The sequence below is a fragment of the Engystomops pustulosus genome, chromosome 2 (genome assembly GCF_040894005.1).
Source record: "Engystomops pustulosus chromosome 2, aEngPut4.maternal, whole genome shotgun sequence".
Classification (NCBI taxonomy): Eukaryota; Metazoa; Chordata; class Amphibia; order Anura; family Leptodactylidae; genus Engystomops; species Engystomops pustulosus.
Window position 1 is genome coordinate 48,396,243 of NC_092412.1, and position 133,604 is coordinate 48,529,846.

General features: G+C 41.3%; 2 protein-coding genes and 1 long non-coding RNA gene across 6 annotated transcripts; 1 reads left to right on the plus strand and 2 right to left on the minus strand.

Moving 5' to 3' along the window:
- The first annotated feature begins 10,875 nt into the window (after nt 1-10,875).
- On the plus strand, nt 10,876-92,043 carry LOC140117613 (uncharacterized). Of its 4 annotated transcripts, XR_011853043.1 has the most exons (6): nt 10,876-11,072; nt 37,842-38,037; nt 52,527-52,690; nt 78,445-78,510; nt 90,977-91,029; nt 91,402-92,043. It is a non-coding gene; the product is annotated as an uncharacterized lncRNA (long non-coding RNA). The 4 variants fall into 4 exon arrangements; XR_011853044.1 differs by lacking the exon at nt 37,842-38,037; XR_011853042.1 differs by lacking the exons at nt 10,876-11,072; nt 37,842-38,037; nt 52,527-52,690 and adding an exon at nt 75,375-75,465.
- Nucleotides 92,044-92,697: 654 nt separating this feature from the next.
- Nucleotides 92,698-94,691, minus strand: KCNRG (potassium channel regulator). Its single transcript, XM_072134503.1, has 2 exons — nt 94,045-94,691; nt 92,698-92,955 (listed from the first exon to the last, which is right to left on the minus strand). The coding sequence occupies exons 1-2, from the start codon at nt 94,623-94,625 to the stop codon at nt 92,703-92,705; spliced, it is 834 nt and encodes a 277-aa protein (XP_071990604.1). The 5' UTR covers nt 94,626-94,691; the 3' UTR covers nt 92,698-92,702.
- Nucleotides 94,692-110,783: 16,092 nt separating this feature from the next.
- On the minus strand, nt 110,784-113,547 carry TRIM13 (tripartite motif containing 13). Its single transcript, XM_072134505.1, has 2 exons — nt 113,318-113,547; nt 110,784-112,875 (listed from the first exon to the last, which is right to left on the minus strand). The coding sequence occupies exon 2, from the start codon at nt 112,868-112,870 to the stop codon at nt 111,653-111,655; it is 1,218 nt and encodes a 405-aa protein (XP_071990606.1). The 5' UTR covers nt 112,871-112,875; nt 113,318-113,547; the 3' UTR covers nt 110,784-111,652.
- Nucleotides 113,548-133,604: the final 20,057 nt, after the last annotated feature.

Consider the following 133,604-nt stretch of genomic DNA (forward strand, 5'->3'; position numbering starts at 1 on the left):
GACATCCTTGGAAACCAAGTAAAATTATAAAGTTGAATATATGGGAATCTGGAGGAACCATTTTTAGCTAAAGTTAGTTACCAGGGCTCTATGGGAACCTGCCACTAACTGTATTTGTGAAGAATGTGGTGACAGGTTCCCTTTAAAGTTTGTGTACTATACACATCAGTGACTTAGAAATACCTTCTTGTATAACTTCTCAGCTGTTTTAAGAGAGGCATGTGGATTTGTAGCTCTTTGTATCCTACATGCCCTAACAATATATTAATATTGGTATTGGTAATCTCTTCATATAGCAATTTTAACTACAAATTGTTTCCCTCAGATCCCCATATATTCAGCTTTATTATTTTACCTGGTATCCGGGAATATCTAGAGCGAGTTGAAGGGGGCATGGCCTCCTTGGGTTGACATCATCCCAGGTCCTTTAGCCTCTTAACATTAGAAAACTGTACCCCATGCATACATATCTGATCAATGACAACACAGCATGCCTGCAGGGAGGCATGAAGAGGAGTAGAAACCATGCAGGCATGCTGTGATTTCATTGACTCAATATATATTCATGGGGTACAGTTTGCTAATGTTAAGAGGCTAAAGGACCTGCAATTATGTCACCCTGGTCTCATGACATTATTGCTGAATGCTGAGAAAGGGATAACCTGCTAAATTCGAAGCGGCTAAAGGATCTGTGATTATGTCAGTCCGAGGAGACCTGCACTCACCTTGATTCGATATTTGTCCATTGTGCGATATATATATATATATATATATATATATATATATACTGCTTTTATAAACATAAGACAAGTATAATACCTACCCTTATGGTTAATGATTATAATAAAAAACAGTAGATAAGCCGTATATTGATTCTATCGTATGCCTTAATATTTAATTGTATCTACTTTGGTTATCTTTATTGTATCTATGATGTTCATACCTGCAGATGCCTATACAATACACACACTGTTTGCAAAAAGGGAAAATAACATCACATGGTATGTGGTATATAAATAAATATATGTGTAAATGTCAAGTGCCTTATTTAATTGTTCTGTCTTAAGGTCTTACGTAAAAGAGAATGATAGATAGATAGATAGATAGATAGATAGATAGATAGATAGATAGGAGATAGATAGATAGATAGATATGTGATAGATAGATAGATAGATAGATAGGAGATAGATAGATAGATAGATAGATAGATAGATAGACAGACACATACATACATACATACATACATACATACATACATACAAAGGAAAAAAAGTCAGCACACCAGATTGTAGTGAAAAAATACCTTAGTGGATTTATTCCATGTGAAAGAGCAACGTTTCGGCTCCAAACAGTGAGCCTTTCTCAGCTGCTTGGATCTTTTCTTACTGTAGATAGATAGATAGATAGATAGATGATAGATAGATAGATAGATAGATAGATAGATAGATAGATAGATAGATGATAGATAGATAGATAGATAGATAGATAGATATGAGACAGTAGATAGATATGAGACAGTAGATAGATATATATATATGAGATAGATAGATAGATAGATAGATAGATAGAGATAGATAGAGATAGAAAGAAATAAATTAGATCAGTAGATAGATCAATAGCTAGATAAATGGATAGATAGATAGATAGATAGATAGATAGATAGATAGATAGATGTGCATGGATATATATAATTTTTAAAAAGGTAGATTACGAATAAATAGATTCCTAGATAAATATATGAGTAATGTGCATTAATTATACAGAGAAAAAATATTGTAAACACTGCATAATAAAAACTTTATTTCAAATAACTTTATTAGGGGTACATAGTGCAGTCTTGAAAACATTTTAAGTGTTATGCAGTAAAAGAGAATTGAAGTTTTATTGTAAATAGTATATATTCCCTTAATAGAATACAGGTTAATATAAAACATAGAAAACTTACAATTGTTATATCAGGAAATTAAATTAAAGCTGGAAGTTGTAAATTCTAAAAAATCAGCTCTTAACATTTGCTGCCCAGGGTTATTACTATGAATAATATTACCTCCCTTTTTAAAGCAGTAATTATTGATTGACAATATTATAATACCATTATATTTATATATATAGTGTTGTAGTTTAATTTCAGAATCAAAAGAAAACATTGTTTATTTTTAGAAACTATTCCATGACTAATAAATGTTTGTAATAATTGGTAATAACAATTAATAATGTATCTACATATTACAAGTAAACAGGAGATACAGAGAAATGCTAACACACAGTTACTATATTTTCTTTTATGTAGTATGCCAAATCTATTAATAGTTCTTATACTTTTTGACTTTTATTTTATTTACAAATTTAGCAGACAATTCTGAAACAAAATATAACAAATATATTACGATATAAAAGATGAATGGAATAAATATTCTGCTAATAATTCATATTATTGTGTTAGTGAAATCAATTGCTCATTAATATTTTTTATGAACTTATGATATTTTGGATGCATTTCTTTATTGAACTTTATTTTTTATGTTGGAGAATATTTGATTTTATATGTATATTTCATATGCATATCATATGTATATTTCTATATTTGTATGGTAATCAATAAGTGAAATGTTTATACTGATAAAACAAAATAATAAATAATAAAATATCTTAATGATACAGACACATTAAGTAGAATTATCTGAAAAATATATAAAAGAGAATATATTTCAATTAGTTCTGCAATGCAGAACATAAATAAAGTATAGTAATGTTACAAAAGCTTGTTACCAGAACAATAGACCTACATTTCTTTCCAGACAGAACAAAGAATTTTGTCAGGATGCCTGATTCTTTTGTCTTATCTTGTCATTGGCACTTGTTTAACACAAATTGTATTGTTGTCCATGACACAAAAATCAATGAAGAGGCAAATTACTTCACCTCCAGTATAAGCAAACACTAAATCTGTCAGATACATAGATGATAGACAATAGAAATTAGATTTTTAGCCAATACATGAACTTCATTTTATAATATGGAACATATGTAAAAAGTAAAATATTACAATATAACAGTTTTGTAACACAAAACAAACCCCAGTTGTTGTTTAAGTGTATTACAAAATAAACAAAAAAAATTAACAAAATATTTTTTATGCCAAAATATATTTCAAAAACTTAGAACTAATATTACTGAAATAAATATTGGCAATATTTTTAGGATATAAAAAATTGGCAATGAAATTATTATTTTCATCATCATAATTATTTATTAGTAATTAGTAATAATTGTAATCTCATGTATTTAAGATATATAAATAAATAAATAAAAATAATGATATGTAAATAGACAGACAAAAAGATAAATAGTAGTTTTTAAAAGCATCAAACTTAATATGTTATAGCTAATAGGAAAATCAATACAACTAATGATTATTATTTAATAGACTCAAATACAAAAAAATGTATAAAACATTCACTATTAACATTTATATGTAAACCTACATTTTCCTATTAATATTATTACCCATTACCATTTACTTATCGCTTATTATATTATTTATTAATTCTGTACTTAAAGTAAATATTAATAATACATTATGAAACACATAAAGATAGAACAATATTTTTGGTTTCCATTTCATAAAGAATTCCATATTAGGAATAGAACAAACAAATAAAGAGATTGTGAGGTATTGTCTCTGCTTGAAGTTTTTATAATATGTTAGGTTTTTTTATGATTCTCCAAAAAAAAACAAAAAAAAAACAAACAAAGAGCTTATATGTAAAATCATTTGTGTCATACAAACTATGGGTGCAAGTAGAAGGCTAAGTATAAAAAGTAAGGGAATACAAAGGGAGAGGGGGGGAGCCAATATGTGAATATATTGGAGATTCACATTGAACTGTCAGAAAAGTTTAAAATTATAATTAAAAATTTTAAAAGATTTTCTGAAAAAAAAAGATTCTTTAATTTTCTTTGTAGGACTGTGAACTTACTGAAATCAAGTGGTAAGAATGATAGAATAATTTGTAGCAAATGATTGAGTGAAGTGTTAAAGAAATGGATATTAGACTGTCCTCTAATAAATCAGTATACACATTTGTATATTGTATAGCCTACATGGGATCCTGACTTATATAATATTTTAACAAGTTGTATATTTATCTGGAAACACACAGTAGACATTTTTAGACTCAGTATACATTGTGTGTTATTAGGTAATGTATGTATTTGTATGGTGTTAGCTCACATTATCATTACCTCCATATTACTGTCTTCATGGCTCTCTTGCTGTGCTCAGGACTTGGCAGAAGACAGACCTTTCATTTCTCCTCCTCCTACTCCTCATACAGAGATCTGTAATATCCAGCGATCCCTGCAGCATAGAAGAAAAGAAGAGCTATTTAAGTGTTCATGTATTACAATGCTCCATCATCCACAGCTCATGTAGAGGAATGGAGTACTGTGTCTCTACTCAACCAGGGATATGTACTCAGCAGCTACATCAGGATATGAGTGACTCATTGCTAGAATTTAGTGGATCAAATGAGTCTCTCTGAATCATAATCGATAAGATTTGTCAGTCATGTGTACAGCTTTATAAGGGATACACTGACAGTAAACTCAATATTATCAGTTTCCTCCATAATTGCAGAAATTGGCATGAGGTGACACAACAAATAGTTAAAAAAATAATTACATCCTAAAGCAATTTCATACATAGAACATACATTTTGTGAGAAGATTAGAACAATGCTGATATCGAGTATTAATAATATTGATGGGTATAATAATAGCAGATTATCACTAATGAGTGATAACATGCATGTCATTGTTGTCAATAGCATGGGGCACTGGATTCCCTTGCATTGTGTGCTGAGTATAGCTGACATTCCCTTGCCAAGTCTTCAGACAATATGAGCATTTATACATGTGAGAAGCATTATTGTGCTGCCAGTCATGAATAGTCCATTACTCTCCAATGCAGATGACTGAGAAATGCAGCCTGACAATACAAGAGTCACATTCTGCCTGCAGCCACACTACACATTTACATCACATTAATGTCTGTAGTGATAGACTATAGAGGCTGCTGATAATAATACACATATACATAGTGATTGTACAGAATAGGAGTAATAATGACCCTGGGTTATGTCCTTATATATGCAACCATGTTTAGTGGATGTCTGGGGATTGGGAATCTGCATTATCCCTGCTTAGGAGCTTAGAGAACTGTAGGGATAGAGCACCTGGTGTGTATTATGTAACCTTATAATAATAAGAGAAGGCATTAGATCATCTCCTTGTGATTGATGTGTATCCAGGAACTAGAGCTGATCTAGATACATCTGATCTAATGATTAACGTAAGTTGTGTGCAGAGGGACAAAGCTCTGAGAACTGCTTTAATGTGATAATATGTTTGACACGAATACAATGTTGTCTTCTCTCCTGTATATGTTGTGTATTTGTCTTTTATTTCGTTGAGGCTCTGGGATTCCCTGCCAAGAGGAGTGAATAGTGACATTGGAGAAAGAGAGAAGAAAAAAAGGAGAAAGTGAATAGGAGGAGTGGGAAAGTAGCTGGAGAGCAGAGAAGAAGGATGATAGGAGGTGATGGAGTCTAGGGTGAGGAAGCAGGGGTGGATGATATAAAAAGGAGGACGGAGAACTAAAAGAATAAGGGATAGAGACAAGATAAAAGGAATGAGTGTGAATAAAGTATAGACAGAATGAAAGAAAGATTGATGGAGAGGAAGATGAGTGAGGATGAATATAATAGTTAAGCATATATATTATATTATATTATCTATCGATAGATAGATAGATAGATAGATAGATAGATAGATAGATAGATAGATAGATAGAAGAGAGGCAGGAAAGGGTGATGAAGCAGAAAGATAATCATATATTGATAATGAAAGAATGAAGGAAAAGGTATGAGTAAAAAAAAGGTATAATGGTAATAAATATACAATGAGACTGAATTAATGAGAAGAGAGAGAGACTAAAAGAGAAAATAAAAGTGTAAAGTGAGTGAGAATGAATAAAAGAATGAGTGTTGAAAGAAAGAATGACTCAAAGCAAAAAGGATAACATAAATACAATAGAATATATAATCATTAATAATACAAAAGAGAAGTATAAAGGATATGAGAGAAAGTTAAATCTAGATAATATTAATGAGATGGCAGAAATGAATCATATCGGTATGAACAAGAGAATCAGAGGGGAGTTAAGAGATTTTTTTAGACATTTATGTCTGATAAATGTTGGTCCCACCTCTGGGTCCTACATTTATCTTCTGAAGGGGGTCTTCAAATCTTGTGTCATGGATGGAGTGAGAAGAGATATGTCTGCACATGCGCAGCTTTCTGCATTCACTTCTAAGGGATTTCCAAGAATAGCCGAGCAGTGATGGGGATGGAGAGAAGTGAAGAGGGTTAGAGAGTGGAGGCTGAGAGACAAAGAGGAGGGGAGAGAAGAGAAAGACAGAGACAGGAGGAAAGTAATCTCACAGATGTGTAGGTAACTTTTTACTTTATAGCAGATGCAGATGAAGGATTTTCTAGTTAATAAAGTGAGGCATTTATGGGCTTAGCTTTTCCTGGCTGCTTGTATGATAATGCATAATGTTAATACTAAATCTTTAGTTCATATTCCATAGCACTTTACAGATCATGGGGTTCATATACTAACAAGACAAGACATTATAGAGTAATAACATGAACAATAGGAGTTAGGGTCCTGCTCACAAGAGCTTACAATCTATGATCCCTGTACAATGTAAGGCTCATTTCACAATATTGTTCCTTACCTCAGTTAAAAAATGGAGGTTTAACGTATCAATTAAAAATCCTATTGACATTAATGTAAATTTTATGTCATCCGTTACGGTCAGTTTGGCATGGATCTGTTATCCATGAATTATTTTTTCAAATGGAGGAAAAGTACTGCAGCCTCCATAATTTTTATCATCCAAAAAACTCAAGGATAACAGATACCTGCCTAAACAGTACATAATGGATGATTTTTTTATTGAGCTCTGTTATACGTCCATTCTTTAATTTTTTAATGGATGAAGGGAATGGAGGTAGGGAATGGTAGTGTAATATTAGTCTTATCTATTTGTATCTCCAAAGAAAGCTTATTAACAACATATTTAAAGAGGATGTATCATCTTTTCTGACACTACTCTTCTGTTATTCCTAGTAAAAAATTGACATCTGGGCGTTATCAGTTGGGGGGGGGGGTCTCCAAACACTCTCACACTGTCCAATCAGAGCTCACAATCTGCAATCTGCCAGGCTGTGCAGAGACACACCCTTGCAAAGAGACTGATAGCACCCAGTTGTCAAATTATGCACAAATATATATAAATAGGAGGAATTACTGAGGAATGGTACAAAATTACAAAATTTTTAAGAAAATGGTTATCTTATTAAGAATACCAGTACATGCGAGTGGGGAAACTGTCATTTAATCTGATATGTCTATTACTTCTATTCAATAGGAGATAACAATTCTGGCATCTTTTTAGCACTGTGTCTTGTATCACTCTTCTGTTATTCTTCCTGGAAATCTGTGATTGAATTGATCACTAAGATTTGTGTCTCTAGCCTGTATAGCAGGGATGATAACAGAGACCAAGCCCTTTAGGTTAATTATAGGCCCTTCAGATAATATATGATAACCAGATAGTTGCGGAATATCCATGGCACATTGCAAAGTGAATTTGACCATAGCAGAAACTACCCTAAAACTGTTTCTGCTGCAGCTTTTAGCCGTGATCTACTTGCAGAATGGGAAGCATTGCAATGGTTGAATACCGCACTTAAAATCTGCAAAAATAATTGACATGCAGAAAATTCTGACAAGTGTTCATGGTCTGCAGTGGATTTCAGTGCAATTTTTTTTTCTCATTGGCCCTAATTCCTATAAAATATCAAACTAAATAGTAAATTCCCCTTTTCCCAGGATGATCCAGAACTGGATTTTCCCAAAACTAGGCCTAAAAGGTACCTTATATTATTATGTATTGCTGTAGGCTATTGCTAGTAGGTCCAGTATTAGCTGTAGTGCAGGCAGAAATGTTGTATACAACCCATGTCTTAAAATCTTAAAGTGGATCTGTCTCTTCTCCTGTTATGTCTGTTTTAGAAATGTTTTGTATTTTTATGAAATGAGAATTCTGGAGCATCTTTTCTTAGAACTCTGCACTGTTTCACTGTTCTGTCGTTTCTCCTGGAAATTTAGAAATTCATGAATTAATTGACCGTTGGGAGTTGTTAGCACTGTGACATTTGATTTGTCAAAGGGGTGTGTCTCTATACATACTTACTTTGGTGGTGCTGATTGGGCAATATCTAACTCAACCCCTATATAATAACAGACAATTTGTAGACTGTAAAAACAGGATAACGGCATAACAAAAAGTTATAACAAAATATTCTATAGAATAGTTGTTTATGAAGGAAAATAAGAATTTACAGATATGTCAGGGGAGTCTCCTTTAATTTATTTGCGACTTTTCCAGTAATACTTTCCTAGACTCCTTGTGGGGAGATATGCTCCATTCCTTATCACTTACAGTATATTTCTTAAATAAAATACTAAGGTAAACTGAAGCATCATCCCCCTCCTCCCCCTCTGTGTATAATGGGAATTATTCATAAATTTTCCAGAGAATGTTTTATAATTTATAGAGGAAGTATTAATATATAATCTTTAACAATTTTTGTTAGATTTCTATTTACTAAAACAGATGCATTTGAATTGGGGTAAGTGTTTTTAAAAGTATACTTAGGCCGCAATAAAGGGTTTCTAAGAAGATGTCTAAACATGATGTCCCATACAGGTACATTCTGAGTACACTGTTGTTTTTGCACAAATCGTTCCAATGTATCTGAAATGGAAGATGAAACTTCTTTACAATAAAAATGTCTCAGTTTTGCATTTACAGTTCTGTAGAGACAAATGCATTTCCATGTCAAAAGTGTTTTTAAAGAAAATCTACTATCAAGATCAAGTATAATAAACCAGGGACACTTACTGATAGATGCAGGCACTGTGACTGTGGTAATCTTCTTATATTTGTTATCCAGGGTGTCCTTCCTTCTAAAATCACCTTGTAAAATGATGCTGAGGCTAAAGGGATCTGGGGCATTTCCAGGGCCTATCAGTGCTGGGGCATTTCCAGGACCTATCAGTGATGTAGCCTCACAGGATGTTACAATGAGCAGAACATGTCTTCCCTTCCTTCTGTTCTCTCCCTCTTCCCTCTGCTTCTTCCCTCTGCAGGAAGTACAAGGGGAGTGGAGGTCTGCTCTGTTGTAACAGCCTGTGAAGCTAAAACCCCCAGATTACCACAATCATGGTACCTGGATCTATGAGTAAGTGTCCTTGGTTTATCATGCTTGATTTTGATGGTAGATTTCCTATAACTGTGAAGTCTGATGCTGCAATAAAACCTACCCCTTTACTTTTTTCTTACTAATTGAAACTGTAAGCTCAAATTACAAACAGATGAAATGACTGCAGGGTCAGACTACACCATGTTTGTTTGTTGTCTGTCACCATGGAGATGCATAGGTCTGTGTAAGAGCTGTAGAAAGACAATTATAAAAAATTCTTAATAAAATCTAATGCAAAGTTGATTTACATTTCATTAAGGATGTTGGTTAAAATATCAAGACTTGTAGTCGCAAACATCGCCACAACCTTTCATAACTGCAGAATGACAAGTTCTCTGTGTTTCAAATTCTTACCATGTTGAAGACCTCTGCCATGTGTCAGTGAATGAAAACAGTTTTTTTACACTAAAGATGAAAATATTTACATATGTAATAGAAAGTAAGGAGCCAAGCTGTCCACTCTTCTGTCGGCTAAATGCAATGACACAATGGGGGGACTTCATGTATGTGTCCAGGTTCTAACAGTGCAGGGCACGATACCACTAGTCTTGTGCTGCGCCAGACTCATCATTGTGATGCTCAATCTGTCCCAGTGTATGACAGTTGAGTTCTACTTTTAGACCTGCTTTTAGCAAACAGACTAATTTCCAGATGGCCACGCCCCCTCTTCATGAAGCCACACCCCTTTACCCCTCTTGTTGGATGAGTCAGAAAAGTGACAAAAATGGGCTAAAAGCTTTCATAAATGTGTCAGAAGGCGTTTTAGGCAGTTAAAAAAAAAAAAAAAAAACTTTGCTCAAACTGCAATTTTTTTGGTGCAGATGAAAACCTTGCCCGTGAGAAACAGACTTTTTTCAATTTTTTGAAGGCTGATTTTCATCAGTCTGGAATCTGTTTTTCATGGATCTTCCTATAGTTATGACTGATCCATGAAATACGATTGGGACTTGGACATGCTTCCCTATTTAACAGATTGGTCAAGTGGACAGGAATGTGGGTGTACTGATGCATTGAAATCTATTGCATTTAATGCATCCGGATTTGCATGCATGCAAATCTGCCCTAAGAGTGTGATCACACATGCAGTTTTTTTTAGCTGAATTCAGCCACGGACTGAAGAAAAAAGGAAGAAAAATATGATAAAACTTATGAACTTGTTCACACACAGTGCAATGAGAGTTTTTTTATGCGTCTTTTTTTTGTAGTGGGTTTTTCTTAATAATGTTTTGGTAGTAAAAACTCTGAGAAAGTTGGAGCTGCTAAAAAAAAGAAATGTCCGCCCGTGACTTGTGTTGGGGCCGATGGGTGATTGTTATTTGGGATGTGGCGTGCAGGGAACTCTCCGCGTTGCTCCCGGCTCCGTCTTGTGTACTGGACTAGTGACAGGAGGGAGGGAGGGGCTGTGGGCGGGTCCCCAGGGCGGGTCACGTGAGCGCTGTGATCCTCGGCGGGGGGGCGGGGGGAGGAGGCGGTGGCGGCTCTCGCTCCGCGCTGTGTGTGTTGTGTTGTGACCACGCCCCTTCTTCTTCGCAATGTTGACGCAATGTATAAATAGTGGAACAAAGACAACTTCCTAGAAGAGTGAGCGCGGCGCAGGGGCCGCCTGCAGGCAGCGCACTGGATGTTACCACTGGACAAGCCGGCTCCCGGGCAGCGGGTCTCCTCCCCCCCCGGTAAGTGTCACCCGCCCTGTGACACAGGCTGCCCTGCTGCGCCCTGCCGGGTGACACAGGTAACGGGGCGCCACCTATGCCGGCAGCGCGCGGGTTAATATCCACTTGTCTTCCCCCACCACAAGCTCGCAAGCCCATTGGACGAGGCGCTGCTACTGGGGCCATGACGTCACCCGGACAGCGCTTCTCAATGAATTGTCTTTTTATTGCCCGTCCCTAGTAGATGGAGCAGCCCGGCAGCGGCCACACACCGGGGAGGACACAGGTAGGTGCCGGGGAGAGCTGACACTGAGCGGGCCACGGGGCAGCACCCACACCCGCCTCTGTTTACACTCACAACAGGCGTATTGTGACGTCACCTGACTGACAGCCCGCGCTGCCGGAGGGGAGAGACGCCAGCGGCTGACAACCGGGATAATATAAGCGGGGGTGACGTCATCGCCTCCTTGACAACAGTGCAGCCTGCTCCCTCACCCCACACAAGTGACAGCCGGAGGGACAATGCTGCCCGGAGAGCCCGGGAGGCATTAATGTCACCTGCGCAGACTGCAGCGCTGTACAGATTTATATGTACTGTACATATATATCACCTGCATATACTGCAGCGGTGCAGGTGTATATGTACTCTACATATATATCACCTGCATATACTGCAGCGCTGTACAGATTTGTATGTATTCTGCAGCATTGTACACAGATCTATATATCGCCTCCACGTACTGCAGCGTTGTACACAGATTTATATATCACTTGCATATACTGCAGCGGTGTAGATTTATAGTATTCTGAAACGCTGTACACAGTTATATATGCCCTACATATTCTGCAGTGCTGTACAGACTTGAATATCGCCTACATACACTATAGTGCTGCACAGTAATGTATACATCTTTATATAATCTGTTTATACTGCAGTGGTTTACAGTACTGTATTCATTTATTTATATATCGCCTACATATTCCGGGGAACTGTACAGGTTTTCTTATTATTCACACTCTGCTAAGTCCCCTCTGGGCAAAACCTGAATCCGTATGGATATCTGGAAAAAAAACTCCCTAGCACTGACCACCACTAATCTAACCAATGTTTAGTTGGATTACACTTTTGCTATGTATGTATATACATTTATTCTGTACATATAGGTACATGTGTATCATATACACTCATACATGTGAGGGCCTTCTATTGTCAGTTGTGGCACAATAGATACTTCTGATACAATGTATTTCTCAAAGTGGAGTTCTATTGTATGACTGCAGTTAGTCATCACTGTCTTTTTGGCTGCTCAGACCTATAACCACCCTGAACAATGCTCCACTTTGTTGGGGGGTTATTGATGGATGTGCCCCCACCAAGATTTGTATTTGCTGCTGTCAGTCACTGAATCTCATGGGGATTATAATCTAATTATTCTCTCAGGCTCGCACATTGGGGTTAATTTTATTCTGAAGAAGCAGATTGACCTATTAGCATGCTTTGGAGTGTATTGAGTGTAGGGAATATTTGAAGAAACTAAAATCTAGGTTGTGTACATACACCCCAAGTTATTAATTCCTAGTGACAAAATGGGAATTTATTGCAGTCCTGGTGAAGGTTGTAGTATTAAATGATAGCAATACACCTTCATTATACTCTAATAAGGACATGGTGTCTGGTCTGTGGATTATTCATTTTAACACTTACAAAAAGTTTTTTGTGCATCTTTTTTTTTTTTTTTTTTTTTTTTTTTTTTTCCTTTCAAAATCCATTTTATTATGAGATCACTAGGCCAAGGATGTTTGAGTTTTTTTTCCCCCCTTTTTCACAGCTTCAATAAAATGTGACTACACACCAAAAGTTGATTCCCACTCTTTTTTTTTTAATTTTTTTATTTTATAATCTAAATTTTGTCCAAGTTTTTTTTTTCTCTCCACAAAAAAAAAGTAGTGGTTTGGATCCTTCCTGCACCACTGCTTCTACATGAGAAGATAGATCTTGGAGTTGAGGTTCTGTACCCTCTCTTTTTTTTTTTTTTCTGTTCAGTCATTTCCCCCCCCTTCCCAAAATGGCATTTTTGATCTGAAACCCCTTCTTTTAATCAAATGAAAGAATCACTAAGATTAGAGCACAAAACATTTTGGGGGACATTCATTTTTGCCGCATGAAATGGGCACTAATCTGGTCTTGGATTGTGGCGGAAGGTGATAATGATTGGCACCGGACCGAAAAGGTTCTTAACTCCACATTCATGAAGGAGAAGTGGCACCTTTTAGCTTGTCCAAACAAAGCATTGGGAATCCAGATGTGTCAGGAGGATTTCTAAGATGTGTCCAAATTGAGCAACCATAAAAAAAAGTGTGTGTCTGAAAAGGAGCAATAGTGTGCCGCTGACTTTTCATAAATATGGTGCAGTGATGGGGGGGGGGGGGGTGGAAGATCTGGCAGAAAGCCAATAATTAAGCCCCCCCTCCTCATTGTGCTCAATTGACTGACGGTTGTGGAGTTATCCTTGCCGTGCACTCAAGCAGATGAGCAGCGCCTACACACTTCAGTACCAAACTTGTGCCCAATTTTTCATCTACCCATTTCTCATGGGTCCCACCTCCACTAGTGATAGCATATGACTTTGGGTTAACAATAACAGATTTAACTAGAGCCCGCAAAAGCGCTTGGAAACTTCATATTGGCACTAAATCAGTTTGGTTACTGTCACAACCAGTAGCCCAAGGGTTAAAACGGCAATTTCCTGCGAGTGGAGCAAAATTCTCTCTAATTCATTGAGGGTGAATGTGGAGGCTTGTAAAATGACCAGGGTGCAGTGTGTGAATGCGAGTCAATTGTTTCTGCAGGCCCTGTGTGCTTCTACAGTGTAAAAATCACACATAATATTAGCTGGATAGACTTCATTGGCAGGTAGCCTCATACAGATGTACCTGTCCCGCTTACTATAGGGAGCCACAAACACAGGTGCACGCGCTATGAAAGGACTCGTAAAAGCAGGCAATTAAAAGTTATTGCGCTGATTCCATCTGTGTCATCGCTGAAGACTTATTAAATATAGCAACAATGTCGCTGAAGTCACAATGTCCTGAAAATATGGACATGGAGTATTGTGAACTGGTCTACTGGGAGCAGTAACGGAGCCGAGGATTTCTCATTCCTGCCTCCAGCCACATGGAAATCGGGAAAGTGTTATGCTGCTGTCTAAGACGAAAATATAGAATTTTGGTTACTTTTAGTAGAATGCTATTTAAAAGTGGGAAGTAAGCCATACATTTGCCATGTTGTTGAAGGCCAGGGTTTAAGTAGTTTAAAATAAAACCCTCTAGCAGCTCCATAGACCCCCCAGTAATGGCAGTGTTAAATCTCTAGCTTTATTGGGATATTCTGATAAGCTAGGAAAAAAATCCATGAAGTACGGTAGCAATCTGATTGTCAGTCCTAGCGTACAGTGATCCGGCTTGTTCATGAGGGGGCATCGAGCCTGGCAGTCACTGCCAATAGGTGTGGGAGTGGCAGTCTGGGAGAGGAATCTGAAGAGAGGGGATCACTTCAGACCACCCCTTTATGAATAAGCCGGACCAGTGTAAGATGGATCTGATGATCGGCCCGCTACTTGGTGGATTGTTCCTTGGCTTATGGGTATGTTCTAACGGGGAGAGAGCTAGGGAGCTGCTTACTTTAGTAGGTGCTGCTAGAGGATTTTAGTCGCCTGACAGGTCCTCTTTAATACCACACTTTTATAACTCATTAGAGATGCGCAGGAATTGGTAAATGTGCTTTTTATAGTGGTTTCCCCCCCCCCCCCTTTGGGCATACCATGTAGAGCCATGGAATTGGGAGTTTGGGGCTGAATAAAGCTGTCTTACAGCATCTATGACTTGGATGTACAGTGGATTTTGGACACTGTCAATTTACAGAATTAAAGGGTTTTTTGGGGATTTACTTTGTTATAGCGGCAGTTTCAGGCTGTAGCAAACATAAAAAAAGCATGGCTGTTGACACCGCCTCTGCAAACAAACAGAAGGCAGGGGTGAAGTAGCAGCTGTGTATTGTTTTTACACTTACATAAGTTGTACATATATATAATATTTTGGCCCTAAACGTGATTTGCATGTGCTTTTCTGTTACTTCCTGTGGGTTAAACTCCTAAAGTAATGTCACTGTTTCATCATATGTGTAAGGGGGTTTGCCCGGTAAATGGGCTCTATAGGGACACTGTGACACTGCCTGGTTGAGCAGCATCTCCAGTTTGTTGTGTCTGGAGATGCCCAGTTCATTAGGACCTGGGCCATTGAGGGAGCCCTAAGTAGTGATCTGGGGAACCTTTTTAACCTATACCAGTATTTATATTTCAGCACTTTCAATTATTTTTTATTTTTTTGCTGATGGCAGCCATCATTGTAGATATCTCAAATATTTATCTACCTTATTCTGAATGAAGAAAGTAGGTCTATCCAAGATCGACTAAAAGAACATAAATTTAAAATTGTCTCTCTCATATTGTGCTTTCCTGCTGGTGGAGTTTGCTGGTAACTACTTGCAGCAAATGGGCTATATTCACATCACATTCAGTATAAGCCAGGAAAAAATCAGACGTAAATGCTGAAGGTAGCCTTAGACTTTACTGGCAGATGGAGGCCTTCTTCGTAGGATATGTCCCATCCAGCAGGCAAAACCGAACAGAAAGATGTAGCAACGTATATGCTCATTGGAGGCCATAATAGTCTATGCGGGACAGATGCAAGGTATTGCATCTATCCCTGGCCTCCACTGGGAGGCCCCTGGTGATGTAAATATCCATATTAGGACAGTTTAATCACTTGAGGTACCCTGAACAAGTCCTCCTGTACCTCCACTCACTCTGAAAAAGGGAAGGAACATCTTTGTATGAGCAGTAGGGAAGAACGTAGCACACATCCTATGTTGATTTTTATATTTTTCTTTTAATTCATATAGTCAATATTTACAGCTCCATCAAAAGTTGCAAAAATCATATAATGAAACATCACAAATTTTTCTTGGCGACGTTTCGGTGTAAATCGACTTTTGTCAAGCCCGATCTGAAATGTCTTTGTGCCGACTCAGGTGGAGAGGGGAGCTTTGTATGAGCATTCAGTGTGGTAAGTCGTAGCCCTCCGTTGTAAGGATTTGTCAGGAATCTTGCAGACCCATGCTACAATGTGTTAAGGCATCCTATTTTATACATGCATGAAAAATAATTATGTGCTGAAAAAGCCAATGGGTTAAAAATTTGTAAATTATGTGACTTGATCAGTTGTGTTTTTTTTTTTTTTTTTTTTTGTAAGCTGTCGCATAACTATGGGGACATGGTGATATCACACAGAGCACCTCTTGCCTTGCATGTGCTGTGCAGGAGCAGAGATGGTATAGATCTGTCATCCTCACTTGTGACCTCAGTGCAACTATGATCTCATAGGCCCATTGCAAATACCCATGAGACTTTGTGTACATATTACATATCATTGACTATACTGCTCAGTGCAGTTTTTTTTTTTTTTTTTTTCTGGCTCACACATAGTTTATATTTTATTTTAATATCCTAATTATTTAAATTAATAGGATATTAATGAAGGTGAACCGAAATTGGTTGCAGAGCTATTCCCATTGTTCCACAATACACATGGACATCACCTAATTGTGAAGAGCCCAAGAGAAGAGAACACTGCAACTCGTTACCAAAAAGACCCAGTATACTATAATTATCTGCAGTTTTCACTTAATTATTGAATTTGTTATTAATGTACTGTAAATATTCAGATCTGAAGCTTTACCTTTTTCCAAGGCAATTATAAAGCAACCTGCAGAGTACCTGTACTACTGACATGGGGGTCTGACTAGTTCAGTTACTGTTGTTGATCATAAACTGTTAGTTACATTAGGACCTGGAACAGCCGCCAGTGCAGAATAACTAAACCTAAAAATGTATTTAAATAACATAAAATGAGCTATACTTTGCATAGAAATTGTATGCTCTGCATAATGTATTGTGCTTTAAAGGCACACAATATAACATTGTATTCACATATTTTGTCTCAAAAAATTTTATATGCACCCACAAAGGAAGCTAAAATAAAATTAGTTCTGCAAAATTTGACAAACTATGGTTTTCAGGAATGGGTGACGGCAACAAAATAAATTTGTGGGATCTTTAAAGAAAAGCTGCCATCAAAATCCATACATCCAACAGAAGCTACAGACCTCAGATTTTAAGTAATCTCCTATGGGAATATGATCTATATGACATATGGAGGTTACAACACACATCCGAAAAGGACTACACGTATTTTTCACCTAGACACAAAACATATTCACGCATCGATATGTTTATTATTAACAAAAATCTTATAGATCAAGTGAAATCCTCTTCTATAGGCTTAATAAAATGGTCAGACCATGCCCCTATTAAAATTACATTATTAGACCAACAATCAAACCACAATGACTATATCTGGAAAGCAGACATGACTGCCATTGCTCTCCCCCTTAACTGCGCTAAAATAGAACTCGCATTAAGAGAGTTTCTAACATTTAACGATAATGGAGAGGCAGATATTTTCTCTATTTGGCTGATGCATAAAGGATATATCCAAGATGATCTTAGGAAATTAGAACATAAAATTAAAAAAGCGAGAGAAGCTGAAATAAATCTATCACTAAAAAAAATTCAACAATTAGAAAATATTAACAAAAAGACGTTTTCCGCAGCCTCAACGGAAATGCTAAATCAAGAAAGAAATCATTTAAGAAACCTCTTACTCCACAAACACGCACGCATGCTACACAAACTCAAAATAAAATACTACTCACAGGACCAAAAAGCTGGTGCTCTTCTAGCTAACAAACTCAAAAAAAGGAGAATAAAAGCCAATATCCCATACATTTACCATCCTCAGACAGGAAATAAGATTTTGAACCCAAGAGACATAGCCAACTCATTCATGACATTTTATGAAAAATTATATAACCTTAATCAAGACAGCCTTACTAATATACCTACCTCAGATCAAATCCGAAAATATCTAGACTCCCTCCCACTCCCAAAACTATCCCCAGAACAGCTCTCCAAACTTAACGCTCCTATATCAAAGGACGAAGTAATGAAGTCTATAAAACTCTCCCCCTCTAATAAAGCACCTGGACCTGATGGCCTCCCAGGAGCATACTACAAAAAATTCTCAAATACCATTGCCCCTTACTTAACCAGAGTTTATGAAGCAGCATCTTCACGTGGAGAATTTCCTGAAGCCATGCTCTCCTCCATAATAGTTGCCCTCCCAAAACCTAATAAACCCACAGATAACCCCGTAAACTTCCGTCCGATATCTTTGTTAAACGAAGATATCAAGATTTATGCCAGAATTCTAGCGAATAGACTTAAAAATGTAATCCCCTCACTTATCAACCACGACCAATCAGGTTTTACACCAGGGAGACAAGCCTCAGATAATACTAGGAAAATAATAGACCTCCTACAGGTATGTGAGCTAGAACATTGCCCAGCCGCGTTTTTAACAATCGACGCCGAAAAGGCATTCGACAGGGTGAACTGGGACTATCTTTTTGCTACCTTAGACAAATTTGGACTCAAAGGACCCATTTTGATGGCTATTAAAGCGCTTTACTCTAATCCTACGGCAAGGGTTTTTATCAATGGTAGGTTGTCTCAAAAGTTCACCCTGTCGAACGGCACGCGACAAGGATGTCCCTTGTCCCCCATTATTTTCATCCTTTCCATAGAACCGTTAGCAGAGGCTATCAGGAATAACCACCTAATCACAGGTGTAAAAGTGGGAAGGCAAGAATACAAATTATCGCTATTCGCAGATGATTTAATTCTTTCACTAACGAAACCTGAACAATCTATACCACAGGCAATGAAAACCCTACATGAGTTTGGGGAAATCTCATATTATAAAGTAAATAACTCCAAATCCCAAGCCCTCTTAGTTAATGTAAAAGCAGAAATTACCCATAAACTAAAACAAGAATTTAATTTTGACTGGCAGCCAGAGCATATAACGTATCTAGGGATAGAATTGGCTTTCCCGACAAAAAATCTATACAAATATAATTATATCCCTTTATTAAACAAAATAGACAAAGAATTAGCAGAATATTCTAAAGTTCTCCTATCCTGGTGCGGTCGTATTGCGTCCTACAAAATGATGACCCTCCCAAAATTCATATACATTTTTAGAACCATCCCTGTCCCAATACCAGAACCATTCTTTAGAACAGCCAGATCCCAACTAAGAAAATTTTTATGGCAAGGAAAATGCCCAAGAATAGCCCTACATACACTATCCAAACCAAAATTGGCAGGAGGGTTAGGGGTCCCAGAATTAAAAGATTATTACACTGCATCGATACTAAGCCATGTTAGCCCCTGGTGGCATAATAATACTAACAATAGATGGTGTGAGATAGAAAAACACTATAATCAGGACCACCCTTTACAGACTAGACTTATAAATCCTCTATGGAAGATAAAAACAGCAACACCAAAATTAAGCACCATGCAAGCCACGGACCAGGCATGGAAAGAAGTGTTATCCACTAACAGTCAGGATCTAACAAAACTCCGTCCGGAATCTATTCCTCTAGATATACTTGAACACAATATTCCAAACATAAATCTCCATCAGTGGCGCTCACATAACATTGTTAACCTGGCAGATATACTAGAAAACCAAAAATTGGTAAATTTCACTAACCTTAACAACAGTCACAATCTCCCTCAGGGGGAAATCTTTAACTATCTTAAAATTCGCAAATTTATGCTGAATCTTGACACCGACAACCTACTAATCAACAAACAGATTCTTAACTTTTTACAAGATAAAACAACAAATAAAAAAGGTATTTCTTTCTTTTATTCGTATCTGAATAACAAAAGATCAATATCTAAACTCCCATATATGAACGCCTGGGAGAAAGATATAGGATGTAACTTTAGCAACAAACAATGGTTGAACGCTCTATCTTTAATACACTCTACCTTCCACAGTGTATCCCACCTTGAAGCTATAATCAAAACACATATGCGCTGGTATTTCACCCCTGTCCGCCTCCACAAAATATTCTCCACTACACCACCAGGATGTTGGAGACTATGTGGCCAAAAAGGCTCACTTATCCACATCTTATGGGCATGCCCTAAGATACAACACTTATGGATTGAAGCATATAAATTGATCAACAATCTAGGAATTACCAATATTCCCTTTTCCCCAGCAACAGCACTTCTTCTGATGAATCTAAAAGAGATCCCTTTCAAGTCTCGCACTATAGTAGCACAAATTCTAATGACCACGAAACTGGCAATCACGAGGTATTGGAAAGACACTCATTGTCCATCCATTAAAGAAGTCATCACCCAAGTAAACACTACATGTTCTTACGAAAAGGCTATCTCTTTACAAAACAATAATTATAACACCTATATCAAACAATGGGATACTTGGATCAAAAGTACATATTTTCTTGATTAATACTCTAGGCCATGTAACGTTATACTGTTTTAATGTTTATTGTTACATTGTTTAAACCAGGAGTCGATGAAGAATAATCAATACTATGACCTATACGACACATAATATCTTCCCTGTCATTTAGATCATCCTCCTTTCTATGTATATGTATATGCTTTGTAGTCACCTACAATTTATGTTTTCTATGGTATTACGTTTCGAACTATCGCAGAACTTAGATACAAATGTCCAGAACTAATCGAGCAAGAAGTGTGATGTCGGGAAAAGCAGTGATATTCTTTGAGCTTTCTGTTCATTTGTTACTTAAAAAGATGTAATAGGTGCCCACGGGGCATATATTGTCTGTTAAATTTCTTATGGTTGTAAAACTAATAAAAAATGTTTAAAAAAAAAAAAAAAAAAAAAAAAAAAAAAATCCATCATGATAAACCAGTGACACTCCTAGATCCCAGCATCATGACTATGGAAATGTTTCTTCTATTTGTTATCCATGGCCTCTTTCCTTCTAAAATCAACTTTGAAAATTATGCTACTGAGCTAGAAAGGCTCTGAGGGTGAGACCAGATCCCCTCCGTGCTGCCGCATGTTGTGCAAGGAGCACTTGCCCTTCCCACTGTGCTGATACTTCTTCTGCTCCCTTGAGATTACATCAGATGGGGGGGGAGGGGGGTCAGGGTTCGGGGAAGGGTAAGACGGTGGAACAGTAAGTGAAGCCTCTGGTAATAGGAGGCCAAGGTTAACAAATAGAAGACTGTTACCCCAGTCGTTGTGCCTGGATTAATGGTAAAGCCTCCCTGGTTTATCATTCTTGATGCTAGATTACCTTTAAGATAAATTGTGACAAGATTAAGTCGTTTGCTGGACCACCCCCTCCTTATTTTTTTTTTTTTTATTTTTGCTGCAGTTTCACAGGCTGTTACACTGTATGCCCCCCCCCCCTGCTGTATTCTCAGTGCTGAGGGAGCAGGAGGGGAGGGTGAGCCAGATTACCGCGGGGCTAGGGTAGCTCCCTGGTTACATTTGCATATCTTTGGTCCTGAAGGGGTTAAAAGAATTAGATTTTTCCATAGGCATATGGGTGCACACGCTACAGCCCAGAATTGAGCGGTAGTTGTAGCCATGGCCGCCCCAGTTGATTATTGTCAGATGTTTTTTCTTTCCACGGTGCAGAGACACAGCATTGACAAGTGGCCCCTGGGAATCCCAGTATTCATCAGCACTGCCATGTGTATACTGTTTCCACTGTGATTCCTCCCTGCTGATCCAGTTGTAGAGTTAAGTCCTGGTTTATGTTACATGTACAGGTCTATCCCCATTCATGATGCTTATCTAGTGTCATTTGAGATTACTGTAGATGAAATCTGAGAAAACACAGTAAACCCAGTCTTGAACTCTGCGAAGGTCAGAAAATACGAGATTAAGTGTAGTTCACGTGTCGCCCAATTCCTGACCTTCCATAAATGACTGTTCCCGAGAGAAGTGGTGATTTAATGGGAAGGGCAGGCCAGAGTGTATTCTGGAGAGTCTGCCTAGCAATGTCCCCATTGTCCTGCCGCTGCTAAATACAATTTACAGTACGGCGCAGGGTGTAGATAAACCAGCCATCACTACTGCAAACACTGGAGACCGGCGACACCTACAATCACAAGGATCTGACGAAGGCAAAAAGTTCACTTTTTTTTTTTTTTTTTTTTTACATGAAAGACCCTAACTCTTCATTTAGAATTTAATAATTGCTTGATGAAATAAAAAATTTAAAGGCCATTTATATCCAATCTAGGCAAATTCCTTACACTACAGTGAACCCACACACTTTAATGGATCAAAAAGCTGATTTCTCAAGACAAAAGTTAGACTAGCACATCTGGCCAGTCATACCATTGTATTTTAAGTTTAACAGTTTTTCTTCTGTTTCCCTTTAACAATTTTTGTATCTAACTTCCCCTTTAAAAAAAAGTAGTTTTTTTTTTTTTTTCAGAATCGAATACAGCTGGTGATGGTAAACTTTGTAGTATACTTTAATAATTCAAGTGGCCTCCCTTCCTGTTTTATGCTTCATTCTCCTGTAGCAAGTAGGGTATCTGAAAGCCTTCTATCTGGTTCAGACAGATAAGGAGGCTGATTATTAACTTTATCTTTTCCTGTAGAATATTTCCATTGATTATTCGGCTCTATAAGGAGATTAGACTATCCAGGGACTGTCTGTAAAGAGTTGCATCATTAGACTCTTTATCAGGTTCTTTTCTCTCAGCTGTCAGTGGATACAGGACAGAAAGATGATTTACACAATCTACTTTAAGGAAGAAATTCGGAGGAAAAAGGATCCATGCTCTCTCCATAGAGAAATATGGCGCACAGCGCTGTAATCCGGTGAAAGACATCCTATCTTTCCCCCAGCTACAGAACAGTATGGTGCGGCAATCTTCCATCCAAACAAATCCTGATAAACCAGGGACACGAACTCATAGATCCTGGCACTGTGACTGGTAATCTTATTTGTCATCCTTCCTCCTTAAAGCAACTTTTAAAATTATGCTAATGAACCAGAAGAGCTCTGGGTGGGTGTTACCAATTATTTTATTTTTTCTCTTCCCATAAAATTCCTATTAAAATTGGTTTCAAAATTAGTCTCTTTGGTTCCAATATTCACGCTCAAGCTATCTGAGATGTGCTGTTTGGTTAGAGCTGGGACACCCCCCCCCCCCCCCCCCATGTTCAGGCCCTCCCATAATGGTCATGATGTTCAGTAAACATTATTTTGGTTATGACATTGTTTGGTCTCTGGGGGACATGCAGGTTAGTAAATTAATTATATGTTGATCCTAACCAGATGAATGGTTAAGTATCTGTAGTTCTTTATGATTGGGGACCTGACATAACTTGTGTTCCTGGCTCAATACTGTCCTTCTATGGTGTGTTATTTTTGAGGTATGGCAGGAGTTGGGTTACTTGCAGATTAACTGCCTCTCAAAGAACCAAAGTGAGGGATTATGGAGGCGTAATCAATCCCCCATTGGGCCCTGTTGACATTACAACCACACGTGCGCTTTAAGGCTTTACATTTTTTAAAAGCCTTGGGCTTGTCAACACAGAACAGGCACAAATCACTCCACAAAATGTCCCCGGAGATGTGGGAGAGGTCTTCAATTAGTACAGCATGCTGAGGTAGTAGTATCAGACAGCCCTGATGCTGAAGGCTAGGAGCTTCATAGCTGCTCATTGACACCCACACTTCTCCTTGGGATTTGTCTTTCCTATTATGTCTACTGAAACAATGTAATGGCAATGGACACCAGATGTGAGCCAGGCTAGAAAAGTACTCTGAAGGGAATGTCCATGCTGAATAGGTTTATGTTCCTTAAATATAAATGGGCTTAAAATTTAGGACCACTGATGGTGAAGTCTGCAACATAGACATTCAAGTCTTAAAGGAAATCTACCATCATGGTAAACCAGGGGCTCACAGATCCAGGCACTGACTGTGGTAATCTTCTTATATTTGTTATCCATGGCCTCCGTCCTTCTAAAATCTAATTTAAAAAATGCTAAGCCCCCCCCCTCCAAACATTGTGCTGAAATTCCCTTTTGCTGCAGCGAAATTGCTATATGTTCATGCATGTGTTTGGCGCCATGGGGAGGGGTGACCCCCTCTATATGGAAATGCATAACATTGGGACATAGGACATGTCCCATCTTTTTTCCCGTGTACGGAGGAGTACAGTGCCAAACGTGGTGTTTGGCACTGTATCACTCCTTGCGGCCATTGCCGCCTATGGGGGACATGTCTATGGTTGCAAGTTTGTGCCCATACATTCTCTCTCCCCCCCCCCCCCCCCTCCCTCCCTCATACGTTCGTGTGAATGTTGCCTTACAGCCTGTGGGGCTGTAGCACAGAGCAGTTCTGTGATGCTCGGGTGGGTTTAGCCGGCTGACTCTATAACGCACTCCCACTTTCAGAAATTTTGCTTGGTGGGGGAAATTAAGATCAGGCAAGCTGGCTATTTAGCGTGTATATGGTTTCTCAAACCTAAGTGATGGGGCCTGAAATAGTTGAACCAATGATGGTTACAAATTGGACCAGTGGTGGAACCCATTTTGATCACCCATTGGCTTCACCCATAGTTCATCAATATAATCTTAGTCCTAAGGTAATTCTGGACCAAGGTAATTCTGGGGTGACGTTAGTAGCTAAGAAATGCTGACTTTGCTCACGAAAAAATGAAACAAAGGGGTAGCTGGACCATACGTGTACGGGCTTAGAATCCTAAAGTGTAAAGCTTATAATTGGTGTCCGGTGCCTCTTTACACTTCATAATGGGAATCCAGAAAGTAAAGACTCTAATGGTGTCTTTACTATGCCGTAAAACCCTGAATACATCTTGGCACTGTAGCTGCTTATATATTTATGACCTTCTCAGTACTGTAAATACTTCACAACGTGAGGGCAAAGCGCAGCGAAGAAAAGAGATTTCACATTCTGTGTTTCCCAAGTTAAGAGAAGTTCTGAGCGTAAAGTTGCTGGCTCAGCAGTCTGGAGTGAGGCAATAGAATCCTCTTTGTTTAGCGGGCATGGGCTGCTATAATATTTTTGCTCTAGTTACTTTCTTTTTTTGTGTTCTGTCATGTGCATCATGGTGTTGGAAAATGATATTCATTAGCAGGATTGACTTTTTTTTTTCTCTTGGAAGGTTTATGAATTGTAGAGACGTAAAGGCACGAACAGACCTTGCTCTGTTTGCTTAATAGTATGGCAGAGAAGGACCGCATGCAGGCTCGGAGAATATGTTCTGAAAGGGAAAGAAGGAACAGGTTGGGGTTCCTGATCTTCATAACAAAAAATGCACTAGTAAAATATGATCAAGATTTTTGAGTGAGACAAAAGGCACAACTCTGTGCTAAACCACTAAAAGATGCACTGTGTATTTTATATTGTGTGCAATCTACTGGGAAGCTGGGGTAAAAAAATATCCCAAAGTAGTAGAACTGACAAAATGATGCAGCTGCCCAGTTTTCTAGCAGGCTTAGTATTTTCCAGCTTAAACTATGCTGTCCCCTTGATTCTATAGGTTGGTATGATCATGGAAATGCCAAATGTATATAGTTTTTTGATTAAAAAAAAATTTAAAACGTTGCACAAAAAAAATCGCTATATTCTGGCACCCATCATTTTTTATTTTTTTTTTTTTTATTTTAAGCTCCCCTGGGATGTTTGTATTCTAGTGGGTAATGCAGTGCTATTGTACGGCAGTATATTGTGAATATGACTTTTATTGCAGCATGCCTCCGGCAGAGGGTTCATTGCCAGCCGGAGAAGCCTGATTTGAGGCTGTAATGGCAACCAATCCACAACCCCTGATGTCGTGGAGAGTACGGACTGGCAGCACCTATATGAAGCTGCTGTTTAGTTGACATGAACAGCTTTGACCATGCAACTAATAGGTTAACTTCAGGACTACTAGTTGCTGGCATCTGATGTATAATACAGCAGTTATCTGCCCTGTATGGAGGGGGCTCAGCCTGTAAGCCTTCACTGCCCCGTCTTTAACCTTTCGTGGACTGCCCATAGTATATGTACGTCCTCAACAGGTTAAAGGAAATCTACCATTCAAAAAATGTACAAATATTCCCCTTCACTCCTCTTGATGTTCTTCCCAGCACTGTCCTCTGCTCATCTTGACACGCCAGGATCACCTAGAAGAAAATGGTTGTGAGCAGCATGGGGATGAGCTGTCCAGCGCTCCGGGCTGCTTATTGTGCACACCTACTCTCCTCCCTCTACCATGCTGGGAGAGGGTGGTGACATCACGAGATGGGAGAAGGAGAGGTGGTTGGGGGGGTTGTTCGGGCGTGCATTACTGGCAGCCCAGAGTGCCAAAGATCTAACACTTACCTGCACTGGAATCAAGGGGTTTAGCATGCTTCTCCGTTGCTATTTGAATGGGTGGAGTTGGTATCAAGGAATATGGTGACTTTGTACGTATTTCTACGTCTGACTCTAGCAAGAATCTTCAGACTTGCACACTCAGGAGAAACCATTATTTTAATGCAAACCTTAGGCAACTTTTGATGAGGTTTTTGGTCAGCTCACAGGTTAGATTATTTTCCAGAGATGGAATACCTGAAGGTGGTAAATTACATCATCTGACAGAGTTTATAATGTGTATCTTGTTTCGAAATCGCTGCGGTTGTAGAATGACGGTAAACTGTTCACCACACGAGAAAATGGGACAAATTGGAAGAATTTGGTGTTCTTATAATTCCATTAACTTCCAGTCCATTGTTAAGTGTAAATGTAGTCACCATTTGGAAATTATTCCTGTAACCACCTCCTACGCTTCTCCTAAAACCTTCCTTGCTGGCCTAACCACATCCTTTCATGACTCTATGTTGAACTATTAGAAACCCCTTGAATTGCCTCACATACCGCTGCTGACGTCATCCATTTTTATCACTCGCTGGACAATTTTTGACTGAATTTTTAAAAAAAATTATATTGTATGATTTTATTTCCCTGTTAGATATTGCATATATGTTTATAATAACCTGCGTTGAAATATCTGCATTGTTCCACCCTGCATAATACTGTATGTATTTGGGTTTTTTTTTACCATATTTTTCGGATAAGGCGCACTGGTCTATAAGGCGCATTATGAATAAAGGCCATGTATAGGTGCATGTATAAGGCGCAGGTTCCTGGTGGCTGCTTGAGTTAGAAGGGGGTGTGGTTTGGATGCCAAGCGGAGAGGTTGTAACCAGCTCTGTTAAAGCGACTCTCCACAGCAGTGACCCGGCAACTGTCAGCACCCCGAGTTCATACCTAGGTGAGCGACACCCCGAATGCAGAGGTAAGCTGTCTCACAGGGAGAAGGGTGTCTGTGCACATGGCGCCTGTTGTTTGCCTGTGCGCCGCGTGGTCTGCAGTTCCCGCTGGAGATCTGCTGTCAAGGGTCTCCGGTAGCGGGGACCTATGTAAGAAGGGTCCGCTGCCCTCCTCTACCTTGCCTCCTCCAGTCACTGCCGAGTCCCCCTCTAGTACTGCTGGCCATGCAGGGTCGCAGCCACGGCTCTGGTCTGCCGTGGCCGGGAGCGCGTTTAATATATAAGGCGCACTTTGGATTTCTAAGGAAATCTTAGGTTTTTATGTGTGCCTTAGTCCGAAAAATATGGTACTTTTTTTTTTTTTTTTTTTTTTTCTGAGTCACAGGCGAACAGTAGAATTTCTTCTATATATGTGGGTGGGTTTCTCACATAAATTACAAATTAAAGTGGTTTGGCTGAATCAAAAGATAAAAATGGGCATAAACCTGATGAACCTCATGGTTTTAATGCAGGAAGTGAAGTGACACTCATATTGGACATCAACATTGTACCAGGAAGTGAAGATGGGTGGCAATTGTATTCCGCTGGAACAGAATAAACCACAACAATTAAATTCAGCCTAATTGTATTGGGTGCATAGAGGGCTCATGGGCTAATCCCTCTCCATAGCCGGTAGGTCTTTGCTGCATATTGCAGCAAACACTTACCAGTAACACCTGCGATTGGTGCTAGCACCGAATGTGGGTATTATCCCGTCCATTGTAGCCAGTGGTTTCACCAAGATGGCAGCGCCCATGTGCCACCATCTTGGTGAAGATCGATCGCCACCCCCTGATGATGTCACGGAGCAACAGTTGCCATGAATGCCTCAGGTCTTCTGAAGACCCGAGGCTGTCTCACTTTAACCCATTCATTACAATGTGTGATTTGCACATTGTAATGCATGAAGAGGAAAATCCCCCATATGGTGCCGTACTGTAGTATGGTAGGATCGATCAGATAACCTCGGGTTAAAGTACCCTAGAGGGTCTGAAAAATAAAAGTAGAAAAAAAAAAAAAAATTATATTAAACCTGAAAATTCAAATTGCACCCTTTCCTTAGAAGTCATATATATAATATGCTTGTGATTTAACCACCCAAAAAATAAAGTAGACCTGTCATTTGGGGCGCATGGTGAAAGCTGTAAAATCCAAGCCCACAAGAAAACTGAGAATTCGTATTTTCACTGCATTTATTTTTTATTTTATTTTTTTTTTTTTTCCCCCTAGCACATCGCATGGAATATTAAATCACTATGAAGTGCAATTTGTTTTGCAGAAAACAAGCCATCATACAGCTCTGTACATGGAAATATAAAAGTTATGGATTTTTGAGGGTGGGGAGTGAAAAATGGAAATGAAAAAAACCAAAAGGGCCAGAGGGTTTTTAAATACTTAATCTTGTATATAGAAATATTAAAAATCACTAATCTATGGTAACGTCTCATTGCTGCTTACTGATGTCCAAATTCTCAGAATTTAATTTAGGAGTGTCGTGACTAATACTGTAAAGGGGAGAATTGAGCTGGATTTGTAGGGCACAGCACCCCCATTACCCGAGACCTGATCATCTCTTCCCAATACGGTGCAGATTCACCTTGCTTCTCGTAGATTTCCATCTGTTCGCTTACAGAATGGCTTTATTGTACTTAACTTGGCTGTTGAAGAAAACTAGGTTGTCGCTTGGACGCTCTGGGGATTGGCAAGCTCACCAATTCAGACATGTATGTCTATTATTTAAATGAAGTGAAGGGGGTTAGTTGGGCTGCTAGTAGAGGTGACCCTTTGTTTGGTGCACAAGTGCAGTGCTTGCAGAAATGAGCTCCGCATCACTTCTTTCCTTCAGTCACTGTGGTTGTGTCTCTATGGGATGTGCAGGGTACAGAAATTTTTTTTTTTTTTTTCCCACTGAACCCTATTTTTGGGTTATGGACACAGACTGGTCTTCTCTTCCTGGTTTCAGTGATTTGTCGCTGATGTCTTACTGACCCATTTTTTTTCAATGGGCTTTTCCACACTTCAGTTTTCCACTAATCTAATGTTGTCATCGTATGCAAAAAGAACAGGCTTTAAACTGATCACTTAAAAACTGGAAGTGTGAAAAAGCCCATTGAAAATGGCCCAGTGAAAAATCACTGAAGCAAGGAAACAAAAAACAATCTGTATGTGTCTATAAGCCAAAATGGGTTCCGTGAAAAAAGCCAATGTGAAACCATCCTCAATTACTTGGCTGAGGGATGTGATTTACCTGGTTAATCTTTTTTCAAAGGGGTTTGGTGTGTGGCTTCTGGAACATCCTGTGTATGCTAGTTCATTATAGGATGGCCAAAGGGGCAGTGGTACTTTCTGATTGGAGTAGGAATATTTGCTTTGTAAAGGGACACGTGGTTGGATTCAGACTCTAAAAATGTGCAGCCACATAGCCAAGGCTGTTCCTACATGCCATGGCTATCCCCCTGTGGTGATTTTATGAAACTTGTAAGTGGATTTTTTTTTTTCAAACAGATAAGCAAATCCATTGCATATATATATATATATATATATATATATATATATATATATATATATATATATATATATATATATATATATATATATATATATATATATATATATATATTATATATTTTATGTTTTTTTTTTTTTGTTTATACCAGCACTACCCTGTTTAAGTGCCTCGCTTCCAGAAAAACTGCAGTGTCCTCAGAGAGGTCTCCTGAAGCCTCTGCTAAGATGTTAAGTTCATAAAATGGTGTTACTTGTGGGAGTTGATAGTACATAACCCTTTATTGGGCACTTCCTAACTAAATTGGTCACCAAAAATTTGGCGTTCTTCTAACCTCTTAAAAATCTGAGAACTTGCTACTAAAACTATAAACATTCTAACATCCATGATAAAAAGGAAACTTTTGACTTTTTTTTTTCTTCTAAACATTTGAACATTTTCTTTTTTTACTTAAAGTATTGAATTTTTAACCCTAATAAACTAATCAGTGAAATGATACTATTAACATATCCCTGTGATTTTGAGATTTGTTTTCTTGTGAGACTTTGTAGTTTTAAGTGTTGAAAAGTTATGACCACCGGAAGAGACAATGGTCAGATTTTAAGAAAAGGGCTGAGCCTTAAGGACATGGCCAGTTTGTACGTTAAGGGGTTATAAGGCTGTTGAAAGGTGAGGTACCCTTTCCCTTGTCAATGGCTACCTGCACACGGTCCAGGAGAAGAGCCCATGGTACATTGTTTGCAGCGGTGCTTATCGGCATGTGATATCTGTAGTAGGAAAGGACTGAGAGCCATAATAGCCGCAGTATAAGGACCTGCACTGAGCTTTGTGGCTTCATCAGTTGACCTAAATGTATCAAGTTTCTTGAATTCACCTGTATAAGTTGGTGACCATTAAGTGTTAAAATAAAAACTTAGGGGTTTTCTATGTGATTGGGTTGGATGTTTGAACTGGAATTCCCCCAGTGTCACAACCCCGTCCAGGACTACCAGGGATATCGAAGCCTGCTGAGAAGGGCCGTCTGTTTCTATTTAGTTGAAAAGTACAAGGGTGATAACAATTGTCACTCTAGCAAGAAATGACTGCTGTAACCCAAAGAGAAAGTTCTGGTTGAAAGGAAGTCTGAAATCTTCCAATACATTCTCAGTAGACCGAATTGCAACCACAAACTTGAGGTCACATCTTCAGTGAATGCCCGAGGTAGAGCTCAATGAGAGCGGTCGAAAGGAAAAATGACAAAGGATACTACACTAATTAACAAGACAACCGGGATTAATCATTAGTTATAACAGGCCATCATAAGGAGGTCATCCATGCCACGTCACCTTCTTCTGGACCATTGTTTAACCAGCAATGAGTGAGTAATGTTTCTAAGCTGATGTGTCTGCACACACACAAAAGGGTGAGGTCATGGTGGGTACGAAACGGTGAAATCTCTGGGATGTAGAGATAAAGGGACACTTGAGTTACATCAGGGTGTCGTGAAAACCAAGAATAATGGTGGATTTGAGATGATGCCTTCAGTTTTTCCTGCAATTGGTACACAACTTGTACGTGAAGGGCAAAATGGTTATTGTAACCGCTGTTAGCATTTTCATACATGGGAACATCCGGGCCAGGTTCCATTGGGCCCTTGGGCGACAGAGCCTCAGTGGGCCTTTTACAGTAAACTTGCATAGCGGCATAGATTCATTATGTACAGCCTCCTCATCCCCATGCATTAATTATATGCACCCCCCCATAGATTAATATGCAGCTCCCTCCTCACCCCACAAACTAGTAACAGGTTGTGTTTTAAGGTTAGGTTTACAGGAGTATGGGAGATGCACAGGAGAACCTGGATATGATTCGGTTATGCCTATGATTACCTTGCCTGACCTTCTCCTTTGCTGTTAGAAGTGTATAGTAGTGCACTCAAGGCCATAGGAAGCAATTGGAGCTGACTAATTGAGATCAGAGTTTTCTAAACTTGCTCCAGGAAGTAAAGGAGATAACACTGACCCATCATTACATCACTACTGACAATAGATGATGTCACAGCTTATCTATATAGAGGTCATTGTACAGGGAGGGGGAGGAGATGAGCTGTGACATCATCTATTGTCAGTAGTGATGTAACAATGGGTCAGTGGTATCTATACAGAGGTCAGGGCCGGCGTCAGCACCCGGCTGACCTGGGCAAGTGCCGGGGCCCCAGAGCTCCAAAGGGGCCCACCGTGACGATCGAGCAGAAACAGTGGCGTAACAAAAATAGCTGTATTACGTGCTCCCGGGCCCGTCCCACTACCTCCCCTGATTGCAGGCCGCATAGGAGGTGGGTGGAGAGGTAGTGGGAGGGCCCGGGGGCAAAGTATAATTCCATGCACTCTCGGCCCCTCCCTTTACCTCTCCTGACTACTCCTGAAGGAGCTTGGCCTGCCCTGCCCACCTCACATGAGGACCACCCCACCCTGCCCACCTCACGTGTGGCATGGCGCATCACGCGCCTTTCATCTGCCCCAGCCTGGGCGTCTCTCGTCTGGCCCGGCCTTCGCGTCTCTCGTCCAGTCTGCGCGGCTTACGTTGGGCCTGTCCTGTGCGCGTCATGTCTGGCCTTACCCGGTCCGCGTTCCTGTCCACCTTCTCCTATGCTGTCTCCTTCCTGACCCTGCCACCACATCCAGCTGGGGTGAGTATTGCTACATATGTAAATGTGTATCTATGTGTTTGTGTGTGTATATAAGCTGTATATGTGTTTGTGTATAGCTGCTGTATATCTGTGTGTGTGTGTGTGTGTATATGTGCTTATGCTCTATATACTGGATGCGTGTGTATATACTGGATGTGTGTGTATATATGCTGTATATTCATGCGTGTTTATGTTGTTTATACTGTATGCATGTGTATATTGTTTATACTAGGTGTGTGTGTGTATATATGCTGTACATACTGGATACGTGTGTATGTATGTTGTATAAGTTGTAAATTTGTTGTGTATATATACTGTATGTGTGTAAAAATGATTGTGTAAAAACATGCATGTGTTTTTAAGGGAATGGGGGCGCCCCCTTCAATGGTCTGCTATGGAGCCCAGCCTCTGCTCCTGATCAGAAAATGTAATTACATCAGCAACGGCATCCTTGTTGCCTATGTAATTGAAATACCTGATTTTGTCTGAGCTCAGGTGGCAGGCTCATGCCGCCACATGAGTTCACTGTTAAGGGGCCCACTGAGGCTCTATCGCCCAGGGGCCCACTGAAACCTGGAGCCGGCCCTGACAGAGGTCATTGTATAGGGGAGGAGATAAGCTGTGATATCATTATCTTCTGTCTTCTATTGTGTGTGTGTGTGTTGTATGGAGTTTTCTTTCAGTAGTTGCCTTATTTTGTGTTAAGAAGGCTTGGTAGCTAGAGTGAATATTCACTATATAGTACATAACATTTTTCACAAGTCTATATTATGTAATGAAAATAAAACTTGTTTAAAAACACTTTCTAGTTATATCCACTTTGTCTAGAACTTAACCGGTAAGGACAGGTTAATAATTTGCTTCATTGTATGATTCTAGACAATATGGATGGATGCCTGATGTATAGGTCACTGAACTGCACATGATGAACCATCTTGCATTGATTGTGTTAATAGGTTCTGGAGACTGCTCTCCCTTTTTATTGCAGAACTGTGACATATTGTAATTGGAACTGTGTTATGGTGGAAGAAATTACACTGCATTCCTAAATTTGTGACTTATTTGAGCCTGTGTACATGTAGCATGCTGGGATCGAAATATTGGTGGGTATCATCCATAGGTGTTGCACAAGTTCCCTTAAACCGGTGAGAGTCGGGACTTGCCAATCGTGTTTTAACCCATTAACAACCTAGCCCCTTTTCAGTTTTGCATTGAAATTTTCACTCCCCATCTTCAAAAATCCATACATTTTATTTTTTTCAGAGGTGTATGTATATTGCAGGACAAATTGTACTTGCTAGTATAATATGCACTGTAGAAGGAAGCTGGAAAACAATCCAAATGCAGTTGCATTATACGGTGCAGTTATAAAGTATTCGGTCCCCTTGAACTTTTCTACCTTTTGCCATATTTCAGGCTACAAACATAAAGATATAAATTTGTGGTGTGTTTTTTGTGAAGAATCAACAAGTGGGACACAATTACGAAGTGGAACAAAATTTATTGGATATTTTAAACTTGTAAAAAATAATACACTGAAAAGTGGGGCGTGCAATATTATTCAGCCCCTTTACTTTCAGTGCAGCAAACTCTCTCCAGAAGTTCAGTGAGAATCTCTGAATGATCCAACGTTGTCCTAAATGACTGATAACTATAATCCCCCTGTGTGTAACAGTCTCTGTATAAATCCACCTGCTCTGTGATAGTCTCAGGGTTCTGCATGATGAAGACCAGGGCACACACCAGGCAGGTCCATGATGCATGAAGCCGGATTTGGATACCAAAAGATTTTCACAAACTTTAAACTGTGCAAGGGTCATATTGAAATGGAAGGAGTATCGGACCACTGCAAATCTACCAAGACCTGGCCATCCCTCTAAACTTTCATCTCAAACAAGTAGAAGACTGATCAGTGTTGCAGCCAAGAGGCCCATGATCACTCAGGATGACCTGCAGAGATCTACAGCTGAGGTGGGAGTCTCCATAGGACAACAATCAGGTGTACACTGCAAAATCTGCCCTTTATGAAAGAGATGTGGCGAGAGGTTAAAGGAGGCCGAATACTTTTGCAGTATATTCCTGGAGGTTTGTATTTATGGCTTTAACTATGCTCAATCAAACTCTCCTTGATTCTTTGGGTCAGTTTAATGTTTCTAAACTTTACAATATACAGAGAAAAAAATCGCCATCGTCTCCCTGTTTGGCTGAAACGATAATATTATATATCAAAACAACCGTCATACACTAGGGAATTGATTTTATGGGTCATTTATACTATAGTTTTTATTTTTAACCCTGAAAACTAAATTTGGGGGTGGGGGCGTGTCCTTTAACATTTATAACTATCCCAGGAAAATCTGCACAAAAAGTTAAGGCTTTATTTACTTAAAAGGCAATAATGACTGGGCATTTTTGTGGGCTGTTCAGAAAGGGGTGAAAAGAAATATGTAATAAATAATTTTATAAACTTCTAGGCCTCTACCTCATTTAGTGGGTCTGATTGCTAACACAATGTACTGCAATATAACCCGGTGACTCACGGCTGTATTGGCAACCATTCAGAGCCCCAACATAGTCATCCCCCCCCTCATCTAGTGACTTTAGAGAGGGTGACTATCATATCCAGTTCATGTGCTGCCCTCATTTTAGTGCCACAATTTTGTTTGATTATTTCACACCCGCTATGTATGGAGTGGGCCCAGCTGTGATACTGCACTATAATAGCACAGCGCATGAATAAGGGGTTAAATGGGAATCCCGAGAATGAAGCAACGATGACCTAATCTGAAGGTGTGACTCCTAATATACACAGACCAGTCATTGATCTAATATAATACCATCCTCGCTGACCCATTCTACTGTAAAAATGTGCAATTTCTAAAAACTATTTTTCAAAATGTTCTAAACCAAACTGCTACATGATATATTGCTAAAAATTCCCAACCAGAATTCCCGGTGTGATTTTGGCGGTCACTGTGGTACCTGCTCAGTCAGTTCTGGTCTCTCTTGCACAATGCATAACTGGATTTCAGCAGTGAAACATTGGCAGGGATTTCGGTTTGTGTTGTATTGGCTCTGTTTACCTTGGGTTCTGCTTGGAGGGTAGGTCAGATTTTTGGCACACGCTAATGTCTCGTGTACTTATTGATTGAAGGATAGGTCTGTGCTGTTCTGACTGAGTTAAGAGCCTGGTTGCTTCCCAAATTCACCACTTTAAAGAAGTGATCACAGAAATGACGTTGGTTTGTTCTATAAAAATGCAACCTGTGTCTGAGTTGTGCCCCCCCCCCTCCCTTCATCATATCGTGACTGTAGAAGTGGCTTTTCGGCTTTATCTAGGTGCTGGACAGGGACATGGCTGGTTGTCACTTGGAGCTGAGGTGCTATGTGTCACTGCTTACGGAAGCCACAACTTTATTTTGTATTCATTGAGATATATTTATGCTGTAAACAAATTGACTGAAATCGAGAAGCTGGAACGGAGAACAAAACACTGGATGAAAGCGGCAAATGTTGTGTAATACTGACCGAAGGCAGAAGATGCTTCACATTCACAAGAACATAATTCTTCGGAATACACTTGAAAGTTTGGGAGATTTATGTCTTAAATCGGAATTCGTGTTCACCAAACTAATGCCGGATAATCTTTTCTCCGGAACTCTCTATTGTAATGTTCCCTGATTGAAATCTAGGAATATTTATTGTTTAGATACAGATAACTGCACATTTTTGGGCATAAAGTCCAATTGGTATGGATTATACCAAGCAGAGTACGACACACCTTTTCTCCACCAGAATAATTCCCTCATGAGGAACACAAATATTATTACAAGCTGACGGCTCTTTCATAGATTTGGTGGTTAACTGATGGGATGATTACTCTTTGTCAGATCCTTTAAATGCACAAATGTGTTTTAGTTTCTGCCGCTTTCCCCATCGGCTTTTGCTTATTTTCTAGTTCAATTTTATATTTGGCAAATTAAGACAAAATGCCTAAAATGAAAATTGTAATAGTTTTGGGGTCCAACACGATCCGGTCTATTTCAAGAAACCTGCATAAAGTGCAAAAATATATTATCAAACAAAAATTGAAAGTGGGGTTTATGGAGGGATAAGTGGTTCAGTGGCAAATGTGTGGTTAAGTGTCTAAGGACCTGGTTGTTCTGACCTCCTCAAGTATATAGAAATAAAGGAACACTCGAGCTAAAGCTGATTCTTCGGAGGGAAATTCAAATTACAATTTTCCTTTGACTTGGTTGTCTATGTTCAATTCCATTTTGTTTATGAATTAATCAAGTGAGTATGTGTGATGTTGTATGTGTTTGTCGTTTTAAGCTCGTGTGTGTGTGTGTGTGTGTGGTGTGTGTGGTTTTTTTTTTTTTTTTTTTTTTTTTTTTTCGGACATGTCCTTTTGTCTTGAAAGATTTGGTTTGGTAGTGGTTTTTCTCCCATTTCTACACCATAGGGTGACTGGAGTCATTTTGCGCCAAATCATGAATTCAGTAGCACTATAGAAAACTAGTCTATAAAAAATAATGAATTCCGTCGCTCAAAATGACTTTCCACTGCCCCAAATGAGCATAGGACAGAGCAAAGTCGCAAAAAACAGCATTTGTACCCCAACTGCACCGAAACGACATAAAATATAGACAAAAAAAAGACTGATTTAATTCCTTCCGTTCTTTTGAGTTGATATCACTTTGGCTGTATTTCAAGGCGGATGAATCCTTCAGTCTGGGTTTTACTTCTAAACTACTAAACTGAGGTTGTCCATCTCTGCCAAACTCATAGCTTTTTGTTTGTCTTGAATTGTGATTTGGGTAAACATCTATTTTTAGTTTTGACTAACTGCTTTTAGGATTATAATGACATTTGGAATGGCGGAAGACCTCCTAGTTGCACGCAGTTGTTGCAGATTAGATGTGTATGACTGCATTCCTGTGGCTATATGGGAAAACTTCACATTCCTAGACACTATACCAGTCATAATTACACTTGGAATTAAACTTCTTAAATGTATATAGTTTATTGGGCACTTTTTAATGGATTATTGGTAAGTTTTTAGTTTCTTCCCCCTCCTCCCCCCAAAAAAATCTAATTGTCCCTACCCAATTTTGCCCAGATTGTACCACACCCATTTTAGCAGATTTGGGTTCAAGCTAGTAAGTCTTGCCAACCTATGGACAAAGTTTTTTTATGAATCCTGTGTCACACCAGCCTCTTATTTCCTCTTCACCACTAGAGACTCCTAGAGACCCCATAAAGACTCCTCCTCACCTGCCTTGGTGGTTTCCTGTCCTTGGAAGGGAGCCTGATCGCTACGGTGAAGAAGAAGAATCCCTGCAGTGTTTAGGCCTCTAGTTGGGGACCTGGTTATCTGAAAATGTGTAGCTGTTTGAGAGGGTCCAGCAACGACTGTCCTGGGATCCCTCCTTCAGGTATGCAGTGCTTGCTCCAGGCTTATGTGCACGGCAGGCCACAAGTGATAAGTCTGAACTATTCGGTCACTTTCTGGGCCTAGCTGCCCAGGAGTTTGCTAGGAGCACAGAACATCAAACACCTTAAGGGGAGTTTAGCCCCCCAGTCTAGATGCAGACAGCATCAATTATTTTTATTAATATGGCTGGCAATTGAAGGTCAGAGTTGAGGTGGTTAGATGTTGTTGGGTGTTTAAAGGGAAGAGGTTCCTAAAACTGCAACTTGCAAAACCCACTCATAAAGAGTGCAGAATTTGTGGTCACAAATTGCCCTCAAATTACAAAAGGACCTCTTGCACAAATTGTATTGGGAAGACTAAATTTTTTTTAATGAAGTGTTTACATAGTAAGGCCCTCCCTTCAGAAATCTAGACATAACTCGCCTCCCCGGATTTTGTTTTGTTTTGACGAACCTTGTACTTCCTTCCATCCTGATTTCTTGCTAACCTATACAGCAGAAGTAGGTGCTGCTAGTGATGGCCTTAAAGGGGTATTCTCATCAGGGCATTTACATTTAATTAAATTAATTTGCCATATGTAAACATTTCTTCAATTGGATGTTATTAAAAAAATGTTCCTGTGTGAAGATAATTTCTCATAAATGTAGTTATTCTGTCCCTTAGAAACGAGATACTTTCCTCGGATACGACCACGTCATACTCTGGCAGCGGTGGCCAGACATGCAGTATTGAGTCCTGCCAAACCACCAGGATTCAGCGATCATTACCACAGGACGGCTGTGCGACATGTAGTAACTCCTGGACATTTTATATACAATAACCTTTTGTTTCTTTGTGCAATCCCTCCAGCAGACGTGGCCGTATCGGAGGAAGCCATCTCGTTTCTAAGGGACGACATGGTTACATTTATGAGAAATTATCTTCACACAGGAACATTTTTTTTAATAACATCCAATTGAAGAAATGTTTATATATGGCAGATTAATGAAACTGAATGTAAGTGCCCAGATGAGAATACCCCTTTAAGTTTCTTCTATAACAGATACTGAACATGCCAGTGCCTTTATTTGGCACTGACACAGACCATCTTCTTAAAGTGGTTAGAATGACTATGGATATTGAGGATTAGAAAAAATAACGTCCAGGATGTCATGTTCGCAGGGCTTAAATGAAATCTACCACCTGGTGGTAGACCTATTTCACGACAAATACTTGCCTACGCTTGTGTTGATTCCGGTGGTGTCCTTCTCTAAGCTTGGCATGTCGGGATCACCTAAAATAGAAACTAGCTGTCTGGTGCCGTGGGATACAATTATTTATTTAATTTTTTTTTTTTTTTTTTTTTACGCCTGCTATGACCCCACCTCACGCTCCAACATGGGATAGACGGCCGGCTGTTATGCAGGAGGTGTGAAATCATGCCTCTAGTGTGACGTCACCTCTCTCCGATGCTGGAGTGACTTGCATAATCAACATAAAGGGGAACATGGGTAAGTATTTGTAGTTAAATATGTCTACCAGCTAGTGATAGATTTCCTTTAAGGAAAGACAAAAGCGGATTTTTCCAATCGAACATACCATCGCATCTCTGAATGGAAATTTCCTGGGGGGAAAAAAATTACATTCCTATAAAAATAAATGAGAAATATTAATTTGATGGTAAAGCCTCTACCTCCTTGGGCTGTTCTCCTAGGGCCGATGCCTCCATTGCTATGGTGATGTGTAAATCTTCCCTTTGCTTTTCCTTTGAGGACATGAATTCCTTTAGGGATCCAATGGACCAAAAAAAGCCAAAGTTCTCAAGAAGGCCTGGGAATCAAAGCGAGTGGCTCATTGTAATGAAAACTGTGCCAAAATGCCATATACTGCAATACAGTAGTATTGCAGTATATGGTAGGAACAATATGACCATCTAGGGTTAATGTACTCTAGAGGGTCTAAGAAATATCAAAAAAATAGGAAGTAAACCTAAAACTTGAAATCGCCCCCCCCCCCTTCCCTAGAACTGATATAATTATAAACTGTAAAAATCATAAATGTGTTGGGTATCCCAAAATGTCTGGTCTGTCAAAATATAATAACATTATTCCCGGTGTTTAACCGCGTAATGGAAAATGGCGGCCAAAGTTGAAAATGGCACTTTTTTGCCATTTTGAAAAATATAAAAAATTCAAGTGTTAACAAGGCTGTATTGTCCTAAAAATCGTAGCATTTAAAACATCATCAAAAGTCGGCAAAAAATTACACCACCCACAGCTCCGTACACAAAAGTATGAAAGTCAGAAGATGGCAAAATGAAAACCTTAACCTATACAAATTTGTTATCTCCACGATCGCACTGACCCAAAGAATGAAGTCATTTGGGGGCACAGTGAAAGCTGTAAATTCCAAGACAAGAAGAATACGGCGCAAACATGTTTCACCATTTTAACTGCGTTTGGATATTTCTTTTCCAGTACATGGCATTTAACATTCCATGCCATCACTATGAAGTGCAATCTGTTACACAGAAAACAAGCCCCCACACAGCTCTTTACAAGGAAAAATAAGTGTTATGGATTTTTGAAGGTGAGGAGTGAAAAAGGTCTTGGCTGGAAGAGGTTAAGGACCATTTTGAACCTGAAACCCCTAAACCATTATCTCTGTGTACTAAGTTTCAAGATGGAGACCTTGAAGTCAACCACAAATCTCCTCCTATTCCTTGGTTGCTTCATGGCCTCTAGTGATCTAGCAGATGCCTACTACCATCTAGCCATTCACCCAGAATACCTAAGGGTAGCAATGCAAGTGGAGTTGGAATAAGAGTCAGAACATTTTCAGTAGAGGGCTCTTCCCTTTGGGATCTCTACAGCCCCAATTGTCTCTACAAATATGGTGTCATAAATGGCAGCCTATTTCCATATGATTTCCGATCAGCAGGAGAATCCGAGCAGGAAGTTCTAAATCGGATATCCAGGGTCTGCCAAATTCTAGAGGAGCATGAATTACTGTGACCAGTAATGTTGCCTCAAACCATGACGACACCTGATGTATTCCCACCTGGGTGTTCTTTTTTTGTGTGGTCTTGGTCGCAGGTGTAGATACAAAAACCTTGTAAACTAACTGGCTCTTTCAAGGTCTCTGTAAATGACTGGGGCAGGAGAGGAGTTGCATTTTACAGGTACCTGGGGCGCAGATCCCTCTCTGGTGGGGATGTCGTGGTTCGAGGAAACCGGCAAGGTTTCCTTGAGTAATTCATTGTGTATTTATTTTTTATATTGGCGAATGTTTTAGCATGTACTTGATGCAACCATTTATTTCACTACAAAATCTGTTCCCAAATGTGATCCGCCATAGAGGATCTAGGTAAATACTGTATAGAAAAATTGGTACTGACCAATTATCTACATACAGATTCTAGCGATCCTTTGATTACAAATATATTTAGCAAAGCCTGTAATGTATCATGGGCTGTGCAGCTGTATAATCACTGGAGACTGTGCTGTTGTCGTAGCCACCTCCGAGCCGGAGTCACACGTTGGGTAATAATCATGGTCACTGCTATTTAGAAAAGGGAGCTGGTAAGTAGTTATTGGAGAGCATCAATGACTGCAATGGAGGAATCCAGTTGTGCGCAATTATATGCATGGCGGCTGATTCATACAGCCATCGCATCTGTTCCTCATTCGTATCACAATATATGAGGGGTATAAATTAGATGAGCCACTACAGTAAAGTTTTTATTAGATATGTTTGACGTTGATCAATCTACGGTTTTCTGGAAAATTTGGACGGTTTATTAACTTGGTGTTAAACTGTGCCCCAACGATTCAAAGTAGGGCCCTAGGTCCCTGTAAACATTGAGGGGTTTATACAAAAAGGATTCCAGTCGCAGGTGCTGAGAATATCCTTTGTGTTGGGCACTGTTGACATTTGTAATGAGGAAGTGATACTTTCCATGGGACACATTTTACATATATCCAACTGAAGATTTTGTAATTCAAATACTTTGTTCCAAATTTTTTTCTTGGTTGATTTCTTCTCTGTTTATATACATACTGCATATGAAAATGTATTAATACCTATGGAAAATACCTGTGTCATTCTGATACTACACTGAATAGTGAAGAGCTGTGTACAGCATTGTCGCTGCTTGTAGGTTTGCGGCTGTCTCATAATTACCGGGTACAGTGTGGTTGGCGTGATGCTTATACACATGACGTCTGCTGTCCAGGATGCTTCCTCACATGGCAGAGATATAATTAAGAGATCCAGTGCTGTGCGAACCTTATGTTTTCTGGAGCTTCATAATCTCTTTTGTTTGAACAAAAAGGAATCTTAATCTTCTCTCCATCTAACGCATCCCTCCCACCAGACCTGTTCAAAATTAATGGTCCTTCACTCCCCTGTTACAACAGTTAAACTTTGACTGTCTTATCCTTTGAAACCCATAGCTCACACATTACCCCCTCCTCCTCTAGAACATCTTTTGCACCCCATACTCCTCCTGAGTATACAAAGTTGCTAGTCCAGGCCCTCACCACCTTCTGTTTGGACTATTGAAATATCCTCCTCTGTGGTGCCTTTTATAGCTTTCTCATGCTCTTCCAATCCATCCATGGCTCAGCGGTCCAACTATTACAGCTCTCCATGCTTCTCTTCTGTCTCTCCATTGGTAAACCAATAACATACTTTTTTTTTTTTTTTTTTTTTTTTTTTAGTTTAAAATGCTTAGAAATCTGTCCGCAACCTGTCCCCTCCACAATTGGCCATACAGTCCCTTACATCATCTCCAACCCTAACAAGACCTTCCTCATTCACCAACTATGTTCTCTTATCACAACATCCTCCAAGACTTTTCTGATGTATCTCCCTATTGCTGGAGCTCTTTGCTAGGTCTATGGCAGTGGTGGCGAACCTATGGCACTAGTGCCAGAGGCGGCACTCGAAACCCTATGTGTGGGCACCCAGGCCATCACCCCAGAATGAAGTTCACCAGACCGGACTCAAAGAATCTTCCTGGAGAATCTTCCTACAATATTAGACAAATTTGCCCTACTTTCAACTATGTTGGTGTCCTTAGGAGGCTGAACGATTGAAAATTGTCCAAGAAAAAGGCAAAATAAATTGCTGTGCTGGCACTTTGGAATAAATAAGTGGCTTTTAGTTGAAGTTTGGGGACTCAGGCTCTAAAAGGTTCGCCATCATTGGTCTATGGTATCTGTCCTGTACCATCCAATCCTTCAAAATTATTCTGAGCCGTAGAAAATTGTCCACAATGTTCCATAACTCATGAGGGCTCTCAATCTACAGTATATGGAAGCATAGACAAATTGTGCAGAATAACCAAAAAACTAAATGGTAAACAAAGTCCAATAAGCAAATTTAATAAAGTACTGCGGTATTGTGCCCAGAAGGGTCGGCCCCATTGCTTATAGTGAAGAAAACGCCACAGCCTCTTTTTTTTTTCTCCACGGAAATTTCCTGGTGAACTTGGCCTTATTGGTGTGTGTGTACAGGAACCATAGGGGAATTCATTATTATTACTATTGTTAGTTTATTACGTCACTTCAGGGCTGAAGACACATGCATGCAGTTCCTGTTTTTTATTTTTCTTTGCTGCTTTTTTTTTTTTTTTTTTTTTTTTCTTCCTGAGTCAGAATGAGTTATTGAGAAATGGTAAATCTTAAAAAACCTCTCTCAAACAAACATACTTTATTTGGTTTTTTTGCACCTGGTGTCATGGTGTAAATTCCAAGTTTCAGCTCATAAATGTTGAATAGGAGGAAATCGTTTTGTTAAACTTCTCTATAGAGCCATTCTTGGTTTGGCTTATTAATTAATCCATATATTAATATTAATCCATGCTAATAGTTTCAGACTTTAGGGAGAACCATGTGAGGCCCTTTCATGGCGCTTTCTACAATTTCTCCTGATGACTGACAGTGGATGTAGTAGTGCAGCTTATGTATTGTCCTGGTTTCTTGTATTATTCACTTTATATTCTCTATTTGCTTCCTTCAATACATAATGTATGGCGATGGGAAGAGATACAAAGTTGGGGGTTTTTTTGTTTGCGGTGTTCCCTTTTTGTTTTGGACAAACAGTGACGTTTGCTAGTGAATGGAAATATATTTCCAAGAAGTATCTTAAACCATGACAAATAAATATAGTGCTTTTCCTGTGCAGGCAGTCCTCCGGGTAGGGGACTGGATAGGTTCTGTAGGTTTGTTTTCCCACACAGATCGTGAAAACGAAGGAGGGTAACGGAGTAGATGGGCCGCGCATGACCGTTCTGCTCCATATCTATATGGAGCTGACTGAGATTGGCGCACTCTGCAATATCCGTCGGCTCCAAAGAGATTAAAGGAGCAGAACTGTCATGTCCGGCCATCTGTTCCATTAGTCTGAGGAGTGGCGAGGGTCCAACGGACCCCTCGTTCTCGTGATCTGCAGGGGTCCCAGCACTCAGACCCCCCCCCACTGATCAGCAAGTTGGGCCCTAACTTGTCCTCATGGGGAAAACACCTTAAGTTGAATTTTGTATGGAAGTCAGAACTGTATATTTTATAATTGTAATTTTTTTGGCTTTGACAGTTGGATTTTAAAAATGTTAGTTTGTTATAAGAACCAGGAATAACAATAAAGCTTAATTGTAGATTCCTTTGCTAACTGTTACAGATGACCATGGTAACCATGGTCGGGTGTTAAGTTGGGGACCACCTCTATATAACTAAAAAAAGACTACCAGGTTTGTGGAACATGAGAAGGGTTCCTCCCAAAGACTTAATGCACACATGATAAACTTTTCCACAGGATATTTTGGTTACAATGATTGGTTAGGGAAATCATTCAAACTGTAACCTTTTTACTCTAAAAGGTTATTCTAATTTTGGGAGTCTCCAAGATTGTCAATCATACAGCGCCCACGAACCAATACTTAATGCATTTTATTCCAGTAATTGACTGTATCCTAGTGCAGTGGATCATTGTATAAGAGCATACATCGCTTATTTCATGGACCATCACCATTTTGGGGACCACTCACACCTACAGTCTTGACCTATCACCAGTCTTTGAACTCAACGAGAGAACCACGCCAATATCCTGTGTGGAGAGCATTAAGCACTTATAACATGTGTTAATAAAATTAAAAAAAAAAATTAAGTAAATATTAATTTATTAAAAAAACACAGCAAAGGTGTACCAAGCTGTAAGGTAGGTGGCACCAATGTGTCGGATTTGCCTGCCATCTACAAAATGCAATTTTGGGATTGTTATCTTTAAGTTGACCTGTCTTTTCCACTATCTATCTAAATAATTTTTCAGATCATGTCTTTGACAGGGAATAGAAGGTGACTTGGAACAGAGCACTACTATAATGTTGGGCTGTAATAATTTATTTTGGTGTTTCTTCTCCCACCTGCCATCACTTTGAAATGGACGTCTAAAACATGAGATGGAAATGTGTCACTGGGGAGGATTTTCTTTTCTACAATGGAACCTCATTATCATCCTGTAAAGTCTTTGGTGAATTGGTGACTCATCATCGCTCTGTTCAGTCTTTATGCGTAAACCGCAGTGATGTATAGGGAAACTTTTTTTTTTTTTTTCTTTTCTTTTTTTAGATTGTGGCATTAATTATATGGCAGTAATTTGCTAAACTGGAATAAATTTTATATTTACTGTAGCATCCGAGCCTTGTATATTTATACATTCTGCTTTTAGAACTGGTAGAAATGCTGGAATAACATGATTGTCTTGATAATGGTACATACGAGAAGTAGTAAATACTCTTCATGTGGATTTTACCACCATAGAGTTTTTCATTAGGACTTGAAAACCTTCTATTTCTATTTTTGGCCTGATTGGCTTTTTTTTCTTTAACCTGTTTGTAAATCGTCTTTCTGTCCTGTAACCACTGACAGCTGAGAGATAAAGGAACCTCATGGTGTCTAATGACTTTCTCATTAGTCACTCAATAGTCCAATCTCCTTAGTGACCTGAAACAGAGTTAATGGGGGACCCTATTAAGATCTCTTACTAAACATGGGTAATGGCAAAACTTTACCCTTTAAGTACTTACCCTGGTAATGTGTGAGTAAACTGCTGATCTGCGGGCAGCAGGGCACAGGGCTTTCTTCTGAGGAAGGAGGGGGGGGGGGGGGGGTTGCACGCCTCCATCATAACCATTCCCACAGTGGTTGGCGGGGAGTGCAGATGTCCTTGGTACAACCTTCCATCTATTGGAAGGCACCAGTACATGTGACGTCAAAGGAAGACCTGATTCCCACTACTGTATGGGTAACCCTAGTAGGGTCTTGTACTTGCCCTGATAAAGTTTTTGTCAACTGGCCTTCTTGCACCATTCAAGGTTTACCGCTTATTGACTGTTTCTGAATTAAAATGCTGCTGCAAAACGACACGGCCATTAATCAATATGTTATATAAACTTTTTTTTTTTTTTTTGTGTGGAATATATAGCTTTAGTAGGGCTCTCCGGCCTGGTGTAGAATTGCACAATAAACTGCTGGACTATAGTTAATGTGCCAGTCTGGCCCACTCCTTGCCCACTTTCATTAGGGTGGATGCAAAATTCCTGGCTGTGTGCCAGGACTTGTACACGGTTTTCTTGTGCCTTTTTTTTTTTTTTTTTTTTCTCATGGCCTGTACACATGGCCGCTTTGTGTTTGAAAAATAAAATATAAATAAACATTTTCAAATAAAAATCTTACATTTATTTAAACAAAATATTCAAAACTTTAAATTAAATGTGAGGTTTTACTTCCTAGCAAGACTCCTCCTTTTTACAAAAAAAAGTGGTCAGCACCTACTCAGACCAATTAAGTTGGGCCATATCTTGGACCACCAAAATGTGAATGGTGGTGTGTGTGTTCTACAGAAATGTAAGTCTATGCAGGCAAAGACATTTTGGGAAGATTCCACAGAAGGAAATCGGTTTGATGGCTGTATTATACACAGTGAAAATTACTTTTTTTTTTTTTTTTTTTTTTTAAATAATGAGCAGCCTTTGGGCATAAGATTCCTATTGGATATTGTAATATCAGTATACAAGGCCAGATTAGGACACTCATTTTATAAAATTTGTTGCCTTTGGATACAGCAGAGTCATGTCTAAAGCTGATTACCTTATATCAGCCCTGTCCAACCGGCCTGAGTGGTGACGGACAGATAACATAACATGCAGTTGTGTGATAAGTAGCACGCTCGCTGTAATCTCATGGATGAAACTTCATGGCAACACGACAAGAGTACATTGTGTTCACAGGCGAATATTCCCAGTGCATATATCACTGAACCTGGAGTGCAATACATGTGTGAGAAATATATATGTTCTATTTAGGAAGGTGTCACATAAATGTGCAATTTTACAGTTTTCCTTAAGGCAATATTTAAAGCTTTAAGTACAATAATTTTGCTGTGGCTTCCCAATCTGTTGCTCTTGCTTTTTCTAAAGCGTTCTTCATAAGCTACTTTTTTTAGTTCTTTAGTTCTTTTTAAAGGAGGAACCTACTTCACCCAAAGACGCAGTCTTCTTCTTTTTTTTTTTTTTAATAAATTTGACCAGTGGCTCTTCCTGTGGTAATAACTTACCAACACTTTAAGATATCTCTGTTATTTTGTATTTTGAGTGAGTTTGTTTGTTTGTTTTTTCTCGTGAGACATTGATTACCAAAACTATTATACAGGCGGTCCCCTACTTAAGGACACCCGACTTACAGACAACCCATAGTTACAGACAGACCCCTCTGACCTCTGGTGAAGCTCTATGGATGCTTTACTATATTCCCAGACTGCAATAATCAGCTGTAAGGTGTCTGTAGTGAAGCTTTATTGATAATCCTTGGTCCCATTACAGCAAAAAATGTTTAAACTCCAATTGTCACTGGTGCCCAAATTTTTTTTGTCTGTATCTACAATTATAAAATATACAGTTTCGACTTGCATACAAATTCAACTTAAGAACAAACCTCCGGACCCTATCTTGTACGTAAACCGGGGACTGCCTGTACTACTAACATAACTACAGTTTTCTTTTTTGGGGGGTAATAATTCAATAATTTTAGGAAAAATTGGAAAAAAAAATGTCAGTTTTAACTTACATTTCCATATATAATATATATATATATTTTTTTTTTTTAACAGAACGTGAGAACGTTTCACTTTTTATTAGATTTTCTAAGATTTTCAAGACATTGAAAAAAATGCTAAATTTTTGGTGACCAAAAGCCTTGTGACATGGTGACGTCCAAAATGCAAGTAGCGCTTGCATTCGATATATTGGATGCGGAGCGTGAACAGGTTAATATTTTTGTGTTTTTACTTTTATGACCACATGGAGGGACATAAAGACCACTGGAGGAAATTTTACTTTTTTTTTTTTTTTTTTTCTCTTCCACAAGTATTCCACTGTAACTGAGGCATCTATAAGAGCCTCAGTTACAGGGGAAATGACCACCTGTGGCTCTGCTGTATACACTCATTCAGTGCGATGCATGGAGAAGTGGTAATGAAATGCATCTCCCTTCTCCCCAGGGTCTCCGGAGCCCGGGCCCTGCTCCCATGATTAGCACGGGAGCAGCAGGAAACTGTCTCGGGACCTGTGCCCGCTGACGTCTAAAGTCAGCAAGAGGTCGGAAAAGTGTTAACGGTATGTTGTCAACAGATTTCACCAGGCCCAACTCGTGCCACTTTAGACAAACACTACAAAAATCATTCTGCTGGTTGTCCTGAGTACGGCAATGGCACAAAAATTGACAGGCTGGGCACACAGCAGGGCTGAGAAGGGAAGGAGCAAAATTTTGCTTTTGGAGCACCCTTGTCACTAGACTGGTGTTGGGGTGCCCCTGAGGTACCAGTACAATAGAAACTCTCAAATGGTGACCCCCTTTGAGGAAAGGGCAACCCTCGAAGAATTTAGGGTTGTATGAGCATTTTAATCCATAAGATCCTGCCTCAAATGTAACACAGATTGAATGGTGTCGAGTAAAATCTGTTTAGCAATTTCTCAAAATTTTGTCATTTTTGTGCCACTGGAGACACACACCAAAAATCATCATGCAGGGTCTCATGGGTACATGGCAATAATCTACAAGATGGACACGGCAGGGCTTGGAAGAGAAAGGCATTTGGAGTACCGACCTTTACATTTTTTGGCACTATAAAACATTTGTAGATGCCCTTGGGGACAATACAGTAGAAACTCCTGAGAACTGACCCTATTTGAAAACTACATCCCTCCATGAATAAATCTAGGGGTGTAGTGAGCATTTTAACCCCACAGGTGGACCCTAAAATTACGACTTTCTTTAGGGAAAAGGTCACATGCTGTAGTTTTTGGTGTGTTTTTGTTATGTATTAAATCTGAGTGCTGAACTTCTGATCACCGGCATGCACTCAGCATGTCTGTTCATTCCAGTTATCAGAGGTCTTTTTTTATTTTTCTGCACTCGCTCGTGTGCAAGAGGCCTTAGAGTACTGCATACTTCATTCATTAATTTATTTTTTCTGCAGAAAGATGCACAGCATTAGTGTAGAATGCATGAAGTTTTAGAATTGATTTCATTACACTCCAAATTTTTCAGGATTTTAAGTTCTATGCCCCTCTTCCAGCATCCACACTCCAGTGTCTTCCTGTCCATACTCGGGGCAAGAAGCAAAGAGTACCCTCTCCCTGCTCTCCTCCTCCAAACATGAGGTCATCTACATTTTGGAGAAAGCTGGAGATGGTAAGGGTTCCCTGAAACTAGACAAACCCTAAAGAAGCAGCCTTTTTGTGATTCAAAAGAGAAAATGTCTTCATAGAAACAAGTTTAAACAAGGTAGGCAGAGCTACCCAAAAGTGGGAGAGGAAGAGGATGCTACCATAACAATGGCAATACCTCCTATAAACTATGATGCCAGGGTGGGAGGGAGGTTTCAGGACTTTCATCTGCAGTGGTCTCAGATTACATTGAACCCATGGATCTTACAGTTGATAGAAAGGGGAGGAATGGAGGTCAGTTCTAGCTTGTAACCCAACTATATCCTTGTGACCAAGCAACCATCTCATGATCTTGTATCTCCAATGTGGCTAGAAATTCAAAAGTTACTGAATATGGACATTACCCCCGTTCACCCTAAATAGTGGAAGGGAGAATAGTTCCCTTTTTCTAATTTTGAACAAAACCAACACAGACATTTAACCATTAAGATGTTACAATCCCTGGGCTGGTTCATTAATTGGAAGAAGTCCCATCTTTCTCCCCAGTATGGAAGCACTGTTCCTGGGCACATCTCTGAATTTGATCCTTCACACATCCTTCTTTTCACCAACAGACTGAGGAGAGATTATAGGTGGAGGGGTAGAACTGTGACTTCATGTTTTCAAACTACCACAAGCTAAAAGCAATCTGTGAAGCTCTAAAGAACCGTGCTTCATTACTAAAGAATCGACAAATAAAGATTTTTTTTTTTTTTTTTTGTTAACATTACAGCTGTAACGTACTATCAACACCAAGGGGGAGGGGGACAAGATCTCAAAATGTTCTACACCTTTCCAACAAAATATTCTCTTGGGGAGAAACCAATGTCCTAGTCCTTTCGGCAATACATCTGAAGGGATCTGAGACTGTAGTGGCAGAAATATGTTTGAGCAGAAATATCTGTCAAAACGAATTGAGCTAGAACGACTGCAAAACTGGTTCAAACTTCGGGACTCCCTTCGGTAAACCTATTTGCTACCCCCAAAGAACTCGAAGGAGAAAAGTGTCTACAAGTACAAATTCAACATCCCATCTGGATGCCTTCAGCCAGTCCTGGGATCTCTCTGAATATCACTGGAATTGGAGGAAATGCATAAGCCAGAGTAGTAAAAAAAAAAAAAAATTTCTAAATTTGAAGTTTTTAAATGATAGGGTAGAATTTACAATTTAGAAATTTTTTTTTTTTTTTTACTACTCTGGCTTATGCATTTCCTCCAATTCCAGTGATATTCAGAGAGATCCCAGGACTGGCTGAAGGCATCCAGATGGGATGTTGAATTTGTACTTGTAGACACTTTTCTCCAAGTTCTTTGGGGTAGCAAATAGGTTTACCGAAGGGAGTCCCCATGTTTGAACCAGTTGTGCAGTCGTTGTAGCTCAATTCGTTTTGACAGATATTTCTGCTCAAACATATTTCTGCCACTACAGTCTCAGATCCCTTCAGATGTATTGCCGAAAGGAATGGGACATTGTTTTCTCCCCAAGAGAATATTTTGTTGGAAAGGTGTAGAACATTTTGAGATCTTGTCCCCCTCCCCCTTGGTGTTGGTACGTTACAGCTTTAATGTTAACAAAAAAAAAAAGGGTTGATTTGGGACCCTAAACCACTGGTCCATAAGGACGTACTTTACAGTCCTGTTTTCCTGGTAACTAGTAGTGCTGAGATAAATGTAAGCAGTCCTTCCCAGTGCCTTATTCCTCTGATCTGCATCGGAGGAGCTTCACTGCTGATATTGTACATTAAAGCTTGTGACGGGCCTCTTGAGGCCGGTTGTGCACTTTGAGTTGCATCCCGCACCCTGTTGACCGCAAGTCCAATAAGCACTTCCATAACTGAAGCCTTTGTTGTTCTAGGAGGCCGGGTAGTGGTGAGTCCTTATCTGCTTTTATCTGCTCTGGGGTCTTCACTATTGTCTGCTCTGAATGCAATATTTGGTTTCTGGGGTGGTATGTATTGCTGTACGGGGATATTTATACCATCTGGGTAGCATTTTTTTTACTGTACTGTGGTTGATTTTGCAGCTAGGGAGCTGGTTACTGGTGCGGTCCATTATAGTTGAGCAGTTTGACAATGAGGCCCCCTGGTCTAAATCCTTAAAAGAATAGACAATTTAATTTGTAGAATAGACCTTTAAAGAAAATTTCATAATTTCCTCACCATCAAAAATATTTGGATCAACTCCACACAGGTTTATGCTAATGTCTCACAACTCTGACTCCACAGCTGGGGTATGTGATGCTTAACCTGCTGAGATCTCCCTTTATGACCCCGTGAAACATCTACTGTGTGGCTGACAATACTTGGAGCAAGAAGTATTTGTCCAGTGACAACCTGGCATTATAGGAACCTCCTCATACACTATCTGCCTATATGGTGGGTTTTTTATTGTGCTATATGGAATATTGTCTTTAATCATTGCATAATGTACATATGAAGAGACTTGTGTCAACAGAGAAATCTATAAAGGATCGCTCAGGCCCTAGGGAGACAGGAGATTGGCAGCGTACATGTGCAATGACGTATCCGTAATGGTGTCTACCTTCTGGCACTCGCATATCTATCAGCATCCATTATTTAGAGGTTATGAAAGCCTAGTGTATTTACTCCAGTGTTTGCGCTCTGTCTGTGTACATGGTGCTGTACAGCCCTATCTTTTACTGTGTTGGCGAAGCTGGAGCTGAGGCGGGGAGATTGTGGGGAAGGGCTGCGCAGGCTTCTGACCAAGTTTTATCTTCTTCTCTACAGAGGTGGCTATGGTTATTTTAAGCTGTCGCTGGTGGCATTGAGGTCCTCTCCCTTCCTGGAAGATGTATACTTACTAACTTCATAACACATGAGGATATGGGCAGCGCCTGGCTAGTGGATGGCTCTAGAAGAACTGGACTTCAAGGTCTCTATCTCAAAGTACCGTAAGTGACTTTATTCACAGCCAACCATATCTTCTGTGCAAACTTGTGGATTTGGGTTCTGATTTTTAATTTTGTTCAGGTTGCTTAATATACCTCTAATACTCACCTGTCCTTTCCCCTGGATTCTACCAAAGCCTCTGTGCGTCCTCCCAGTCTTTTGATCATTACAGTATAAGCTGTGGTCGCATCCTATTACTGGAATAATGGCTGCCTAACTAGTTATATGGCTCATGCAGGTGAGGCAGGGGCCCTATAGCAGACCTCCCACCCCTTATTTGTATACTTACACATTTATACACTTGGGCTATATTCACACTAACGTGTGCCTGCCGTACTGTAGTATGGTGGGCACAAGTCAGCGCTGGGGAGAGGAGGAACGGGTGAGCGCTGCTCATCCCGGCTTCTCTCAGTAGTGGTATATGGCGGGGAAAGATGGGATATGTCCTTTCTTTCTCCCAGCTACGGAAGGTATGGTACCACACGTTGTCCTTACAGAGTTGTCCCCGTAGCTGTATACTGTGGAATATGTGCACACTACTGTACAATGTGCAGCATAATAATATGTATATAACTGTGCACATCCTCCATTCTTTAGGGTGTCAGGTTGAATGATGGTGCCCCCTGATACTGCAGGCCCCATAGCAACTGCTATGGATGCTGTAGTTATACCCCTGGGCTCATGGCTGCAGCGGCCATGTACTTAAAGTGGGGAAACCGTATGGGAGGACTTATGGAGGATACACAGAGGAACAGATGGGTAATTATCCTTTTACTTTTGGGCTATTTTCAGGGGTGTAACCTGGACAGCCCCTTTTTTAAGCCTGTTACTTTTGCTGAGAGGACTACACTCTTTACCTGTAGGGAAGTGAAGAATTGGGTTCATTGTACATCCATCTCCATATCCGATATAATATCTGCTCCCACACACTTACATGCACCAATGGGCCCCTTCCATCAATATCATGTTGTATCCCATTGCTTTGCTTTCACACAACCTGCAGATCCATGTTGCCTTATGGCTGTGGACGGGTTGCTGAAAGATGATTTTCAATGCAAATGAAATGGATGAATAGAACTTTGGAACAATTTGAATGTTTCCATCTGCATTTAATAATGTTCATGGTCACCGCCGGGATGTGAGCAATGCAAATGGACTAAGCAAGAGCAATGATGTATTGAATAAGCAGAAGGTCCTCCTTCTCCTCCATTTATTCAGTGGGTTAAGGCTGTTTTAAAGGGACATCGATGATTTGCACTGTTGTCCGTGACTATTTTGTACAGTGCTTGCTTTCCCTTTATCTAACTGGTGATCTCAGGCTCGTATGTGGTTATGTAGATTAAATTTTCTATTAACTCACATTACGCAGAATTTAAACTCCTCCTTTAGAAATTTGACATTTACAGGCAAAATCTATGGAGTCTTAATGGGGTTGTGAGAACAAGCTAGCCCCTATCCACAGGATAGGGATAACTTTCTGATCAGTGGGGGGTATCTGTGATGGGACCCCCACGGATCATAATCTGTGGTCCCTTGTACCCCCAATGAATATAACAGCCAGTTGTACATGCACTGATTTCTCTATTCCTCTTTCTGGTCCTGATGAAGATGGTTGAATGCTGTCCTTGGCGATATCCGTGAGCGCCATAGAGATGCAAGACTTGCTGCTCTATGCATCTGGGTTACTGTTTTCGGAATACATGGTGGGGGGTCCCATCTCTGAGACCCCCGCAGCTATTAGCAAGTTGGCCCCTATCCTGTGGAAAGGAGCTAACTTGTCACAGGAAAAGACCTCTACAGTCTATATATGCCCATGCTGGAAAACATATGACTCCCTCTACACGAATGTCTGACTTTCAAGGAGCCTAGACACATGATGTGGGATAATGGGGTATGTCCGTACAGTGTAGAAACTTATGGAAGTCATTACGTTTGTCCATGGTCCCCAGTGACCTTTGAGTCCAGTTACTTTATGAACTACACTTCCCACAAGAGCTGCATCTCTTATCTCATGCATCTTTTACACACGCTGTGTGACCGTCAGTCGAAATCTGGTCCGTGAGCTTCTGCAGGCTCATTGCACACTGTGTAGGTGAGGAAAACCTGTATGTCCTGCTGCTAGTAGATGTACAAGTTTTGAATGATGGCTGTTCTAAGTCTAGGGTTCTTGTTGTAGATGAATGGATGGTTTGTGTTTTTTGGAAACCTTGTAAAATCTGTTTCTGGAATACCTTCTGATTTGATGTTGTGCAATTCCATCTTTTCTATTGGGTTCCCCATTGAATTATTGGGTTGGTAGCTGGACTGTAATGCATTATACACTTGGAATAGATTTTGCCTAATTTCTTGTTTTGTATCCACTTAGTGGCTGCTAGGGTTGTCCGGGTTGGGTGGGGACATTGTTGGAGTTGCATAGTGGCTGTATCTTGTATCCGTCTGACAAGCATTGTGATTACATTATAACCAGTGTCCTGATTCAAGACGGTAATGTAAAGGGAGAGAGCTGACACATAATTGTGTACTTCTGACACTGTTATTACATGTAAAAGCTGTGATTTGGTTATCTAATATTTTGCTTAAATGTATATTTTACAACTATTTCTGTGGTCAACTCCAGTCGAGCTTTGTCTTCCAGAAATGTCAAAAGTTGTGTAAAATTATGATTCTCAGAGGTGACCGTTTATAGGGACCAGGCAGACGGGAAGAAACATATGTTTCAACTATACCGGAGTGAAATCATTCTCCACTGATCTAAAAATACAGACAACAGATGTCATTTTAACCCTTGTATCCAAGATGTGTGGGAAACCTTAATCATCCTGTAGATTCTTACAGTGACATCGCTACATTATGGTAACAAGCAGGATTACACTTAAAGCTGATAGGCCGCAAATTGGCAGCATTCACATAACAGAACTACAACTTTCCCTGAACATGGGCACAGGCAGTTCCCGGGTTACATACATACAAATTCAACTTAAGAAGCAACCTACAGAACCTGCATCTTGTAAGTCGGAACTGTATAGTTATAATTATAGCTCCAGACAATTTTTTGGTCTGTGACAATTGAATTTAAAAAATGTTGGATGGTCATGAAAACCAGGATTAACAAAATAGCTTAAATGCAGACACATTTAGTAACTGTTACAGCTGATCATTGTACAAGTATAAGTTACAAATTACCAGAGGTCTGTTTGTAACTAGGGGTCGTCTTTAAGTTTGGTGTTCTGTAGGGGACCGGCTGTATTCACTTTATTTCATCTCTTTAAAGTATTTTGTTTTTATTATATTAAAGGCCAATATATTAAAAAGTCCTTGTGCTTAAAGGGACCTTCCCTTTTCTCCACCTCACACATATCCCTTAACATGTCATTCTGTAGGGGCTGTTTCAGCGATTTGAAGAGCAATAAGAATTTTCTTTGTAGCTCCCACGTTTGCTGAGATCATTCTCTGTATCTGACCAATGTAATCCTGTCCACTGTCAGAGGAAATGCTGAAGCTGAGATAGGGACGTGTTTTATGTAAGTCTTCTCTAACATTTGTCCAATGAAGATGGTTTCTGAGAAGCTGCTGTGTAGATGCAGTGTGATTCTGCTATGCCTTCCCATGTAACATACACCTTGTGCCACCTCGGCACTCGCCAGACATGCAGTCCCATGTAACATACACCTTGTGCCACCTCGGAACTCGCTAGATATGCAGTCCCATGTAACATACACCTTGTGCCACCTCGGAACTCGCTAGATATGCAGTCCCATGTAACATACACCTTGTGCCACCTCGGCACTCGCCAGATTTGCAGTCCCATGTAACATACACCTCCTGCCAACTCTGCACCTGCCAGACACGCAGCCCCATGTAACATACACCTCCTGCCAACTCGGCACCTGTAAGACACACAGCCCCATGTAACATGCATGTCTTCCCTGACCTTGCTACAACCATCATATCCACTCGTGTGAAGCCCCCTCCCCTCCATACACATGTTTGCACACAGTCCCCCTACCAGTTCTACTTGCCGGCAGCCATTGCAGCTCTACTTCCTGCACAGCGAAAAAAGCCACACCCCTTTCCCATAAGCCCCACCCCTCATGTGACATCTCTGCTACCCGGAGCAGCTCCATTCTCTGATGTAGTGTGTACTGAGCAGTGCCGGCCGGTGCGCTGTCATTCTTATGTCCTGCACACGATTCCTCTGCGCTCTGGACTTCACAGCCCACGCACTACAGGGGATAATTGCCAAGCGTACTTTTACGCTTGGCAATTATTCTGGGGAGTAATGGCGCTTAATCGCTTTAACGTCTCGACAAGCGTTAGACGCATGATCTCTGTCAGCATGCCTGTTCAGTTCAACTATTCCATGTTCAGTTGAGTAAATTTTCCAAGCACCCAGAACCACCATTTTCCGGCAGAAGAGTTTGAGTGTATATGCAGTGGCTTACCTGCTGTATATAGCACTTCAAAGGCTTTGGCAGTTCTGTATGTTGCAGCAGTTTAACATTAACATAATCCCACCATCCAGATGACCCACCATGCAGATTTCCACCACATTTCTTCCTGCAGTTTTCTGGTTTACGTCTACTAGGGGTTGGCTCAAATAGTGAGTTTTTAACTTTTGCACCAAACTCATCTCCTAGTGTTTTAAACCTGGTGTTGATAAGTGGTGGTCTTTCTGACTTTTTGTGCTCTTTTTATGCCTAGCATTTGTTGCATGGCAGTGTACTTGGTGTCCAGCACACCTGCTATTCCGGACAAGTGCTAGCACAGTATTTCATGCTTTGATAAATCTGTCCGAGAGCTGACCTACCAATGGCAGGAGAAAATCGCAGTTGTACTGAAGGAATAAAAGGGGGCCAAAATGCCCTCCCATTATTCTGAACATGCCTCCAAACTTTTTGGCTAGAGAAAGGGATATAAAAAGTTTTTTTTTTTTTTTTTTCTCATTATTGCCACACCCGCAAACACATAATATCAACTTTTATGGCTCCCACCTAGTTTAATGCCACTTCCTGTGGCCAAACCCCCTTAAGGACCCATATAATGCAACTCTGCAACATATAATACCTCCCCTTTAATTTTGGCCTCCCTTTTTACGTTTGTTTCCCCACTCTTATTTATCTCCCCTGCATATATATTACATTCTGTACTCCTATCCCCCTCCTCATATTGTGACTGCTCTCTTGCTTCCCTTCATATTGTGGCCTTGTGTCCTCCATCCTATTGTGACCTCCCTCCTATGCATATTGTGGCCCCTGTGCCATATAGCTAGACATGCTGTGAAGGGGACCCACTAATGTGAATTTTCCTTCTTGATGGATATCTTTGCTTGTGTATCTCCACACTGCTCAGATAAGGGTTACCCCATAAGAAGATAAAGGATTACTGCTGTCTAATATGCAAAGAAAATGGGTGTTAACTTTACAATGTTTTAAACATTGTAAAGTTAACGCAAAAACCAGGTATTTTGCATTTGAATAAGTGGAGCGTTAATATGTCGACCACAGGCAATATAAAAGTATATATGATTTAAACCATGTGTATTGCACATCTGTGGACTTGTGCAAAAATAAAAAAAAGACAGAATATATTTTGCCAAAAGCTGCAATTTTAAAATGTGCTTGTGGATGAATGATCTGACGTTCTGCAAATGTGTGGGGTATGGTGTATTAATATTAAGAATGTCCTTAAACTGCAAGGTCTTTGGCTATCCATGTCCAGACTACTGATTTTAAATATAGCCTTTTCTATATTCTACTATACGGAGCCGTGTACACATATATTCCCAGCATCTCTGTGCTGAGAAACCTTTGGTCAAAGCAAAGGCCTGCAACAAAGTATCAATGTTGTTCTCCTAGCAGTGTAAGTGCAGGTATCCACAGACTTCTGAAGAAACCTTTGGTCCAGTCTTGTATAGATGAGGAATAACATGGCTTCTGGTTAACAGGTGAATTGTAATCTTCCTTTTCTAGTGCAGCATCTGTGCAATTTCTTCTCCGGCTCCTTCCCTTTTGTATTGTAGTAGATTCGTGGAATCTGGCCATTATCCTTCCTCCTCATCCACTCTTCTCCGAGATGTCAGAGTAGAGAAGAAATTCCTTTTCTCACATATGTTTCTTAGTTTACCTCGTCCTATTAATTTATGTGAAGCTTGTTGACCTGTTTTTCTCCGCTGCTCTTTAATGTGAAACCTGTGAGTGCGGTCCGAGAATCTTGCTCTTTGCATTTGTCAGATTCGCTGGACTGAGCCACGAATCTCTGAACTGAAGGGACCTGCTGAGTAGTTTTTCTTTTAGGTGATTTTTAGGTTTGGTCTTGAAAATTTCTCAAGAGCACAGATGGACTTTATTGGACCACACTTGGTCGTGGGCAGGCCTGCTCACATTCTGAAGATTTAGTGTGAGTGGTCAGTACAGGAGGCTGGCGGTGGAGGAGACGCCACTATACAGGTGGTCCCCTACTTAAGAACACCCGACTTACATATGACCCCTAGTTACAGACGGACCTCTGGATATTGGTAATTTATTGTACTTTAGTCCCAGGCTACAATGATCAACTGTAACAGTTATCACAGGTGTCTGTAATGAAGCTTTATTGTTAGTCCTGTTTCTTATGACAACCCAGCATTTTTTAAAATCCAATTGTCAGAGACCAAAAAAAATATTTTGTCTGGAGTTACAAGTATAAAATATACAGTCCCACACTAGGCTGAGATCTGCGGTAATGCGGTATGAAAAATGTCTTCAAGGCTCAAGATGTATAATGTACGAGTCTAAGTGACTATCTTTTATTCTTTTATTACTGTCGTTACATGTTGGGTCCACTGTTTTTGTTGTGATTTTTGTCATATAAATATATCCAATAAAATGATTAAACATAAAATATACAGTTCCAACTTGCATACACATTCAACTTAAAAACAAACCTACAGAACCTATCTTGTATGTAACCCAGGGACTGCCTGTATTACAAATAATGACATTTTATAAAATTCTATACTCATTTTATTGGCTTTTGGTAAAATTTGTGTTGGGGTTTAAAAAGACTACAAAATCCCCAAACTGTATTTGCAAGTTCCTCACATTTCACAAGATCTCATTCAATAAATAGGAATAATATTGTTCAAGTATGAAAGTCTCTATAGACTTGGGCTGGAGACCCGTGGGTTGGAATTGCAATAGATTAGTCATGGCGTGATCACTGGTGACTAACCCGCTGCAATTTTTAGTTGTCACTATAAATTGGACCCTTTTATTTTATTTTTTTCCCCCTCCCCCGTTCTGTATGCTACTTATAACTTCTATGGGTTGTCCAAATGTCCATTGTCCCAGGGTTCACTGAAAAAGGGGCATGGTCTAATTCCCCCCCCCCCCCCCAAAAAAAAAGAAGGCAATAGGCCTGCACAAACAAAGAGCATGTAGTATGATATTCATTACCCCCTGCTATAGAGCCTGATAGTACTTCCACCCTTGCTGGATGGGATAGAATGGGTGGGTATCTACATGTTCTCGGCTGTATCATGTCATGGTGATCCAGTTTGACCTATTTTTGGTCATGGAATGTAAGGGGGTATGATATAGACACTTCCATTTATTTTCCTGGTGTACGACCTAAAGCAAGCGAGGATCTGGATTTTATTTTCTGTACATGTTTAGTCTAGTAATGAACCTGACACTTTGGCTGATACCGAGAAGCAGCAAATGTAATGTATCATACACATAATAAAATATTAGCTGGCACGGTTAGCCGGTGTACTTTTACCCTGACCAGTTTTAAATCTCCGAAGCGGTGTTACTATTTAGATGTATGATCTATGTGTAAATTTATATAATGTGTTGGCCTTCACCCTTTCCCAGCATTCACCACTTATATCCCAGGAGAAGTTAATTCAATAGTACCTTCACTTGTGGTTCTCTGCAAAAAAACTCAATATTTCTAGCTTTTTTTTTTTTTTTTTTTTTTTTTTTCGGTTTTATGTCAAAATATCCAGTGGCTTCCAATTGACTATTTCATTTGGCCTAGGTAACGTCTAAGCTCTCAAATTACTCTAGGTAAGCATACTGTATAACAAGCAATCTGTAACGTACGCTCACATCTGTTAATTCAATTGTGTCACAGTGAGCGAGATTTCTTACAAAGTTCAGTCCATATTTGAAGAGCAGAATGCTGCTGTAATAAAGTCTACAACCTTGGATATTGCATCTTATAAAACTTTCATATATAAAAATACTGCAGAATAGAGTTTTTTTTTAAATATGCTCTTGCGTCAAAGTTATTGTGCCCCTGGAGTATTATTGATTCCATTTTATAGTGACCACCGGTTGTTTCTTTTGCCATGAAGAAGTGGATTTTATTAGTTGGGCCCAGATGCTTCAACTTTAAATTTACTTTTTGGGGGGGGGGGGGGGGGGGGCGGCAACTTGCTTCTATATCAAGGCTGGAGTTGCACTAAAATTTGGTGACGTTTGCTGCATTTTGGCCCCTAGTTTTAGACTAAGTCAAGTTATGCACCTTTTAAGTTTTCTGGGGATTGGGAAATTATTTAAAAACTCTGCCAAAAGTTTGTAATTATGGCGCTAAGTAAACCAACTAAGATGTGTTAGATCAGTAATGACAAACCTATGGCACGGGTGGCACTCAGAGCCCTCTCTATGGGCACCCGCACTATCACCCGAGCGCAGAGCTCGCCAGACGGGATTCAATGTTTCTTGCATTCCCAGGCACCTCAGGACCCTAGAAGGAAGCTACAATCATAATCCAAATGCTTTCTACTGAATTGGTGTCCCCAGATGCCTAAACAATTTAAACATGTGACAGATCAGGGAGTAATACGTTACTGCTTAAATTGTCGCATCGGCACTTTGCGAAATTTATATGGGTTTTGGTTGTAGTTTGGGCACTAGGCTTCTAAAAGGTTTGCCATCACTGTGCTAGATTATCATGTGGTCTGATAGACTGGCTGTTTTCAAACGTAACAGATGTCATATTGCCCATTCGGGTCAATGTTGTTCCCTAAAAGTAGAGTAGAATCCTTTTAAGGGGATATTCCCATTTCTACCTGGCATGAAACCCGGATGGGAAGTCCATCATTGGGGGTGGGGGGAGGGAAGCTGACTAGAAAAGTTAAATAGATTCATCCAAAATTTGTAATCCATGTGTGGGGAAAAATGGCGCATGCTGATCACAGAGCAGTGAAGAAATAAAGAAATGAATGGGAATGTAGCCCATGCATGAAAAATTTACAAACTGATGGGATTCATGGAAATGTGAAAGAGCCATAAGGCAGAGACAGGTCTACTCCAATCTTTGGCTTAACGCTTGAGTAGGTCAGTAATGGGTAAGGGTGCGTGTAGCACCAAAAACCTGTCGGAAATTTAATCACCTCCAGTGTACAGTGCAGGCATATTGTTAAAAACAGGAATACAGATCTGGTTACATCGGGATAACAATGGACTACGTTTTATTAGCTTGTTGCTTACTTGCTTAAAGGACATCTATCACGAGATCAAGGATTGTAAACCAAGCACGCTGACACTGGTATGCGCCCCCTCTGGCAGGATCTGATATTCCTTTAGCATTTTTATGCCCTGGTTTTTAAATTAAAAAAAAAAGGCTTTAAAATTATGCAAATGAGCCTGAGGGGCTCCAGGCTCTATAGGAGTTAATGGAGCCTGGAGGCCCTCAGGCTCATTTGCATCGTTTTTAATTAATTAATTTTTTTTCTTCCATAAACAAGGGCATAAGAAGCTTAAAGAAGAGCAGATCCTGCCAGAGGGGCCACACACCAGTATGTCAGTGTGCTTGGTTTACAATTCTTGACCTGGTGATAGATGTCCTTTTGAAAGTTCTTGGTTGCATAGTTACATACATTATAGACATACGATTGTAACTTGCAGCTTGCTTACTTTAAGGTTACAGTGAAACCAGCATCGGTTCGGGTGCTGTGTGAAGTCAGGTTCTGACGCTCTAGTGCACTTCAAACCTTGCACTCCAATGTATCATGGTGTCTGGGTGGTGAGTCGGGGCAGTCATCATCCTGCTCTTGTCGGGCTGTGGCCCCTGGGTTTTTTTTTTTTGTTTTTTTTTTTCCTCACATTATCTGGTTTCTGGGCTGAGGGGTGGGGCACGTGGCCCAAGGCCCCTCTTCGACCCTGCATAATGTGCTTCGCCCTTGTACTGTAGAGTGCTGTCACCAGTGTGACCCCACACTACCATGTGCTGGCCTCCGCACTGGGGGCAGGGACCCGCTGTTCGACTGGTGCTAGATGTAATCCCTGTGGGATTGACGGGCTTTTCTATATTTTGGGGTATTTGGGCCATTTTGTTCTATTTTTGCTTTGAGAACTTTTCTGATGCCTACAATAGGAAAGCTGTACATGTAGGGCTGTGTTCACATTAGAAAAGAGCAATTCTGCAACTGCCCATCTTAAGACCCATTCATCCATTCTCTTACGCTCTTTATTTTGACAGATGTTTTGTAAAGAGTAAAACTTGGTCAGTAATGAGATTTCTTTGAGAAATCCTTTAAGGGCAGAATAAAAGTAAGGTCTCCTACTTGTACCTTGGGGGCCTAACCTAATACAGAAAGGATTCTACCTGCAACCATCTCACTTTCCATAGTGTTGGGCTCTGGGTCCAAGAGTTGGAATACCAGATATGTTTCTTTTCTCTACTGGGGGTAAGTGAAAATATTTGCCTTTTAAAAAAATATTTTTAAAATTAAGCCCTTTTTTATACTTTCATTGTTCCAACTTTTTTTTTTTTTTTGTCTGCTCCCTTGGCAGGGGAGTTTCTTATAATCCTAACCTTCTGCTACCAGTGCCCCATTGTACAGCTATTCCTGTCACATCTCCCAGCATGCGCTAACACTAAATCCTATAGTGCCCAATGATCTAATAACAGACTCAAAGTGGTATAATTTTTTTTTTTTTTTTTTGGTACCGCATGTATAATTTTGGTTGATGGCACAATGTCATCTTCAGTACTTGTGGAAATGAAATCCTTAATTATACAATGATTACAATAGTCAGTTTTGGGCTTCCATATATAGACATGAGCATATTCAGGCCTACTTCTCAGTATGGGAACTTTTTAATTGTTGCAAGAATTCTTGGGAACAATGGAAGAAGCCTCAGCCATGTGTGTATCTGCTGCTTCTTAAAACCTGACAGATGAGCGGACCCTATTGATTATAGAATCTCTATCAATCATGAAAGTGTTGCAGCGCCTTTGGCATTTGCGTTCTGAAGTTTCACTGGAGCAGAACAGGATTATGGACATGTGAACCTAGACTTGGCAGAGAAATGCTCTGAATGGACAGAATAATATAGTATTTTGGCTGTTAGAACAAAGCCTTTGGTGAACAAGCAAACTTGCTCTGTGTGTAGGATTTACCGGACAGAATTTAGGACTGATGAACTATACACGGCATATAATACCCATCTGCATCTATTAACAATTGGTAGTGCACTGTTAATTCAAAACAGAGAAAAAGAACAAGTGTGTAAAGGCTAAAAAGTCAATAAACTTTATTACAATTCATAAACAATGACCGAAAAAAAATCCTACATGCATGATTAAAAACATTTAAAAGTGTACAAATACACATATATACAACTGAGTAGGTCAGAGTCTGGTCACAAAGACCCACATACGGCCACAGGTCAACACACAATATATTTGGATGCAATATCCTCACAAAAAATAAGGGTAAGGCCCTGAAAACTATACCTGAATTCTATCCTGAGAAGGTACTAAATTGTCAGGTCCAGATGCTCAGGAAAGGGAGCCGGATTGGAATAATATTCAGGTCAATCGGCAAGGCAGAAATTAACAGGGAGCAAAGGTGATCCCATCAGGTAAGAACAGAGCAGAGCCCAAATGATCAAAGTTGCTAAGCATGAAAGCCCTAGTGGGAGGAGTAAAAGCTAGGTCTCGGACCCGTGGCCGAAGGCACCCCACGTGTTCCGTCGCCTGATTGCGACTTCCTCAGCAGAAGCAGGGAAACGCTGAACAGAAACAAACTGTTTTCTATTAACCTCTTCACGCTCTGTGCCGTATATGTATGGCACAGGGCTGCTACCACTTGGGTGAGCCCTTGTCATATAGAGATGGGGTTTGCTGCATATTGCAGGAAACACCCGCCACTAGCACCCAAGTATCAACCCTTCAATTGCTTCCAGCAGCATTTATAAGACCACTTGTGGGCACTGCCATCTTTGTTTTGGTCGTCATTGGGGAGTCTCAATTGGTTGCCATGACAACTTCTTGTCTTTGTAGTTGGCTTACAAAGTGGATAGTTGTTCATTGTAATGAACACTAAAACCGCTCAATACTGCAATACAGTAGTATTGCAGTATATGGCAGGAACAATCAGTTTGTCTAGGGTTAAAGTACCCTAAAGCAGTGATGGCTAACCTATGGCACTGGTGCCAGAGGTGGCACTCTGAGCCCTTTCTGTGGGTACCCAGGCCATCACCAGAGATGACTCCAGGTATCTTCCTGCAGTCCCAGACAGCCCAGGACTTGCTGTGCAGAGGTATTTTAAAGTGACAGCTGTACCTGGGACTATTTTCTGCTAAATTGGTGCCTCAGGAGCTGGTATCAATGAAAACTGTGACAGAAGGGAGTATAAATCAAAAATTAAATTTCTGTGTTGGCACTTTGAGATAAATAAGTGGGTCTTTGTTGTAGTTTGGGCACTCGGGCTCTAAAAGGTTCACCATCACTGCCCTAGAGGGTCTAAAAAAAAAATTCAAATCTCCCACTTTCCCTAGAACTGCTATAAAACTTAAACAGTAAAAATCACAAACCTGTTCCGGCATTTTGGGACGCAGTGATGCCTATTTGTCAAAATATGAAGTCTGTTATTGCTGGCTACAAACGCCTCCTTTTTGAAAATTTTCTATGTGATTTCTAAAATGTTGTTGTAAAGTGACCCAAAGGTCACAGTCCTCAAAATGGTAGCAATGAAAAACCTCGCAAAAAAAAAAAAACCTGACATTTTACACTCCATCGTACACCGAAGTATGATGGCAAAACATATAATTTTTTTTTTTTTTTTTTTTTTTTTTAACTCAAACTTGCTGTATATACTCAAGTATAAGCTGAGACCCCTAATTTTACCACCAAAAACTGAAAAACCTATTGTAATGTAGTATATGGCCAGCCCCAGGTTTGCCCAACACAAAAAATAAACGTGTGTGTTTTAAATAACATCACTGACAAGTAAAACTTGTTACACAGAGAATAAGTCCTCCTACAGCTCTGTACATGGAAAAATATTATATGTGTATACGTGTGTGTGTGTGTGTGTGTGTATGTATATGTATATGTGTACGTATTTATTTTTATTTTTTTACCATTGAGTCCAAAAAATTAACAAAAATGCTGCAACCCAAAGGAGCTAAACACAACAAAGGAACAGCGAGGTAGTGTAGGATTTTGTTATGGAATTTCCATCTGGTAAATTTGTTGCAAAAATCTCCCTTCCGTGTATATGGTAAATTGCCGAGTCTTATTTACTCCTCCCCCCCCCCCTCCCCAGGAGCAACATGTCCTATATTTTGTACACAGTATGGGTGTATTCTGGCAATATCTGGGTCTAAAAGCCACACTGCGGATTTTGACCCAGATTTTCTATCCAGGTAAAATAACTGTGTGAACTGACCCCAAAGTGTTTTTTCAAAATAAATTGACATGTGCTCTGGAATTTCACATCCACAGCATGACTATTTTTTTTTGCAGCAGATTACCCCTTCTAAAAGGAAATATTTAGTAAATCTACATGAACATCTGCAAGTATCATCCATCACCTTGTATATAGTATTTGGGTGGCTTTTCCTGTGCATGCTTCTGCTTGGGACAGTGACTATAATAATAATATTTTGTAATATAGTGCCATCAACTTCCATAGCACTCTACAGATGGGGACATATAAAATAACACCTTACAGAGTAACAGTCCTATGGGAGTGAGGGTCCTGCTCACAAGAGCTTAGTCTGAGGATCAGGGGGTGACTCAGGATGTATAATCGTCCAGCCACTCTTTTTAAGGGAATGGAATAAAAATAATTAAATTAAAAATGCCTCTGCTTGACCCAGCCATCAGTCGCCATCTTATGTACCGAGTCCAAAGTCAATGGGACTGCAGAGAAGCCTGGAGCTCTGTACCTGGCATTTTCCAGATAACACAGGGGGAGTACCCAGAACTGGTTAATAAAGAGAATTGAGTTGCCTGTATTTAGCCATTGTAATGTACCTAACCTCCAAATGTGCTCTTAAAAACCCATTTATTTCAGCAGGCCTAAGTGTGATAGACCGGGGGAGGGCACTCCAGAGAATTGGTGCAGCTCTGGAGAAGTCCTGAAGACCTGAGTGATATTTTTGAATTAAGGAAGAGAATAATCTAAGATCACTGTCAGATCGAAGAACACGAGTTGGGCGATAGACTGTAACTTTCTGTACTGTTAATGGCCTCTAAATTTCACCCAGTAGATTCAAATACTGAAAATCCATGGCAGAATCCATAAGCGGAAACCATCATATTAGAGAAGTTTAGTTTCTCTTAATTGCATCGGGCTCTACAGAACATGATACAGTTGTGTAAATTTAAAGTTAGTATTCAAGATGCAGATTAATATCCAGTTTCTGACTTTAACTCTGTATCTCCAGTTCTGTAGCTCACAGCAAAACATGACGATGTGATTTGAAGGACATGTGACATGGAGAACCTTATAAATTTATATAGGAGTGACAATGGTGGGTTATACTTTGGAATATCCTGGCTTTCTAGTGCTTTTTTTTTTTTTAATGGATTGAGCTGCTGGTTCTGCGGGGATGGGAGGACTTTGGCACACCTAGCTATCCTTCATCTCCTTACCTGGTCTCCCTTCTATCTTCTGATATCTTTCCGTGCTTTGTGCTGTACATCTTGGCTCATGTGTTTGGCTATTTGCTTTATCGTTATGTTTAGGAGTCTCTGGATGACTTGGATGCTTTGGTTATTAGATCCAGTCCTCAGCACAATGGTATGAAAGGGTTGAATTGGAGGTTTCTATCAGGTTGAGCACTTTGCAGATGATCTTATATACTGTTTTCTGAGCACATAATCTGTTACTGCTCATAAATGTTTTCTACATGCTGCCCATTTGTGGTCGCAAGTCTGAGGTTATTCGGGCACGGTCCTTCTTTTGCATGTTAATTACTTTGTTATGAAACCTTCTTAGTAAATGGAGCATTATACAAAATAACATGTAGATTGAACATAAAACACAGGAATGAAAACTGATTCCATAGAGTGATTGAGACCAGAGGGTGAGAAATGGGTGAACAGGCCCTCATACACTTGGCACTATGCTGTGGGGTTTTGGATTAATTCTGGATGTCTGCTTCTCTGGAGCAGTAGAGAACACTACATTGGGGCATACCCATCCATTTTCATGCTGAACTGAAAAGAAATATATAGTCTATTTCTACATTATAAAAGGGGCAGACAAGTATTTACCAACCACGTGTTTCTCTTCGGTGAAAGTCTTTACTTACTGAAATGTGAAAGTGACTTCTCAAAATGAGATCCTGAAGTCACTGCAGAATCTTGCAATAAGATACATTATGACAATGAGACCTTCTGAAAGGGCGGCTGAAGTCTCTATTGATATGATTCATTCTTGGTGTAAAAAAAAAAATGACTTGTCTGATTTTTGTTAAGCAATATTTGATTTTCAGCAGAAGTGGTAAAATCTGACAAAAAAAGGAAACTACTAAAAGTAATGATCAGAAAGGTTATTCCTTTGAGGCTAGATGCACATAAACGTGTGCTGTTTCTGAGCTTTAAACTACGGGCCTGTGGTCGTTTTGGTTGTGGTCAGTCTGTCGTTGGTGTGTGAGCATCAGACTGCAAATTATAGCGTATGTCCTATTCCTGCCAGTGTGTGCTATAGAATCCTGACCATGTGTATAAGCCCATAGGAGTAAATAGGAACATGTATACAGACCTTGTAGGGCAGTCCCATCAGCTGCTTAGACATAACACAAGGCCTTTGACTTTCAAAGGGGTATATATCTGGAATATTGCCCAAAATTACACTGTGATAATAGTCAAACGACCATTTCTTGTAATGGAAAGGGTGGTCCAGCTGCCCGAACTCCATACGTTCAAAAAAAAGCCTTAGTGGATGTAATTGTAAACGAAGTATATTCTTTATTTCCACACTTTTAAAAAACACGGCTTGTCAACGAACAGAGGGAAAAACGTTTTTCCCTCTGTTCGTTGACAAGCCGTGTTTTTTACAATTACGTCCACTAAGGCGTTTTTTGAACGTATGGAGTTCGGGCAGCTGGACCACCCTTTCCATTATTTGTACCGGACCTGGAGCAAAGTTTGTCCGTGCTGAAGAGCTTCAGAGCCCCTGAACTGGCTGTGCTGTGCTGTGAGCTGACCTTTTTTTCTATATATTAGACCATTTCTTGTGGATCGCCAAAGTTTTCTGATGATCATGTGGACTGAGCCACCACTTACCTGTCAGACTTTGTGCACATCCCGACCATTCTGCTCCGTAATTGAATACAATTGAATCCTTGTACATGGATTCAATTATGGAGAATGGTCTGTAAGACACACATACATTTGGGAATGGGAAAGCGGAGCTGCAGTTATATCTGTAGGCAACTAAATGACGTGCGATGCTGCCAGTGGCCTTACACAGAGTAGAGATCTGCAGAAGACCTGAGGATAGCGACTGGGGACATCCCTATGACTGTTGGGGCATCTTTTTCTCTCTGGCTGGCCACTAGGGGCATCATGACGGCAATTATGATTTATGTAATGGCAACAAAATAATTTTGTTTGGAGGTCACCACAAAATGAACTGTATTTAAAGGGCACTTACCACCACGATTCTACCTATAAAGGTAGAACGGGTGGTAGGTGGATGAATGGGACGTAATGATAGCCCTTTTTGGGGTAATCGTTACGTCCCAGCTATCCTTTTGTAAACTTTAATGAGTTTATATGCTTTTTTTTTTTTTTTAAGTGGCTACTGGGGCGTGGAGTAGCCGGACATGAGGCTACTAGTCACGGCTACTCCACGCCCCAGTAGCCTCGTTCCTCCGCCTACCAGGTAATCTTCAGCGCGCAGCTCCTTGTAGCTGCGAATACCCTGCGTTCTGCGCATGCGCAGAACGCAGGCCTACGGGTGCGCAGCCGTAGCTCTGAGGCCGGCGCTACTGCGTATGCACAGAACGCCGGGTACTCGGACGAGGGCGCGCAGCTACGAGGAGCTGCTCGCCGAAGATTACCTGGTAGGCGGAGGAACGAGGCTACTGGGGCGTGGAGTAGCCGCGACTAGTAGCCTCATGTCCGGCTACTCCACGCCCTAGTAGCCGCTTAAAAAAAAAAAATAGCATATAAACTCATTAAAGTTTACAAAAGGATAGCCGGGACGTAAGGATTAGCCCAAAAAGGGTTATCATTACGTCCCATTCATCCACCTACCACCCGTTCTACCCTTATAGGTAGAATCGTGGTGGTAGGTCCCCTTTAAGGGTTGCGGCATTAAGAAGGTTGGGAAACACTGATCTATCGTGTGAGGCCAATTTCGGGCCATGTAACACATATTACAGATATGTGGAGAAACCTATTATATACTTGTTGTAACGCCAGTCCCACAAACTCCCATCCCATTTACAGATATTTAGTCCCTGGCTACTGTGGTCAACACAACAGTTTATCAAAGGTTTTAGCAATGAAACTTTTTTGTTAACTCGCCCAAGTGGGCCCCCAACCCCGGTGTACCAGTATTCCACCATACAGTGGCAGATACTGGTTCTCCTCAGGCCTCCTTATTAATAATCCTAGTATATAACATAGTGACTTATAGAAGACCTCTCTGTACTCGTACTGACTTCTACCAGCGGGATTTTGGAATTGTTAAAGAGAACCTATCAAGTAGACTTAAGACTCTAAATCGCCCACAGGTCCGTATGGGCATTTACAGAGATGCGAGTCCCATGAGGCACTGGTATGATCTGTGCCCACATATAATGAATAGGAGTAGTAGTACTGAGCTGTACGCATATATATGATAGGTGGAGTAGTGTAGCACTGTGCCCATAGAAATATACAAGATGGGAGGAGTAGTGCGGTGCTGCACCCAAATATACACAGGATGGGAGTAGTAGTACACTGCTGTGTGTTTATAATATATATATATATTTTTTAAGGATGGGTGTAGTAGTAGTGTTGTGCCCATGTAACTGCTGGGTACTAGTAGTAATGCAGTCCTGTGCCCATATATACACATACAGCATGGGAGTAGTAGTGCTGTGCCCATATATAGAGGATAGGAGTGATAATACAGGGCTGTGCACACATAAATGCAGAGTGCTAGTAGTATTGCAGAGCTTTCCCCATATATACTGTGTAGTAGTGCTGTGCTTTATTGTAGTGTAGGATGGGTATAGCAGTATTGAAATATGGTGTAGTGTAGATAAACAGACAGACCTACACAAACCTGGACAAATTGAAAACACATATTTAAAATTTTTATTTGTATAGTGTCATCATATTCTGCAGCGCTGTACAAATCCTAGGGGACATCTACAAATATATTACATACTGAGTAGAGACATATGGAACAATAGGAGTGCGGGCCCTGCTCCTTAGGACTTAGTCTATGAGGATGAGGGGGTGACACCAGGTAAGAACTTGTATAATGCTCCAGACATTGTAAGGGAACAGTATAAAATTTAATAAAAATTCTTCTGCTTGAACCAGCCATCAGGCGCCATCTTATCTACAAACCTGACATATGTGGCTCTGTCTTCTGCACAACCAGGACTTGCGGATGACATCATCTCACAGGTCCTGGAAGGCCAATCGTACATGTGTGTTGGGAGCCGCCAAAGACGTATCACTAAAGAGAGTAAGAGCTGTATCCAGGGACCGGCACAGCCCATCTGTGATCCTCTTAGGTGCACAGAGATGAAAGCTCCTCAGTGGCCCCTCACAGTCCAGGGCCCTGGAGCCAATGCTCCGCCTCTGAACCTACAGATCCTATTTTGTACGTAACCCTGTATTTATCTTGCAGGATGATAATAGCTGGACACTGCTTCATTCACTGTGGATACAATATCAGTCTATGAACCTGTAATATGAGAGCTCTAGAAATCATTGTGCCAATATTGTGTGGTTAGAAGACTAGATCTAGCACACAAGTGTGTGTATTATAGGTAATTTTCTCCTCTGTGTCATGAGAATTACTAACCATCTCTGCGCTGGGTTTGGATGCCACTAGTTTACCACTTCTGCTTTTTCCTCTGCTGGCTAGTTGTAGAGTTTCCTGTTCTTTAATTTGGTTTTATCACCCATTTGACAGCATATTTATAGACCAGGCTTTACCCATCCTTGTCCTAATGACATTACTGGCCATTCCCACAGCTATTAGCAACATCTGGAAAAATAGAGCGGATGGCCTCAAAAAGCAAGGAGCGACTTAGGTTTAATGCTTACACTGCAAGAAGCAGCTTCTAGGTTTACAACCTGCAACACTGCATATTTCTTAGCAAGTGCCCCAAGGGTTATATGCTCTTGGTGCAGGGTCAAAGTTCACAGGTGCTGTAATTGTCCCAACATTGATAAAGGTATATTAGGCCACGATAGAGATGTGCTGCTATTGCTCAAAGGCTCAGCGATCCATGACGCAGGTGTGAACTGTTACAATCGTCGATCTAGAAGAGCGTAAGGGAAAGTAAGAACAGAAGATGAGTAGAAAGAGTTCTGTTCCCTATTCACATACAATATAATAGTGCAGTAGGCCACTTTTTTTCACCGCTATTTGATAATGGAAGGGAAACTGAACCTATGTATGCACATGGTGAATCTGAATATATTGGAGCACAACATAAGGGTGTCCAGAAGCCTTTTTAAGATAACCAGTAGTATAAACAATGTGCTCCTAGTTGTGACTCTTACATAGTGACACAAAGTAACCGGCAGGGGCTGCTGCAATAGTATATGTTTCTCTTTAAAGCAATACTATCCCCCTCATATCAGCATGTTTTCGTGCATGTAGCCCCAACTCCTCCAACTTTTTATACAGATTCCATAATCCATTAAAAAAATCAGTCAGATTGAGGCCGCCTTGTTCATGTCAGTACTACATGCCCTCTAGTGGCGGCTGCGAGACTAAGTGCAATATTATAAAGGCCAGTACTGCTTCTCTTCTCTGCAGATGATGGTATATACACTTTAGCACATTTTCACCATGCACAGATTTTTGGATTTTTATTTTTTTTTACATGGACCCTCAAGTTGGGTAACTCTAAATTATTTAAGTGCTAATTCTCTAGCGATCTTCACAAATATATAACAAGTACACCACTAAACATAATAGATAATGAATACAAGACTATTTTGTAATGTTTAGATTTTGGGCATGTCATTCCCACAGCCATATGCTCCCCCATAGTAAGGCTATACACCCTTGGTAGATCCAAAAGCCATACTTTAATCTGCCTTTCTGTTACTTCTCAGGGTGTGTTCACACGTTGCATTTTGGTCTGCGTTTCATTGTTTTTGAAACTCATTACAACAGCTAAGGAGCTGTGATTTGCCTAGTTATAGTACTGGCTACACGCATGTGTTAGCATTGCATTTACGATGCATTTTGTAAACACAAATGTTGACAGCAATGTATTTGGGCAAATCGCCTCTCCTTAGCTCTTGTAATGCGTTTCAAATGCAATGAAAACACAGGTCAAAACAACTGGAAGGAAAGTGGGCCCAGCCAATGGCACACGGATGTGACCCATAGGCTTCTATTGCCTCCCCTGAAAAATGGACAGGTTTAACTTTTTTTTTTTTTTTCCCCCACAATGTGACAACACCTATTGAAAACAATGGCTCAGTAAAGCATCCAAGAAAATCACTGAATCACTAATTGAAAAACACCAGTGTTGCCCTAACATAAGTAACTGTGCATGTGTATTGCCCTAGCAGGAGTGCCCTCTGCAGGTCTGACTGCTGTATAACATGATTTTGGTGAATGGAGAAGAATTGTAGTCCCAGACTTGGCCATATAAAGCATACCTACCTCTATCTCTTTACATAGACACTAGATATACAGTGCTGAATCTCACTTTTTATAGTCTGGCTCGTGGTTTAAATGAAGGTTAAAGCCAATTTCTACCAAACACAGATGAAAGGGAAGTGTTAGTAAGCCCTTCATACACAACAGAAGATGTAGAGGGAGGAGAGCGACGAGACTGCCATGTTTTATTTTATCATACACTTGTTAGAGAGATGACACTTGATTTCCTGTGCACACTGCACAAACTGAACATGTGTGTAGGTTAGGAATAGATGTTTGCTGGTTAACGGTTTCTGTAGCAATAATAATAAGAAGTGTAATAACTTAATTTCTGTTGTTTGGTGAGGACAGGGAACTGTGGAGACAGGTTAGTATCTGAACTCTGCACATTGGCTCCTGCAAGTTGTATCACACCTGCATTTGGGATGTCGAACTGGGAAAGATAATCAATAATCCTCAACGATCTGTCTGAAATTCCATGTGTATGGATAATTTAAAGGTGTTTTCAAAGTTCTCTGCTCCTAGTTTAGCTACAGCAGTCCTAGGAGTTTAATAACTCCCATAACTGGTCATGTGTAAGAACATTGAGAAAAAAAAAAGCCATTTATAGATGTCACAGCTTATCTCCTCCTTGTACAATGACCTCTATATAGATGACACTGACCCATCATGACATCACTACTGACAATAGATGATGTCACAGCTTATCTCCTCCTCCCTGTACAATGTCCTCTATATAGATAACACTGACCCATCATTACATCACTACTGACAATAGATGATGTCACAGCTTATCTCCTCCTCCTCCCTGTACAATGTCCTCTATATAGATAACACTGACCCATCATTACATCACTACTGACAATAGATAATGTCACAGTTTATCTCCTCCTCCTCCCTGTACAATGACCTCTATATAGATAACTGACCCATCATTACATCACTACTGACAATAGATGATGTCACAGCTTATCTCCTCCCTGTACAATGTTCTCTACAGCACAGATCATTACATCACTACTGACATGCGGATAGAAATTAGATTTTGTTACTTTAATGTTAATAACATAACTAAGTAAAGAAAATAAGGGTGATAAATGTGCCTCCCTCATGAGTCCTATGGTCCATGATTTCCTACCCCTCTGATGCTGATGAGGGCTGCTGCCCGGGGTAGTAGGAAGTAAGGAGAGAGAATAGTTCCCGCTGCTGTTGCACCGAGCAGCTCCTTTGTATAACATGACAGATCACTGGGGAAGCCTATAGCACCTATAGAGTACCCTACACATCTGTGCGCTGGTCACATGTGTCCTGCCGCCTCTCATTAGATACAACGAGCAGTATATATACAGTGCACGTACCGGACTGTGCCAGGGTCTCCGCCGCTGCTGTGCTGTGTGTGGGCGTGACCGAGGGGGCGTGTCTCCCCTGACAGCCGGAGCACTTCCCGGCATGCCCCGGGGCTCGCGGGGCTGGTACTAACGAATTTGAATGAGAAGCTCTGCGCTTTCGGCGCCATTTTCGAGTGATGATTAGAGCGGAGCTGTCCGGAGGAATAGCTGTGTCAGGACGGAGCAGGCACGGCAGAGGCGGCGGCTGTGTGTGAGCTGCTGACAGCCGTGGGCAGTGCATGGAGCGGGATGTATGCGGGTGTACGGACGGGGCGCTGGCACCGGGGGCTGTCACTGTGACGAGGTAAGGGAGGACGCGAGCAGCACGGCTAATGGACGTGTACGAGACATGACGGGACGGGGCAGGCCCGCTACTACCGGGGCCGTCCTGCGCTGTGTGCCCCGGGTGTGCTGACAGCTCCGGGGGCAGCGCTCCGCAGCCGCCTCACCTCACAGCACCTGTCCGGAGCGGAGGAAAAATCAGAAAAAATTCCTAAAAAATCCCATGAAGCCCCCGGAGCGCCCCCCGGCCACCAACCGCCTCCTGGGGGGCTCAGGTTTGAATTTTACAGTTTGAGCGGGATAGTGAGGGGGGGGCTGGGCGGGTGCATCTGTCATTGTGAGGGGGGGGAGGCCAGCGCCGCTGTCATCTCCTGTATGGAGAGCGCTACCTGCAACTGACAGAACACCCCCCGCACGTAATAGTGTCACCTCCGCGCCTCTGTCCTCATACACACGTGTAATACCTGGTGTGCTACTTGTGTGCGGCTCACGTCAGGGGTGTATATACACCTGGCAGGGTGCCTCCATATGTGGCACGTGGGGGGCCATAGACTGTATGCATTCTAGCGGTACCGGTGCGGTTCTTTGTAGTGGCGCTGTACGTATATACTTGCGGTGATGGATGGATGTGACCCGGTGTTACATTATATATTGGATATAATATACTGGGACGGGACAGTATTGGTGTACGTGTATCATAAATAGTGGCTTCTATGTAAGGGACTGTGTGGGATATATATACATAATTATATATAATATGTAAATGTGTTTATAATCTAGTAGATACGGTAGGACACTGTATACATTTCTCCCGGTTGGTGGTTACTATTTGTGTGTACATATATGTATATACTACATGTACATATGTGTCGTCCTACTACAAGTCTAGCTTTATGTAAGCAGATGACTGTTCTGTATGAGATCTCTCTTGTTAGTGACTAATGGCTCTCAGTGAGGTCAATTAGATTGTTTAGTAAATATTTTAGTATTTTGTTAATGGGCTCTGTGTAGTAAGTAGTGTGGAATATAATTTTGTAGTGAGTACACACTGGATACGACTACATGTATTCTTACTATGTAGTGTGATTGCATCGTGTGGACACTGTAGTGAGTATAGTGCAGCTAGTGATGGTCTCTATGGTATATATTATAGCTGATCATTATATAGATAAAGTCGGACACTTCATGCTATCTAGTGGCGGGCGGCCGCTCTATGATCCGATACACTGATGTATATCATATACGTGCTGGATACGGCCGGGTGCACTGTGCAGCGGCGCGGCCGGTGTGTATGTAATAAGTAGCAGCCGTTGTCACTCCGTGTACAGGGCGGCAGGTGCCTGCTCTCCCCCGATCATCCTCAGCACCTCCAGTGCTCGTGCAGGATGGTGGAGCAGAGCTGTGCCGCTCCTGGGTGTGGTTACTCCTCTAACTACTGAGGATTGTATCTACACTACTACATTACTATATTCCTGAAAGGGGGGTTATATTGTAACAACGTCTACTAGATGCAATGTTACAAATTAAATTAAATTCTGTTACTAAAATTTCATAGAACATTAGATTGTATGGAGATAAATATTTCCTGTGTGTTTATATGGTGCCCACAATTTGTGCACATACTGTATTTGTGCCTTTATCTCTGTATATGAGTCCAACATATTTTAAGTGTATAAAACAGTGTACATATAAATGATACATATTTGTATCTAAATATTTATGCATCTTATTATATAGATTAGACTTAATGATTTGGGGTTTTCTCCTTTATATTGTACGTTTTGTCAATCCTTGCTTATGACGGCTTCTTGTGATTTCTAGAAAGATTTCTAAGTTTGACTGTAAATGGAAGGAATATTGTGCAGCCGAATAGATCTTGGAAGAAAGAGAATTTACTTTTTATACAGAAGAATTTGAATGTTTTGTAAATTTTACTCAAAAATGTAATTCCCTTACCACATAGTATGGAATCAAAATTATAAAATTTATGCTATCAAACAATTTGGTGCTTTATTTATTGGCACAATCTTCAGACAACCTTACAGACCCCATAAACAACAAGGTCCAGAATTTGCTTGAAAAAGGGGCTGTCCTACAGGCTATAACTGTATTTATGACCGAAACCATGACTGTAGTGTGAACACGGCCCAATTCCCTTTTATAGAGCCGTTATGAGTTAAACTTTTGTCTCAAGTATCGAATGGGTTAATGTTTTCTGAAAAGCGTCTTGGGCCAATGTCTGACCTTGTACAGTGCTGAGCTGCAGTTGAGATTTGGGCATGTCCGACACGCACACACTATTTGCATGTCATTTTGTTACATTTTCCCTCCATATTTTTTTTTTTTTTGGGTATGACAGAGGTCAGTTTGGTTAATATTTATTTCACATGTCTGGTTCTGCAGCGAGAACGGATGTCCACGTCTTGTGTTTTTCCATTTACTGTACATGCCACTCCGCCCCTCTCTGCCTCCTCTTGTCATTACGACTACTGTAAACACCACAACAATGGTTTTATATTGTTTTCTGCTCTGTACAGTGCTGTAGTGTAAAATCTTGTCTAGCTTTAGTTTAAATAATTCTCAGTAAATTCCAAAATTCCCCAGTTCTTTGACCAGAGAGAAATGGGCCCTGAAAATCCATCTGTAACCTCACATGGTCGCACATAACATGAGGTTGATGCGATGACCTCTGAGCATGTTGTGGGATCCTTACCAAGTCCTGCTTTCGGAAATCTGTTGAGTGTCATCTTGCAATGTTACATGGCATTTTTATTGCAGGTTTTGACCTTTCAAAATTTAAAATGCAGGGAGTAGGTGGGGGGAGGCTAGGTGAGACCCCTGCGCCTAGATGGCCAGGGCCTCCTCAGAAAATCTCTTACTGTGTATTTTAGTCATTCTTCACTATATATAATATATATCATTACACACTTTTTTTTTTTTTTTTTTTTTACAATTTATACGATCATTGTCATTTTAAATTTCTTTATTTTTATTGCTTTAGATGCCCGGAAGGTAGAAACGTGAAGACCTGATATTTCTGTGAGCAAGAGGAGTTGTCCAAAGTCAGGTACAGCATAGATTTTCCTTCTGTGTATAGGGTGGTGAAATTAGATTTCCAAAAAAAAAAACCCCATATCCGTGGGTGAAATCTGCTTTATTATCTTCAATCTAGATGCAATGCCAGATGCAACCCCTGGACATGTGTGGCTCTGAACCTAGGATAAATCTTATGCCTCTTCTTTTAAGTGTTTTTGTTACTACCGATACAAATCATAAGACTCCGAATGTTAACTATTCATTTCAGAACTACAAGCCTTTCACTTTCCACCAAAACTGTCCAGCAATGTGATGTGGCCCTGTATCACATGAGTCATTTCATGCTGACATGGGCTAGTATATGTCACATTTCAGTCTCAGTGTTTTGTATATTCAGCCTACACCGTGTTGTGAATTAGATTTGCTTATTGTATTGTGTGTGTGGGGGGCAGAAATTGTACACTTTGTATATGTGTAAGTCAAACATACACCATTTCTGTTACACTGTATAATCATGTAGTCCACAATGTATTGTATCTAGTGGGAATCTGCATCACAGTGCATGCAGATTTTAGACCTACTTACCATGGAGATGGGAATTTAATTTTTTTTTATTACTTCTTCTTTTTTTTTAGGCATGTGCAAATAATTTCTTCTTTTAAAGAAATATATATATTATATTATTATTATTTTTTTATAATGACAACATCAGTGTAAAAGTGCCCCAGGTCTACTTCACACACCACAGCAAATAACACCTCTTGGGACAGCATAATACCCATGTGTCCTCTTATTTTCCATTATTTATATTTGTAAACAAAGTTTTAATCTCTTTGCTGCATTTTTTCTTGTCTTGCATTAGTGTATGCAGAGTATAGGTCAATGACGTGGCTGTAGTTACAAATCCTATATATCGGTATTAGATCCATAATACTAATGAGCACCAGATAAGATTGTTTGTACATAATGACAGCTTATTGCATGGCTTCTTGTATTCTTAAAGGGGATTTTTTTTTTGCATTGCGAATACACACAAGTTTTTACTAAATGGGGTCATATGACATAATTAGTATTTTTCTTTTTTGAATTTGAAACAAATATCAAACTTGACTTTTCTGATTGTCTAAATATTTTTATTTAGTGTATTTGTACGTAATGGTTGGTGCAAGCAGTTTAGTCATATACTTTAGAGCAGCCGCATTGCCCTAGGAACCCTGTAAAGTGGTATGGATATGTTCTGTGACCTGAGGAGGGAGAGGGAAGCCATTGTCTCATATTGTTAATGGTGGAATCTATGTATAGTGTTTTGCTGTAGTTCTGTGAAACAAGATGTGATCTCTACAGATTTGGGGAAGTTTCGAACTATGATGAAGTTTAGGATTAAGAGTTAAAACTGCTAAATTTTTTTTCCATTTAGATCTAAATGTAAAAAGTGATATAAATTATTAACATTAAATTAAAAAAAAAAAATGATGTAAGAAATATGTTATCTGCTCCTTCAGATAAAGCTGTAAAACTATCTGTGTTCTAGAACACTATCAGATAACAAAGGTGTTAATCTGCAGGCAGGGCCTGGACACAGTTAAGCTCCTGGATATGGTAATAAGGAGAAAAGGAACACAAATATTTTGTCTTTCGTCCCTAAAATTAGACTAGTTAAGAAAATAGATCATCTCCAGATTTGTGAGAATTTACTTGGGCACATTCCGTTACAGCTCATTGGGGAGGTGTACACTTCTTCGCACTATAATCCCTAATATGCCATTGTTAATGACAACCACGGCATCTGATGAGACGGAGTGTGAACTAGGCTTGTGGGCCCACCACTTTATTACTAGGATTGCATTGAGGCGTGGTCAGCAGAGTAGACTGACGTACATTACAACTGCAAGAATTTTTATTGCAGATCAGGTAATCTTAGTCATGTCCACAGGTTAAGCTAAACGCAATAACAAACATTTTAAATGTGAGTAATAGTTGTTATAATAATAATTATTGAATAAATAGTGTTGACTAATCAGTATTAAACATTTAATAAAAAAAAAAAAAAAAAAAATCTTCCAGGCTTCCCAAAACATTTGACATCTGGAGGTGCTATATAATATGTATAGGGAGGGTGTGTCACATGATCAGTAGAATATCCCCTGGTGTGTGTCGAGTCTTGATGTATTTAGTGATTTAATGTGCTGGTTTTGTGATAAATTTGTGGCACAAATGGTGGATAGTCCAAGAACTATATGTTCTCGGAGGTCCTGTGTATATAGTTAGAAAGCCAACATGTATGTACATTCCCTGTACCTTCTATGACACTGTCTTGGGATGCCGGAGTACTGATATGTGTTGTGAGTTCTGAAACTCTTGTGTCATATTTGTAGCTGTTACCTTTTTTTTTTTTTTTTTTTCTCCCCCCATACAGTTTCCTTCACTGTGTGTTGTAGGATAAGATCTGCACTATGCTTTGTGAGGGATAGTGAGTCTGTCTGTCCGAACTTAAACTGAGATCTACTGCTGCACTCGATTCATGGCTAGAATCTGCAGGGTTGTTGCTGGAAGTGTCACAATACTATACAGATAGCCTCCAGCCTTCATCCTGTTATCTGACGATGGTTCATGAATATGCTGTACATTTTCTACCCAGTAACCTATCCATCAGGGTCACCAACACTGCCGCACCCAGGAGAAGCACCTCCACCTCTCATCAACTAATGATTTGTCCTTTTACTTAGGGCTTCAGTAGTAAAAAATGAAATAAAAAAAAATGCATTGATCAAAGTTGAAATTCTGACAGCGGCACCTTAGAGTGGGCAGCCATAGGCATGTATGTTGCTCTTGGCATGTGTAGTAGGAAGCAGTATTTTCACAATACATTGCAGTGCATTGGATGAGCTATCAGACCCCATACTGTGTAAATCTGTGACTGAAAGATATTAACATTTGTAAACTCGACACATTTTTCATTGAAACAAATCATAACCGTATTTGGTATCATTATGTCCAAGAAATCCCATTCTATTAAAATATAAAAATTATCCTACACAGGAAATGTCCTTGGGGAAGGGGGGGGGTGTCCAAAAACCTTCATTTTTCCAATGTTTCCAAAAGTGTAAAAATTTTCATTTATATATTGTTCTAATAAAACCAATATAAATGTAACTCCATATAATGCTGGCCTTAAAGAAAGGGGATGTGTCATTCAGCTCAACTGGTTCTCTTAAGGGAAAATAAAAGTTATGGCTTTCCGAAAAGGGACTGAGTAATGGATGCAGAAACAGAAGGCCCGTAGGGGTTAAATGTAGTTTTTTTTTTTTTATTATTTTTGATTTAAGAAAGCTTATTGTTGGTAAAGTTTCAAAAAAAAAGGGAGAAAACTACAACTTAAGTGGATTTCGGAGACAAATATACTCAAAATTCCCATAAATATATGGAGTTTAAAAACGGCACCTCACAAAAGTTTCTAAATTGTACTTGTGAAGTTTAAAACCCTACTTTACAGGAATTACATTTTTAAAGTTTTAAATCTCCTCCATTTACATGTTCTGTTAGTCTTAAGTTTCATAAGGGGTTAATAGTAAAAAATAACTTTTTCAATTCACTCCAATACGATTATGCTGAAGTACATTACTGCTGCTGCCTATGAATAGACATAGGCCAGTTTAGACGGCACTGGAGATCTAATAGTCTGCACCCCTGATGGCAGTGAAGAAGGGGGGGGGCACTGTGGCATCTAAGGGCTGTTCTGTTTGCAGACAGGACTATGACACCTTAACAGTAATAACCCATTACTGTGTCTATCGTAGTGTACCACAATAACTTCAGGGGGAGAGATTGCTTAGGGCATCACACAGCAGCTGGCACTCCAGTGAAGGTACCCAGGTCTGTCTGTAACCAGCTTCATATAGGCAGTGCCAGAGACTTGGTATAAGAGAATTCCTTCTGACAGTATAATACACTGCACTGCGTAAGTAATGAAGTGTATTGTAAAAAAAAAAAAAAAAATTTTTTTTTTTAACACAAGAGTGCCCACCAGACACAAAAGTAAAAGTACAGACATTTGGGTTCTTGCACACCTGTACCAACCCAGGCTAGGTAATGCCCCAATTTAAATTTTTATAATTATCATTTTTTTTGTATGATAGAAAAGTTTAAAAAATAAAAAATAACAATGTTAAGGGAATTGAAAAGAGATGATGCGAAAAAAAAAGTTTTGTGTAAGTGTAGCACTTTAAAAAAAATCTTGGGTTAATATGATGCAGCAATAACGGTTTATTTTTTTTTTCCTTTTTTTTTTGTGTGTGGTAAATGCAACGTAATCTTATTATCAGAAACAGATGGATATACACCTAATAAAATAAAAATCTGCCAATCTAGATTTATCATATACACCCTCTGTACAAAAAGGGTTAATAAACCTATGCATCATACCTCTACATTGACAGATAAATATATATAATATTTTTATCTGTCTATATCGCTTGTAGAAGATATTGGTGGAGGGGAGACCCCAGAGAAATGGCTTGGTCATTAAGGTGGCACTCAACAGCTGTGGTAGTAAGAGGTTAAAGAAAACTAATCCCACAATTTGTGAATCCAGTCTACAGCAGTGCCATGCTTATCATGCAAGTTCATGTTGATTTATAAATTTAGTTTTGTCTTGGACAATGAAATTTTGACACGTTATAGCACCTGCACCTGTGTGGGCAACCCACATCTTAATAGGTGCATGGCATGGATAGTTTTTACCTCTATTTTAGGTTGTACAAAAACTAGTATTGATTCTCAGTGGGGGTTCTCTTCTATACATTTCTATATATGTGTGTATATATATTTCTATCTATATCTTGAGCCTCTGTATCTCATGTCTATGGGTAATGCCTTCTTTTCTACTTAACAATTATTAGTATGTAATCTCTTCCCCTGGAGTATGATTCTGTGTTATGGGGCAGGTTTATTTTTAAATATATATATTTTTTTTATTTTGACAATGATGAAATATGTTTACATGTCGGATTTTACAGCCAGAATTAATTTTTAATGCAGATTTTGATCCTCCATCAGTTTAATATCAATTTTAGCACACAATACTTATGGAAAAGGGTCATTTTTGCTTTTTTTTCTGCTACCTAAAAAATCTGCTGCTTTAGGATTATGAACTTTTTTCTTTCATATTTCATTGCTCCAAATATATTTATATCTTACTGTCAACCTGTTTTTCTAAAAAAAAAAATATTAAAATTATATATTTATTTAAAGGTCAGAGCTGTGTACTGCATATGACACACATGCTCCTCATAGGACAGTAACCAGTTTGTGCTGAGATGCTTTCTGCAGTTTTGTATGTAGTGGTCACTTCTTTCATAAGTTTTCTATAATGAAAACCCAGTGAGGTGTTTGTTAGGCTCATTCTGCTTCTGTAGTCAGGTTTCATATCCTGTTGCTTTCTATCATGGAGCTTGTGTGCTAGTTGCACATATCAGTAATAATTTGTGGTTCAGGTCTATAATGTTATGAGGGATAGATTCTCCTTTGTATGATATCATGAATACATCGTGTACTAGATTTCTCTACATGCTGACTGCTCGCACATCATGTGACCCTCTAATAACTCCTTAAGTTTCAACATTTAAAGGGTCTGTATAACAATATAGTTTGTATAGTTCTGGGCAATGTTTTCTTGAAACTGCACATGTAGTTCCTCTGTAATTCCCCATGGAACTGTATGAACACAGTGAAAACTGGGTGTTATGCTTCTCTTATATTTCTGTTGCTACATTTTCTGTAACCCTTCCGCCCCCTTATTGTGGCAGATTTGCAGTAAGTTGTATGTAGGTGACTGGGGCTAGCACCTGGTTGGGATGTATGGATCTGCTGCCTGTGCACCCTCCCCTCCGCTTGCAGATGGACAGAAGGCACGCCATTTAAAGACGTCCTTTTATGGGCAGCAGATGTCTGGCAAAGAGTCGTGCACTGGACATTGAGGGTCGGGTGTCACAATGGCACAGCAGGCCCCAAACTACTTTCATTGTGCTCCAGGATTCTGCTCCCCTTCTGACTTTCTGGATGGAGCTGCCTGTTGCCAGATGATTCTCAGTCACTTTTTATAGAAGAGGTAACCGTTGTGTTTCTTTTTTTAGTCTCTATCTTTTACTAAAATGACTTGTCATCCTGGTTGTGGGCCAAGGGATGTGACCATTGCTGGTGCTCTCTAAAACAGTTACCACAAATGTTTCCCCATAAAAAGGGAATAATTGGAGCAGATTTCTTCATAGAAATTAATGTTGTTGTGTGAAATCTTTTCCTCCAACCCTGAATTCCCATCTACTGGGGATTACACGTTACACTGCTGTACTATACTGGGATGTGCTGTGAAAACCAGAGAAGAGAAACTTCTTTTTCAGTGATTTCTGCATGTGCCAGTATTGTAGCATATTTTTTTTGCCAATTACACAAACTTTTTTTTTTTTCCCCCTTGCCAGAATGGGTGGTAAAATATTGGCGCAAAGTGAGCTAATAGGCGGTAAAAATGTAAATAGAATCTGCTATAAGGCATTAATACCTCCCATCATGTATTGTATGTGATATAGCATATCAGAGGTGCATTCTACAACCCCTTCAACCTAGACAGATGCACAAAATTTACCATCCTGCATAACAATTGTTTCTGCTCCTTCTGAGTGTATATGTCTATTGTATCTGAATCAGTGTGTTTTTTTTTTTTTTTTTTTTTTTTGTCTGAAAAAAATTAAATTCATAGTTGGAAGAATTGGCCGAACCACACAGCACCACTTCATGGGCCAATTGGGGGCATTTTGTGATGGACAATTCGGTGTAGAAAAAGACACAACACCCCTGGTTTGCACAAATTGTTTTTTTGTTTTTTTTTCCGTTCTCTACCATTTACTTTTCCCCAGGTGGCGAAAGGGCGCATTAATTTTATGTATAAGGGTCTTAAGACAGATTATTTTAAGATTTGTTTATAAATCTGTTCTTATTGATAACTAATATGGGTTAAGTACAAGATGGGTTCCAAAGGTTTGTTCTTAAGTTGAATTTGTATGTATATTTTGTAAATGTAGTTGTAGACAAATTTTTTTTTTTTTTTTTTTCTTTTTTGCCCCGGTGACAATTGGAGTTTCAAAATTTTTTTTGCTGTAATGGGAACAAGGATTATCAATAAAGCTTCATTACAGACACCTTACAGCTGATCATTGCAGCCTGGGACTATAGTAACATCCATAGAGCTTCACCAGAGGCCACAGTGGGCAGAGGGGACAGTCTATAACTAGGAGTCGTCTGTAAGTAGGGTGTCCTTAAGTAGGGGACCGCCTGTGTTTGTGTGTGTGTGTGTATATTATGCAATATATAGGGTGCTGTGTGCACTGCCAGGTATGAATGGTTTTAGAACTAAAATAAGTCTTCATATGATTCATTAATAAAATATGAATCTGAAATCCAGATAACCCAAATATTCTGATGGTGTTAGGGAGGTCACCCCTCTAACCGGTGTTGGTGTCCTTGCAGTGTTGTGGTTAGTAAAAGTATTGTGGTGGCACCATCTCTGCACTGTTGTAGTAGCAGGAACTACAGTAGTATGGTGCAGAAGGGGTTAACTGCATTATTATGATTATATTTTTGCTTCCATAATTATGATCTTATGGTCATAATTTAGATTATACAATTTGTTATAAATCAGAAAAGTTAGTTCAAAATAATATTTAGCACATTACGATCATCTCACACATACTATTACGAGAGAATAGGTTTTAGTTTTCTGTTTCAGCTGCTGGTTCTAACCCTCGCTGAACACTAGGAGAAAGCAGCACAAGCTGCAAGTTTCTGCTTCTTAGATGTTCCACATCATAATCTGCAGAGATGATAATTTATCTGGTGGGAAAAAAATTACATAATTTGATTTTTTTAATATATTAATTATTATTTTTTTTTTTTACGTGTGTGTATGTCTGTCCCAGTCCATATTTGCGGAAAAAAAATGTATACGTAGATAGGAATTTGTAATATATATTTTTTTTTTGTAGACTTTTATAAATGCCGTGTATGGGCGTTCCACCAACTTAGAGGGACCCCTTTGCCCACTATGACCTCTGGTGAAGCTCTCTGAATGTTACTTTACTCTCGGGCTACATTGATCAGCTGTGAGGTGTCTGTGTAATCAAGTTTTATTGATAATTCTTGTTCCCATGAAAAATTTTGAAAATCCATTTGTAACCAGGACAAAAAAAATACATTTGTCTGGAACTACACTTGTAAAAATATACTGTTCTGACTTGCAAACAAATTCAACTTAAAGGGGTTTTCAGTCGAAAGAAAACTCTTCAATTTCTAAATCCCCTAGTAATGTTTACACAATAAAGATCATTTTAACCCCTTACTTTACAATTTTTCTCAGTTTTTATTGCTGTTTTAGCTCCTATCACTCCCTAGGCTGCTCAGTGAAAAATCCCAGGGTGTGGGCGCAGCCTCTCTAAGACACATTATGGACCCATCTATTTCTGTGGTGTGACAATTTGGTTATATTATCAGGGTACAGGTGTATATAGACTTCTGAAATTGTACTGACGCACAGAGGCTGACAGACTTTTACACTCTCAGCCCTGCTACATCTCTGTTCTCGGAGATATATGCCTGCCTCCCCCTTCCCCCGGATCACTTGTCTGCCTGGGGTTTGTAGTTTGCAGCTTCTCTCTCCTCACCATCTGCTGTTTTCTGGCAGGATGTTAGTGAGTTTTTGAGCTCCCTGCAGGGGGCGTGGCTAGAGGCACAGATCAGAGAGACAGAAATCTCAGCTCCTCAATCTCACATAAAAATCCAAGATGGCGGTAACGTTAACCCCTTTTTGCAGTGTGTGCCCTGGCTGTCACTCAAGCACTGCCACCACCACAGTGAATGACAGCATAGATCTCCCTGCTGGTCTCACTTTGCACTTGCTTTCTGTCTGATTGGTGGAGCGGTGATCACTTGGGGTATTGAATGGCTAGAAATCCTGGCATTGAACCATTTCTCCTTTTTAGAACTGAAAAAGTATTGAAATTTTGATGCATTGTGCATCTATACAGGGGGCGTAACATACAGGGTGTAACAAAAGGTTAGGATGGTGGAATATCTCCCATAAATACACATTGGATTGAAAAAGTATTAATATACATGTCAAAATTATGCCAGACTTTTAACACCTACCCCCTGGTGTGAGGGGGGCCAATTTGCAATAAAAAAAAATTGGGGTTCTGTTTAGGTATTTTGGATTTCCCAGAAAAAATTACTATGCTTCAATCTACAATTCAAGTTATTTTTATTGACAAATGGCACTGTAATCGCCGAACATCAAAATGGGTAAAAGTGTTCAAATTAGGCATATCTTGAGAAATATACGTCTGATCGGAAAAAAATTAAACAAAAGTATCTGACAAATGGTTCTTAAAAATCTATCAAAATTTGACCCTGTTCTTGGTCTGGTTTCATGTGAGTCCCGGGCCACTTACACATCGGAAAGCCTGATTAACTTTAAGGGGTTGTCCACCTTCAGAAAATAATTGAGTATTGTGTGTAATGAAAAGTTATACAAATTTCCAATATACATTCTGTATCAGTTCCTCACTGTTTGCTTATAGAAATGACAGCAAGCAGAGATCTAGAAGTTTCATGGTTTTCTCTCTGGATAAAAATAACTTGTGCACCTGCGTCCATCACAAGAAGCTTGCTATACAATGACAGCAAGCAGAGATCTAGAAAACGGGAATTGATAGTTTTACAATATACTTTTCATTACACATGGGAAAAGTATATAAATTTGCTGAAAGTGGACAACCCCTTTAAGTCTCCTCTACATTAAGTGCTCGAATTTTGTAACTTTCAGCTTTTAAAAAATATTGCGCACGTCTATTTTAAGATTTTGGATCTGGTATGTATATCAAAATATCTCCTTTTTCAACGTTTTTGCACACCTTTAGTTTTTTTGGGGATTTTATTGATTCATTTTTTTACAGTGCCAACGGTCTCCAAAATTGTAAAAGAGCTATGTCAATTGTGTGTACCCCACCCCCATCCTGGTGGGGGTAGAAGAGCAGACTTTGGTATCATTGTCATTGGATAGATTTTTTTGAAAAATATTTGACACCTATATTTTTTGATCCAATGTGTATTTTGCAAGATTTTGCAGCACAGCGGGCAGATGTTTTGAATTGTGACAGTCGCGGGCCTGCCTGTTACAGCGCACGGACTGTTCTGCATCTGGTCCGTGCGCTGGATCAGGGAGGGCCCGGACCTATCATAATTCAAAATTAGAACGGGACCCCAATCCGCCCCCGTTCCACCCACCTCACACTACTTACCCGCCGTCGACACCCATCACTTTCGCTGACGCAGGCTATGTGACGCGTCTGCTGAGGTCTATGACCCGGCACCTGACCTGCAGACGCGTCATCAGCCGTCGCCTCCGCCGGATCCCCTGATGAGAGGCAGCATGAAGAGGAGCGGGATAAGGTAAGAATTATGTTTTTTATTTAGCTTAAATATATAGGGCCCTGTTTGGTGGTGGGGGACGTTATTTATGGCTACTGGGGGGGCGGCAGGACAGTAATTATAGCTACTGGGGGGGGGCAGGACAGTAATTATAGCTACTGGGGGGGGGCAGGACAGTAATTATAGCTACTGGGGGTGGCAGGACAGTAATTATAGCTACTGGGGGGGGCAGGACAGTAATTATAGCTACTGGGGGGGGCAGGACAGTAATTATAGCTACTGGGGGGGGCAGGACAGTAATTATAGCTACTGGGGGGGGCAGGACAGTAATTATAGCTACTGGGGGGGGGCAGGACATTAATTATAGATACTGGGGGGGGCAGGACAGTAATTATAGCTACTGGGGGGGCAGGACAGTAATTATAGCTACTGGGGGGGGCAGGACAGTAATTATAGCTACTGGGGGGGCAGGACAGTAATTATAGCTACTGGGGGGGGCAGGACAGTAATTATAGCTACTGGGGGGGCAGGACAGTAATTATAGCTACTGGGGGGGCAGGACAGTAATTATAGCTACTGGGGGGGGCAGGACAGTAATTATAGCTACTGGGGGGGGCAGGACAGTAATTATAGCTACTGGGGGGGGGGCATAATTTTAATTTTTTTACCGGTGTTTTGTATGCGTTGGAAAAGGGGTAGTCTTATACGGCGAATATATTTTAAACTCTATATTTTAACAGGAAAGTAGGGGGGTCGTCTTATACGCCGGAATATACGGTACTTCATTGCTTCTGAATAGGAGATCCCTAAGTGAATAAAGTTCTCCATTATAATATTTCTTTGATTGGTGTTCTGCTTCTCTGTTTTACATTTGTCTCATGGGGTCTGTCAAACCTCTAGTGGAGTCATTTTTTTTTTCCCTACATTTTGCATATTGTCCTTTTTTGGAACCAAAAAGAACCCCCAAATCATCAATCTCTGGAGGAGGGGGAAGGGAGGTTCGCACAAGTGAAAACAGTCACTGTATTTGAAGCCTGTAGATGAAATACCATTTTGATAACTTTGTATGTCGTCTCTTTAACCACAATATGATTTGCAGCTTTGCAGTAAATGCCGGCTGGATCTTGCTGTGTTGTAGCACCAGCGCTCACTGCCTTCATGTATCTGCTCACGGCTGTGGCTGGAGACCAGATTTATGACTACAAATGAGATTTATGTTGGAGTTTAGTTCTGGTTTTCTTATCTTGGATTAGACTGGCTCTAGGTCATATGACCAAGCGGCTCCACATACAGAATGAAGCATTTCCCAACACTACATAGACATACAGTGGCATCCATGTCTCCTATATATTTATAATGCCCTCCACACTGTGGGTTTTGGTTTCATTGGATCCTCATTATGGAATAACACATCAGATCACCTTATTTATTAAAAAAAGACATGGTGATGCATCCCAGCCCGGGTCCATGTGCTTAACCTCATACATTTTATGTAAACATATAAGGGACAATTGTAAGGTCACATTTATTTTATATGAGGAACAATCTGCTCACCAAACACCTGTTTATATAGATTTACTAATGTACTGTACGTGATGACCTGCACAAACACTGCCATGAATATCAAAACCAAATAATCCATATATTTTCTTACTTTGTTCTTACTGTATAGACCCTTGCTCATATATCTATATCTATCTCTACATCTTTTTCAAATAGTGAAATATTCATAATCTGCTGTATGGAGTACACATAGGTGTTCTCATAATTATTATTTTTAATTGCCCTCTGTGCTGTGCCACTGGGGCAGAACAAGGTGTGTTATACTGCATATAGAGCCCAGCCATATAATCCTCCATATAGCTGCTGATGTGGATCCTGAGGATTGTCGGCCCATATTTATCAAACATCTGTGACTTGCACTAAGTTTTGGAATTGCAGCAATTTTGAACATAACTATATTTCAATTTAATACATTGTAGTCCATCTTATCATATTAATGATTTATATTTTGTACTTAACAGGTTGGAATTCTACGCAATAACACTACAAGGAACAGATGGGCTTCACTGATGGAGTAAGTGACACCTTGGGGTTGGAGGACAGTAAAAGGGGTGTTCTAGCCCTGACCATGGATGGGGTGAGGAGGAGTTTGTATGGAGGTTTGGTAACTCTTGTAGTTGTGTGGAGCAGCAGGTACTTGCTCAGTTTCCCACCCCTATAACATACAGTAGTTTGAGTATACAGTGAGAGCACATACAATTTCCCTACATTTTATGGTTTACAGTGTATGATGGAGGCACTGAAATGTTGATGGTATAGAACATTGTTTAGGGTCAGTGGGTTTGCCTGATGGCTCCGATGTCCTGCCATTACTAAGATTGTGAACCAGGATGATATGTAGGCTTGAGCCTTTGTAAGATGGTAAATATGTTTTTCTCTTTTACAGATCATGAAAACATGAAGTCAGGTGTGAAGTAAGGATCCAGTCTGTGTACATGTAAAGTGTTGAAGACCTGGCCATGAATCCACCTTGCTGTACAGTAGCAGCACATAATGGTTTGTGGATTACACAGAGATGCAGGCCATATTGTGCTGCCGCCAAAACACAAGGGCTGCATCCTTCCAGAGAAGAAGTCATCAGCGTCTGTCACTGAAAATGTCAGCAGTGCCTTAGCAGCACGTAAATATTGGAGTTCACTTGTCACATCCTTCCAATATTAACAGTGCTGCTAGAGTAAGGCTAACCATTACCCCGCTTCAAGAAGGGCGCTAGCAAGTGGATGCATTTCTTGTGCCAAACACTTATGTCTCTTGCTTATAGCGCTTTCCATTGGGTACTGTATTAATGTATTTGCTGCTCCTGTGTCTAGAGGAGACCATGCATATGATAGTCATGGGGGACATAGTAAGGCAGCGCTACTGCACTCCCTCTTCTAATGGGGGCAGAAAGGTAAGTGGAGAGAACAGAAATGACAAGGCAAACTCCAGTATAACTGTTCAGAAGAGAATATTTGTAATGTAACTGGAGAGGGGGTTAAACTCCCAAATTATACTTGATATTTCCTAAAATAAAGTCTCATTAATCATCTCCTATGGTGTTTTGGTTTTTCCCCATGACTTTTTCTCTCATGGGTTTTTTTTTTAAGAATTAAAAACGGTACAATTTACTATAATATAAATCATGGAGGTGGCATAGTCTCAATAAGGAAGTGGAAGTGCTGCCCCTGCTACGTCATAAAACATATATTCTGAAAAGGATGGATATATATATATTATGGTATCAAAGATGTTTTCCAGGAATTCTAGAAGACCCTGTGGAGGCAGAGATGGAGGGGGGAGGGTCTTGCCCTTCTCTGGCTCCTGTGTTTCTCTGTTCTTGGGCCAGGGGGTTTGCAGGACTTGCATCGCGGATATCACTACCTCTATGACACGAGACGTCCCAAGGTCTGGGGGGCCGGTTACTTGGCAAAGCTGGTGCTGTGACCTTCCTGGATTTTCTATTTGGCCAGAAGTTCTGGAGCGAGCCAGAGTGTTTGCCCCCATGGTGATAGTGGAAAACCATATAGGTGTCCATATGTGATTGTGAATATCAGATTAAAGTGCTCACTTCAGGTATACCCTGCTGATCTGCGGTTTATATAATTAGTTCTGGTTTTGCAGGTTTATTTGTAGTTTGAGGTGGTTTAGTTTGGCTGTCACTGGAGCAGGGAAAACCACTTCTTTTCAGTGCTGAGGAGATGAATCATTTTATCTTTTTTTATTTGATTTCACAGGTTTGGTCTGGATGGTTATGCTTTTTTCTGGTTTGGGATTCTCTGTGATGGTCAGGACTTCTGGTCTTTTTTTCCTTTGAAATGTGTAGCACTCGACTTTCTCTTCTGCTGACACTGCTCTGGTGCTCACCAGACTGAAGCCTTCTCTGAGCAGGATATCCAGCAGTAGTCCAAGCACATTGGTTCCATTTAGTAGTTTCCGCTGGTCTGGTTTTATGGAGACATACCTGTGGCAAGCAGTATGGAGCTGCTGTTAGTGTTCATAGAAATCTGACTACATTCTTGTAAAGGGTCTGCTTTACATCCTTCTATGCCCTACTCCGCTCATCCTGTTCTATAACATGCTGCCTGCAGTGATGATCCTATGTACAGTCTGCTCTGCTCCTCCTGCTCTATAACATGCTGCCTGCAGTGATGATCCTATGTACAATCTGCTCTGCTCCTCCTGCTCTATAACATGCTTCCTGCAGTGACGATCCTATGTACAGTCTGCTCTGCTCCTCCTGCTCTATAACATGCTGCCTTCAGTGATGATCCTATGTACAGTCTGCTCTGCCATTGCTGCCTTCAGAAAGGACACTATGGGTGAGATTTATCAGAAGTGGCTGCTATGGGCAACTAGAACCAGACAGAACACAATCAGAGCTCAGCTTTATTTTAAAAAAACTAGAATATTTCTTCTTGAAATCTCCCACTATCTGTCCATCCTGCTCAGCTCCTCCTGTTCTATAATATGCTGCCTGCATAAAGGACACGCTGTGCAATCTGCTAAACTCCTACTTCTCTATAACACTATGGCCATAAGTTTAGTGTTTTGCATGTAAACAAAATGCATGAAGGGAGATGTATAAATGGTGTCGGTGATTAGACCAGTGCAGATTATGGCACCTCAGTTGTATTCTACTGCCGATAAGTTGTGGATGATCTACCTAGGGTAGTTTAGAACTGTAGCGTCTAATTTAGACCTAGTTGGCCTAGTTTACATATGAATATTCTGGTGCCCTGGTAAGACCACCGCCCCTTTCTGACACCAAGCTACTTTTCGGACAAGTCAGAAAACACGATAATGCTGGTAACACTAGAATTCTGGTGTATACAGGTTAAAAAAAAATGTACCCCATGGTTCTCCTTACCAATCACATACATTACATTTGAAATGCTTAAGTAATTGGGCCAAGCCTCTCTGTTCTAAATGCAATCCAACCGGACCGTGTAATGGCACCTCTGCAGGAGTATGGAGAATAAAAGGCCTTGTATCACTAAGCATTCTGGGAATATGCATATGTTTTTTTAGGGTGGGATAATGAAAACTTTACCTGGCCCCAAGTTGGTCTCCTGCTGAGTAGTCAGTACCACACTGGAACAGCAGGTCATGATGTGATGGTCTTTGTAGAGGGACTGGAGCCAGAGGTTTCTGTGCACCATGTGGGAAGCTCCAGCCATGAACTCCTACAGGTTGCTCTATATAAATTACAATGCGATCTGCCAGAGCTTCAATGGTGCTGTTACACGAACAGAAAATGCGGAAAAAAGCATGATTTTCCTGAAGTAAAAAACGCACTTCTAAAATTTCCATTCTGGGCCGATAGTAACTCTCCTGACCCAACTTCTCAGCCAAGGATGGCATCTGGTAGAACTCTGCTTCCCGCTGAAGCCTTTCATAATCTGAGAAGTCTGAAGGTAACGTCAGCTGGGAGGTCCTGAGGTAATCCAATATGTAGCTGAACAGGGCTCCGTCCCGATCCACAAAGTATTGGCCATTGACTATCCTGATGTCCGGATCGCTGCCGTCCAGCATGCGTGCCAGCCTCGACTCCGGGAGTCTTAGAAGGGTGGATGTCATTGTGCTGAACTTCATGCCCCCCACATTGAGTGTGATCACGTCTGGGTTACTCATACTGGAGCTCTCTGCAGTTTTACAAAGTTCGCACTAAGCTTCCAGCAAGCTTCAATGAAGCCTGGGCCCGTCCCTAGCAACCAAAAACTAAACAGTGTCCTCTAGTTACCTGGGAACGTCCCTACAAGAGTCGGTGTAAGCCTTGTATGCAAATCAGAGGGAAGAACTTGTATTGTTAGACTCCTATGCACTCATCCAGGTGAAAATCTGCAGTGAATCCACATGGAATACATTTGGAATAATGAAGCTGAATTTTGGTAAAAAAAAAATTAAGAAAATTGTCTGCTTTTATGTTAATGTTAATCCCATCTTCCCCTAAGATTTCTGGGTAAATATGAATTTCCAATACGTTTTGAGGTTTCTTGTGGTTTTCAAAATCTCTGCTTGCGGTTATTGCTGTTTTATTTATGGACACACACACACACGTATGTTAAGACAAAGCTGGGTTAACTACTGAAAGTACCCTAGTATTTGCGTACACGAAAGGGGTGTCAACCACAGAACTTAGGCAACAGTAAAGGGATATTCTCATAAAGCCAACAAAATAACACATTCTCTAATTTACTGTTAACAACAAAAATAAAGCATTTCACAGATATAACTCCAAACTGTCTCTATCACTCCTGGTGTTAACAATTTTGGTTGACCCTGGATACGACCCTAAATCTTCTGACTGGTTGGATTCTTCTCATGAATAGCTTCTTGTGTCTGCACACTACAGTGCTCTCTGCTTCCTGCCACGACCCCCTGCAGTACAAGACCAGCTCAGGCACAAGCAAGCAGCAGTGTGCAGAGGCTTAAAGGGCATTTACTTCCAGGATGAAGGACTGCAAATAAGCCTCAGGGGCTCCATAGGTGTTAATGGAGCCTGTAGCCGCTCAGGCTCATTTCCAATACAGTCTGTCTTCCTGGAGGTAAATGTCCTTTAACCCCTTAGCGCTCCGTGGCGGGAAACACGGTGTGCTGGCTGTAACACCCACGATCGGAGTGGGCTCCGATCACGGGTCTGTAACCTGTTAAATGCAGCGGTCGTTTTCGGGGGGGGGGGCGCCGATCGCTGCTATGGAAGTGCCCGGTCCGATCTGTTCCCCAGCACTGCCTGCAGGCACTGCCAGTAAGATGGCGCCTGTGACGTCAACTTACGGGCACAGTGCCAGCCTATGCAAGTGCATAGGCTAACACTGATAATACCCTGCAATACATTAGTATTGCAGGATATTATCATGAACAAGCAATCAGATGATTACTTGTTCATGTCCCATGGTGGAAAAAGTGAAAAAAAAATTTTTTTATTCAATATAATGTAAAGTCATAAATCAATAATGGGGCCCATAAGCCCCATAACCTATAAAGAGACCTATATCCCCAAAAAAGTCTAAAACATAACACAAACCCCACATATATAGCATGACCGCGTCCGTAACAACCCGTAGAATAAAAGTAAATCTTTATTGAACCCGTACGATGAACGCCATTAAAAAAAAAAAAACTGTTGAAACCCACCATCATTTTTACCTATTCAATCTTACAAAAAATGCAATAAAAAGTGATAAAAACATATGTACTCCAGAATGATACCGGTGCAAAGTACAACATGTCCCAAAAAAAACAAGCCATTAACCAGCTCCGTAGTCCAAAAAAAAAAGTCAAAATGTTAGGCCACTTGGAAGACGCAATGCAAAAATGATAGATTTTTCCCCACATTATGGTTTTATTTGACAAATTTAGTAAAATGTAAGAAAATATATTCAAGTCTGGTATCCCCGAAATCGTATAGACCCGTAGAATAAAGGTAACATGATTATTAGGCTAAACGGTGAACACGAAAAAAAAAAAGTAAAAAATCCAGTACATAATTGATGCTTTTCTACCCCTGCCCTCAAAAACGAGTTCCTAAATTTTCAACAATAGGAGATACCAACCCCAAAATGGCAACACTGGAAAAAGCATCTCGTCCCGCAAAAAAAAAAACGTCATATGGCCCCAATAATGGAAAAGCGAAAATTTTATACCCCAAAAAAAGAGCCAATGAGAAAACCACAATCCTAGCAGCTGCAGGGTGCTCCTTCCCTTCTGTGCCTCGCTGTGCCCCCATAACACAAGTAACGGCCACATGGGGGATCTCTGTACTTGGGAGAAATTGCATAACAAATTGTATGGTGGGTTTTCTCTTTTTTATTTTTTGGAAATGTGTAAATTTTAGGGCTAAATGAACCTATTACCGGCACAATTTGACCATTCTAAATTTCACCTCCATTTTGTTTCAATTACTATGAAGATCTCAAGGGGTTAACAATCTTCCTAAAAGCTGTTTGATAGCTTGAGGGGTGCAGATTTGAAAATGGGTTGATTATATAGGGGGGGGGTTCCTCCTCCCTTCTTCAACCACGTTTTGTGCTCACCTTGACTGGATCCCAGGCATGTGAATAAGCCCTTTTGCTGATGCAGCAGACAGCTGTATAGTTCTGTGCAAAAGTTTTAGACAGATGTAGAAAAGTACCTGTAAAGAATGAATGCTCCAAAAAAAAAAAGTTAATAGAAGTTTTAAATATGTATTCTACTAGACAATGCCCCTAAACCTACAGCCTATATAATAATACTATCTAAGTGCACCCCTCTCATTGCTCCCCAGCTGACTCAAGACGTGGCAGACTTTGTATATCGAGTGCACTGCTGGTATGCAAGCTATGATAAATCTCCCTATGGAGTCCTGGAAGTTATGATTTGACCCCCACAGAACCCAAGGTTGATCTAGTCTGTCTGGGATAATATGAAGCCTATAAGCAAGCCTAAATCCTGGGATAATGATGATTCTTTAAGATGTTTGGAACAACCTCCCTGCCGAGTTCCTTCAATACTTTACTTACTGTTACACCAAATATTAATCCGTATAAGATTTCTCTAATATTTTGGGAAAAATATTGTGGGGAAAAACCCTGCTACACAATTCTGTGTATGTCTGACCACCTATTTCTATGACTGCATAGGACAGGAGGTGTACTACGTCCCCGCATTGTCCTGATGACATCTTCCCTGAACTCTTCCTTCCAGTCCAGTTGCTTGTTAGCGGCGAGATTCTCTGAGACTGCATTTTACATGTAAATAATATCTTGTGAGCAGAGCTGCTGTTCCTTGGCCAGCGTTCCCTAATCCACTGAATGCAGCTCACACCATTCCTGAGTGGTGCAAGCGCCAAATATTTCCACTATGATAAGCGGACTGGGATACATTACAAATGTGCAGCTTCATATTTGCTTGTATTTTTGGAATGTTTTAGTAAGCTTTTTTTATATATATATGGTTATTGTGATCTGAACCATAAAACAGAAATTTGATGAAGATGAGATCAAAGGTTAACCCCTTCTTCTCCCTACCACAAATTATACAACAATTTATAAAAAAGGAAAACCCTAGCATTCATTTATATTTGACCATGTGGAGGATCATGCTCGATGGGGTGCAGGATCGGCACTTACACTTCTCAGCATTGGATTGGTGTGAATCTTGGTGATGTCATCAACATGGCAGCCAATCATAGTGGTCAATAGGAAAGTGCTGCAGTAACGGAATTTCCTGGACTACATCCCAACATTTGGGGCTCCTGACTCTTCCCTGTTTCGGAGCCACTTTACTGCAACAAAGAAAACTCCCAGAGCTCCATTAGGACTCGGATACTGAGAACCAACATGAGAGGCTTTGGCTCATGTCCATAGAAGCATAAGTGGCCTAAGAGGCTTCGTACAGTCTATACCTGAAGGCAGATACTGATACCACAATATGGAGGCGGACTCTGTTTTCCAATGATCTGTCATTTCACAGAAAAGTCCGTTTTTATCTTTATGCAAATTAGTGTCACGTTGCACCAGGATTGGGGCTCTGTCAGTTGGTACCCGCCTTCTGCTTCCTATGCTACCCACCTCCAACCAGCCGCACACCATTATTACAACCAATAACATCCCTTGCAGAAAGGAGTTTTGGAAAGAAGAGAACTAGGGCACATACAGCAAAGGTCTACTTTACATAAATATGGAAACTGAATTTCCTCTAAAATGAAAGATGGCTTGAAAACAAAAAAGGTAAATCTGGAAACTTCTAATATGGCCTACACAATGTTGTGGGTGGGGTCTTAGGACCCTTATACACTAGCGAATGCAGAAATCTGGTGTGAAGAGAAGCAATTTTTACGTGTCAAGTTCTGTTTTGTAGCAGGTGACTGTGCCCCTAATACTGTCCCACATCTTGCTGAAGATGGTGCTGCCTGAGGCAAGAGGCTCAACTTTCTTAATGGCTGGTGCACCCCTGCAAATGCTGATAACTGGACCTGAACTAATATGCTGAGTTCAGTTCTGGTGTCATCATTCGGGCCAGACATTCTAGCCAGCAAAGACTTTGGGTTGGTGGCATCACACTCGCTAGTGTGAACAGGGCCTTACTTGGTAGGTGGTAGACGCCATTTAAACTGATCTGTAGTGAAAATAATCAAGCAGTCTAAAAGTAAGAATATTCTTAGTTGCCCATGGGCAACATTGGGGCAGCTTTATAAATCTGCCCCAATGTTTCCCCTTTCAGTCTTGTAATGAAATTCTTGTATATGTTTATTTTTATACATTTTAACGTCTTTTATCCAACCTAGACCCTACTACTACTAAGAATCGAGGGGCACTGAGCAGTCGTACAACGTTCTAGAATTCCGGGAGATTTTCTGGATAGATGTGTGTTCCAGATGTGTAGCACTTTAATCATCCAATGTGTACGAACATATCAAATTTGACTATATTATAAAATATTCTATATCTACTTTTCTTACTTCTCTTGAGTGCGCCAACCACTGTAGTTTTCAGACCATCGCTAAACGAAAACGTGACAGAAACCCCCACAAAACGGCTGGTAAATTAGCAGTGGAAAGACTGAGTGTAGTTGTAATAAATGAGAATGCAGACATGAAGTCTAGGAAAACATCGGCCCATATGACCACTTCTTTATCTCACAGCACTTTTACGTACGTACAGTATGTGTAAATGTTATAGGCGACTGTTTGTAGGTTTTTACGAGTTTTGTAGTTTAGGGTTAGTGCTCCTTTAAGTAGTCCTAGTAGATCTATTTATAGTTAATTAAAACCATGACTGCAATGTAATTACAGCTGCCAGGAGGCAACCTGTCTAACAGGCTCCGCTACTTACTGACTGCGCAGTATGTGTGCCCTCTTATGACAGATCACATCCCCGCGCTAATCATCCTTAGGACTGCGAGCTCGGCTTTATGGAGGGGAATCCTCCTCCCAATCCTTTTCCCGGTAAACTATATTCATGTGACTCAGTAAGACGAGCCCCCACTGGTGACTAAAATCAGATGAGTGCTGAGCCCCCTTGGCTCTGAGTAGTGCACAGCCCCATAGTACCTCTGCAGTGTTCGCCCAAAGGAACACAAAGCAAGGCTGAGCCCCACTAGGGTTAGTTGAGTACTAAGGGGCACAAGTTGTGCTTTGAATTGCGTTTTGAAGCACAAGTCAAGCACATCAGGTTCCGGCAAAATACGTGCTGCTAGTTCCTGAACGCAATGGTGGCCTGAAATTGAGACAATTTTTACAACTTTTTTTTTTTAATGTCTCATTTTTTTTTAATTGGGTAGGAAAGTGGGAATAGCAAGATTTATAAACTAAGAAGACAAGTGAGAACAAAAAATTTGTTATTGGTCTATTTTGCAATATTTTGAAACATCTTCTGGAGTGCAAAAATGGCAGATACTGCTTCGCAATCTCTGTAGAATTAAAGGGCAGCGCTGAGCACTGCTTCTCTTCTCAATTCTAACCTTGTAAAGCTTTGAGTTAGGCCCCTTTGCACACCACTATATATGGCCGCCATAGGAGTGAGAGCACACGTGTCACCGCACCGTGCCATGCTGTATATTTTGCATGGACGGCCCGGCAGCACCTCTCCCTATGCAACGCTCACCCCTCCACCTAGTCCCAGGCATAGAATCCATTTGTGTGAAAGGAATACTTTGGAGAGGCATTGACAATTCTGAGTGCACGTTTCTTGGCATGCCCTGCTGGCTCGGTGTCTACAGAGCTTGTTCTAGTGATCTTCTTTTTAAATCACACCCAGCATGAAATTCATCCTAAGAAGATGACTGACATTGAGCCTTTGACAGCCAGTAGAAGTGTGAGCTCTGGAATATAATGGGGCACATTTACTTACCTGTCTGACTGAGTTCACCAAAGTGCATTGTCCAACGATAATGCCCTGTGCCGCGATTCACTAAGATTGTGTGCCCAATATCCTGCATGTGTCGCTTCCCCGCTCAGGTCCGCCGGAGTTTAAATTCTTTTAAGTGGTGCATGTGAGTGCATTGTCTTGTGACACAATTTTAATCTTAAGTCCCGCGTTCAGTCCGAATCAGTCGGATCATACAACTGCACGCCCCCAGTTTGCACCAAAACCGATCGCGTGTGACACAATCCTAGCGCAGACACCTGTTAAATACCCATTCCAGCCGTGCAATTGTCCGACGAAAGTACATACTTTATACTATTTCTCTATATTTGCTCAACATTTTCCATAGAATATATATCAGTTTTGAAATTGTAAGAATAAAGATATATTGATTAAATGTAAATACAATGTCTATCTTAGAACGGGGGAGCTGGTAACAGACTTTCTATACTAAACCTTCCACCAGGGTGTTTTCACATATATTTGTTGCATCTGCACATCCATGTGAATTGATCCCTATGGATATCACAAATGCCTCCACCTGATGCGACTGCAGCAATGGTACTAACTATTCACTCAGGGTGCGTTCACCCATGGCCCTCGCTTTGCCTTTGTAAACCAATGCAAGCGCCACCTGTGAACACACCCTTCACTTACCACTGTGGTGTCGCATAGGAAAAAAAAAATGTTTCTGTATGTACAAGTTCACACCACTGTGAGGCCCCTTTCACATGAACGTATGGCCTCTATTTCTGTCCGTGCACTTCCAATAAGGTTTGGTTATTTCAATGGAAAATTGCACACATTTCACTATTTTTTTTGGTCTGAAATAACAGAAATCTAGAGGAAGTGGTGCACTTACTAATGGTATACATCAACATTGACATTAATGGACATTTTAACAGATCCATTAATTTTCGGTTGTTTTTTTTTTTTTGAGACGGAAGTTAATAGGGGAGGTCTAAGCGCAGGTATGATCTGTGCCTTAGCCAATGGGAACACATGGTAAACACAAGTGCTTCTGTTTTCTATCACTATTAGGCCGCGTTCCAACACGGCAACTGCGTTACGTTTCAAAATGTAACACACAGGCTCCTCCTGCGATCACCCATTAAAGTAAGGCTAAATTCACACTGCCGTGAGCCCGCCGCACCGTAGCACGGCGGGCACACGGCAGCGCGGGGAGAGGAGGAGGAGGTGAGCGCAGCTCACCCCCGCCCCTCTCCATAGAAAGTAATGGCGCACGGCGCCGTAATACAGGGAAAGATAGGACATGTCCTATCTTTCCCTGGGCTACAGAGCGGTACGGTGCCGCACATGTGCTGCACTGTACCGCTCCCGTACAGGGCCGTGAGCCCATAGAAGTGTATGGGGGACGTATATCGGCCGCATATACGTCGGCCGTATATACGTCCCCCATACTGTAGTGTGAATGTAGCCTAAGATTGTATTTGTGTCGTGTTTACTGAACACAATGAAATTTCCACGGATGATCACAGGAGGAGCCTTTGGGGGAGATTGATCAAGTTAAAATCTCAAGGTAAAACTGTTCTAGTTGCCTATGGAAACCAATCAGAGCTCATCTGTGGGAAAATGGAAGCTGAGCTCTGATTGGTTGTACAGAGGTGCAGTACTGCGTTATAATTTTAGTACGTTTTTTTTTCCTCTTTGTGAGGTACAATTGGGTACACGTGCAGTACTATATGTAGAGTCTCCCCGCAGCAATACGGCCTCTATACTCTGCAGGGTGCAGCCCTAACTGCAATATCTTCTGGATTGTACAGTCATGGCCATAAGTTTTGAGAATAATACAAATGTTAATTTTTACAAAGTCTACTGCATCAGGTTTTATAATGGCAATTTGCATATACTCCAGAATGTTATAAAGAGTGATCAGCTTAAAGAGGACCTGTCACATGGGGAAAACACCCCCCAAAAATTTGTTCCCCCTCATCCTATCCCCAGCCCCTTTATATTTATTGAATTTTTAAGAGGTCGGATCGTTGTACAAGTTCCCTAACATTTGGCCGTATTCATGAGGGGGCCGGCTGACACTCCCCCTCCACACCCCTGTCAGTCAGGGGACATGGAAGAATCGCCGGCAGCAGCACATGTATTACTCAATCGCTGCCGGCTCTATGCGATGCAGCGCTCTGCTGACAGCGGCTGCAGAGGGGCTTATTCATAGCGCTGGTTGAATGTTCGGCCATCGCTGTGAATAAGCCCCTCTATGGCCGCTATCGGCACAGCGCTGCATCGCATAGAGCCGGCAGCGATTGTGCAATACATGCGCTGCTGCCGGCGATTCTTACAGGTCCCTGAGTGACAGGGGCATGGAGGGGGTGTGTCGGCCGGCCCCCTCAGGAAAACGGCCGACTGCTAGGGAACTTGTACAACAATCTGACCTCTTATTTGATAAGAGGTCGGATTGTTTTAAACTAAGTATAAAAACACATCTAAATAAAAATTCAATAAATATAAAGGGGTTGGGGATAGGATGAGGGGGAACTAATTTGTTTGGGGTGTTTTCCCCGGTGACAGGTCCTCTTCAACAGCAATTAATTGCAAAGTTAATATTTGCCTAGAAAATGAACTTTTTTCCCCCAAAACACATTTCAACTTCATTGCAGGCGCATTGAAGGAGCAGCTAACATAGTTTCCGTGATTGCTCCAGTAACACAGGTGTTGATGTGGACAGGGCTGGAGATCAATCTGTCATGATTAAGTAAGAATCACACCACTGGACACTTTAAAAGGAGGCTGGTGCTTGGCATCATTGTTTCTCTTTTGTTAACCATGGTTATCTCTCAAAACTGGCCTAACAGGGAAGAGTATCGCAGCTAGAAAGATTGCACCTCAGTCAACAATCTATCGCATCAGCAAGGAATTCAAGGAGAGAGGTTCCATTGTTGCCAAAAAGGCTCCAGGGCGCCCAAGAAGGACCAGCAAGCGCCAGGACCGTCTCTTAAACTGTTTCAGCTCCGGGATCGGGCTACCAGTAGTGCAGAGCTTGCTCAGGAATGGCAGCAGGCAGGTGTGAGTGAATCTGCATGCTCTGTGAGACTGCAGAGACTCTTGGAGCAAGGCCTGGTGTCAGGGAGGGCAGCAAAGAAGCCGCTTCTCTCCAGAAACCATCAGGGACAGACTGATATAATGCAAAAGGTACTGGGAGTGAACTGCTGAGGACTGGGATAAAGTCATTTTCTCTGATGAATCCACTTTCCGATTGTGTGGAACATCTGGAAAACAGCTTGTTCAGAGAAGACAAGGTGAGCGATACCACCAGTCTTGTCTCATGCCAACTGTAAAGCCTCCTGCAACCATTCATGTGTGGGGCGGCTTCTCAGCCAAGGGAATCGGCTCTCTCACAGTCTTGCCTAAAAACACATCCATGAATAAAGAATGGAACCAGAATGTCCTCCAAGAGCAACTTCTCCCAACCATCCAAGCGCAGTTTGGTGATAACAATGCCTTTTCCAGCATGATGGAGCACCTTGCCATAAAGCAAAGGGGAGAACTAAATGGCTCAGGGAACAAAACATAGAGATTTTGGGTCCATGGCCTGGAAACTCCCCAGATCTTAATCCTATTGAGAACTTGTGTTCAATCATCAAGAGACGGGTGGACAAACAAAAAGCTACAAATTGTGACAAAATGCAAGCATTGATTGTACAAGAATGGACGTCTATCAGTCAGGATTTGGTCCAGAAGTTGATTGAGAACTGCCAGGGAGAATTGCAGAGGTCCTGAAGAAGAAGGGTCAACACTGCAAATACTGACTTGCTGCATTAACTCATTATAACTGTCAATAAAAACTTTTGTTACTCATAATATGATTGCACTTGTATTTCTGTATGTGATAAAATCATCTGACAGCACACATAAAAACCAGATCATGTGACAATATAATATTTGTGTCATTCTCAAAACTTATGGCCATGACTGTACTGGAGGGGATCAGGTGATGTAACCATAACTACTCATCCGGTAACTTCCAGATTTGGTTTCATTCTGATGGCACTGAGACTACCCGCATCCTCATGTATAGAGGATTCTTCCTTATTGCTCATCATGTAGTTATAGTAAATATATATTATTTGTATAGACAAGTTTTACAATACAACTGAATTTGTGTATTACAACTTTCTGTATAGGCACAAGTTTTTGTGCAAAATGACTTCAGCTTTTAGTTTGTTTGTGACTTTTGTGTGCCCCCCCCCCCCCATGACGTAAGACACTGCCAACAGATTTATCAATGGCCAAAGCCACTTTAATGAATCTGATGGCAGCAGACTTAGAACTGTCATAAGGAGCCGCTCTAATGATAAATTGCCCCCAATGTTTTTCTTGTTATATTTTCTTTGTGGACCCATGCATGTTAACAACATGTTTTTTATGGATCCACCAGGAGGCTGTAGAAAACTCAGAACAGGTCCTGTGTTTTTGACTCAGGCCTTCCCATTGAAATGTCTGGGAATACAAAATCATGCATGGCACATGGGTGACACACAGGGGTAACTGCTATTTGATGGAGGTGCGACTTCGGGGACCTCCAGCAGTCGGGATAAGGGTCCACAGCTACTATTTGGAAATAGAGTTAAGGTCTTCATATAACTTCTCTGTCATTCAATGGGAAAACCCTGGTAACGCATCATGCTACATCATGTTTTTTGGAGAATTTTGGAAAATCCCTTAAAAACCCTAGAAAGTGTAGTATACTACTCAATTTGTTGTGTTACTGTATTCCACTAGGCACTTACCTAGCTTATTCTCAGCAGCTTGGGGCTTTTTATTTGGGGTTGTAACCTCTTTACCCACCAAGAATGACGGTATTCTCCATCCTCCTTCTTCTGATTTAGGCTGACAGGAATTCCAGAATGGTCCTGTAATATAGAATTGTAGGCCCTACAAAGCCTTTGTCAGGACTCGGGGTAGTGAACTCCCTGGACCACCGTGGCCCCCACCACAGAGAGAGGCACAGGTGCGCCTGAGATCTGAGACGTGGATCGCAGGGACACCCTTGACAGCCTTCTGACAGTCCTGCACGCCAGGTTTTTGTGATGGATGGGGGAATTGGGTGCAGACATTCTCTATATAGTGGAAATGATCCATTAAGTTAGCCTGGGATGAAATTCCTGGAGGATTTGACTTCAGATTTCAGCCTTTGGAAGCAGAATAAATGTGTGACAGGTAATTTGGATCCAGTCATATGTAATAGGGTTGTGTGTAGCAGAGCACATATCACCTGCCAGGGCTGCGGCTCCTCAGATCCTCCTCTGCTCCCAGGGACACTAATCCTGCTTACACTATAAATGATGGAATTGCCCATAATACGACACCTTACTACAGGCTGAGAAAACATCACTATACACAGAGACACAGTTTAATAACATAGTAAATCACATTGCGGAATTTAGGTCTTGTGAAAAATACATGTATATCTATGAGATCCCAGACAGCGCTGCGCTGTATACGAAGAGCAACGCGGTGACCCTGCGCTATACTGAAGGATTTACTGATTTAAGGAAGACACCTGTTAAAGGGAATGTCCAGGTAACATCCTACTAGCCAACCAATCACTCGATGCAGTGTTAGAGCGGGTGCAGCAGGGGTGACTAGGGCTTTGAAACCCATAAGGTCACGTTCACACAATGCATTGTTTTTTTTATGCAATCCAATTGTGATCATATTACATTGGGTTTTAGCAAACGCAGCAGAAGTGCAATGTAACCTTAGCATGTGATGAAGACTGAAGCTTCAAATGCATCAATAAGCGCATTGTATGAACACGGCCTGAATCTGCAGCAGGAAGAGCCACTGTCCGTTTTTTTGCACTAATTTGGCAAATCATTTTTCTATAGCGCGTTGGTGCTGTGCTAATTGCATTGAGTGTTAGAGCTTTTCTCATAGTGATATCTACTTCTTATCCCCACAGCACAAGGAGGAGGAGATGCCCTCATCTGTGCCCACTCGCTTCATACTGTGCCAATCTATTAGGTATACAAGTCCATTCCTTCCATTTTGGAATCTTTTGTGAGATCCAAGCTGAGTTGAACGGGTACAGCGATGTCTTAAGGGTCTCGTCACTCAGACGCATAGGTCGCCTTATATATTGGATATAGGTGGCTCTCCTGATGATCCTTTTTTGGGTGGAAGTTTTGTTGTCTCCTTTGAGGGATGAGCCACGTTACCTCTAATTAAAGAGAACCTGCCTTGTAAAATAACCCACCCATCATAAAGACTTCATTACATCTGTAATTAAAAAGCAATGTCCTTATCCATTAACCCCTTAACCACCTGGCCCTTTTTAGTTTTTTCACTTCCATTTTTCACTTCTCTTCGTGGCGGCTTATTTTCTGCGTAACAAATTGCAGTTCATAGTGACAGTATTTAATATTCCATGCTGTGTACTGGGAAGCAAGAAAAAAAAATTCCAAATGCAGTGAAAATGGTGAAAAAACGCATTTGCGACATTTTCTTGAGAGCTTGGATTTTACAGTATTCACTGTGCGCCCCAAATGACAGGTCTACTTTATTCTTTGAATTGGTGCCTTCACAGGGATACCAAATGTGTATAGGTTTTATAATGTTTTCATACATTTACGAAAATTAAAACCTCCTGTACAAAATTTATTTTATTTGATTTTGGCATCTTCTGGCGCCAATAACTTTTTCATACTTTGGTGTGCGGAGTTGTGGGTGGTGTCATTTTTTGATGGTGTTTTCATTGCTATCATTTTTAGGCCTGTGCGACCTTTTGATCACTTTTTATACATTTTTTTATAGATTTCAAAATGGCAAAAAAGTGCCATTTTGGACTTTGGGCACTATCTTCCATTATGGGGTTAAAGGCATTGAAAAAATGTTATTATATTTTGATAGATCGGGGATTTTCGGATGCGGTGATACCTAATGTGTTTATGATTTTTACTGTTTATTAATATTTATATCAGTTCTAGGGAAAGGGGGGATTTGAATTTTTAGGTTTTTTTTATTATAATTTTTTAAACTTTTTTTTATTTTTACTTTTACTATTTTTCAGACCCCCTAGGGTAATTTAACCCTAGGTTGTCTGATCGATCCTTTCATATACTGCCATACTACAGTAATGAATGGGTTATAAGGAGACAGTCTTGGGTCTTCGTAAGACCTGAGTCTGTAATGGCGACGGATCGCCGCTCCCCCGGGGAGCGCGATCCACGGCAAGATGGTGGCGTCCATGCAGCACAATCTTTTTGAAGCCCCCGGCAGCATTGCCAGTGGCGATTGGCAGGAAAACACCCGCAATCGATGCTAGCAAATACTTACCGGCTATGCACAGGGCTCGGCCCTCTGCATGCACCGGGACCCCGACCACGCCGTGCTATTGGGAAGGGGTTAATGGTTCCTTTCCTTGACTCCAATGTTACATAATCAGTTTGTAAACTTATGCAATTTTACAATATGCAACTCAGTCCAATGAAGCTCTGCATATTCAGTGGTCACTGCATTGCCCCACCTCCTTGTTCCTGATTGACAGGTCTCACTGCTAGAACATGCTGCTATGTGGAACTAAATGTCATATAAGGTCCTGTCTACCCCACATCACATGACATCACAGCAGCCTCCATGAAAGATGAAGAGGAGTAGAAGTCCATGGAGGCTGCTGGGATCATGCCACGATACTGCCATGTGATCAGATACATACATGGGGTAGATGTTGCAAATGTAACTGGGTAAAGGACCTTTGATGACATACAAGGGAACACAGTGTGTATTTAACTCCATAATATCAGGGCACTGCCATGTTTAGAAGTCCAATTGTCTATGAAGACAATGTTAGCGTCATATACACCAGCATTATGCATTCTTTTGGAGGTAAGGAAGTCATATTTTTACATGATGAGAAACGGCTTCTTTTTACAGGATCTCAATAAAAGGTCTATAACCTGCCTGTGGTTTACTGTATCGCTGTGTTAAAGGGATGGTCTAGAATACATGAAAAAATAGCAGTTGATGGAAATAAAATAGCCATTACAATGATGTCACTACTGGAGGACCAACCGGGACCCCCCATAGCTGTGATGGCAGTGGGGATTTATAGGGATTTTATAGAACACTAAACCAGCAACAGGACCTGATCAATGGTTCAGTGTCCCAAATCACCTTGTTGCATCTCTGTTCATGACCCCTATTAACCCCTTAAGGACGGAGGGTTTTCCGGCTCATTTCTCGCTCTCCAACTTCAAAAATCCATAACTTTTTCATTTTTACGTGTACAGACCTGTGTGAGGGCTTATTTTGTGCGTAACAAATTTTACTTTCCCGTAATGTTATTTATTTTAACATGCCGTGTACTGCGAAGCTGAAAAAAAATTCCAAATGTGGAAAAATTGAAAAAAAACCGCACGTGCGTCACGTTCTTGTGGGCTCAGTTTTTACGACTTTCACTCTTCGCTCCAAATAACACGCCTACTTTATTCTTTGGTTCGGTGCGATCGCAGTGATACCAAATTTATATAGGTTTTATTGTGTTTTAATACATTTTCAAAAATTAAACAAATGTGTACAAAAAAGAAAAAAAAAATTTTGCCATCTTCTGACGCTAATAACTTTTTCATACTTTGGCGCACGGAAATGTGTGAGGGGTCATTTTTTGCAAAATGAGGCGACGTTTTCATTGCTACCATTTTGAGGTCTGTGCGACATTTTGATCATTTTTTATTTCATTTTTTATGTTATGTAAAAAGGTGTAAAAGTCGCATTTCGGACATTTGGGCGCCATTTCCCGCCTCGGAGGTCACCGCCGGCCGTAACCGTTTTTATATTTTGATAGATCGGGCATTTTGGGATGCGGCGATACCTAATATGTCTGTGATTTTTACTGTTTGTTATGTTTTATATCCGTTCTAGGGAAAGGGGGGTGTTTTGAACTTTTAATATTTTATTAATTTTTTTTATTTTTTAAACTTTTTTTTTTCTTTTTTTTTTCACTATTTTTTAGACCATCTAGGGTACAATAACCCTAGATGATCAGATCGCTCCTACCATATACTGCAATACTACAGTATTGCAATATATGGCGTTTTTGCAGGTCTTACATTACAATGAGCCACTGGCTCATTGTAACGAACCTGCATAAACCATGTAGCCTCGTGTCAAGAGAAGACCTGAGGCTACCATGGTAACCGATCGCCGCCCCCCGATGACGTTCGGGGGCGTGGCGATCGAAAAAAAGATGGCGGCGCCCGCGCGCCGCCGTCTTTTAAACGCCGCCCGCGACTTTGCGGGCGGCGTTTAGAGGGTTAATAGCCGCGATCGGTGCAAGCACCGACCGCGGTTATTAGCGGTGGGGGTTTTGTGCAAAATGCAAAAACCCCCACCTCTGTATGAAGAGGACTCAGCCCGTGAGCCCTCTTCATACATCCCTTATACCTCTGCGCCGTAGAGCTACGGCGCAGAGCGTTAAGGGGTTAAAGAAAAAAAAATGTTTATACTTATCGGACCCCCGGCGCGAGGCTGTGACCTCGGACATATAAATATAAATGTTTTATTGTAGACCCGTACTGAAATAATGATGTGAATTTCTTTAATAGAAATCTACAATCAAAATAAAGCATGATAAAACACTTACTGTGACTGTGGTAATCTTCTTATATGTGTTATCCATGGCTTCCTTCCTTCTGAAATCAACTTTTAAAATTATGCTAATGGAAAAGAAGGGCTCCTGGGTGTGTTACCAGAGATGCTCCATTCAGTAGCTTCACAGGCTGTTACACTGGCTAACCTTCCCCCTGCCTGTTCTTGCACAGTATAACAGCCTATGAAGCTGCAGCCAGTGGAGCTCTGGTAACACCCCCATGAGTCCTTCTGGCTCATTAGCATAATGTTAAAGAAAGGAAGCCATGGATAATAAATATAAGAAGATTACCACAATCACTGGATCTATGTTTTTCATGGTAGATTTTAATAATAATAATCTTTATTTATATAGCTCCATTGTATTCCTTAGCCCTTTACAGATTGTGTGGAATATATACAAATAAAATAAGCCATTACAAAGTAAAAACATACCATATATATACTCGAGTACAAGCCAACCCGAGTATAAGCCGAGGCCCCTAATTTTACCACCAAAATCTGGGAAAACCTATTGACTCGAGTATAAGCCGAGGGTGGGAAATGCATTGGTCACAGCCTCCCAGTAGTGTACAGCCAGCAAGTCCCCAGTAGTATATAGCCAGCCAGCTCCTAGTAGTATACAGCCAGCGAGCCCCCTGTAGTAGATATACAGCCAGCCTGCCCTATTTAATATACAGCCAGCACCTCTTTAGTATACTGCCAGCCTGCCCCCTTTAGTATACAGCCAGCCAGCACCCTGTAGTATACAGCCAGCCCCCAGTAGTATACAGCCAGCCAGCCCGCAATTTGCCAAGCACATTAAAAAAATCAAACTTACATGCTCACCCGATGCTCCGGTCCCCGCGGCTCCTCTTCTGTCTCCTTTCAGCTGTAGCAGATCATATGGGCTCGTCTCTGTCAGCTGTTACAGCATAAAGACAAAAGAGGAGCCGCACCGAGCAGCAGGGGCGCCGGAGTATGTAAGTTATTTTTTTTTTTTTACTTGTGTATATGCCGAGTTGGGGGTTTTTCAGCATTTTTTTTGTGCTGAAAAACTCAGCTTATACACGACTATATACGGTAGTCATATAATTGCCTTTAAAAATCCCAGACTCCCAGATATGTATATATCACAGCTAGGAAATGAACATTTACACACGGCGACATCTTGACTTTTATCACTTCTCCAAAAGTTATAAATTATTTCTGTAAACGTTACAATTTGTATTTACATGCAAAATGGGCCACGTTCTCCAGAAATAGTAAGATGTAATACTTTGACCCTTCTAAAAGGAGAATAAATAGTTGTACAAGTAGTTCCCAATACACGGCGGCTTCTCCCGCTATCTGTTTGGCAACATCGGTGGAGTATGAAGACATTTGGCGAAACTGGTTGTCACATATCTGAAGGAGATGGATCGGAGGCCAGGACAAGAAGACCACCAGTAGTCCAGCGAGGAGGAGACACACAGCAGCGACAAAACCATAAGAGAACGAGAATTTTGCTCGGCGCCTTTCTGGTTTTTCGGGGGCTTCCTGTGGCAAACACAGTTTATCCACGTCCCCTAGTTTTATATTATCCCATGTTTGAGTATCAAAAGTTTTCATATAAGACAAGACCGTCACATCAGAGACTGAAGGTAATGGAGCCTGGAGAATGTCAACTTTTTCTCGGAATTCCTCAATCTGCTGAAGGAATAAAATCGGATCAGAGATATCCTTAACGTTTTTAGCAATGACGCAGGCCCTCTTCTGCTCATTGATGATGGTGTTCAGCTTATTGATTTCTGGGTCGTACGCCTGGAGGACCTCAAGCCTCATGGTCTCAAAGTCGGAGAGGATTTCATTCTTCTTGTGTTCCAGTAATCCCTGCAACTTTTTGAAGTAATCCTTCACCCTGTCCGAATCCGTCGTCAGCAAATGAAGGGTGTTCCTCTTGTTTGTTTCCAAAGTTTCAAGGCGAGACGTCACATCTTTGCACTGAATTTCCTCAAAACCATCATAAAGGACGTTGAATGAACATTTCTCCTGCAGGTAGGCCTCATCGATGGAGGAGAAGGCATGGTCTTTGTGGTTGCTGTTGGTGGCACAGACACCACAGATGAGCTTGAGGTCTGTAGAGCAGAAGATGTTGAGCGGTTGCCCTGTGTGCACCTTACACCCCAGGGTCTTTGGCGTCGCCTTCATCTTGCTGTACTTTTCCACGATTCCTTTTAATAAGTAATTCACCTGAGGACTGTTCACGCCCATCGTGGAAATCTCTTTACGACAAGTTGGACATTTGAAAGCAGATCTCCACATCTGTCTGGAGTTTCCTTCCAGAAGACCTTCCAGGCATTTTTTGCAGAAATTATGGGCACATGGTAGAACTCGAGGGTCTTCATAGAGGCTGCAGCAGATCGGGCATGTCAGCTCTTCCTCCAGCACCTCCATCACATCTGAGAAGAAAAAGAAATTCTGTACTCAAAGGTTCAAAGGCAAAGTTCACAACATCACGGACAACTTAGAGGAGGGTCCAAGGGGGCACATCTCATGGGTCTCTGCGGGAGATGGATAAATGTTGTCCCCCAGAGATAATTGGACTCACACTACCAGTAATATCGGACATCTACCCCCTGGAGCGGATGGGACATGCTGGATGATAACACACCCGATCCTTTGTTACCACACCTGGATCTGGAGGAATATGTGATGGGCTATTCCCCTCTCCCTACAGGAAACACATGCACACTCAGCCGGGCACAGGGGGCAATGTTCAGAGCCAGCAGTGCCCGCTGCCACCCTGACATATAGGACACATTATAATAAATAAGTTGTCTCTGGTATAGTCTGTGCTGGTACACGAGAGGGGCACATAAGGCTGGCAGCACCACGTCTTACCCTATAGCGGCGGGGAGCACAGCCCGGGGCTCGGCTGATGCCAGGCATGGCAGGCGGACCCGGCAGCTCCAGGCCGGGCACTGATTAGAAGAGGCCGCGGCAATCCCTCCCTGACGCTGCAGCCCCGGGCTCCTGGGCAGTGCCAGCCTCAGCGTGCAGACTGTTGTGCCCGGCCGCTCGTCACCAGCTATGCCCCGCCCGCTGTCATGGCGCCAGTGCCATGTGACCGGCATCACTGCATCAGCAGGAGGAGCATCCTGTGTGTGCCAGCCCCTGTGGCATCCTAACCTCATGTCATGTAGTGTGTGTACCAGCCCCTGTGCCATCCTAATCTCATGTCGTGTGTGTGCCAGCCTCTGTGCCATCCCAACCTCATGTCATGTAGTGTGTGTGTGCCAGCCCCTGTGCCATCCCATCCTCATGTCATGTAGTGTGTGTGCCAGCCCCTGTGCCATCCCAATGTCATGTGTGTGTGCCAGCCTCTGTGCCATCCCAACCTCATGTCATGTAGTGTGTGTGCCAGCCTCTGTGCCATCCCATCCTCATGTCATGTAGTGTGTGTGCCAGCCCCTGTGCCATCCTAACCTCATGTCATGTAGTGTGTGTGCCAGCCTCTGTGCCATCCCAATCTCATGTCGTGTGTGTGCCAGCCTCTGTGCCATGCCAACCTCATGTCATGTAGTGTGTGTGTGCCAGCCCCTGTGCCATCCCATCCTCATGTCATGTAGTGTGTGTGCCAGCCCCTGTGCCATCCCAATGTCATGTCGTGTGTGTGCCAGCCTCTGTGCCATCCCAACCTCATGTCATGTAGTGTGTGTGCCAGCCTCTGTGCCATCCCATCCTCATGTCATGTAGTGTGTGTGCCAGCCTCTGTGCCATCCCATCCTCATGTCATGTAGTGTGTGTGCCAGCCCCTGTGCCATCCTAACCTCATGTCATGTAGTGTGTGTGCCAGCCCCTGTGCCATCCTAACCTCATGTCGTGTGTGTGCCAGCCTCTGTGCCATCCCAACCTCATGTCATGTAGTGTGTGTGTGCCAGCCCCTGTGCCATCCCATCCTCATGTCATGTAGTGTGTGTGCCAGCCCCTGTGCCATCCCAATGTCATGTCGTGTGTGTGCCAGCCTCTGTGCCATCCCAACCTCATGTCATGTAGTGTGTGTGCCAGCCTCTGTGCCATCCCATCCTCATGTCATGTAGTGTGTGTGCCAGCCTCTGTGCCATCCCATCCTCATGTCATGTAGTGTGTGTGCCAGCCCCTGTGCCATCCTAACCTCATGTCATGTAGTGTGTGTGCCAGCCCCTGTGCCATCCTAACCTCATGTCATGTAGTGTGTGTGCCAGCCCCTGTGCCATCCCAACCTCATGTCATGTAGTGTGTGCCAGCCCCTGTGCCATCCTATTCACATGTAATGCAGTGTGTGTGTGCCAGCCCCTGTGCCATCCTAACCTCATGTCATGTAGTGTGTGTTCCAGCCCCTGTGCCATCCTAACCTCATGTCATGTAGTGTGTGCCAGCCCCTGTGCCATCCCAATCTCATGTCATGTAGTGTGTGTTCCAGCCCCTGTGCCATCCCAACCTCATGTCATGTCGTGTGTGTGCCAGCCCCTGTGCCATCCCAACCTCATGTCATGTGTGTGCCAGCCCCTGTGCCATCCTAACCTCATGTCATGTAGTGTGTGCCAGTCCCTATGCCATCCCATCCTCATGTCATGTAGTGTGTGTGCCAGCCCCTGTGCCATCCCAACCTCATGTCATGTGTGTGCCAGCCCCTGTGCCATCCCATCCTCATGTCATGTAGTGTGTGTGCCAGCCCCTGTGCCATCCTAACCTCATGTCATGTAGTGTGTGCCAGTCCCTATGCCATCCCATCCTCATGTCATGTAGTGTGTGTGCCAGCCCCTGTGCCATCCCAACCTCATGTCATGTAGTGTGTCTGTGTCAGCCCCTGTGCCATCCTAACCTCATGGCATGTAGTGTGTATGCCAGCCCCTATGCCATCCCAACCTCATGTCATGTAGTGTGTGCCAGCCCCTGTGCCATCCTAACCTCATGTCATGTAGTGTGTGTGCCAGCCCCTGTGCCATCCTAACCTCATGTCATGTAGTGTGTGTGTGCCATCTTGTCCTGATGTCATGTAGTGTGTGCCATCCTGTCCTGATGTCATGTAGTGTGTGCCATCTTGTCTTGATGTCATGTAGTGTGTGTGTGCCATCCTGTCCTGATGTCATGTAGTGTGTGCCATCCTGTCCTGATGTCATGTAGTATGTGCCATCTTGTCCTGATGTCATGTAGTATGTGCCATCTTGTCCTGATGTCATGTAGTGTGTGTGCCACAATGCCACTCTGCCCTCATGTGAATTCCAGGCTTTCACATTATCCGTAATATACGTCTACTCATTAGAAGGTTTTAACATGATCTAAATATGACCTCCACTGAAGCAGAAGCCATGTTTGTAAAACTATGTACACCCTTAGGTCTTAGAGGCTCAGTCCATGAGTCCCAGACCTTGTGGCGGACGGATTATAGGACCAAACACTGTTTAATGACAGGACTGCAAACACCATAATTATGGTGTTCTAGCAGCCCCCTCAGGTCAGGTATGAAATCTCCTTTCTAGAAATCCCTCTTTTATGTAAAATCTCACCTGTCTACCTATAAAAAAAAATCTCCAAAGTCATAAGCAAATGAGCAGAGAAGAGTCACTTTTTGTCTGGACATGAGTCAAGTATTCGGATGGAGCGTCACTTCAGACATCCCTATCTTGGGCTCTATGGAACCTAGAACCTTTAGAATGATCCCATAAGCTTCTATAGAGCCCAAGATAGAAGCATCTGAAGTGACACTCCCCTGCCAGCCTCTAAAAGTGACTCTTCTCATTTACATATACCCTTGAAGGCCATTTTATATTACAGGTAAATGGGTGGGATTTCACATAAAAGAAGGAATTCTAGAAAAGAAATTTCATACCTTTCCTGGGGGAACTGGTAGTTCAGTGGTGTAAAAGCAGGTGACCTTTGACACATTATGCCTGGCACATGGCTATAATAAGGCAATATAATACAATGTATGTGACAGCTGCATATAAGACCCATACACAGCGCCCCCTCATGTCACCCACAACACACGGGTCCCCTTTCCCACTCTCAGCACCCAAGTCTCTCACCTCTTGTTTCCATGCCTGTGTGTCCCAGGTCCAGAGTCCATGGTGTGGAGGAGCAGTGAAATGACACATGATAGAAGAGGGAAGGGTCTGTGGGGGCGGGGCGGGGCACCATAGAGTAAGCAGCCAGGCGAGGAGGATGTATTAGGCACAAGGGAATTATTACCTGCATTCTCATAATGATGCATGGCTGACAGCGAGCGAGAGAAGGAAGGAGCTGCCATTAAGCTATTACTATATCCCCTGGTGACCACCTCTATAAAAGCAGAAGTTTGGCAGGTTGCTGACCTACAGCATTCTCCTAATGCTAAGGAGAAATGACATCAGCAGTTATGTTAGAGAAGCATCAATCTGGGAAAGGTTACAAGGATCCTAATTCAAAGGACACCAGATAACCTGATGGTAGATGACTATTACATACCTCCCTGTCCCTGTGTGTCCCAAGCTTCATGTCTTATATCTTTGCATAGCTGCATTTCTGTAAAGAATAGTTATGTTAATGTCATGTTACCATTAGTAAAATTATCACCTAAAAGAACATAGAACAGATAAACTCATAGATCCAGGCACTGCGGCCATGGTAATCTTCTTATATTTGTTATCCATGGCCTCTTTCCTTCTAAAATAAATGTATTGCTTATACTAATGAGCCTCAGGGGTTCTGGTGGGTGTTTCCAGAGCCCATCAGTTCTTCAGCATCACTTGCTGTTACAAAGAGCAGAACATGCCTCCTCCCTCCCTCTCTGCCTGTGTAATCTAGCAGCAGTAGTGAATGCAGGGGGAGGGGAGACCTGCTCTACTCATTGTAACAAGGAGTGAGAATACATCACTGAAGGGCTCTGGAAACACCCTGAGAGCCCTTCAGGTTCATTAGCATAATGTAAAAAAAAATTAAGCCAAGGATAACAAATATAAATAGATTACCCCAGTCACGGTGCCTGGATCTATAGTAATTGTCCCTGGTTTATCACGATTGATTTTGATGATAGATTTCCTTTAAAGGGAACTTGTCACCACCTTTTTCACAAATACAGCTAGTGACAGGTTCCCATAGAATGATATATCCTTTAAAAGTTAAAACTGTCCCATCCACCTATAATAAATTGTCTTCAAAGTCATATGCAAATAGTAAAAATTAAAATAGTAAATTTTTTTTTTAAATATGAGAATGTAATCTTTCAAATCTCACCAGGCTTGTGCTTCTGCGCTATATAGAAATACCGGGGTTGGGGGTGTGAGCCATAGATATCTCCTACAACCACAATCCTGATTCAGTTTGAAAGATGATATTCTTTTATTTCATTTCATACCAAAAGGTCTATAAGTTCCATGTCCTATAACAGTGGTGGCGAACCTATTGGACTGGTGCCAGAGGTGGCACCCTGAGCCCTCTTTATGGGCACCCTTGCCATCACCCCAGCGCAGACTCCACCAGACAGGACTCAAGGCCTCTTGCAGTCCCAGGCAACCCAGAACCACAGAAGGAAGCTACAATGATGATCCAAACTTCTTCTCCTTCTGTCTACTGTATTGGTGTCCTCGGGTGCCTATACAATTCAAACCTGTGAAAGAGCAGGTAATAATAAGTTACTGCTTAATTTTTCGCATTGGCACTTTGCGAAAAATACGTGGGTTTTGGTTGTAGTTTGGGCACTCAGGGTCTAAAAGGTTTGCCATCACTGTCCTATAGAGTCCAAGGTATTGGTGCCTGAAGTGGTGCCCCCTCCATCCTCTCAGTGTGATGCATCAGATCCCCAGCTTTTGGTAGCACACCGAAAAAAAAGACTAGGGTTCATCAAACATTACTTCCACAAAAAAAAAGCTAAAATACTCAATTCTAACAGTTCATTTAGGGGTTAATGAGTTGGAGGTAACGCTATATTGTAGTTGCAGGGAAAATATGAGAGCATTGGGTGTGTTTTATTCAGGGATTGTCTGTATAAGGGATCTGATTGGTTACTGTAGTCGACTGCTTCACATTTTGAGGTCTAACCCTTCTCATGCTACAGCATATAAATCGTTATCATAAACATGCAAATAATCGGAATCTAACAACCGGATAACTGGGGTGGATCAGAAGCTTCAGGAAAGCCAAGTTCCCTCATAAAGCTCATGAAAAAGCAGGATTGTTAGGTGACATAATACGAGTATCAGTGGGTGGAAGTCTGGGGAGAAGATGTTCCCGGTTATGTGGGTGGCTGGCGAGCCCCTTTTGCTTTGTTTTTTTTTTGTATTTTAGAGATTGCATCTTGTTTTTTCTTTATGAAAAGAGCAGAATGTGGATGCAGAAATGTTATTATTACAGAAGATTGGATCAATGGAAATGAAAGTAAAATCAAGGGGAAAAATATGGAAAAAATTGTACCACATGACCCCATTTGTTACATGCCACTTATGTTGTGTTTATCTGTAATACCGCGGAATCTAAAAAATATTCCTTCTTATAATGCAGAGCATTATAACATCTATAATCATCTATAATTCACATTAAAGGGAGTCTACCCTTCCACCAGAATCTGTAGTACATTAATGCCCTGGGATTACAAATATTGCTGTATTGTTTTGTACATTCTGTTGTTTCCAAGAAATTCCTAGTTTAATCTGTATGCTAATGAGGCAGTTGTAATAATAGGAAAACCTATGAACTTGAGTAAAAGCCTAGGGTGGGAAATGCATTGGTCACAGCGTCACCCCAGTATATAGCCAGCCCGCCCATGCCTTCAGTATATACAGGGCCGCATATGCCATGAGGCGGCAGATTGCTGCTAGAATGGACTTGCCAAATGCTGGCCCATACTACCTGAAAAATGAATTACATTGGCGCCTAATTGGCCTGGTGCGCACCGTTCTGCAGGACACAAGCGTCATCATCACACACCGCCCTGTGTCACTACACACAACAAGGCTGCAAGCAGGGGGGGGACAAGGAACTGCAAGGGTGTGCTGCAGCTGGAGGTAAGTACCAGGTTTATTACTTTTATGGGTGTAAGCTCTATATACTATGGGGGAGGCTGTGTATACCACTGGGGAAGCTGTGTATATACTGGTGGGAGGCTGTGTATATACAGGGGGGGAAACTGTGTATACCACTGGTGAAGACTGTGTATATACTGGGTGGAGGCTGTGTATATACTGGAAGGAGGCTGTGTATATACTGGGTCGAGGATGTGTTTATACTGGGAGGAGGCTGTGTATACCACTGGTGAAGACTGTGTATATACTGGGGGGAGACTGTGTATATACAGGGGGGGAGGCTGTGCATATACGGAGGGGAGGCTGTGTATACCACTGGTGAAGACTGTGTATATACTGGGGGGAAGCTGTGTATATACTAGGGGGAGGCTGTGTATATACAGGGGGAAGCTGTGCATATACCGGGGGGAGGCTGTGTATACCACTGGTGAAGACTGTGTATATACTGGGTGGAGGCTGTGTATATACTGGTAGGAGGCTGTGTATATACTGGGTCGAGGATGTGTTTATACTGGGAGGAGGCTGTGTATACCACTGGTGAAGACTGTGTATATACTGGGGGGAGGCTGTGTATATACAGGGGGGGAAGCTGTGCATATACGGAGGGGAGGCTGTGTATACCACTGGTGAAGACTGTGTATATACTGGGGGGAGGCAGTGTATATACTGGGGGGAAGCTGTGTATATACTAGGGGGAGGCTGTGTATATACAGGGGGAAGCTGTGCATATACCGGGGGGAGGCTGTGTATACCACTGGTGAAGACTGTGTATATACTGGGTGGAGGCTGTGTATATACTGGAAAGAGGCTGTGTATATACTGGGTCGAGGATGTGTTTATACCTGGAGGAGGCTGTGTATACAGCTGGCGGAGGCTGTGTATACCACTGGTGAAGACTGTGTGTATTCTGGGGGGAGGCAGTGTATATACTGGGGGGAAGCTGTGTATATACTAGGGGGAGGCTGTGTATATACAGGGGGAAGCTGTGCATATACCGGGGGGAGGCTGTGTATACCACTGGTGAAGACTGTGTATATACTGGGTGGAGGCTGTGTATATACTGGAAGGAGGCTGTGTATATAGTGGGTCGAGGATGTGTTTATACTGGGAGGAGGCTGTGTATACAGCTGGCGGAGGCTGTGTATACCACTGGTGAAGACTGTGTGTATACTGGGGGGAGGCAGTGTATATACTGGGGGGAAGCTGTGTATATACTAGGGGGAGGCTGTGTATATACAGGGGGAAGCTGTGCATATACCGGGGGGGAGGCTGTGTATACCACTGGTGAAGACTGTGTATATACTGGAAGGAGGCTGTGTATAAACTGGGTCGAGGATGTGTTTATACTGGGAGGAGGCTGTGTATATACGGGGGGGAAGCTGTGCATATACCGGGGGGGGGGGGGAGGCTGTGTATACCACTGGTGAAGACTGTGTATATACTGGGGAGAGGCTGTGTATATACTGGAAGGAGGCTGTGTATATACTGGGGCGAGGATGTGATTATAGTGGGAGGAGGCTGTGTATACAGCTGGCGGAGGCTGTATATACCACTGGTGAAGACTGTGTATATACTGGGGGGAGGCTATGTATATACTGGAAGGAGGCTGTGTATATACTGGGGCGAGGATGTGTATATACTGGGGTCAGGCTGTGTATACCGCTTGCTGATGTCATAGTCTGTGTCGCTATGCATGGATCTGACGCTGCCGGCGGGGACCTGCAGGGGGGTGTTAGAAAGGTAAGTACAGAGTTTATTTTTTATATAGCTGAGTTTAAACCGAATATAAACTCGAGAATATGCAATACTATGGGAATTTCTGAGAAATGGCAGAATGGACAGAAATAATAAAGATATGTTGGAAATCACAGTGCATTTCTCTACACATTGCCAGCAGATTATTATGGAGATTTGTGGAGGTGATGGACTTTAAAGGAAATCTACCATCAAAATCCATCATGTTAAACCAGGGACATGGCTATCCATGGCCTCCTTCCTTCTAAGATCAACTTTTAAAATTAAGTTAATAAGCCTGAAGGGCTCTGGTAGGAGTTACCAGATCCCCTCAGTGCTGTATCTTCACTGGCTGTTACTAAAAGAAGAGCAGGTCTCCCCTCCCCTGTTCTGCACAGTGTAACAGCCTGTGAAGCTACAGCACTGAAGGGCTCTGGTAAAGCTCTTCAGGTTTATGAAAATAATTTTAAAGCTGATTTAAAAGGTAGGAGGCCATTGACAAAGTCACGGTGCCTGCATATATGAGTATTCATGAGTATAGTTTGCCCCACAAACAAATATAATTTGACCTTACCCATTCCGCCCAAAGATCAGTGGTTGTCCAAACAAAGACCAGTGTTGGACCGGGCCACCAGCACATCCTCCTAGACTCGTACAGAGATTTAGTAGAGCCACCAGATGAAATTGTTATTTCCTCAAGAAAACACGTATTAGTTGATTTGGCAGCTGGTAGGGTCTATTTCTTTAGTAATTATTAAGAATAATTTCATCTGGTGGGCCCAAGGATCTATTACACTACATGACAGTAGTAGAGACCAAGCACAGAGTAGTCATAGGGAAAGGATGTGTCAAGGTTATCAATGAAGATGGAAAAAGGAAGGGTTCCCCAAATTGTGCACCAGGAATAAGAAGATGAATTATCCTGAAAACCAACTATTAACCAAGAAATGAAATATATGCTAAACAGACTTGTCACCTCTCATGATACTTCCTTTTAAAGGAAACAGTATTGCTGTTCCTATACCCAGGGTCAGCTCCAGGTTTCAGCAGGCCCCTGGGCGACAGTGGTCCCCTTTGCAGTGAACTCACATGGCAGGATTAAAAATTCAGCAACTAAAACAGTTTCATGTTCTCTAAAATATTCCCTAGTATATCATCCCAAAAAGCCCCCTCATGGTTATTTTATATACAGCCCCCTAATGGTTATTTTATATACAGCCCCCTAATGGTTATTTTATATACAGCCCCCCTCATGGTTATTCTATAAACAGCCCCTCATGGTTATTTTATATACAGCCCCTCATGGTTATTTTATATACAGCCCCCTCATGGTTATTTTATATACAGCCCCCTCATGGTTATTTTATATACAGCCCCCTCATGGTTATTTTATATACAGCCCCCTCATGGTTATTTTATATACAGCCCCATCATGGTTATTTTATATACAGCCCCCCTCATGGTTATTTTATATACAGCCCCCTCATGGTTATTTTATATACAGCCCCCTCATGGTTATTTTATATACAGACCCTCATGGTTATTTTATATACATCCCCCCTCATGGTTATATTATATACAGCTCCCTCATGTTATTTTATATACAGCCCCCTCATGGTTATATTATATACAGCCCCCTCATGGTTATTTTATATACAGCCCCCCTCATGGTTATTTTCTATACAGCCCCCTAATGGTTATTTTATATACAGCCCCCTCATGGTTATTTTATATACAGCCCCCTCATGGTTATTTTATATACAGCCCCCTCATGGTTATTTTCTATACAGCCCCCTCATGGTTATATTATATACAGCCCCCTCATGGTTATATTATATACAGCCCCCTCATGGTTATTTTATATACAACCCCCTCATGGTTATTTTATATACAGCCCCTCATGGTTATTTTATATACAGCCCCCTCATGGTTATTTTATATACAGCCCAATCATGGTTATTTTATATACAGCCCCCCTCATGGTTATTTTATATACAGCCCCCTCATGGTTATTTTATATACAGCCCCCTCATGGTTATTTTATATACAGACCCTCATGGTTATTTTATATACATCCCCCCTCATGGTTATATTATATACAGCTCCCTCATGTTATTTTATATACAGCCCCCTCATGGTTATATTATATACAACTCCCTACCCCCCATGGATTTATTAGATACAGCCCCCCTGGCCCCCATGGATGCCTTATATAAAGCCTTATGTGGCCCCTTCCCCAGCAGCTCTGGGCCACAGCACTTGCCATAATGATGGTTTGAAAGGTTCACATACTTATTTCCATGTCTATAATAACCACAATTTAGCTTGATAGATAGCAAACATTAGAATTTGTCAGATTAGGAAAACAGCGATTATCATCAGCGGACGACACCGCTGTGGTCCAAATCTATTGGATTTTTCCAGCCAAATTTCTAGTGAGAGGATGAAATGGATAGTTATCTGCGTTCGGTGACTAGATATTGTACGAGCGCAGTGGTGAAGGGGTTAAATCGCCCTTGTACGCAGCAGAATGCGATGCTTCCTCTGTCCCGTATCATTATCACACCATGTCCACATGCCGGGTTTTATGGATGACGCTGAAGCATGATAAGCGGCTGTTTCAGTGGTTCCAGCTCGCTCAGGGGCTCATATTCATCATCAGGCACCAGAGTCAGAATGATTCCATTACGCTATATGTTATGCTTGGCTCCCACATCGCAGCAAATCTGGTGCTAGGCCCTGGAAGTGTGGGGGACTTGGGAAACGTCCCGAAGCGATTGTTCAGGTAAAGGAGAGTGCAGGGGTCCCCAAAGACATCCCTGCTTATTGTCCCGCTTTATTTGTATTGTTGACTTGTTTCATTATCAATTTCTCCGTTTCTTTCCACAATCCGTATGTGTTTAAAATGTATTTTTTTGTCTTGAATTTTGCTTATTCATGTTTTTGGATCACACTGGGCTGAATGGAAAATTGGACAAAGAATAGTAGCGATCCTGCCAAGTTTTATTCAAATACAGTTCTTTTATAAGATATTGTGAAAATCTGGATGCGGTATAACATGTATTAACTCCTTTGTTTCCTGCCAATAGTTTTCCACATAGGGCAGAATATAAGAGGACAAAAATAAAGGTTATGGATGCCGACCACCCCAAAATGAGATATAAAAACTGGAAGGGCGTTGTACTATTGTGAGCCATGAAGTGTGACCCCCCATCGCCTCCAGTACAGAAGGTTCAAAGAGAGTTTTACCAGACAATGGCGCCCCTGCCAAAAAAAAAAAAGCCACAAGTGTTCAGTGATGGACCACATACACAGAAGAACTAAAACTAAATGTGGCCCAAGGAAGTTTTTGGTGTAAAGTACCAGGAATTCGGTATGCTGCCACATTTTGTTCCCCAGACTCCATGTGTAAATTTTACATATTAACCTCTTCACATTGGTTTATGTCACCAATATCTGCTTGGCAAGGGTGCTGTTGGTGTAGGCTATACTACCAATATCAACTTGGCAAGGTTGTAGGTTCAGCTGTCCGTGTAGGCTTTGCCACCAATAGCATCTTGGTAAGAGTGTTATCTGTGTAGGCTATTCTACCAATATCTGCTTGGCAACTATGCCATCCTTGTAGACTATGCCACCCATATCTGCTTGGCAAGGGTACTGTCCTTTTAGGCTATGCAACCAATATCTGCTTTGCAATAGTGCCGTCCTTTCCGTTCGATACCATACCATTCCATAGCGGGAGAAAGATAGGACACGTCCTATCTTTCCACGGAATACGACGCCGTTCTCCATGTTGTTTCTCTACGGAGAGTGTTGGGGGTCAGCGGCGCTCACCCCCTCCTCCTCTCCCCGGCGCCGACGTGTGCTGCTGTGCTACGGTGCGCCGGGCACAAGTGTGTGTGAATATAGCTTTAGGCTACATTCACACGACCGTATGATTTCTCCAGTCCCGTATTTACGGGCCGTATATACGTGACGTTTTTCATCCGTATGCAGCACGTATGTAACCCGTATGAAACCCGTATTTTATACGTCCCCATAGACTTCTAGGGCATACGGAACTGAAATACGGGAGAAAATAGGACATGCTCTATATTTTTATACGGCTAGTATACGGTACGGTACGGAACGGATTTAACAACGGCAATATAAATGGTCAGACGTATTGTCCATTGAAATGAATGTGACCGTATGTAATCCGTAAAAAAACGGTACGGTACGGTACGGATACGGCCGTTTTCATACGTCCGTGTGAATGTATTTTATGGATTTTACTTATATTTAACCTTGTATTTAACAATTTCTAAGCAATTTTCTTTCACATATTTAAAAAGAAATTCTGATGAAGTGATCCGGATTGATATGGAACAATTCAAGCACCTGAGATGCCTTTATAGATATGAATTGCTTCATTGGAAACCCGAGTGATATGACCACTGCCTGTTTGATTATGCTGCAGGTCCTTATTGAGTTTATGTTTTTAGAACTTAGAAGTATGACTAATAACAGGCACAGCAATGCGGTAAAATGTTCATTGTCCTCATTTGCCAAAAGTATTGCAGAAGAAAATGGAGCAAACTGTCTATAGCAACCAATCAGAGAGCATGATAATAACAATATTTTGAGGTCAATGTGAAAAGAGCACAGTGTCCCGGCACCATACGACCAAACACTCCTACTCCGGTCGACACGGGTGAGGGTCCTGGCAGGTGAGATGAGCCCAATAGCACAGTCTGATAGGTGGTGCTCAGCTGAAGTGGTATAGCAACATAAATCAATAGTTTGAAGAAAGCAAAGCGGCACTCACCGGTAGCGTGAAGAAACTCTTTTATTTGCGGTGTGTACAGAGGCAGAACGGGGCCTGGCGACGGGCCGTTTCGCGCTAATCTAGCGCATCATCAAGCCGAATGACCCCAATATTTTGAGGTACATTTTTAAAATTTTTAATTTTAAAGTTTGTTACTTTTTATTTGTATAATTTTTCATGTAAATTCTAATCAAATAATATTGTACAGATAATGCAATTAATTACATGTGCTGTGAAACTTAGGGTACATAGCCGTACGCCTACCTGGCCGCAGCGCATGTTCTATCTTTTCCCCATGTATGGCGCAGAATGGTGCCACACGTTTGGCAATGTACTGCCGCCGGGCCGCCATTGCCATCTATGGGGACGTATATGCAGCTGCAAATTTGTGGCCTCCTATACATCCCCCAGACGGCCATCTGAATGTACCCTTACTGTGATCTGCACAGATGGGACTGTAGGGATGATACAGATTTTTTAACATCAGAATTTTGGAATCTCCAGGCCTCCGGGCAACATCCTCAGTTTCAACTTCTACTATCCAAGGATGTGAAAGTTTGGGTCTACATTGGGACAATGAAGATAAGCAGAACTCAAAAACTTATATTTATTGTGTGTTCTATGATGGCCTTCCATAACCTGTTCTATTCCTTCAAGTTTCTTTCTCTATATACTACATAAGATTCCAGAGGACTATGCCCAGCATTGAAGATTTTCATGCCATCAGCCACATCCCATGTCCCACCAAGTAGTGGCCACCACACTGTATAATGCTCCCCTTAGTGACTGCAGCATAGTATCATGCCCCCTGGTTGTATAATAATAATAATCTTTATTTATAATGCACCATCATATTCTGTAGCATTTTACAACTCATAGGGGACATATACAAATATAATATTACATTACAGAGTACAAACAGTCATATGGAACAATAAGAGTGAAGGCCCTGCTCACAAGAGCTTACAGACTATGAGGATGAGGGGGGGGGGGGCACAAGAGCTTACAGACTATGAGGATGAGGGGGGGGGGGGGGGCACAAGAGCTTACAGACTATGAGGATGAGGGGGCAACACAAGAGGAATAAGAGCTTGTTTAATGGTCCAGACATTCTTTATAAGGGAACGGAATAAAATAATTCAATAAATAATGATGCTGCTGCTTGAAACAGTCATCAGCTGCCATCTTGTATACAAAGCCCAAGGTTAATTGGGCTGCAGAGAAGCCTGGAGCTTGGTATTTGGTATTTGCCGGATAATAGACGAGAGGATAATACAGATTGGGTTAGTAAAGAGAGAATTGGAATTTCAGTCAGTTAGCTAGTGTGATAGGCTCGCCTAAGGAGATGGGTTTTAAGAGCACGTTTTAATCCTTGGAGTTTGGATAAAAGTCTGAAAGTCCGGAGAAGGGCATTCCAGAGAATAGGTGCAGCTTGGAAGAAGTCCTGGAGACGTGAGTGATATGTTCGAATTATGGTAGAGAATAATCTAAGATCACTGTCAGATCGAAGAGGGCAGGTTGGGTTAATGTTATTACAATGTGCCTGCGAGCCGGCAGAGCTGAATAGTGGAGCGGGAAGTGAATGGCGAAATGTAACCCTAGCTGTGTCCAGAGGAAGAGGGTCATAACACCCACTTCTGGGACAGCAGGACAGACCCCCCTACATTCCAGAACTGTCCTGCGGGATCCAGATCCAGATTTTGGTTGTGTACAGTTCTGTACGGTTGCTGCACCAGGTGACTGTGCCATTAATGTGTTTTGGAAAAAGAATATATTGTTGAACGTGATTTGCCCTGTGAGTTTACAAGTCAGTTTTCGCTGAACCATAAGGTAAGTAAGATTAAACATCTGTACTTATTACTTAGCCATTGGACGCACATTCATAAGAACTGCAACAGAAAACTGCATGTGAACCGCGAAAAGCACATGCGGTTGACTGCAAGTGGTTCTTGACACTGCGCTGTGTATCTGTGGCCTAAGAGCACCTTGTACTGGCAAAAGTGCTGAACTAAACAATATAGGGGTAACGCAAGATTTTGTTACTAATAGCTGAACTGCCCTCTAGTGTTGTAATAGAATAATGCAGTCAATCAAAGTAGGTTTTTAAAAGTAGTCTTTTTTTTCCACATGTAAGCTTACATTTAGGCTACATTCACACTGCCATTGCCCGCTGTACCTAGGCACGGTGGGCAACGGCAGCGCACGGGGAGAGGAGGAGGAGGTGAGCACAGCTCACCCCTGCCCCTCTCCATAGGGATGTTTGGCGCACGGCGCCGTACTACAGAGAAGGATAGGACATGTCCTATCTTTTTCTGGGGTACGGAGTGGTACGGCGCCGTATGCCCATTGCCATCTGTGGGGGACATATACTGGCCGTATATATGTCGGCCGTATATACGTTCCCCCTTGCGGCAGTGTGAATGCAGCCTTAAATTGTAAAGTTTTGGCAGCCTCTCTCATGAAATATGAAAGAATTATAGGAATAGGACCTGCTCTGAATTTGGTTGCTCAGGGGGATACATCACACACAGAAATTAATGTGTCCGTGTGCTATCTGTTGAATCAACTGGACAGTACACATACAAAAATAATAATTCCTGTATTTATATAGCACACATAGATTATGCAGCGCTGCACAGAGTTTGCCAGATTAGTCCCTGTCCCCAATGGGGCTCACAATCTAATCAAACTAACAGTATGTTTTGGAGTGTTGGAGGAAACCGGAGGACCCGGAGAAAACCCACACAGACACGGAGAGAACATGCAAACTCTTTGCAGATGTTGGCCTGGACAAAATTCGTGTGCAACCTGCTGATGAGAAGGAACTGAACACTCTGGATGGGTTTTTTTTGCAGAAAAGCCTCTATAACAAACAAAGTGCACAAGTCTCAAGTGCAGTCACAAACACATTGGGGCACATTTACTTGCCCGGCCAAGGAGTTCATCCAAAGTGCATTGTTCTGACGATCATGGCGCGATTCACAAAGATTGTGTGCCCGATATCCTGCATGTGTCGCTTCCCCACTCAGGTCCGCCGGAGTTCCTCCCGGTGTATGTGAGTGCATTGGATGCAACAGAATTTGAATGTTGAACCGCACTGATCGTCCGACGGCCCGCCCCCCAATTTCTGTTGCATGAAAGCAAGCACAGTTGCGCCAAAATCTGATCGCATGTGACACAATCCCCTGCTAAATACCTGTCCCAATGGCGCAAATCCAGAAAACGCCGGGAAGTCCGATGAAAATGCGATCCGCGTACCCTTAGTAAATAAGCCCCAATAAGTTAGAATTCCATGCAAGTGCCTGCTCCTGGGGCATTAGTATCACCCTTGACTTCAACCAGGGCTGGCCGCAGGTTTCAATAGGCCCCTGGGCGACAGAGCGTCTATGGACCCTTTTTGCAATTAACTCAGACTTTTAAGGACCTATTTATTCCGTACTTGAAAATTAAGTGCATCGTTCTGGTTAAATCTTTGTGGTGGTCTTTGGTTCCCCAAGCACCACCAAAACGCTTTTACCAGCAGCCAGAACAAAATACTACTATTTGGCATTGACCTATTGTTTGCTCGGTCTCTAACGACAACCACTTCAGGCTTTGATGAGGGCATCCGCTATGGAGAAGACATTGCATGTAAGTGAAGGGCAAAGGTGAAGAACTTCTTTAATTACTGTTTTATCCCTAAGCAGGATTGGTTAGTGACCCATTGGGTCCACATCCATTTTTGACCTCTTACAAAAATGCAAAAAAAAGGTGAATATTGACCAAATGCTTCATAAATATTCAGAAGTTTCAATGCATGCAAAGAGCTTTTCTAGAATGAAATTTGGACCGGAATTTCAGTTCATCGGATGGTTCTCCTCTCTGTTGAATGTTGGCCACAGGGAGTCCCATCACCCAACTATTATCTGCAGATTCCAAAATCCGACTTGCATAGGACATGGCAGATCTTTCCTGTAACAATAGGAGCTGACCAGACAGTGGTTAAGTTGTATTAAAGATTGTGTTCCCAGGATATGAACACGACTATATCCAGGAGGCTAAGTTACTGGAAGATTTATGGTGTGTATAAGATTTTACTTTCTGATAGTTTAGAAATAATCGCTTCCATCCTCCTCTCCCAATTTTCCTCATTAAGATAACTTAACAGAAAGCTAACAATTACCCCAGAGCTGACTGCAGCAATTTTGGGGCCAGTTTCCTCTTTGTACAATGGGTTATTCCATTCCGCCCTCCTGACTGTTTAAACTAATCATAGCTAATGGGTTTAACCCCTTTGCTTCCTTGCAAATCTATAGGTAAAACTGCTGACATTGGAAACTCAACAGCTCATTTGTAAGTTATGATACTCAGAAGTAAGAATTCTTAACAGGCCAAATATTTTTTGAAAAACTAACACCTATTGTATTTAGATTTTTTTTTGGGGGGGGGGAATATTTTTCAAAAATTCAAATTAAACCTGGACATGAAAATGTGCTATTCTTAGGTGGAGAACCATAGATACGTGGTCTGTTTTGGCCGTTTCAGTGTCATCAGTGTATAATCCGTAGCCGGTTCTCCTCCCCTCCTATAATATACTGTCCAGAAGTGCCTCCTCCCTAATAATATACTGTCCAGGAGTGCCATACCCCTAATAATATACTGTCCAGGAGTGCCATACCCCTAATAATATACTGTCCAGGAGTGCCATACCCCTTATAATATACTGTCCAAGAATGCCTTACCCCTAATAACATACTGTCCAGGGGTGCACCCCATAATAATATACTGTCCAGGAGTGCCATACCCCTAATAATATACTGTCCAGGAGTGCCATACCCCTAATAATATACTGTCCAGGAGTGCCGTGCCCCTAATAATATACTGTCCAAGAATGCCTTACCCTAATAACATACTGTCCAGGGGTGCACTCCATAATAATATACTGTCCAAGAGTGTACCCCCTTAATAATATACTGTCCAGGAGTGCCGTACCCCTAATAATATACTGTCCAAGAATGCCTTACCCCTAATAACATACTGTCCAGGGGAGCAGCCAATAATAATATACTGTCCAGGATTGTATTTCCCATCCCCACCCCCCCCTTAATAATATACTGTCCAGGAGCCATTACTCCCTCCCCTAATAATATACTGTCCAGGAGCCATTACTCCCTCCCCTAATAATATACTGTCCAGGAGCCATTACTCCCTCCCCTAATAATATACTGTCCAGGAGTCCCTTTCCCACCCCAATAATATACTGTCCAGGACAGCTTTTCCCATCCCACACCCCAATAATATACTGTCCAGGTGTGCGGAAGATGGAACTCCAGACCTCACTGTGAGGATGACAGGTGGTCATGTGACAGTTAGCTGACACTGGGTGGGCAGGAAGCCTCTTCCTCTACTAGATGTGGTAGCCTAGCCTGAGCTAATGATGGTAGACCAACTAGGCAGAGATGATGGGTGTGCATCCACAGGGCAGGGATGATGGGTGCGCTTTGATTAAAGGGGGGCATCTGGGGTGGACATTTTATTAAAAGGGGGCATCTGCTGTGAACTGGGGGTCTGACTGGACTGGGGGCTTATTTATGGGCAAGTGTAGTGGCTATCTATATGAGTATAAGCCGAGACCCCTAATTTTAACACAAAAAACCTATTGACTTGAGCATAAGCTGAGGGCGGAAAATGCATTGGTCACAGCCCCAGTATATAGCCAGCATGCCCACAGTATAAAGCCTGCCAGCCCCCTGTAGTATATAGCCTGTCTGCCCCTGTAGTATATAGCCTGCCAGGCCCTGTAGTACATAGCCAGCCAGCCCCCTCTAGTATATGGCCTGCCAGCCCCTTCTAGTATATAGCCTGTCGGCCCCCTGTAGTGCATGGCCAACCAGCCCCCCTTTACATAGCGTGCCACCCCCCTGTATTGTAGTATATAGCCACCAGCCCCAGTAGTATATAGCCTGCCAGCCCTTTCCCCCAATATAATTCCTGTAGGGAAAAAACAAAAAGTGTACTCACCTTCCAACTCCCCACAGCAGGTCCTCTTCTATCCATTGTGGCTTTGGCATTGGCTCCGTGTCCCCCCACGGTTCATCGCAGGCACCACTGCGTCAGCCGCTCGCTGACATCATAGTGTGCGCTGATGCCGGTGCACACATTATGGCGCCTGCGAAGGACCGCGAGGGGAAACGGAGCCAATGTCCAGGAGTGCCTTTCCCACCCCCCTTAGGCTACATTCACACTAACGTATGGAGAACGTATATACGTCCTCCATAGACGGCAATGGGCGCACGGCGCCCTATGGGAGCGGTACGGTGCAGCACACGTGTGGCTCCGTACCCGGAAAAAGATACTTCCTATGGAGAGGGGCGGGGGTGAGCTGCGCTCACGTCCTTCTCCTCTCCCCGTGCACTGCCGTTGCCCTCTACGCTACGGTACGGGCGGGCAACGGCAGTATGAATATAGCCTTAATAATATACTCTCCAGGAGCCATTACTCCTTCCCCTAATAATATACTTTCCAAAAGTGCCTTTCCCATCACCCCATAAAAATATAATCTCCAGGAGCCACTACTCCCTCCCCTATTAATATACTGCCCAGGAGAGCCTTTCCCACCCCCCACCACAATAATATACTGTCCAGGAGCCATTACTCCCCCTGATAATATACTGTCCAGGAGTCCCTTTCGCACCCTCGCCTACCTAATAAGCTTATTACTTATATTACCTTAGAGACCATAACATAGAACTTACAAATCTAATAAATATTTACAACTATTACATCATCATAACAGGTGGGTTGCAGTGCAAACACTAATACTTGCAATGCATGCATGTACGACAATGCTTTGAAATTACAAATTAGGACCATTGGTCCCTGCTGCTAACATCCTTAGCCAAACACTGGGAAAGGTGGGTGAGTGCTGTGGTCAGACTGATGCATTCTCCGGAGAATATTTATCAGGACCAGTACGCCAGTTTTTTGGCACACAAAGCGCTGGCGTATATTAAATCTCCCCCTCTGTCAGTACTTCACATGAGAAGCCACAGAACAGGAACTTAAAAAGTTACGATAGCCCTAGCGAAACCAGTTCCCTACACTGTGCAGATGAGATGCAAAAACATAGAAACTGCACTGTTGATCAACATGTTTTTGATGTCCATATACAGGAATGTGATATTGTGTATATTGTGGTGCACACAAATATTTTGCAAATAAAAGGTCCGGCTCACGAGTATTTCAGGCGCAGTTGCTGTCATGTAACTAAGCTACCTGTCATTGATGTAAATTGGACTGCGTTACAAGGTATATTGGAGGCACCACTATCCTTTTCTTCCTCTTGAAAACCTTAAAGGACACCTGTCATCAGGTCTCTGTCACTAGTCCTGTCACCTCTACCTGTTGGAGCAGCTCACAAGGATCCATCCCAGCCTTTATCTAGTTATTTCATACATTAATCATTGTAAAATCACATATTTTTTATCATGTAAATGAGGCTGGTCACATGGTCAGAGGCAGTGATGTCACCCCTGTTACCCCTCCCCTCTCCTCCCCCTGCTCATGTCTGCGTGTAATGTATAGTAAAGCATGGCTAGTATCTGTACTTTATCTGCTGACATGCTGCATC

What these genes read in the sequence shown, in the direction of transcription:
- TRIM13 (XM_072134505.1), bottom strand. Translation starts at nt 112,870, where the DNA reads ATGGAGGTGCTGGAGGAAGAGCTGACATGCCCGATCTGCTGCAGCCTC.
- KCNRG (XM_072134503.1), bottom strand. Translation starts at nt 94,625, where the DNA reads ATGAGTAACCCAGACGTGATCACACTCAATGTGGGGGGCATGAAGTTC. An exon ending in GGAGACCAACTTGGGGCCAG is followed by an intron (nt 92,956 to 94,044) that starts GTAAAGTTTTCA and finishes TGCTTGCCACAG; the next exon opens with GTATGTCTCCATAAAACCAG.